The sequence below is a fragment of the Sus scrofa genome, chromosome 3 (genome assembly GCF_000003025.6).
Source record: "Sus scrofa isolate TJ Tabasco breed Duroc chromosome 3, Sscrofa11.1, whole genome shotgun sequence".
In the NCBI taxonomy this organism is placed as follows: domain Eukaryota; kingdom Metazoa; phylum Chordata; class Mammalia; order Artiodactyla; family Suidae; genus Sus; species Sus scrofa.
In genome coordinates, this window is record NC_010445.4 from 46,780,791 (window position 1) to 46,924,356 (window position 143,566).

Genomic DNA, 143,566 nt, shown 5'->3' on the forward strand with positions numbered 1-143,566 from the left:
CAACGGTTCAGTGTTTGCAGTGACTTTGAGAGTAGACTGTATTTATTGGTACAAAACACTGTTTGTAAGCATCTCCCTCAAAGGCTATCAAGCATTGCAGGAGCAGGAGCTTGGGGAAGACTGTCCTGACCCAGGGGACAAGTGCCTCTCATTTCATATCCTCTGAGCCCCTAGGTGACGGCAGCTCCCCGTGTGGAGGGTGTGGTGCCCCTGAGCAGTGTGCAGGACGAGAGCTCACTGAGCCAGCCATTTCGGAGAAAGGGAAACTCCTGCCCCTGCCTCCATGAGGGATAAAGGCAGGAAGTAAAAACTCCTATTAAAGTTCCACTTTTCTTTGCTGTCCTCGCTGTCCTCACTCTCCTAGCACTGCCTCCAGTCCACCTTGCTGTACCCACCCCTCTCAGTGCTCCCTCTGAGACAGGCAGGATCCCATACCCATCAGGGCAGTCAGGTCGGCTGCAGGCAAACAGTCATCAAGAGCCTACTCTGTGCCCGGCACTAAGTAAGCACTTTATAAAGATGAGGTCAGTTCTCTCAACACATGAGTCCTATTATTGCTCAGGTACGGGAAGGGGCTGTAACTTGCTTGTTCTACTGACTAGTTTCCTGGGCTCAGGCCCACTCCTGATATTCATGGGGCCCAGGCCCATGCTTCCTAGGTCTTGGGGTGGAAATTTTCTGTCTAGCCAACCAGTTATTGACCTAAGTTCTTCTCCAAACTTGATTAATATGCCTTCCACCAGCCTGGCCAGGCCCAATCCAGGATTCTTGGACTCCTTGGGTTTCCCTACTGGAACCCTCAGCCATGGCCCAGCCTTTGCTCCATCCTGCACCACGAGGGGTCCACAGGCATATAAGTGAACACCCAGCAGCCACCCTGCAAACAGTGGTCCTTGGCACAGGGACATGTCCCCTGGCTGCACAATCCACCTTGGAGGGTGGATGCTGAGCAGAGGTCTGCAAGGAAGGGGTGTTTGTTGTCCCTGCAGAGAGACTGACAGAGGTGGACCTCTGAGGCTCAGGTCCATGGTCTGGTGATGGACAGGCCATGACTGTTTAATGTCAAACTACCCTTGAATTCCTGGGCTGACTACAATTTGATATGTGTCTTGGTCTGCTCAGGCTGCCATAGCAAATACCACAGAGTGGGTGGCTTAAGTGCCAGAAATTTATTGTCTTACAGTTCTGGAGGCCGCAAGTGTGAGATCAGAGAGCCATGGTCCGTCTCTTGTGTAGACTGGGTTCCTGGCTTGCAGAACCTCACTGTGAGATAGAGACAGACAAATAGGCAGACAGTCTTCCTCTTCTTATAAGGCCACAGTCCTGTTGGATTAGGACCCCACCCTCACTTAACTGTAGTCACCCCCAGGGGACCCCATCTCCAGATATAGTCACAGTGAGGGCTTCAACACATTAACCTGAGGGAGATACATTTCATCCCATGGCCCTAATCTGGGAACTTGTGAGGGTGAACTGCTTCAGAATTGGGACTTTTTTTGATTTTAGAAAGGGAAAATAGGGACTACCGCACATATTCTGTAATACCCAAATCTAGGGAAGTGCTCTATGGTCAAATATCATAAAATTTCTGCTGCAAACTTTTGAATTTAATAAGCTAAGTGGGGTAAATAAGGACTGTAAATGGCCTCTCTTCACTTCAGGCTCTGCCTCCAAATGATTTATGAGAAAGACTGTGGATTCAGAACTTTTTTCTTTTTTGTCTTTTTGGGGCCACACCTGCAGTATATGGAAGTTACCAGGCTAGGGGTTGAATGGGAACTGCAGCTGTGACCTTTGCATCTTATTGTTCATAATTTACCCCAACTGCACATGCTGTGTAGTTATTTTTAGCTCCTTATACTTTCTTTCCTTCCTTCTCTCCCTCCTTCCCTCCTTCCCTCCCTCCTTCCTTCCTTTCTTTGGCTTTTTTGAGCCACACCTAAGGCATATGGAAGTTCCCAGGCTAGGGGTCGAATCAGAGCTATAGCTACTGGCCTACACCACAACCACAGCAACTCAGGATCCAAGCCTACACCGCAGCTCATGGCAATGACAGATCCTTAACCCACTGAGTGAGGCTAGGAATTGAACCTGCATCCTCATGGATACTAGTTAGGTTCATAACCCATTGAGCCACAGTGGGAACTCTCCTTATAATTCCTTTGCACCCTGTGAGGAGATGTTTGCCCAGGTAAAAACCCTCCAGCAAAGGGTCCCAGGTTCTGGGTCCCAGCCTGTCTCACCCAGAGGAACACTGACTTGCTCAAGGTCTCGAGGTTCAGCGGGGCTCCTTGAAACAGACATTCCAGACACTCCCTTAGTCCAACAGTGCACCTAATGGATTTGGTCCTGCAGCCACATGCAGTACTAATACATTCAGCATTGCCTGAGCATTTACCGTGAGCCACACGCTGAATCAGCTGTGTCCTCACATCCTGTGTACATACTGTTATTATCATTTCCCTGTTACAGTCAAGGGCACCGAAGTCAGTGAGGAAAGTGTCCAATGTCACACATTAGTCAGCCTGAGGCTCAGTGTTCTCAAATAAAAACAAAGATTGTAGCAGTTCCTAAAGCTTGGGGATGTTGTAAGGGCTCATGCGTTAATACCCGTAAAAATTCTAAGAACAGGCGTTGAATTGAGACAGGCTCAGACCCGGGAGCCGGGAGCCAGGAGCCGGGAGCCAGGACCCTTTACTCGAGGGCTTGCACTTGGACACACGTCTCCTTAAGCAGCAGAATATAACATAGCTATGAGGGACAAGAATGACTGCCCACACATGCAGTTGGGGCAAATTATGAACAATAGGAACATGCAAAAAAGGACCACAAACCAACTGCCACTTCTGCGGTGTGGGAGCAAAAGCGAAGTGCTCTGCAGGATCTCTGCACCCAGTGTCGCCAAACTCAGGTTTGTCTGCTTGCCGCTCAAAGGCAAGTGTTGGTAGAAAGGAAAGTGGCTTTAATCAGAAAGCTGGCAATCTGGGGAGAAGGTGGACTCATGTCCCCAAAACAAACCCCCCAAGGTACTGCTCAGCCATGACAGTTTCTAAAAGGTGAAAAGGGGCAAGAATCTCAGTGAGCTATCATGGCAGGAGTTCAGCTCTGGGTCATTTTCCATTGCACTCAGGCTGGCTGACGCCTCATGATCTTTCTTCAGGTGTTTTCTTGCCTTCGTGGTCTGCCTGCGGGGTTGCTAGGGGTCTGCCGGGGGTTGATAGCTCATGGTTCTTTAACTAATTAATTCTTCATTCCTACTTCTTTTAATCTAGGAAAAGAATCAACAGATTTGGCAAGGCATTGTGTGCATTCAGTAGAGCATAAGTCACATAAATGTTACCTAATGATCTCATTTTTATAATTAAGGTTTAAGGGGAACAGAAATAGGTAAACAGGAAAGGGGAAAAATAGCTGCTTACAAATCCCCACTTATTCTTCCATTTCTATAGGATTAGAGGCAAAGGTCTGTCTTCTGTGACTTCATGCTGACACAGGGCACTGTATTCTTGGAGTGGAAGATGTCAACATGAGTCTGTATTTTCTCTTCGCTGACAGTTGTAGCTGCCTGCTTACATGTACGGGCAGGGCAAGCTATAATTTCTGTGATGTCCACAAAGATAGAGATTATTATGCATAATAATGTTAATTCCATTCTCTTGCGGCCAGTTCTTGGAATTGTGTTGGCCATAGACTCAGAACTGTTCAAGACGGAGCAGCTCATGTCATGGCTGCAGTCTGGTCATCATGCAGTTAGCTTTTTCACTCTGGTAGCAGTGGCATAGCTATAAAGCAATTCAGGAATGTGCATCAGATGCCAAAAAGATCCTGTGACTCTGTTGTCCTAATCATTAACTACTTGAGCTCATACTTTTGTGACTCAGGGAGTCCTGAGTCACAGTGTTTCTACAAACAAGAGGTGGCGGACATGGAGGGGCATTTGTACGTGGGGGTGGGGCTACCCTCAGGGTTCTGCTTGGTTTCAAGAGCACCACCAAGAGGGTGGGTAGAGCACCTAAGCCACCCCTCAAGCCCAATCCATGGATTTGCCTCTACCCTCATCCCGTTTAAGGAGCCAATTTGCCTCCTACCCTCAGGAAGTGAGCAGGGCATCTGTTACTTGTTTTCACTCCCTTCTGCTACAGCATGAATCACAGTACAGCCCGGCCTGAATTCCTGGTCTGGCCTCTTATCAATTTCTGCTGATTAAAGAATCCAAGGACTCGGGTCCGTAACAGAATCAAGCCAAACCAGTGTTAGCTATTGTTAGCTATTATGCAGATGCATTCCTGGATTTCAAACACTGACATCACTGAGCCCTTGAAATTGAACTTCAAGGAAGCAGTGACTGGAGAATAAAGCAGAAAAAGGCTTTGGAAGCATATTTTCCAGCATAGGAGGGTTCCATGACCAACAGAACCATTTCCTTGCACCTGAAATCATTTCCTTGCAAGTCTAGTTGGCTTGATAAAACCAACCAGTGGTGACTTATATGATTTCAAGAGTAACAAGGACTAGATTGGATTACTCTCCTGGCTAAAACAACTGGGAAAAAAAAAGGGACAAAATATATAAAACAATGGTTTTCAAGATATTGGACAGCAAATAATGAAAGACAGAAATCCCGGAGTTCCCGCTGTGGCGAAGTCGGTTAATGATCTGATGGTGTCTCTATGGTGGAGCTGGTTTGATCCTTGAACCTGGCTCAGTGGGTTAAAGGATCTGATGTTGCCACAGCTGAGGTTCGAATTTGATCCCTGGCCTAGAAACTTTGATATGCCTCAGGTGCTGCTGAAAAAGAAAGAAACAAAGAAGAAGAAGAAAAAAAAAGACAGTAACCCCTAAGAAATGGAAAACAAAAGATGTGGACCACCAGGCACTCGAGCCAGGCCATCAAGGGCATCCCCTGGGCAGCAGTAGCAAAAGCCAGGGTGCCAGGCAAGAGCACAAGCTCCTTTTCAGGAGATACCACCCACCTGGAGTGAGGCAGCAGGAGGACGATATGATTCCCACCTGCTTCTGTCTTCGGAGAGGATTTCCGTGAGCCAAGGTGTGTGTTAAATTAGATGCCTGCCCCTCAGGCCGAAGCTTCAAGATCAGCAACTAAGCCTCTTTCACTCTGGGCACTCTTCAGTTGGTCACTTCTGTTCTGCTCCTCGGGGCTTTTGAGTCCACACATGAGCCCTTTAACAACTGTTTCTCCATTTGCCGTAAACGTGAGAGGCTCATGAAGTAAGCTCCATTGACTTTTATAGCTAGATGTTGGGGGAGCTCATCTCTCAGGGGTGGGTCTTAAAAGTTGGGGTGCCATCTGTAGGGGTCAACCCCTTGGCTCCTCAGGGAGAGGCTCTGGGTTTTGAGTTCCCTCCGGCATGTGGGTCACTGGAGAGGGGGGTTTATCACAAGATTGGGTGATAAACAGCTTCTCCCACCTGTTTCCATGTGGAGTTTTTTTTCTCATTCACCTGATGTGTAGGAGTTGGGTTTCAGGGGAAAATGCTGCATATGTAGCTGTAGATTCAGTGTGTCTGTGGGAGAAGGTGAGTTCAGGATCTTCCTGCTCAGCCATCGTGGGCCAGAACCAGTATGGCATTTTCTTAGAATGTTAGATGTGGAGTTCCCGCTGTGGCACAGAAGGTTACGAATCCGACTGCAGTGACTTGGGTTGCTGTGGAGTGGTAGGTTCGATCCCTGGCCTGCCACAGTGGGTTAAGGATTCATCATTGCCAGAGCTGTGATGTAGGTCACAACTGAAGCTTGAATTTAATCCATGGCCTGGGGAACTTCCATATGGCACAAGTGTGGCCTTTAAAAAAAAAAGGTATGCACAACCATAAGGTCCATCCATTCCACTCCTAGCTACTTAATCAAGAGAAGGAAACCAGGCATTCCCGTCGTGACTCAGTGGTTGACGAACCCGACTAATATCCATGGGGATGCGGGTTCAATACCTGGCCCTTCTCAGTGGGTTAGGGATCTGGCGTTGCCATGGGCTGTGGTGTAAGTCATGGAGGTGGCTCAGATCCAGCATTGCTCTGGTGTAGGCTGGCAGCTACAGCTCCGATTTGACCCCTAGCCTGGGAACATCCATATGCCACAGGTACAGCCCTAAAAAGACAAGAAAAGAAAGAGAGAGAGAGAGAGAAGGAAAGCAGTTGCCCACACAAAGACTTGCACACAAATGCTCATAGCAGGTTCATTTGTGCAAATTGGACATAACTCAAATGTCCATTTACAGGTAAACAAGTAGACAAATTAAGGTGTATCCACACGTGGGAGTAATACTGGGCAGAGAAAGAGAATGAACTATTTAAAAAGCAGCAAGAAGTTCCCACTGAGGTACAATGGGATCATCTGGAGCTCTGTGAGGCAGGTTCGATCCCCAGCCCGGCAGTTTTACTGGCAGTTTAGGTCGAAACTGCAGCTCAGATCTGATCCCTGGCCTGGAACTCCATATGTTGCAGGGCGGTCAAAAAATGAAAAATAAATAAATTTAAAAAAATAAAGAGCTGCTGGGTGCCACAGCTTTAAAAGGGGGGGGGGCAGCAAAAGGGATGCATTTCAAAATAATTATTTCAAGTGAAGAAGACAGACAAAATTTTCTGAAAAATGGAAACAAACTTGTGAGGGTTGGGGAGGGACAGGAGGGAACCTGGGGGAGTAATTGCTGTGTTCTTTACAGGCTGTATGTCAAAAGCTGTCACACTGCACAGTATAAATATATGCAGTCAGCTGTCTGACAGTTATGCCTCAAAGCTCTTTCTGAAAGTGGAGTGATGAGTACTCCTCACCTGAGGGGAAGTGCAGCCCCAGAGAGGGGGAGCCTGCCTAGGGCCACTCCCAGGCATGGGCAGAGGTGGAGAACCCGCTGTCATGCACCTCAGCACAGAATGTCATTCCAAATACTGCACTGCCACCCTCTGGCCAGGGCACAGGTCAGCACTGCTGGCAGGCAGGGCAGCCTGACAGGGAAGCCTTGGGGCTCAGAAACCCCTGCCCAAGGAGACACCTCCTCAAAGACCTTGGGTGCTTCTGTTCCAGCGGGGGCCCCAGTTGCAGCAGCAAACTCAGATGCCACAAGGGCCAGGTGGGCATTGCTACTGAGTTGGGAAGGGAATGATGTCAGGTAGGTAGCCTGGGGTGATGGGGACCGTGAGGACACTGAGGTCAGCTACTGCTCAGATCCACACACCTGTTGCCAGAATCGGGGCCCAATGTTGCCATTTTAAAAAAAAAGAAGTGCTTGAAGTCCAGATTAAATGAAAAACCTTCCAAATTTTTTTGAGTTTTTTTAATTACTCAATGAATTTTCTTACATTTATAGTTGTACAACAATCATCACAACCAAATTTTATAGCATTTCCATCCCAAACCCTCAGTGCATCCCTCCACCCCCAACCTGTCTCATTTGGAAACCATATGAAACTCAAAGTCTGTGAGTCAGTATCTGTTCTGAAAGGAAGATCATTGTGTCCTTTTTTTAGATTCCACATATAAGTGATAGCATATGATGTTGGCGTCTCATTGTCTGACTGACTTCACTTATCATGACAATTTCTAGATACATCCATGTTGCTGTAAATGTCATTATTTCTTTCCTTTTAATGGCTGAGTAATATTCCATTGTGTATATGTACCACCTCTTCTTCATCCACTCCTCTGTCAGTGGACATTTAGGTTGTTTCCATGACTTGGCTATTGTGTATAGTGCTGCAGTGAACATTGGAGTACATGTATCTTTTCAAGTCATGGTTTTCTCTGGATAGATGCCCAGGAGTGGCATTGTTGGATCAAATGGTAATTCTATTTTCAGTTTTCTGAGGAATCTCCATACTGTTTTCCACAGTGATTGCACCAGTTTACATTCCCACCAACAGTGTAATAGGGTTCCCCTTTCTCCACACCCTCTCCAGCATTTATTGTTTGTAGACTTTTTGATGATGGCCATTCTGGCTAGTGTAAGGTGGTACCTCATAGTGGTTTTGATTTGCATTTTTCTAATAATTAGTGATGCTGAACATCTTTTCATATGTTTTTTGGCCATCTGTATGTCTTCTTTGGAGAATTGTCTGTTTTGATCTTCTGCCCCTTTTTTGATGGGGTTTTTTGTTTTTTCTGATATTGAGTTGCAGAAGGTGTTTATAAATTTTGGAGATTAATCCCATGTCAGTCACTTCATTTGCAGATATTTTCTCCCATTCTGTGCGTTGCCTTTTCATTTTGTTTAGGGTTTCCTTTGCTGTGCAGAAACTTTTAAGTTTAATTAGGTTCCACTTGTTTATTTTTGTTTTTATTGTCATTACTCTAGGAGGTGGGTCTGAGAAGATGTTGCTGTGGTTTATGTTGGAGAGTGTTTGGCCTATGTTTTCCGCTAAGTGTTTTATAGTATCCAGTTTTATATCTAGGTCTTTAACCCATTTTGAGTTTATTTTTGTGTATGGTGTTTTAGGAAGTGCTCTAATTTCATTCTTTTACATGTGGCTGTTCAGTTTTCCCTGCACCACTTATTGAAGGGGCTGTCTTTTCTCCACTGTATATTCTTGCCTCCTTTGTCATAGATTAGTTGACTGTAGGTGGTTGGGTTTAATTCTGGGCTTTCTATCATGTTCCACTGATCTATATTTCTGTCTTTGTGCCAGTACCATACAGTTTTGATGACTATAGCTTTATAGTATAGTCTGAGGTCAGGGAGCCTGATTCCTCCAGCTCCATTCTTCTTTCTCTGGATGTCTTTGGCTATTCTGGGTCTTTTGTGCTTCCAAACAACTTTAAAATATTTTGTTCTAGCTTTGTGAAAAATGCACTTGGTAATTTGTCAGGGATTGCATTGAATCTGTAGATTGCCTTGGGTAGTATAGTCATTTTGGTAATATTGACTCTTCCAACCCAAGAGCGTAGTATGTCTCTCCATCTGTTTGTGTCATCTTTGATTTCTTTCATCAGCATCTCGTAGTTTTCAGAGTACAGGTCTTTTATCTCTTTAGGTAGGTTGATTCCTAAGTATTTTATTCTTTTGGATGCAGTGGTAAATGGGATCATTTCCCTAATTTCTCTTTCTGATCTTTTGTTGTTAGTATATAGAAATGCTGTCGATTTCTGTGTATTAATTTTGTATCCTGCACCTTGCCAAATTCACTGATGAGCTCTAACTGTTTTCTAGTAGTGTCTTTAGGGTTCTCTAGGTATAGTATCATGTCATCTGCAAATAGTGATAGTTTTACTTCTTCCTTTCCAATTTAGATTCCTCTTATTTCTATTACTTCCCTGATTGTCCTGGCTAGGACTTCCAAAACTATGTTGAATAGTAGTGGCAAGAGCAGACATCCTTGTCTTGTTCCTAATCTCAGTGGGAATTCTTTCAGCTTTTCACCATTGAGAATGATGTTAGCTCTGGGTTTGTCATATATGGCCTTTATCATGATGAGGTAGGTTCCTGCTATGCCCACTTTCTGAAGGGTTTTTATCTGAAATGGGTGTTGGATTTTGTCAAAGGCTTTTTCTGCATCTATTGAGAGGATCATATGGTTTTTTATTCTTCAGTTTGTTAATGTGGTGTATCACACTGGTTGATTTGCAGATATTGAAGAATCTTTGCATCCCTGGGATAAATCCCACTTGATCATGATGTACAATCCTTTTAATGTATTGTTAGATGTGATTTGCTAGTATTTTGTTGAGGATTCTTGCATCTATGTTCATCAGTGAAATTGGCCTGTAATTTTCTTTTTTGTTGTTATCTTTGTCCAGTTTTGGTATCAAGGTGATGGTGGCCTCATAGAATGAGTTTGGGAGTGTTCCTTCCTCTGCAATTTTTTGGAATAGTTTCAGAAGGATAGGTGTTAGCTCTTCTCTAAATATTTGATAGAATTCGCCTGTGAAGCCATCTGGTCCTAGACTTTTGTTTGTTGGAAGTTTTTAAATCACAGTTTCAATTTCAGTTCTTGTGTTTGGTCCATTCATCTTTTCTATTTCATCTTGGTTTAGTCTTGGAAGAGATCATACTTTTCTAAGAATTTATCCATTTCCTCTGGGTTTTCCATTTTATTGGCATATAGTTGCATGTAGTAGTCTCATGATCCTTTGTATTTCTGTGATGTCTGTTGTAACTTCTTTTTCATTTCTGATTTTATAGATTTGAGTCCTCTCTCTTTTTTGCTTGATAAGTTTGGCTAAGGGTTTATTAATTTTGTTGATCTTTTCAAAGAACCAGCCTTTAGTTTCATTGATCTTTTCTTTGCTTTTCTTCATTTCTTCATTTCATTGATTTCTGCCCTGATCTTTATGATTTCTTTCCTTCTGCTAACTTTAGGTCTTGTCTGTTCTTCTCTCTCGAGCTGCTTTCAATGTAAAGTTAGCTTGTTTGAGCTTTTTCTTGTTTCCTGAGGTGGGTTTGTATTGCTATAAACTTCCCTCTTAGAACTGCTTTTGCTGCATCCCATAGGTTTTGGAGTGTCGTATCTTTGTTGTCATTTGCCTCTAGGTATTTATTAATTTCCTCTTTGATTTCTTCAGTGATCCATTGATTGTTTAGTAGCACGTGGTTTAGTCTCCACATGTTTGTATTTTTTGCAGTTTTCTTGTTGTTGATTTCCAGTCGTATAGCGTTGTGGTTGGAAAAGATGCTTGATATGATTTAAATTTTCTCAAAGTTACCAAGGCTTGATTTGTGGCCTAGAATGTGATCAATCTTAGAGAATGTTCTGTGTGCACTCTGCTGCTTTTGGATGGAATCTCCTATAAATATCTATTAAGTCCATCTGGTATAATGCTTTATTCAGAGCCTGTGTTCTCTTACTGATTTTCTGTCTGGATGATCTGTCCATTGCTGTAAGTGGGGTGTTAAGGTCCCCCACTATTACTGTGTTATTGTCAATTTCTCCTTTTAAGATTGTTAGCAGTTTCCTTATATATTGAGGTGATCCTATGTTGGGTGCATATATATTTAAAATTGTTATATCTTCTTCTTGGATTAATCCTTTGATCATTATGTAATGTCCTTCTTTGTCTCTTAAAATACACTTTATTTTAGGGTCTATTATTTCTGATATGAGTATTGCTACTCCAGCTTACTTTTGATTCCCATTTGCATGGAATATTTTCTTCCATCGTCTCACTTTCAATTTGTATGTGTCCCTAGAAGTGAAATGGGTCTCTTGAAGGCAGCATGTATATGGGTCTTGTTTTTGTATCCATTCAGCCAGTCTGTGTCTTTTGGTTGGGGCATTTAGTCCATTAACATTTAAGGTAATTATTGATGTATATATGTTCTTATTGCCATTTTATTAACGGTTTTGGATTCGTTTTTGGTGCTCTTTTTTCTTCCCTTCTCTTGTTCTCTCCTCTTCTGGTTTGATGACTATCTTTAGTGTTGTATTTGAGTTGATTTTTCTTATTTGTGTGTGTATCAATTGTAGATTTTTGGTTTGCAGTTACCCTGAAGTTTTGATATAGGACTCTCTCTCTCTCTCTCTCTCTCTCTCTCTATATATATATATATATATATATACATATATATATATATATATATATATATACACACACACAAGATCATTTTAAGTTGTTGGTCTTCTAACTGCAAGTGCATTTGCAAGTGTCCTGCATTTGTACCCTCCTCTTCTCATGATTTCTGATTCTGGTAGCATAATTGTGTGTGGATGATTTCATATCTTTACTGTATATATGCCTTTACTGGTGACCCTTGTCATTTGTGGTATTTTTGTTTCTGGTTGTGGCCTTTTCTTATCTGCCTAGAGAAGTTCCTTTAGTATGTGTTGTATTTTAGTGTTGCTGAATTCTCTTAGCTTTTGCTTATCTGTAAAGCTTTTTATTTCTCATTCAAACCTGAATGAATATTACAAAGCCACAGTAATCAAGACAGTGTGGTACTGGTACCAAAACAGACAGACCAATGGAACAGAATAGAGAACCCAGAAATAAACCCAGACACCTTTGGTCAATTAATCTTTAACAAAGGAGGCAAGAACATAAAATGAGAAAAAGATACTTTATTCAGCAAGAATTGCTGGGAAAACCTGGACAGCTGCATGCAAATCAATGAAACTAGAACACACCCTCACACCATGCACCAAAATAAACTCAAAATGACTTAAAGACTTAAATATAAGACCAGACACCATCAAACTCCTGGAAGAGAACATAGGCAAAACATTCTCTGACGTCACCCTTAGAAATGTTTTCTCAGGTCAGTCTCCCAAAGCAACAGAAATAAAAGCAAAAATAAACCAGTAGGACCTAATCAAACTGACAAGCTTTTGCACACCAAAGGAAAACAAAAAGAAAACAAAAAGACAACTTGCAGAATGGGAGAAAATAGTTTCAAATGGTACAACTGACAAGGGCTTAATCTCTGAAATATACAAACAAATTTACAACTCAACAGCAAAAAAGCCAACAACCCAATGGGAAAATGGGCAAAGGACCTGAACAGACATTTCTCCAAGGAAGATATACAGATGGCCAACAAGCACTTGAAACAGTGCTCAACATCACTGCAAATCAAAACTACCACCTCACACCTGTCAGAACGGCCATCATTAATAAGTCCACAAATAACAAGTGCTGGAAGGGGTGTGGAGAAAAGGGAACCCTCCTGCACTGTTGGTGGGAATGTAAGCTGGTACAACCACTATGGAGAACAGTATGGAGGTACCTTAGAAAATTATACATAGAACTACTGTATGACCCAGCAATCCCACTCTTGGGCATATATCCAGACAAAACTCTACTTTAAAAAGACACAGGCACCTGCATGTTCATTGTAGTAATATTCACAATAGCCAAGACATGGAAACAACCTAAATGTCCATCAACAGATTAATGGATTAAGAATATGTGGTATATATACACAATGAACTACTACCTGGCCATAAAAAAGAACAAAATAATGCCATCTGCAGCAACATGGATGGAACTAGAGACTCTCATCCTGAGTGAAGTAAGTCAGAAAGAGAAAGACAAATACCATATGATATCACTTATATCTGGAATCTAATATATGGCACAAATGAACCTCTCCACAGAAAAGAAAATTATGGACTTGGAAAATAGAATTGAGGTTGCCAAGGGGGAAGGGGAGGGAGGGGAAGGGACTGGAAGCTTGGGGTAAATAGATACAGAATGTTGCCTTCAGGATGGATTAGCAGTGGGATCCTGCTGTGAAGCACTGGGAACTTTGTCTAATCAATTATGATGGAGCATGATAATGTGAGAAAAAAGAATGTACACATGTATGTGTAACTGGGTCACCATGCAGTACAATAGAAAAATATATATATATAAATAAATGATAAAAAAAAAAACATGAACGAGAGCCTTGCTGGGTAAAGTAATCTTGGGGTTTTTTCCTTTCATCATGTTAAGTATATCAGGCCACTCCCTTCAGGCCCACAGAGTTTCTGCTGAAAAATCTGCCAATAACCCTCTTGAGGTTCCCTTGTATATTATTTGTTTATTTTCCCTAGCTGCTTTCAAGATTTTCTCTTTGTCTTTAATTTTGGTCAGTTTGATTAATATGTGTCTCAGGGTGTTCCTCCTTGGGTTTATTTTGTATGGTACTTGTTGTGCTGCCTGGATTTGAGTGAGTGGTTCCTTTCCCATGTTAGGGAAGTTTTCATCTATTATCTCTTCGAATATTTTTGCTGTCCCTTTCTCTCTCTCTTCTCCTTCTGGCACCCCTATAATACAGATGTTGGTGCATTTAACCTTGTCCCAGAGTTCTCTGAGACTCTCTTCATTTGTTTTCAATCTTTTTTCTCTTTTCTGTCCTGCATCAGTGATTTCCACTAGTCTGTCTTCCACCTCACTTATTCATTCTTCTGCCTTCTGTATTCTGCTGTTGATTGCTTCTAATGAATTTTTTATTTCAGTTATTGTATCTCTGCTTGCTTAAGTTTTAAATCTTGTATTTCTTTGCTCAATGTTTGCTGTAAATTATCAATCTTTGCCTCTAGTTTATTTCCAACATCTTGCATCATCTTCAGCATCATCAGAGTAAAGGCTTTTTCCTGGAGGCTGAGTAGCTGTTTTTCTGGGGTTTTTTCTTTCTCCCTTATCTGAGTTATAGTTCTCTCCCTTTTCATTTTTTACAGGTTTTTGCAGACAATAGAGTTGTAGCCTCTCTTACTTCTGGTGTCTGCCCTCCTTGTGGCTGAAGTTGGGCTTGCTGTAGGCTTCCTGATGGAAGGGACTGATGCCTGACCACTGGTAGGTGGGGCTGATTCCTATCCCTCTGGTGGGTGGGGCTTTGTCTCTGGTGAGATTAGAGGTGACTGTGTGCCTGGAGGGTCTTTAGGAATCCTGTTTACTGAAGAGTGGTGCTGTGATCACACCTGGATTATTGTTTGGCCTGGGGCTTCTCAGTGCTGATAGGTGGGGTGAGATTTTCCCAAAATGGCCACCTCCAGAGAATTACACGCTGATGAATATTCCCAAGACCTTTGCCTCCAATGTCCTTCCCCCACAACAAGCCACAGTCACCCCCTGTTTTCCCAGGAGATCCTCCAAGAACTGCATTCAGGTCTGACCCACATTCCTTTGGAGCCTCTACTTTGCCCTGGGACCCAGTGCACATGAAAGCCTGTGTGCACCTTCCAAGAAGGGGGTCTTCATTTCCCCAAGTCCCATGGAGCTTCTGTGCACAAGCCCCACTGGCCTTCAATGCCAGATGCTCTGGGAGCCATTTCTCCTGGTGCCAGATCCCCAGGAGTGTGGATTGTCATGGGGCGTAGAACTTGCACTCCGGTAGGTGAGTCTCTGTGATACAGTTACTTTCCAGTCTGTGGGCTTCCCACCTGGCAGGTATGGGGTTGATATATCGCATAATCGCCCCTCTTACCTCTTGATGTGGCCTCCTCTTTGTCTTCTGGAGTAGATATTTTGAAAGTTTCCAGTCCATTTGGTTGAAGGTTGTTCAGCATTTGGTTGTGATTTTGTTGTTTTTATGAGAGAAGTTGAGCTCCAGTCTTTCTAGTCTCTCCAGTTTTTTATAGACAAACTTTTTCATTGCTCGGGCTAGTGCAGACCTATTAAAACCTGTCCAGGAGTTCCCACTGGGGGGCAGTGGAAACAAATCCAACTAGTATCCATGAGGATGTGGGTTCAATCCCTGGCCCTGCTCAGTGGGTCGGGGATACAGCATGCCATGAGCTGTGGTGTAGGTCACAGATGTGGCTTGGATCCCAGATGGCTATGGCTGTGGCCAGCAGATGTAGCTCCAGTTTGAACCCTAGCCTGGTAACTTCCATATGCCACAGGTGTGGCATCAAAAAGACAAAAAACAAAGAAACAAAAAAATACCATGTCCATGGATCAGAATCAGCCTGAGGGTTGCCAGTTTGCAACCTGTATGCAAATGCCTCAAATAATTTCCTCCTAGGAGCCAGCTGTGGGGCAGGAAGTCATGCACATGTCTCCTTGTACAGACCAGAGGAAAAGCCCAGGGCCAAGAGAGCAAGACATCCTTGTATCTATCAAAATACAGGTTCTTGGACTCTTATTTTTTTTGGTCTTTTTGTCTTTTAGGGCTGCACCTGCGGCATATGGAGGTTACCAGGCTAGGGGTCCAATTGGAACTGTAGCCACCGGCCTATGCCACAGCTACAGCAATGCAGGATCCAAGCCATGTCTGCAACCTACACCACAGTTCACAGCAATGCTGGATCCTTAACCCACTTAGTGAGGCCAAGGATCAAACCCACATCCTCATGGATCCTAGTCAGGATTGCTAACCACTGAGCCACGATGGGAACTCTGGTTCTTGGACTCTTAATCAATAGAAATTGACAAGAGGCCAGAGGAGGGATTCAGGCAAGGCTTTGTTGGGAATCCCACTGCTGCAGGAAGGAGTGAAAACAAGTAACAGGTGCCCTTGCTCATGTCTTCAGAGTGAGAAGGAGGTGAGGTGGTTCTTTAAATGGGGTGAAGGTGGGGGTAGATCTGTGGGTGGGGCCAGAGGGGTGCCTTGGGTGGTCTTCCCACCCCCTTGGTGGTGCTGTGTGCAGGGATCATGTACAATACTTTCTTCTACTTCAGATACCTCAAAAGTGGCAGTTGGGTTTTGGTCTTTTTGTATCTTGTTGTTCCTAATGTGCCTCAACTGCACCTGTACACAGTTATTTTTAGTCTCCTTTAGTTTCTTTGTGTTCTGTTGCTGGCAGAGATGTTTGTCCAGGTGGAAGCACTGGAACAAAGGGTCCCAGGCCCCAGCCTGCCTCATTCCTCTCTGAGGGATTCTGCACCTCTTATTCTTAAGAGTTAAGGGGCCAAAGGTCTCTCTCTCTCTTATTATTATTATTATTTTTTTGAAACTTCTTCCTGTAGGGCAGGGACCACAGACCCTAGCCAGACCTGGAGGTTTTGTCCCTGGTTTACTTGTGACGAAGTTGCTATTCATCCCCCAGGTATGTCCACCAGTGAATTGACCTGAGTAACAAAGGAGAAATTGGATGGGCCTGTGGGTTATTCCAGAACATATATCGCAGGCAGGGGTTACTCTTTTTACTGTCTTTTTGAGCCCCTTCTTGAAAAACCTTTTGTTCAAATCCCATAGTGTGTCCCTCCCATAGTAGAGAGCATCACAAAAACTCTTTATCAGGTTTCCATTGTTGGTCTGGGATTAGCACCTTGTTATCCTTTTTATTTTTATGGCCATACCTGCAGCATATGGAAATTTCTGGGCCAGGGGTTGAAATGGAGCTGCAGCTGAGGCCATAGCCATGGCAACACCGGATCCGAGCCACATTTGTGATCTATACCACTGCCTTGCAGCAACACCAGATCCTTCACCCCTCAAGTGAGGCCAGGGATTGAACCCACATCCTCACAGAGACAACATCAGGTCCTTAACCCACTGAGCCACAACAGGAACTGTTGTTATCCTTTTTATACCAGCCTGTGCTTCCTTTCTCACAGCCCCATGTCTGAGTATTTTCTTGCTCCTATGGGGAGTCCTGGGGGAGGCTGGGGGATTCAGGGGGGCCAATCCCTGGGGCCATGACTTGCTCAGGCTCCTGCAGTCCAGCTGCCTGTTTTGCAGTTCCGTGGGCTTTGTTCTTCACTTGGCTTATGGAAGATCCGGCCCTCTGATGGCCCCTACAGTGATGAATTCCGCCTGGGTTGGGAGCTGCAGCAGTTTTAAAAGTCAGAATTAATCTGTTTTAGAGGAGAACTTTTTGTGCTGAATATTACTCTTTCTTTTCAAATAGCACCATAAGCCTGTAGCATGTAGAACCCATATTTAGAGTCAATGAAAATATTTGATGTTTTATCCTGCCCTAATTGTAAAGCTCTTATTCATGCCATTAGCTCGGCCTTCTGGGCAGACGTCTGGGGTGGCAGGGCCGCAGCTTCTGTGACTTCATCTAGACTAACAATGGCCTACCCCACCTTTCAGGTTCCCGTTTCTATAAAACTGCTCCCATCAGTACATCCTTTGACCTCAGGGCTGTAAGAGGTTCATATAGAAGATCAGACCTGCTGGAGTAAGTTTGTATTATGTTCTCTGTACACTGAGCAGTAAGTTTCCATTCTCAACCATGGGAAGCAGCGTTTCACTGGCTTCAGGGTTCAGCACACCTTTAGGGGAACATCAGGGTGGTCCATTAAGAGGGCCTAATATCTTGTTAACCTTCCCCCAGTCAACCAATGATGTCATTTGACTCCAGCATAGGTGGTGCCTGATGAGGGGTTAATGTTTCTTGGTGTTGTACCAGGGGAGGTTGGAAGCCTCATTGACCATCAGGGCTGTGGCCGTTACTGCCTGCAAACAGCTGGGCCACCCCAGGGCCACTGAGTCCAGATGTTTTGAAAAGTAAGCCGCTGGTCTCTGATCCAGTCCCAGTCTTGGGTCAGGACTCCTGGCGCCATCCCCAACCACTGTAAAGGGCTTGTCCAAGTTTCGAAGCCCAGGGCTGGCGCTCTGCTCAACTCAGTCTTTAGAGTCTCAAAGGCTCGCTGGTGGCCCCTATTCCACTGAAGGGGTTCCCTTTCTTCTCCCCTTAGAGTCTCATGTAGGGGTTTGGCTCTAAGGCCGTTATTTGGAATCCAGATACCATAGGACCCAGTCACCTCAATAAAGGCTCAGAACTGCCTCTCTCTGATTGGAGGCGGTAATGCACTAACTGCTGTTTCTCAGCCTATGGCCATGGCTTGTGCCCTGGAGTCAAGACAAATCCTAATGACGGAGATCTGAGCCTTGGTTGAGGAGATTCTCTATCCCTTTCTGTCAGAAAATTTAGGACCTTATTAGTATTCTGATATGAATCTTGCTTTGCCTCACTACTGATCTATAAGTCACCAACATATCATACAGATATGTTCCCTCTTTGGGGCTCAGATCCCTCGGCTCCCTTGGTAACTTGTTTCCAAAAAAACAGGGGCTGTCTCCAAAACCCTGCAGAGCCACTGTCCCAGGATACTGGGTAGCCTCCAATGTACTAGGGTCCCTCTACTTAAAGGTAAAATGGTATTGAGAGTCTGGATGTAGGGAATACAGAGAAGTGGATTTGAGGTCCAGCACAGGATACTGAGCACCCCTGGCACCGGGGGTGAGGAGGCTGGGGCTTTGGCAGCACTGGCTGAAGAGGGATAGACAGCCTCACTCACTGCTTGTAGATCTTGCACAAACCAGCATTCCTGTTAGGCTTCTGAACAGGGAGAATCGGGTGTTGCAAGGGGGTCTGTGCTTTAGGAATTTAGTTGGACCCCTGCCCCCATCAGGGCTTCAGGTGTTAAAGGATATTGTCTCTCTCAAGGCATATTTCTCCAGGCTTTAATCTTATTTTTATCTGGGGAACATATCTTGCCCTTCCCCAAGGAATCCCAAGCTACGGGTCCATGTCTCTAGTTTCTCAGGGGGTGTGTTGGGGAATATTTTGATGACCAGCAGGCAGGTCATGTGGGGCTATCAGTAGATGCATTGTGTCTGAATTTTCTACCTTTTCGGACTTCACCCTGTCCTAAGACTATACTAGCTCCTAACTCAGTCTCTGCTGAGAAGCGGGGGCAGGGCATTCCAGCATATACACAAAAGAGTGAGTAATTATAACGGACCCAATTCTGCAGATCAAGGGAGGCAAAAATCGCCTTCCCTTTGGCAGTCCATCAACTGCCATCACAGTATAGCCATGGCTGGAGGGAGCTATCTGGCCAGGTCAAAACAGAGCATGTGGCTCCAGTGTCTATGAGAAGTTCGGTTCTCCTACTTGCCATGTCAAGGGCAACCGGAGGCTCCACAGGAGTGATGAGGACAGATGGGTTAGGATCTGGAGCAAGGCAGGGGCTCAGGCCCCATCAGGTGTGGAGGAATCTCATCTGAGAGATTCTCAAGGTACTGGGGCTGGTTGGGCTTGTCCCCTGGTGTCCACAGGAGGGCGCTGGGGACATTCTCTCTTCCAGTGCCCCTCCTCCCGACAAAGGCACACTGGTTTTCCCCAGATGGCTTCTCAGCTTCTATGGAGAAGCTTCTCAGACCTCCAGGGTCCCCTTGAGGTGGCTGGTGAATCAGAGAATCCCAATGCTGTGTTTTCTTTATTAGCCTCTTGTCCTTATTGGCCTCTGTTAAGTCTCAGTTACTCTAGACCTAGAAGGTTCCTCTACCAAGGTTAACAATGGGGTTTGAGGCCCAACCTCAAGCTTTTGTAATTTTCTCCTGATACCAAGAGAGGACTGGGTGATAAAATGTATGCCCAGTAGACCTCCCTTCTGCATATTCAGGGTCTGTATTGGTATCCTTCTTGAATGCATCGGCCACCTGGCTCAGGGAGGTTGTTGGGTTTTTATCGTTTTCCTGTGTAACTTCTTGGACCTTATCGTGACAGGTTTTACCATATTCCTTTTCACTCCTGTTGATAGACAAGTAATAGAATGTCTCATCCTTGCCTGGCCTGCATGCTGCTCATAGCCCCCTTGTGGGTCACAATTTGGGATTGTTAGCACCTGCTTGATAAATTGGGTGGTGGCCATTGGTGGCCAGCAGGCCTTTTTTCGGTATATGCTCCTTTTCATCCAAGGTGCAGCAGTGGGCCAGAATTACTCTGATATCCTGCCTTCAGAATAACTCTGAAGTCAGGGACAAGGTGAACCCCAGCCTGATAAATTCATCCCTAAATTCATCAGGGTCCTCTAAGAACCCGCCAAACCCCTCCTTAGAGATTCCTAGGTCCCCCATTGAGAAGGGGACATGGGCTCTAGTTATCCTTATGTTCCCATTGGCTACTTCTCTGAGGGGTAAAGACCTTGTGGAGCAAAAGGGGGAGCTAATCGTGGACCTGATCAGAGCCCCATTGGGAAAAGTGCTCCAATGGGGTGATTTCTGATTTGACAGGGTAGAATGGGGGGCTTTGGGGCTGAAGAAGATGGTGAAGGGGAAGAAGTGGGGGCCTGAGAAGCGGGCTTGGTGTGGTGATGGCTAGTCAGTGGTTGAAAGAGGGGGGTCTCTGAGATGGTCTGGCTCTGAATCTTTGTGGGGCAACACAGGGATAGAGGCCCCCCCCACACACACAGCAGGAATCTCTCAGACCAGAGTCTTGATAAAGTTTCATAAAGACCTGCACATACAGGCCCTCTTCCCATTCTGAGGACTGCTAAATAGGTCCAATTGTCAAATGGTATTAAAGTTAAGGAATCCATTCTGTGGCTACTTTCCTGGTTACTGGGCATACTGGGGCCAGACTATTTTGCAGAAGAAAATCAGCTTATTTCCTTTTTTTTTTTTTTTTGGTCTTTTTAGGGCTGCACCTGTGCTATATGGAAGCTCCCAGGCTGTAGCTGCCAGCCTACACCACAGCCACAGCAATGTAGTATCTGAGCCTCATCTGTGACCTACACCACAGCTCACGGCAATGCTGGATCATTAACCCACTGAGTGAGTCCAGGGATCGAACCTGAATCCTCATGGATACTAGCCAGATTCATTACCGCTGGGCCATGACAAGAACTTCAGTTTATTCCTTTTTGAATTGTATAATTTAAATTGTCCTCAGTTGTTAAGAATGCAACCCAAGGAGAGTCTTTGTGGATTCCCTGGGTGTTGTCCATATTTACATATAAGTCCATGAGAGGATGACTAGATCGGATGGAGTTGGGGCCTCGCTTAACAAAGGGGGCTGCATAACTCCATTCCCAGAGTTAGTGACACAGACAAGAAGTCTCCAGGATGAAAGGGACCAGAGTGTAGATAGGAGGACCAAGGGAGGGGTAAGGGAGAAGGGGCAGAAAAGACAGAAAAAGAGAAAGAGACAGAAGGAGAGTGAGAGGAGTTCCTAGTGTCACAGCAGGTTAAGGATCTGGCATTGTCATTGTAGTGACTCAGCTCACTGCTATGGCATGGGTTTGTTCCCTAGCCCAGGAACTCCCACATGTCAGGGTGCTACGAAAATTTAAAAAAGAAAAAGAAAGAGTGAGAGATTGCCCTTTCAACTCACCCCTGTGGGTGTTAATTTGGGCATCAGCCCACAGGCTTCCCAAAGGTGCCAGTGAAGGGGAAATCACCCTGTCTACCACCAGCTAGAGTGAAACCACACAGGTGCCTGTCATCTGTGGGACTCGCACCCACATGTATGTTGGTCTGTGGGACTTGAACTCACAAGTTTATACAGAAACCTGCAACTTCAACCTGTTTGTTTGTTGTTGTTTTTTTAAAAAAACTGAGTGTCTCTTTAAAAAAGTTGATTTACAGTGTTTTGTCAATTTCTGGTGTACAGCAAAGTGACCCAGTTATACATTTATATACATTCTTTTTTTCACATTATCCTCCATCATGCTCCATCACAAGTGATTAGATATAGTTCCCTGTGCTGTACATCAGGATCTTACTGTTTATCCACTCCAAATGCAATAGTTTTAATCTGCTAACCCCAAGCTCCCAGTCTGTCCCCCTCCTTCCCCCCTGTGGCAACCACAAGTCTGTTTTCCATGTCCATGATTTTCTTTTCTGTGGAAAGGTTCATTTGTGCCATATATTAAGTTCCAGATATAAGTGATATCATATGGTAATTGTCTTTCTCTTTCTGACTTAGTTCACTTAGTATGAGAGTCTCTAGTTCCATCCAGTGTTGCTGCAGATGGCATTATTTTGTTCTTTTTATGGCTGAGTAGTATTCCATTGTGTACCACATTCTTAATCCATTAATCTGTTGATGGACATTTAGGTTCTTTCCATTTCTTGGCTATTGTGAATAGTACTGCAATGAACATAGGGGTGCATATACCTTTTTCAGTGAAAGCTTTGTGCAGATATATGCCCAGGAGTAGGATTGCTGGATCTGTGGTAGTTCTGTATTTGGTTTTCTGAGGAATCTCCATACTGTTTTTCATAGTGGTTGTACCAATTTACATTCCCACCAGCAGTGTAGGAGGGTTCCCTTTTTTCCACACCCTCTCCAGCATTTGTTATTTGTAGACTTACTAGTGAGATGGTAACTCAATGTAGTTGATTTGCATTTCTCTGATAATTAGTGATGTTGAGCATTTTTTCATGTGCCTGGTGGCCATTCATATGTCTTCTTTGGAGAAATGTCTATTCAGGTCTTCTGCCCAGTTTTCGGTTTGGTTGTTGGGTTTTTTGGTTTCTTTGAATTATTATTTTTTTTTTTTTTTGGCTGATGAGTTGTATTCAGCCTGCTTTTTGATGAGACTTCTCTTGATGGCAGGAAGGTAAAGATGAGAATACTGTGATGCTCGGACGTCCAGCCACTGCACAATATGAGGAATGAAACTCTGTCACTCTCATAAATCTCCCATCAGGGAGAGCCCACTGGACCAGGATCTGCAGAGTCCAAGGCAAGCCTCTTCCACCTCTGCTTGTCACTGGTCAGGGTGAGCCAGCGCTGGCCAGAGGGAGCGGGTCTCACAAGCAGAGAAAAAGGAAGCTGTAGCTGCTTGCCTCCACTCTCTCAGGACAGACAGAGAAGTAGGAAAGAACAGAGAGAGGAGAAGTAGAGAGATACCAGGAGAGGGAAAGGGACAAAGATGAGGCAGAGGTGTTGTTTGAATGAGGGCACTGAGGTCCCCAGGGACCTGGAAGGCAGACTTAGCAATGTAGTGACACTGAAATAAGAGGTTCAGGTGGCTGCTTGTCACCCACGGGGAGGCTATGTTTGCTGGTCCTGCAGGTGCCCAGGGAGGAGACCAAATGCCCCAAGGCATGATGGTGGAGTTGCCACAAAGTATGGTACCAACTCAAGTCCTTAGACTCTTTAATCAATAGAAATTGATAAGAGGCCAGATGAGAAATTCAGGCCAGGCTTTAGCAGGACTGCATCAGGAGGGAGCACAAACCAGTAACAGGTGCACTTGCTCACTGTGGAGCAAGCTGGTTCCTTCAATAGAGCGAGGATGGGGGAGTAGTCAATGGGTCCAGCCAGAGGGGTGGTTTAGGTGGTCTGCCTGCCCCCTTGGTGGTGCTCTGTGCAGGGATCATGCACAGTACCTGCTTTTGCTCCTCAAAAGTGGTGTTGGGTTTTGGTCTTTTTTTGTATCTTGTTGTTCATAATTTGCCTCAGCTGTGCATGTGGCAATTCTTTTTAGTCCCTTGTAGTTGGTTTGTATTCTATTGCTCAAGGAGCTGTTAGTCCCAAGCATTGTAGCAAAGGGTCCCAGGTCCCAGCCAGTCTCAAAAAGACAGAAAATGCTAGAGGGAGAGGCCTGGGTTGATTCCCCAAAGCTGTGCTGCTTACTAATGCTTAACTTTTGGCCACTTATGCTAATAAAAGTTTTATCATATCCACTTTACTAAATAACAGCATTGCAAATCCTCCTGGGGACTGAATTTGATCCTTAGTGGCTACCTGATCTTAGCCTCACAATTCAAGTTGAAGGAATTCTGGAGAAAAAAATTCTTCGCTGTACTTGAATATATAGCCCCTGGCTTAGGAATTCCCACTGTGGCTCAATGGGATCAGCAGTATCTTGGGAGGGCTGGGAAGTGGATTCCATCCCAGCCTGGCACAAAGGGTTAAAGGTCTGGCATTGCCACAGCTGCAGCTTAGGTCACGACTGAGGCTTGGATCTGATTCCTGGCCTGGGAGCTCCATATGCTGCGGGGTGACCAAAAATGGGGGGAGGGGAAACCCCGGCTTAGAAATTAAACACATTTCCTCCCCTGGTGTCACTGGGGAGGGTTGAGGGAATGGTTAATGAAGGGAAAGTTCTAGATCCCTAGCAGATGCCAAGGCCATAGAGAGAATAGACTTCTGACTTTTCCCTTTGCCTTCCAGTAGGCAGGGAACTTGGAGTGTCCTTGTCCACCTGGCTTGGGCTTGGGCAGGAACAGAGCTCCTTGAAAGCCAGGACGCTCCCTGGAGGAGATTCCAGTGAGGGGCCCTCAGTCACCAAGATGGAGACAACTGGATACGCAGCCCCCCTCCCAGGGTGGGTCAGGGAGCCCAGGGCTTCTGCAGAGCATGTGCCAACCTGCAGAAGGTGGCATGGAGGGCACCCCCTGTGTCCCCTCCCCTGACCCCATTGTCATGGTCAGAGTCCACCTCCACTGTGGGCTGCCGAGCCTCTAACTTCCAAAAGCAGATGAGGCAGCCATCTGCCCTTTGACTTGGGCCTGTCATGGCCATGAGGCCACAAGGAGGTACCCAAAGCGATCCTCTGATGCCTGGAGGCTGAGGAGGCAGAGGTCTTCTGTGGGGTCAGTAGGTCAATGTCCACAGCCGTGCAGGGTAAGGAAGACCACAAGCACAACTTAGCCCTAGCACCCTCCATTTCTAGGCGTGAGGGTAGAAGGGCAGGAGCTATGAGGTCTGGAGCCCCTCACCTGCCCCAGAGAGCCCCCTCTTGTTACCATGGGCAGACAGGATGAGCAGCACAAGTGGACACGTGGCCCCTTAGAAGGGCCCTCTCTCCTCACTGCTGCTGCCCCTCGGGAAGGAAAAGGCATGCCTACTGTCTTACCCCATCGCCCAGAAAGCCTTGCCCCCCACCCCCTGCAGTGCAGAACACAGAAGCCCCCAGAGTCAGTGCTCTGGGGACACAAGCAGTGACCCACCAGGCAGCCAGCTCTAACCCTTCCCAAGGGCCTCAAGAGTCAGAAGATGGGCATCTATGGGGCCAGGCTGGCATCTCTGAGACCCTGGGCCCTAGCACGCCCAGTCCTGCCAGGCTCTCAGGGAGGGGCTGCCTGTGGGGATGGCAGCTGAGGGAGCAGAGCCTGAGGAAGTGCAGCTGGGACACGGAGACACATGTAAAGCCCAAGCCCTGGGTGTATCTTAAGAAGGGACCCGCCTAAGGATCAGACAGCAGGTGGGACACCTGAGAGGATCAGGAGCTTCTTCCTTAGGATGGAGCCCCAGGGTGGAGAAGAAAGAGCCGAAGGGGGTCCCTCCCAAGAGGAAAGACAGGGCTGTGATAGAAACTCATGCATGACACCTGTTACAGGGCCGTAAGGCAGACTTTACTCAAGGGAGGACCAGAGTGATAGGTATCAGGACCTCTGCCACGGGGCCTTGCCATGCAGGAGAGAGTGCAGCATGGGCCGAGTGGGGATTTATAGCCAAGGAGCCGGGTGGGGGTCAATGCATGGACAATTGCTAAGAGGAGACACTAAGGTTCGGGGCATTCTGGCAAACCCACCCAAGACGACATCACCTCGCATGTGGAGGATGAGGAACCTGGTCAGAGACAGAGGCTGGGGATTCTGCCAAACTGACTTAGCAGAGTTCTTCTAAAATTTGATCAATGCAGAGACAAACACAGAAGCCCAGAAGTCCAGGTCTAGTTTCAAAGAGTTCAGAGGAACGTGATAAGAGTTTGGTCAGGGGGAGAATCTTTGTCAGTTGTCCCCACCTCTTATTCCAGGAAATAGCCATTCTTTGCTCTGAACAACCTCAGTCTGTTTCCTCTTCTGGTCTCCTTTCGTTCATGAAGGCTTGGCTGCCCCATGTCTTTGGACTAAGCAGTCCAGGATATTTGCTGGATGGTGTGAACATCCAGGCATCTGATAAGAACGATTTCTATGAAAATAAAAGAAAAACTGAGGCTGATGGTTGGAAACCCAGTTTCTGAGCCCAGACGGTAGCCAGTGGAGATTTCCAGATGTTGGGATAGAGTATGGGAATGGCAGTCCAGCGAATTTCTTTGTCCTCGGTTTGAATGACTCTGGTGATGGCAGAGGGTGATCTGGTGAGGTTTCTGAGCACCTGCACAGTGGCAGACATGAAGGAGCTTTCTCTGACATTTGTATTGAGGCATCCCGCTGGGCACGCAGGGCTTTCGGGAAGGAAGAGTTTGAGTTCTCAGTGATGCCAAATCAGGAGAATGGAAGAAGAGTTGGAAACATTCATTTGGAGAGTTGTAGCCAGATTTGGGGGGGGGGGGGTGGCTAGAAAAGTCAAGAATTTAGTAAGAAATGGCAAAATGGGCAAGGTGGAAATCACGAGGGTGTGTTATAGTTTCCCCTGGAAACAAATTTTTCCTCTGCCATCACCTCCTTTTGATCCTTGTTTACGGAATCAGCCTGGTCTCCTTAGGTTTGGCCTGATGGTTGACATAAGTGGAGGAAGAATGATAATTGGCCACATAGGCAGTTTCGAGTTTGCTAGAGCTTCTTTTCATGAGGAATTCAGATTAAACTTTTAAAACCCTCTCATGTTTAGGAAGCCAGTCCAGGAACTCTCCCACAGATTTCCACTGCAGTACCTGTGGGCTTGGATGTATTCCTCTTTTCTTGAGTCCCCATCGTATCCGGAGGTTCCTGGGCCCACAAGGAATTGACCTTCCTTGCTCACCTGTAAAACAGGCATCAAGCCAGTTTTCCCAAGAGGGCTTTGTAAGCCTTGGCTCTACAACGTCAATCTTGGTTCCTTCTGGTCATATTTGATTCTATGCATCATTATGAAATAGGACACTCCACTCAAAGCCTGGGTTATTTAACCATTGTTTCCAATGATGTCCCCTTAAAAGGAGAACAGATTTTATTGAACTTAAATAATTATATTGCCGTGGAAACGAGAATGTTCATTAACAGTTTCTGAATTCTGGAGAGCTCAGATAAGGAGAAAAGTGTTTATTTTGTTAACAATTATAAGCTGCTAAACTGTTACAAAGTGTTTTATTTGTTAACAAGTATAAACTGCTAAACTGTTACGAATTATAGATAGCTGAATGAAAAGGATTCCTTGTGTCTGGAAAAGAGAACCTCAGAGAACTAGCAAACAATAACCATAATCATCCTTTACCAGTTTGTTCAGTCCCATGTAATCTAACTCCTGTTCTACTAGATCCTGCCTTAGCAGTTTCATGAACCCATCAGCTTTTAAGTGTCTGATAAGAGTATATTTGAGGAGTTCCCTTGTGGTGCAGCAGGTTAAGGATCCACTGTTGTCGCTGCTGTGGCTGGGTTCAATCCCTGACCCAGGAACTTTTGCATGTCTTGGGCACAGCCAAAAAACAAAAACAAAAACAAAAAAAAAAAGAGTTGGCAATAAATTTTGGTTGTTTCTGTGACACACACAGCAAAAATAATCAGAAGTATGACTGATAGGAGTTTCATTATGGCTCTGCTGGTTAAGAACCTGGCTAGTATGCATGAGGATGCAGGTTTAACCCCTGGCCTCCTCACTCAGTGGTTTAAAGGATCCATCATTGTCACAAGCTGTGGCAGGTTGAGGCTGCGGCTTGGATCCAGCATTGCTGTGGCTGTGGTGTAGGCTAGCAGCTGCAGCTCCGATTCAACCTCTAGACTGGGAACCTCCATATGCCATAGGTGCAGCCTTAAAAAGACAAAAAAAAAAAGTGTGACTGACAGCATTATACCAGGACATATGGTAGATAGCAGGGTATTAATAAATTTCTGTGTACTTTATAGAATTTTGAAATATTTTTATATTAATAACTGCACACATACAAATATATAACCTAGGAAAGCTTAAAGCATCTCTTATTTGATAATGCCTTTTCATGCAATTTAACATATCAAACAAACATGATTAGTTTAATCTCTCTTTTTACAAGGTAAAAGAACAAAGCCTGTAAAATTTTCCAGAAACCCTCTGGGAAATCCCAGAGTTAGTTCGAGGTCAAAAAAACTTAATTTAGAATTTTACTTGGGAAGACAGAATTGTCAAAAGTGTTTAAAAAAAAAATCTTAGCTCTTTTAAAAGTGAGAAGTCTTGGTTCTCTTAAAATAATCAAGGACATGATAAAGGGCCTTAAGCATGGGAAATTATTCTAATAAGACACAAGATCTTCAAGTGCTAGGCAGATTATTCGAAAGGTTAGGAAAAGATCTTTTGTGCTTGCTTTGGCAGCATATACTAAAATTGGAACAAAACAGAGAAGATTAGCATGGCCCCTGCACAAGGATAACACAAATTTGTGAAGCGTTCCATATTTTAAAAAAAAGAAAAGAAAAAAGATCCCTTATAATCTCTTATTAAAGCAGCCCAATAATTCGGGAGTTCCCATTGTGGCTCAGTGGTAACGAGTATCCATGAGAACGTGGGTTCAATCCCTGGCCTCTCTCAGTGGGTTAAGGATCCTGTGTTACTGTGGCTGTGGTGTAGGCTGGCAGCTGCAGTTCTGATTCATCCCTTAGCCTGGGAACATCCACATGCTACACATGTACCCCCCGGCCCCAAAAAAGGCAGAACAGTAATTCAAGACAACGTCATTCTAACAGAAGACCAAATCTAGTCTTGCAGCAGTGTACTTCTTTTCTTTTTTCTTTTTCTTTTTTTGGCTTTTTAGGGCTGCACCTGCAGCACATGGAGGTTCCCAGGCTAGGGGGTTGAATCAGAGCTACAGCTGCAGGCCTATGCCACAGCCACAGCAACATCAGATCTGAGATGTGTCTGCGACCTACACCACAGCTCACGGTAATGCCGGATCCTTAACCCACTGAGCAAGGCCAGGGATGGCACCCGAAACCTCATGGTTCCTAGTTGGATTCATTTCCACTGCGCCACAACAAGAACTCCTCCAGTGTACTTCTGATACTCATTTTTTAACCTTATAAATTCATTCAAATCTTATTCATCTTGATTACATGAGATAAGATCTCTTTCCTGCAAACCCCTTACACCTTTCTTATATTCATTCAGAGGGTGGTTTTCCTCTTTTCATTGTGGAAAAACCAGTCATGCTGCTTTAGAATAAAATTACTCTTATCAAAACCACATCCTACTTTCCTTGCATACTTTTCATACATAATTGTTTCCCTTCATTCTTATTATTCCTAGTAGTTTTAATTGCATGTACTGGTTATAATTTTTAACCATTTGCAGTCTTTCTTTTATAGGGAAAACTAGGAAACAGACAATAGTGATCTGTCTCTCACATGCTAGCATTCTATATGAACGGACAAGCAAATTTTATGACTCTAGATCATCTCATAATCTTCAGAAACAAGTGTTTCTTTGTTTTTCATGTTTATTCATAGACCCAAATATATTTAGCTTCTCTATACTATATGAAAACAAGATGCCAAAAATATATGGGTCTGTTCAGCTAATGATCTATTCAGCTAACGTAGTTGAACAGGTCTGATATATGCCACCCCAAAATGTGCCACTTTGGCATAAGGATTCTTTTGAGTGAATGAGAAGAAGGCAAGTGAGAAAGCAGACACAGGAATAGCTCTCTTTGGAGTTCCCGTTGTGGCACAATGGAAATGAATCCCACTAGTAACCATGAGGTTGCGGGTTTAATCCCTGGCCTCGCTCAGTGGATTAAGGATCCAGCGTTGCCATGAGCTGTGGTCGCAGATGAAGCTCAGATCCTGCGTTGCTGTGGCTGTGGTGTAGGCCAGCAGCTGTAGCTCCGATTAGACCCCTAGCCTGGGAAGGGAACCTCTATATGCTGCGAGAGTGGCCCTAAGAAGCAAAAAAAAAAAAAAAAAAAAAAAAAAAAAAAAAAAAAAAAAAATGAAGAGCTCTCTACCCTAATGCTTTCTGCCAAAAAGCATGACATAAATTTCAATTTGTAAAGGTATTCTTTCTCCCATAATAGGAAAACTGCAGACCGCATAACAACCCTCACTAAACAATCCTTATTTACCATACAATTCCTAGTCACTTTCCCACAATTTGTAGCCCATAGGAATCCCAACCCCCTTTTCTTTGTCTAGTCATGTCTCCACAATTGATCACTCTTTATTAAAATGGTGTATAAGCACCAGTGTCTAATAGCTTTTGGGGTTTTTCACTTCTTTTCTGTGAAGCCCCATACATATAAAATAAAAATTGTATGCCTTTTCTCCTGCTAATCTATCTGTTGTTAGTTTAATTTGCAGGACCTGGGTACAGAACCTAAGAGGGTAAGAAAAAAAGTTTTTCTTCCCCTGCTCAGTAAAGTACTAATTCTAAGGGACCATTTTAATCAAAATTAGGGGAGAGAAGTTCCCATAGTAGCACAGCAGAAAAGAATCTGATTAGGAACCATGAGGTTGCGGTTTCGATCCCTGGCCTTGCTCAGTGGGTTAAGGATCTGGCGTTGCCGTGAGCTGTGGTGTAGGTCACAGATGCAGCTCGGATCCTGCATTGCTGTAGCTGAGGTGTTTAGGTCAGCAGCTGTAGCTTCGATTTGACCCCTAGCCTGGGAACCTCCATATGCCGTGGGTGTGGCCCTAAAAAGCAAAAAACAAACAAACAAACAAACAAAACAGTGGCAAGAGCTCTGCCTTTACCATTCTACTTACTGAGAGACAAACTCAAGTTGCCCACCGTAGGGCCTGCTTAATGCAACAGTGTCTCCTCAAGTAATGAATGGAGGGAAAGCAGACACTGAGAGTACTTGAGGCCTCTGTCAAAACTCAAGTCCTGTTGGCCCAGTCTTTACCAAGAGGCCCATGTTTATGTTTCAGTTTAGTGCTTTATGCATGTTGAATTTGGCTGTTTCCAGGGCCATATCTCTTTTCACCAGCCAGCCTAAAGCTGAGCTGACATTTCTATAGCCATCAATAACAGAGCTGTCTACACTCACTGGGGACCAGCTACAAGTAGACATGCTATTCCTGAACCAGACTTGAGTCCCCTTCCCTGTGCACAGTACAGCCAATTTACCAACCCCAGGTTGTGGTAAAGCAAAGTGCAGAGATTATTGTAGGACGTCATACAAGGGATCCAGGGATTGCTAATGCTCAAAACACCCAGTCTCCTCAGTGGGTCTCAGGAAAGCATTTTTACAGACCAGATGAGGGAGGGAGGTCATAGGATATGTGATCAGCTTGTGCTCAGTTCTTTGAATGTTTGATGGTGACATAACAGGGTGATGTCACTGAGGTTAACATTATCAATCCTCAGGTTCCTTAGATCTGGGGGCTAAATGCTCATGGTCATCAAATAGCTAACTTCTTCCATTTTGTGGGGTTATAGCATCTGGAAAACAACTCAGAAAATGTGCATCAGATATTATTATCTAGGTGCTTCAGAGAGGAGCTCCAGCAAGAGGACATGGGGAAGGGTCTGTCCCTGGAAGGCCCCATGGGGTCCTGCTCAGTTATGTTGGGGACATGGCTCGGATCATCAGTATCAGAAAATGAGGCACATGAACATGGGGAGATCTCGACAAGGATCTTTACTTCTGCAGAAGGGCACGGGTACTCAAAAAGCGCACGCAAAGAAGAAAAGACCCTCTCTATTTATCCCTAATGAAGATGATGTACTTGTTCCCTTCCCATTGGTCAGGTCAGGGCGCACATTCCTCTCAGTTGGCTAATTTGAAACAAATTGTTAGTGGGAGAAGAGGGAAGTGGGGGGGGGGGGTCCACAGGAAGGCGTTTCATGAAACCAGAGCAAAATGGAGTAACCGAGATTTCCTTTGATAGAAAAGACGTTATGTTACTTTCCACAATTCCCCCTTTCATTTTTTATCAAATATTCTTTTCTTCAAACTCTTTGAGCATGGTTTGGCTCTCATGTTCTATTGTGCCCATCAGGACTATATTGGCTTGAAGGGCAGGGCATCCCAGTTGCTTTGTTAGGGAAGTTTCTATTAATCTTTGAGTAAGTCTCCTGGCACAAGGAATTATACAACATGCAACTGAGACACGGACACTAACTACAGCAATTAGAGGGGCAAAGATTGATGCTATTAGTCCCTTCCAGTTTTTTTTTAAGCCAGTGTTCTAAAAGGTCTGTGAAGGGGTCATTAATATCAGAATTCTTTGAAAGCTCATCTGCTAAAGTCATTAATCCACGTAGGGCCTTGGTGATGGTGCTGTCCAAGGCGGTGTTGTTGGGAATGAATGTACAGCACTGGATACCAGTCATTACACAGACTCCACCCTTTTCTGCCAGCATCATATCTAAAGAAAGTCTATTTTCCCATGCCATTTGACTATTTGGCCCTAGCTGTTCAGCTGTTTCTTTAATGGCATCTCTAGTGTAATTAATGCATCTTTGTTGATTGTAATAGATGTAGTTTATCCAATCAACATTTTTGTTTATGGTTGACCACCAAAATAGAGTAGATTCAAACCCAGCAGCTACCTAATTTCTTGCCTTAAACTTTTTGAAACACCTATTGAGTCAATATAGACCTGGGGGTCGAAGGACCCCCCCCCACCCTCACCAGGTGTGTGTGTGGGAAGGGTGATGTGTCATTTCCTCAGGATTTGCTGAGTTTGAGATTGGGGCCTAAATGCCAGGGTAAAAGCTATGGCCAATTGCACCAAAGTACAGGTGTCACTTTGATTTTCCAGAAGGAGGCCCATTAGTGGACTCCCACAAGACCACCAGACATCTGCCTGGGGCACTTGGAACTGGGATTTATTGTGGGGGTGGTGTAGGACTGGCTTCCACTGCCCCTGGTCAGGTTGCCTAAGAAAGTCGCCTTTGCCTCTTGTCATTTTAGACACAAGGAGAAGTTGACGTTTTCATTTGGCTGCTGAACAGTTCTCGGGGGCTGACCTGCAGAACTTTTGACCTCAGGGAAGAGCAGTGACAAAGTCCGACTGGACTCATTATTTCAAGCCGTTTTGTCCTGGAAGAGGGCCACCACACATTCAAGACCCTGTGGGTCTGATGACCATCTCAGAGGAAGGGGAACCACTTGGGCCTCCCATCTCCCTGTGGCACAAGCATAACAGCTGCCTTTGTGTAGTGTGTCCGCAGAATATCTTATGCCTTTCAACAGGGCATTTGTGTCCCCATATCCTGTTTTTATACTCACAGTCAGCCTTCCTCCAGAGGTGAGTTTTCTGTTTCCTTCAGTTAATAGGGCAGTGGCAGCTACTGACTGTATGTACTCAGCCATCCTCTGATGACAGGGTCCAGGAGGCAGGAAAGGAAGGCCACCAGCTGGTGGCTTCCCCCATGTTCTTCTGTGTGAAGACACCTAGAGCCATTACCCGGCCCATGCTTACAAATAAATGAAAAGGTTTCTCAAAAGAATGGTAGAGCCAGAAGAGGGGCACCTGTCAGCTCCTCTCTTAAATCCCTAAATTGTTGTACCTCCTCCTGGCTCCATAGTAAGGGATCAGGGTCTTCCTCTACAAGCTTGGAAATAGTCCTTTTATATTATGTCCTTTTCAGTATGCATAGTCCCCTTTTTGCAGATTTTGGGGCATCTGATCTTTATCCAAAAATAGATTACTGAAATAAACCTTAGAAACAAGGAGTTCCCATCGTGGCGCAGTGGTTAACGAATCCGACTAGGAACCATGAGGTTGCGGGTTCGGTCCCTGCCCTTGCTCAGTGGGTTAACAATCTGGCGTTGCCCTGAGCTGTGGTGTAGGTCGCAGACGCGGCGCAGATCCTGTGTTGCTGTGGCTCTGGCATAGGCCTGTGGCTACAGCTCCGATTCGACCCCTAGCCTGGTAACCTCCATATGCAGCGGGGAGCGGCACAAGAAATAGCAAAAAAAAAAAAAAAAGAAAGAAAGAAAAAAAGGCACCTCAGGGCTAGGAAAGTCATGCCAAGGGTTTGTCTTAAAGATTTTTATCTTAAAGATCTTGGTGAATTCCTTCTCTTTTAAAAACCCAGATACCTTGAAGTTTTTACAGGCTACATACAAGGTGGCCTTCCTAATTATCTGATAAAGCTTCCGGGAACCTGAGAGTTTCTATTCTCAGAAGAAATGAGGTAGAGAAGAGAGAAATGTTTCAGTTCTGATTACAAAGGTATAATTTACCAAATTGCTTGTTGGGGAGAATTTCTTTATACCTGGAAAACACAGATTAAAATCCAGTGTTATTTTAAATAGAAACCGTAAAATTATAACCATATTCACCAGTTCACACAGTCCAATGTGACCAATCCTTTTTGTTTAACTGTTTAGGAAATCATCAATTTCCCTTTTAAGATTTTTTTTTTTCTTACTCAGCTCATCATTAAGGTCTGCAAGTCAGAAACTTGTATTTCTTAAAAAAAAGTTCTTTCTATAGATCTTCTAGAAGAGGAAACATTTTTGCAAAGGTATTGGAGTAAAGCCATTAACTAACAGTGAGAAGAGACTTAAGGCACATTTTAAATCTGAGTGCAATGCAAATTGACAATGAAACTTAATAACTGCTGTGATATATAACAATTTGAAATAACTAGAAAAAAAGAATTATAGCATAGTACTAGTATATATCCAAATTTCAGATACTATATAAGTTCTAGAATATCTATATTAAAAACATCTATTATCAGTCATTTGATAATGCTCCCTATTTTAACATTCCAAAAAATTTTAATAAATTTAACTTTTTTTTAATGCCTCAGGGATCCTGTGTAGCATTTTAAAGTTAGCTGAGTTAAAAGCACTTTAATGAGAATTTGATAGTGTTTGTAAATAAATCATTTTTCTGTTTAATTTGGTCAGATACAATCATAGATTGCTGTGGAGAATACTTTTTTTCTTAACCAAAGTTACAAGGGATCTCAAAAGCAAATACAGTAGATCAATTAAAAGAACATTATATAATCTGTTATTAAAGTAGCATTCCAAGGAAACTGTTTTTTTTTTTTTTTTTTTTTTTTTATTAAATTTTATTTTCCCACTGTACAGCAAGGGGGTCAGGTTATCCTTACATGTATACATTACAATTACAGTTTTTCCCCCACCATTTCTTCTGTTGCAACATGAGTATCTAGACATAGTTCTCAATGCTATTCAGCGGGATCTCCTTGTAAATCTATTCTACGTTGTGACTGATAAGCCCAAGCTCCCGATCCCTCCCACTCCCTCCCCCTCCCATCAGGCAACCACAAGTCTCTTCTCCAAGTCCATGATTGATTTTCTTTTCTGAGGAGATGTTCATTTGTGCTGGATATTAGATTCCAGTTATAAGTGATGTCATATGGTATTTGTCTTTGTCTTTCTGGCTCATTTCACTCAGTATGAGATTCTCTAGTTCCATCCATGTTGCTGCAAATGGCATGATGTCATCCTTTTTTATGGCTGAGTAGTATTCCATCGTGTATATATACCACATCTTCCGAATCCAATCCTCTGTCGATGGACATTTGGATTGTTTCCATGTCCTGGCTATTGTGAATAGTGCTGCAATGAACATGCGGGTGCATGTGTCTCTTTTAAGTAGAGCTTTGTCCGGATAGATGCCCAAGAGTGGGATTGCAGGGTCATATGGAAGTTCTATGTATAGATTTCTAAGGTATCTCCAAACTGTTCTCCATAGTGGCTGTACCAGTTTACATTCCCACCAACAGTGCAGGAGGGTTCCCTTTTCTCCACAGCCCCTCCAGCACTTGTTATTTGTGGATTTATTAATGATGGCCATTCTGACTGGTGTGAGGTGGTATCTCATGGTAGTTTTGATTTGCATTTCTCTTATAATCAGCGATGTTGAGCATTTTTTCATGTGTTTGTTGGCCATCTGTATATCTTCTTTGGAGAAATGTCTATTCAGGTCTTTTGCCCATTTTTCCATTGATTGATTGGTTTTTTTGCTGTTGAGTTGTATAAGTTGCTTGTATATTCTAGAGATTAAGCCCTTGTCAGTTGCATCATTTGAAACTATTTTCTCCCATTCTGTAAGTTGTCTTTTTGTTTTCTTTTGGGTTTCCTTTGCTGTGCAAAAGCTTTTCAGTTTGATGAGGTCCCATGGGTTTATTTTTGCTCTAGTTTCTATTGCTTTGGGAGACTGACCTGAGAAAATATTCATGATGTTGATGTCAGAGAGTGTTTTGCCTATGTTTTCTTCTAGGAGTTTGATGGTGTCCTGTCGTATATTTAAGTCTTTCAGCCATTTGGAGTTTATTTTTGTGCATGGTGTGAGGGTGTGTTCTAGTTTCATTGCTTTGCATACAGCTGTCCAGGTTTCCCAGCAATGCTTGCTGAATAGACTTTCCTTTTCCCATTTGATGTTCTTGCCTCCCTTGTCAAAGATTAATTGACCATAGGTGTCAGGGTTAATTTCCAGATTCTCTATTCTGTTCCATTGGTCTGTCTGTCTGTTTTGATACCAGTACCACACTGTTTTGATGACTGTGGCTTTGTAGTATTTCTTGAAGTCTGGGAGAGTTATGCCTCCTGCTTGGTTTTTGTTTCTCAGGATTGCTTTGGCGATTCTGGGTCTTTTGTTGTTCCATATAAATGTTTGGATTGTTTGTTCTAGTTCTGTGAAAAATGTCATGGGTAATTTGATAGGGATTGCATTGAATCTGTAGATTGCTTTGGGTAGGATGGCCATTTTCACAATATTGATTTTTCCAATCCAGGAACATGGAATATCTTTCCATTTTTTTACATCTTCTTTGATTTCTTTGATTAAGGTTTTATAGTTCTCGGCATATAGGTCCTTTACCTCTTTGGTTAGGTGTATTCCGAGGTATTTGATTTTGTGAGGTACAATTTTAAAAGGTATCGTATTTTTGTATTCCTTTTCTAATGCTTCATTGCTGGTATACAGAAATGCAACTGACTTCTGAATGTTAATCTTATATCCTGCCACTTTGCTGAATTTATTAATCAGTTCAAGGAGTTTTGGGGTTGAGTCCTTAGGGTTTTCTAGGTATAGAATCATGTCATCTGCATACAGTGACAGTTTGATCTCTTCTCTTCCTATATGGATGCCTTTGATTTCTTTTGTTTGTCTAATTGCTGTGGCTAAGACTTCCAAAACTATGTTGAAGAGCAGTGGTGAGAGTGGGCATCCCTGTCTTGTTCCAGATTTGAGTGAGAAGGCTTTCAGTTTTTCCCCATTGAGGATTATATTTGCTGTGGGTTTATCATAAATGGCTTTGATTATATTCAGGAATGTTCCCTCTATACCCACTTTGGCGAGGGTCTTGATCATGAATGGATATTGAACTTTGTCAAATGCTTTTTCTGCATCTATTGAGATGATCATATGATTTTTGACTTTTTTTTTGTTAATGTGGTGTATGATGTTGATTGATTTGCGTATGTTGAACCATCCTTGTGAACCTGGGATGAACCCAACCTGGTCATGGTGTATAATTTTTTTGATATGTTGTTGGATTCGGTTGGCTAAGATTTTGTTGAGAAGTTTTGCATCTATATTCATCAATGATATTGGGCGATAGTTTTCTTTTTTGGTGGTATCTCTGCCTGGTTTTGGAATGAGGGTGATGGTGGCCTCATAGAATGTCTTTGGGAGTATTCCTTCTTCTTCAACCTTTTGAAAGAGTTTAAGGAGGATGGGCACCAATTCCTCTTTATATGTTTGATAGAATTCACCTGTGAAGCCATCTGGTCCTGGGCTTTTATTTGTAGGGAGTGATTTTATGACCTCTTCAATTTCATTTCTAGTGATTGGTCTGTTCAGTTGGTCTGTTTCTGCTTGATTCAGTTTTGGCAGGCTGTAAGATTCTAGAAAATTGTCCATTTCTTCCAGATTGTCAAACTTATTGCCATATAGTTGTTCATAGTATTCTCTTATGGTTTTTTGTATTTCTGCTGTATCCGTTGTGATTTCTCCTTTTTCATTTATAATTTTGGTGATTTGGGTTCTTTCTCTCCTCTTTTTAGTGAGTCTGGCCAGGGGTTTATCAATTTTGTTCACCTTTTCAAAGAACCAGCTCTTGGTTTTATTAATTTTCTCTATTGTTTTTTGAGTCTCTATTTTATTGATTTCTTCTTTGATCTTTACAATTTCCTTCCTTCTGCTGACTTTAGGACTTCTTTGTTCTTCATTTTCTAATTCATTTAGGTGGAGGGTTAAGTTGTCAATTTGGGATCTTTCTTCTTTTTTGAGAAAGGCCTGGATTGCTATAAATTTCCCTCTGAGCACTGCTTTCGCAGCATCCCATAGATTTTGAGAGGTTGTGTCTTCATTATCATTTGTTTCAAGATAGTTTTTAATTTCCTTCTTGATTTCCTCATTGACCCATTGGTTTTTTAGTAGCATGTTGTTTAGTCTCCATGGAGTAGGTTTTTTCTCTTTCCTTTTCCCATGGTTGATTTCTAATTTCATGGCATTGTGGTCAGAGAAGATACTTGAGATAATTTCTATGCTCCTAAATTTATTGAGATTCGCTTTATGTCCCAATATGTGGTCGATTCTTGAGAATGTTCCATGAGCATTTGAGAAGAATGTGTATTCTGATTTTTTTGGATGTAGTGTCCTGAAGATATCAATTAAGTCTAACTTTTCTATTGTTTCCTTTAGGATCTCTGTTGCTTTATTGGTTTTCTGTCTAGAGGATCTGTCCATTGATGTGAGGGGGGTATTTAGGTCTCCTACTATGATTGTATTCTCATCAATATCTCCCTTTATGTCTGTTAATATTTGTTGTATGTATCTGGGTGCTCCTATGTTTGGGGCATATATGTTGATGATAGTAACATCCTCTCCTTGGATGGATCCCTTAATCATTAAATAGTGTCCTTCTTTGTCTTTCTTTATGTCTTTTGTTTTAAAGTCTATTTTGTCTGATATGAGCGTTGCAACTCCTGCTTTTCTGTCATGTCTATTGGCATGAAATACTTTTCCCCAGCCTTTCACTTTCAATCTATATGTATCTTTTGTCCTAAGGTGAGTTTCTTGTAGGCAGCATATTGAAGGTTTTTGCCGTTTTATCCACTCAGCCATTCTGTGTCTTTTGATTGGGGCATTCAGTCCATTGACATTTAAGGTGATAATTGATAGATGATTATTTATTGCCATTTGATCCTCGTGTTCCAGTTGATTCTATGGTTCTCCATTCTTCTTTTTTTTTTTTTTTTTTTTTTTTTTGGTTGGATGGTCTCCTGTTATTATCTGCTTGAGTGTATTTTTTTTTTTTCATTTTTTGCAAATGCAATATTTGGTTTTGGCTTGTGGTTGCCCTGTTTTTTAAGTATGCTAACCCCTTCCCATAATTGTGTGTTTTAGCCTGATGGTCCTGTAAGTTCAAACACTTCATTATTATATTAAAATTAAGAAGAGAGACATACATACAAACAAAAAGGATTATTTACCTCCTAACATCCCTTGCCCACATTTTATGGTTTTGATGACTCTTTTATTTTTTTCTTTTTAATTTTATTTTGTTTGAAGCATGTTCATGATTAAATCTGTATGCTGGCTTATTTGAGTGACTGCTCTCTGATTGTATCTTCCTCAGTCCTAGTTCTTCCTCTTCTTCTTCTTCTTCTTTTTTTTTTTTCTTTTCTTTTTTCTTCCCTTTCCTTCCTTTCTTTTTGGTTTAGAGAAGCCCTTTCAATATTTCCTTTAACCTGGGTTTTGTGTTGCTGTATTCTTTAAGTTTTTGTTTGTTGGGAAAAATTTTTATTTCCCCTTCTATTTTAAATGATATTCTTGCTGGATAAAGTATTCTAGGTTGCATATTTTTTCCTTTGAGCACTTTAAATATCTCTTGCCATTCCCTCCTGGCCTGTAGTGTTTCTGTAGAGAAATCAGCTGATATTCTTATGGGGGTTCCCTTGTAGGTAACATTCTGTTTTTCTCTTGCTGCCTTTAGGATCCTCTCTTTATCACTAACTTTTGCCATTTTTATTATGATGTGTCTTGGTGTGGGTCTGTTTGGCTTCAGTTTGTTTGGGGCCCTCTGTGCTTCTTGTATCTTGAATCCAGTATCCTTTAGATTTGGGAAGTTTCCAGCGATAATTTCTTCAAATATATTTTCCATTCCTTTATCTTTTTCTACTCCTTCTGGAATTCCTATTATGCGTAGATTGGCCCGTTTTATATTATCCCATAGGTCTCTTATATTGCTTTCCAGTTTTTTGATTCGGTTTTCTGTCTGTTGACCAGATTGAGTGATTTCCATTATTCTATCTTCCATATCACTGATTCGTTCTTCTGCATTATTCGTTCTGGTTTTTACTGCCCCTAGTTCAGTTTGCATCTCTGCAAATGAATGTTCTAGTTTTTCTTGGCTCCTCCTTATATTTTCTAGCTCCTTTCTGAGGGTATCTGCATTGCTGTTCATATCTTCTCTTAATTCCTTCAGTATTTTCACTATTTCTCTTTTGAACTCCAGGTCTGTCAGACTGCAGAGATCAGTTTCATTGTTGACTGTTTTAGGTGAGTTCTCCTGTTGGTTTGACTGGGGGTGGTTTCTCAGCTTCTTCATCTTGCTTGTTGTCTTCTTTCTCCTGAGGGAGTTGTACTCTCCGTTATCGGGTAGTGTTTGCCTTGTCACTGCCCTGGAATATTTCCTGAGGGCTGTTGTTGTTGGTCAATCTTTTTTTGAGGCAGTGTGGCTTTTCTGGAGTGTTGATGGGACTAACAGTGTTTCTTTGAAGCAAAGGAGGACTTCCTGAGGGCAGACAGGACTGGGAGGTCCACCCCACAATGGTAGCAGATTTCACTTGGTTCTCAGCACCCCCTGGGGTCTTGGGCGGGTAGCAGGGCCCTTGGAGACTCAAGAGGTTCCTCCCCAGGGCAGCCCGACTCAGAAAGACCGTCTGAGATCTTTTCCCGATTCCGCCAGGCTTGTTGCAGCTTTTCTGGGCTGCAGGGGGTCCTGCCTGGAGCTGGCAGTCCTATGCAGCTGGTCCACTAGGTCTCAGCACCCCTTGGGGTCTTGGGCGGGTAGCAGGGCCTTTGGAGACTCAAGAGGCTCCTCCCCAGAACAGCCCGACTCAGAAAGACCGTCTGAGATCTTTTCCCAAGTCGGCCAGGCTTGTTGCAGCTTTTCTGGGCTGCAGGGGGTCCTGCCTGGAGCTGGCAGTCCTATGCAGCTGGTCCACTAGGTCTCAGCACCCCCTGGGGTCTTGGGCGGGTAGCAGGGCCCTTGGAGGCTCAAGAGGCTCCTCCCCAGGACAGCCTGACTCAGAAAGACCGTCTGAGATCTTTTCCCAAGTCGGCCAGGCTTGTTGCAGCTTTTCTGGGCTGCAGGGGGTCCTGCCTGGAGCTGGCAGTCCTATGCAGCTGGTCCACTAGGTCTCAGCACCCCTTGGGGTCTTGGGCGGGTAGCAGGGCCCTTGGAGGCTCAAGAGGCTCCTCCCCAGGGCAGCCCGATTCAGAAAGACCGTTTGAGAACTTTTCCCAAGTCGGCCAGGCTTGTTGCAGCTTTTCTGGGCTGCAGGGGGTCCTGCCTGGAGCTGGCAGTCCTATGCAGCTGGTCCACTAGGTCTCAGCACCCCTTGGGGTCTTGGGCGGGTAGCAGGGCCCTTGGAGACTCAAGAGGCTCCTCCCCAGGACAGCCCGACTCCGAAAGACCGTCTGAGATCTTTTCCCAATTCGGCCAGGCTTGTTGCAGCTTTTCTGGGCTGCAGGGGGTCCTGCCTGGAGCTGGCAGTCCTATGCAGCTGGTCCACTAGGTCTTAGCACCCCCTGGGGTCTTGGGCGTGTAGCAAGGCCCTTGGAGACTCAAGAGGCTCCTCCCCGGGGGAGCCCGTCTCAGAAAAACCGTCGGAGAATTAGGTCGATCTATTCACGGCCTGGCTAGGCTTGTTCTAGCTTTTCTGGGCTGCAGGCCTTTTCTAGGGGGCTGGTGGTGTTTGGTGCTGCTCTGTGGAAGTGTAGCCCCTCCAAAGGGCAAGCAGGCCTGTGCAGGGAGAGCCCCTGCGGTGGTAGGCTTCAGGCAATTGTTGAGGCCAGCCCTCCTGGATGGCAGGCAGCCCCAGGTTCGGTGAGAGCGTAGGGGGTGGCGGGGGTGGGGGGAGGGAATGCACTGGGAAGCACAGCTTTCTGCTAGCTAGCGGGCCTGTAAGCTTGTTGTGGCGTGGGGGGTATTCTATGGGGACCCACCCCTTCTTCTCTCCCCTCCCCAGCACGGGCGCAGACCAGGCTCTTCTCCCAGGTTCCCTCTGAGGCGGCTTTCCACTTCCCCGCCCCTAGAGTATTGCTCCCTTCCTCTGCGACAGCTTTGTTTTCTAGTCTCCCAGGCAGTCTCTGCCCCGTCAAATGGTTTAGAGACCTCCCAAGCAGTTTCCGCTCTTCCCCGCCCCCCTAGCCCGGGGACTAATCTCTGGAGCCGAGGTCTCGGTGCCCAGCCCCCCCCCCCAGGCGTCCCCCGGCCCTTTCTTGGGGACTAACCTTCGGAGGCGAGGTCTCGGTGCCCAGCCCCAACCCAGGCGTCCCCCGGCCCCCTCTCGGGGACCAACCTTCAGAGCTGAGGTCTCGGTGCCCAGCCCCCACCCAGGCGTCCCCCGGCCCTTTCCCGGGGACTAACCTCTGGAGCCGAGGATTCGGTGCCCAGCCCCCACCCAGGCGTCTCAATTTTTGGTGACTGTGCCCGTAGTTCAGATGGTCCGTTGGGTTCTTGATCGTTTTTCCGTACTCCGACTTACTGCTACACTCTTCTCTGCATCTGGAGATTCCTCCGGTTCGTTTGATCTTTCCCCCGGTAGGAGACTTTCCAGGGTGCGGGATCCCTTTCTCCTCCGCAGTTCCCTTTCGGGAGCGCCCGTCCCGCTCGGATTCACCTTCTCTCACTCTCCTCTTTTCTCCCGTTCTGCCCAATAATGTCACGAATTTCTTGCCGTTATTGGAGTTTAGGTTCCTCTGCCAGCGATTGGTTGTTGTTCTGTGCGAGTCATTTCTTCTGTAGATGTGCTTTTTTTGTTGTGTTTGTGGGAGAGGGCGAGCGTGTCCCCCTACTCCTCCGCCATCTTGTCCTCCGAAACTTTGTTTTCTTAACAAAGAGAAGTCAAGTTCAAGTTTTGTACCAGCTTATTTTAAAATTAATTTTCTCAATTAAACTTATATTAAACTTAGTTCTGACACTGTATAACCTTTCTCTCAATGTCTGCTTCCCACAAACCTTCCAGCACTTTCTATATCCATTAGTTTGTCCCCTATTTTCCATTTAAAACAATCTAGAAGACAGACTTACTCTTCTTTTCCCTTGATAAAATAGAATTCCATTTCTCATTCCTTCTCACATATAACTTTTATGTCTCTCTTAGTAAGTTCTCTAATGGTTTATCTTTCCATTCCTCTTTTTTTTTTTTTTTTAACTTATTTTGTCTTTTGAGGACTGCACCTGCAGTATATAGAGGTTCCTAGGCTAGGGGTCTAATCAGAGCTGTAGCTGCCGGCCTACACCACAGCCACAGCAATGCGGGATTCTTAACCCACTGAGCAAGGCCAGGGATTGAACCCGCAACCTCATGGTTCCTAGTCGGATTTGCTTCCACTGTGCCACAATGGGGAACTCCTGACATTGTTTTAATTCCCGCCTAAGTCTGGAATAAGGCCCTGACATATCCTTTGGTTTTGTTGAGGCAGTGGCCTTTGATTCCCATGGGCCGGGATAGCACGCTTGTTCTGTTCTGACTTTGCGAGCAGCAGCAGTGCACTTGTGCCTGCACCGGGCTCTGCCCCCTCCCCCTCCTGCGTTAACTCCAGGAGCAGAGGCAGTGCCCTTGCACCCGGGTGATGGGCTCTGCGCCCCTCCTGCTCCCGTGCTCCCCAGGCAGCTACAGCGGTGCAGGCTGTGGCTGGAGGGGGGCCAGTACCATTTTGGGGATTGTAAGGTGGTGGCAGTGAGCCAAGGGGGTCCTGTGGAGGGGAGGAGGTCCCAGAATGTTCTTGGGTTTCCTCCTCATTTCCCTTTTGGTCCCGTGCTCTGAGGGGAAATAAGACCACAGGTCCCCACCACCAACAGACAGCATAATAAGTTTCCTCCTGAGACCCCAGTGACTTGTCCTGGACAAACTGAATGAGCAGCTGACAGACCCAATCCTCGTCCTATCCAAACTTTGGCCAGAAGACAGATGGGGTAAGAATAGGTGTCTGTGTCGAGATAAAACAACAATATTGAATCATTCTTCCCTTCTTTTTGTTCTCTGTCTGTGGATCGTCACCACAATACTTTAATATCAGTCCTAGAGGACTTTCTGGAGGAATTTGGTCCCCTTTCCCCACTTGATCCTCCAGGTGGAGGTACAGGTCCAGAAGACTTACTTCCCATTTCCCAGGATCATGTTCTGATCCTCCGAATGCCTTACCTGAGACATTTTAAAGGTCATGCTCTGATTTTACAATTTCACCCGAAATCGCCAGTCTCACCTGAAACCACTGATCTCACCTGAGACCCTTTGAGGCTTATCAACCCCCCCTCCCCAACCACCAAGGATCTTTCCTATCTTGGTCCATTAATGGAAGTTGCCTGGTGGTCATGTGATTTCCTGCATTGTCGAGAACCCTCCATGGGTTTGAAGTTCACAGGTGTGGACTTCTCAATTTAGGGCCATCGCAACAGGCCATGGGATACATCTCCCCTCCTGGAGAATCCATGCTCCAGTGGACCCCAAATCCTGGAGGAGCCCCCATATCTGTTGGGGAGATGGCTGGGATCCTCAATGTCAGAAAATGAGACACATGAACACGGGGAGATCTCAACAAGGCTCTCTACTACTGCAGAAGGGCACAGGTACTCAAAAAGTGCGTTCAAAGAAGAAAAGAGCAGGTGATGTATCTGTCCCTTTCCCATTGGTCAGGTCAGGGTGCACATTCTTCTCGGTTGGCTAATTTGAAACAAATTGTTACTGGGAGAAGGTGGGAGGGGGGGTCGCAGGAAGGCTTTTCAGCTGAAACTGGAGCAAAATGGAGTAACCAAGATTTTCTTTGATAGAAAAGATATTACGTTGCTTTCCACAGTTACAAGGCTGTGGTCAGGTACATATTCACCCTTACACAGCCTGGCTGGAGTGGGATCTGCCCGGTTCCTGTCCCACACACATGCTCAGACACATGGAGCTGGCCCTTGATGTACATGCATCCAGCTACAAATGTAGACACGCACCAGGTGTGAGCAGATGGGGTGGGTGACCAGATGTACACACTCACAGGTAGGTTAGGCTACTGAGGGCTGTGTGCCTGAGTGCCAGGCCTGGTCCCCACAGGCCATCTTGACCCTCCCTATGGTCCTAAGATTGTGCCTGGGTCCTGGGCTCTGTCATACTGGGTAGGCCCAGCTGAGTTGGGCACCCTTCTGGTCACCCTCTGGTCACCTTCCTAGTCTGGCCATTCACACCAGGGGGCAAGAGAAGCTGGGAAGTACTGGGAGCTCCCAGGAAGGAGGTTGTGGTCCCAAGGCATAAGCCCACCCAGTCATCTCTCTTTCCATCTGTCTGTCCATCCATCTTTTTCTCCACCTGGACCACAAACAGCTCAGCATCTGACAGGCAGCAAGCAGAGTGTGCTGGATGCAAAATACACAGATTGACTCCAGGATGTAGCCTGGTCCCTGTAGCTCACCAGATGTATGTCACTGCAACACAGGAGGGGCCTCACTTCAGGCTCCCAGCCCTGAGAGGACTGGGTGAGGTGGGCTACTCTGGGAAACAGAGACAGTGGTCACCCTCCCACCATCGCTCATTCATCCAGCTCTAATTGACACCTGGGTTGTACCTGGCACTGGGATCACAGAGCTGGAAAGGGCCCTGCCCTCCATGGGAAGGTGCCTCACTCAGCCCTGGGGGAGTCAGGGAAGGCCCCCAGAGGTGGTATCCTCCCAGCTGCACCTGGAGGGTGAGCAGAATTTCAGCAGAGGGAACAGTGTACTGCCCTCAAGAAGCAAAGGGAGCCCAGAGTGGCCACCCAGAGTGGTCAGGGTGGGCTGGGACACATCCACGGGGCCTGAGATCAGAGCAGGCACCTAGACCTTAGCTGGAGAGCAGTGGGAGCCATTGAGGTATGAGGCAGGGCTCCTGTCCAAGGTGTGATGGGTGGGCCTGTGTCAGGAGAGGAATGTCTGCCACATGTTGTGCCTCCAGCTAAAGCATGTGGGCAAAGGCAAGTATGTAGTTGCCTCCCAGAAAAGTGGCTCCTGGAGCTCTTCCCAATCTGAAGGCCATGTGCTTTTTGTGAGGATTAAATCTCATTCCCTTTGAATGGTGTGCAGCAGTAATTCAAATTTGTTAAGAAAAAAAAAGCTACTTAAAAATATTTCTTCTGGCTTAAGTTCCCATTTCATTATGTGGCAGAAATTTTCCTGGTCAATTCAAGACAAGCACAGGCAAACTTAAGTTGGCTCAGTCAGGCTCCCATAAGGGCAGTTAACATTACAAATAAGAGGCTTATTTCTCCCTGATGAAGGTAAGGAAAAAGACTTCTCCCACTCTCTTTCCTTTCAGGATTTCCTCCCCTGTCCTTTTTGAAGTTTGTAAATCTTTATAATGACTAAGCCATTATTACTCTGGCCAGTCTCTCAAAACTCAGGAACCTCAAGGACCTGGGAACCATGTTTTTGAAATGCAAATATTGAGAGAGAAAGGGGCGGGAGAGAGAGAGAGAGCATTTTCTGAGAGAGCACATCGCTTCCTGGGGTAGGGCAGGAAATATTGTACCTCTGCCCGTCTTAGATTTCTAGTTGGGACTTTTTAACAGAAAGATAGATTAACAGAAGTAAAACTTATACAGGGATAGCCTATACAGGGAAAGGAATCTACCTGATGAGTAACTCAAAGTGGTGACTTAGAACTCTGGCTTACAGAGCATCTTCAATAAGGAACAATTTGTGGAGAAATGATGGGACAAAGGATAGCCTTCTAAGGGCAGCAAACTGTGGGAAGGTAAACATGTGGGAGGAAATAACAGAGTGAGGTTTGGTTGCAGATTCCTCTGGTGCCATCTCTGGGCTGATTAAAAAGAGTCTATCTCCAGTAAAAGAATGTATAACCTTCTTTTAGACAAAAGATGGTAATGATAGAAACAGCTTTTCTGCCTTTGCTGCTTCCTCATTGCCTTCAGCTCCAAATCATTTTAATGTCAAAAGACATAGTTTGGGGTCACGTTCTGATTTCCTTCACTGTTCAGTAATAAAACTGGGAGTTCCCATTGTGGCTCAGCAGGTTAAGAACACAGCACTGTCTCTGTATGTATTTGGGTTCCATCCCTGGCCTTGCTTAGTGGGTTAAGGATCCAGTGTCTCCACAAGCTGTGGCATAGGTCAGAAATGTGGCTCGGATCTGGTGTTTTATGGCTGTGGTGTAGGCCTGCAGCTGCAGCTCTGATTTAGCTCCTAGCCTGGGAGCTTGCATATGCTGCAGATGTGGCCATAAAAAAAATAATAATAATAGTAACTGTTTTTCTACTACCTTTGTAGAAGTTACTGGTTTGGGAGAAGATTTTTTAAATTTTATTTCCCCAATACCCTTGTTCTCTAAGGCTTCCCTCAGGTTCTTGAGAGGAATCTGCCCCTTGACCCTCTGCCATCACCCGCTGGCTCACACAGACCCTGAGCACAGGCTCCGGGCTCCAGAGTTTCACAGTCTTGCATGCTCACTGCCACTTCTGTGGGACTTCAAGTCCCCTTCAGTGAGATAGAACTCAAAGCCTCTGGCCAAGACAAGAATGACCAGACCCTTATCATCTCCCCACCCATCTCATTGTAATGCACCCTCCCCACCTTGAGCAACCTGGCCTCCTCCTTCTTGCCCCTAGGAGGAAAGGTATGTGGCCCACTCTTCACTCCACCCCTATAGGCGGTTTATATGCCCCCAACCAACCAGCAAGTGTATTGTAAAGCCCATCTTTACAATACACTTGTATCAGCAGGTGTATCATGAGACCTCTCCTCTCTCCCTGGGCTATAAAATCAGACATGACCATGTGCCTGAGGGTCTGCTCTCCCTGATTATCAGGAAATCAGCCCACTGTGTTAACAGCATCTCTTGCTTCAACAAACCTGTCTTTTCTTCACCTTGCTCTGAATCTGGAAAATTCTTTTTCTGACCTGCATGCACAGACCATGACAACTTCCACTTTGGAAGTTCCCTGGAGTCAACTCCAGGCTTCTTTGTCCAGATATCTGGTGTTACCCCCTCTTCTGCATTCTAATCCTCCACCTCTCGGGGTCTCCTTCACTCTATAGGAGACCAGAAACTGCCACCCAAACTATGTCTCTTTGGCATAAGGATCATCTTGGGCTGACTATTCTGAGAAGTGATAGACTGGAGAAGCTTTGAACCGTTACTCACTTTTCCCCAGGTATCTCCTAACACATACATGAGGTATGCATGTTAATTCAGTTGGCTTTTCCCTTGTTTCTCTCTCTTGTTACGAATGGGAGAGGGAGGTTTAGAGAAGTGGACAGAGGACAGGGCAGATGTCTGGGGTTTGGGGATGAGCAGGGAATTCCACTGTTGAGACCCTAGGCCCATTGACCGTCCACCTGGCATTTGCCAAGGCAGCCCAGTCTTAGCATTCATTTCCTGTGGTCCTGTGAGGATTCATGTAGTTTCTATAACATATTGTTAGAATTTTAGAGTTTGAGAAAATGTCATCAACTGTAAATATATTCAAGGAAAAAACTCAAGATGGAAAAAAAAAAATTCCTTTTGCAATGATAGTGTTTGTAAAGAGAAATTAGAATCAAGCTAGTGCCTAAGTCTAGGGCATCAGCCTCACAAATGCTACATGTTAACATTCTAGAGCCAGGCAGGCAGCAGCCCACAGTCCAGGGCCGAGTGGCTGAGTGGAAACCATGGCCAGCCAGGCTCAGACAGGTGGGGTCAACCTTGAGAGCAAAGGACACTGCAGAGCAGGAGGAAGCTGGACTCCGAGAGACCATGTTCAGGCCAGTGGCAGCCCAGCCAGGAGCCCCATGGACTCTCAGTGCCCAGTGGGAGGGGCCAGCCTGGGTCAGCTGAGCAGAGAGGCACTGGGGCAAGACCCTCAAGGGCAGGGCCTGCCTGGGGGCACCAGGCACAAAGTTGACTGCATTGTGCACAGGAAAGCAGAGGCAGGACCCTCATGCCAGCCTCATGTGTCCTCTCAGATAACCATTTAGTTGGAACTTGAGACTGGAGGACACGGGTCCTTTGAGCCAGCGTGTGGGCATTGACATCACCGGTGTGACATCAGTGTCCCTGGGCCACTCTGGGCCCCGCAGTTCCTGAGGCTGAATGAGTGTGACTCACGAAAGGCATGCTTTTGCCTGGCTGGTACACTGGGGCCATTGTTTCCAATAGCTGAAAACCAGGCCAGCTGGAAGAGGTCCATTCAGCCCCAGTGTTTACACAGGAGGAACCGAGGCCCAGAGTGACAGGAAGTGACTTGCCCACATCACAGAACAGGCTGGTGGCAGAGCCAGGCCTTGCCTGTGGATGTCGGCCCCCAGCCCCAGGCAGTTCCCTCCACTCTGCGTGGAGATAACTTTCAGCAGGGCCATTCCAAATGGCCATTTGGGCTGCTTCCACCTTTGGGCCATAGCGAATAATGCTGCAGTGACATGGATGTACCAGGATCTTTTCAGGACCTTGCTTTCAGTTCTTTGAGGAACATACCCAGAATTGCTTAATTTTTTGAGGAACCTCCATACTGATTTCCACAGCAGCTGCACCATTTTCCATTCCCACCAACAGCACACAGTGTTCCAGTTTCTTCAAGTCCTCACCAATACTTGTTATTTTCTGGGGTTTTTGATCACAGCCATCCTCATAGGCATGAGGTGCTTCCCTTTTTGCAAGGACACTGGTCCCGTTGGATTAGGCCCTGCCTAATGACTTCACCTTAATTTGATCATCTGCAAAGACCTTCTTTCCAAAGAAGGTCTCAGTAGCCGGTACTTGGGTTTGGGCTTCCACATCCCTTTTAGGGACACAGTTCAACCCATAATATATACATGCATCTATAGAAAAATATATTGAATGTATTTTTTCTTTTACATAAACAATATACTTTTTTTTACAGGTTTTTTTTTCACATAACAGTATGCTCTTTCTATCTCAGGATATTCTTTTCAGCTGTTACATGTTAGGGCAGGATATGGGTGTTTATTTAACAGTCTCACCAATGGTAAACAGTTATTTGGATATTTCAAACGATGCTGTGAAGAACATTCTTTACAAGCCTCTCGGTGCATCTGGGTATGTCTCTAAAATGAAGATCTAGGAGTTCCCGTCATGGCGCAGTGGTTAACGAATCCGACTAGGAACCATGAGGTTGCAGATTTGATCCCTGGCCTTGCTCAGCGGGTTAAGGATCTGGCATTGCTGTGAACTGTGGTGTAGGTCGCAGATGTGGCTTGGATCCCGTGTTGCTGTGGCTCTGGCACAGGTCGGCGGCTATAGCTCCGATTAGACCCCTAGCCTGGGAACCTCCATATGCCATAGACCGGCCCTAGAAAAGGCAAAAAGACAAAAAATAAAATTAAAAAAATTTTTTAAATAAAATAAAATGACAATCTAGGGAGTTCTCTGGTAGCCTAGTAGTTAAAGGATCTGTGTTGTCACTGTTATGGCGTGCGTGGGTTCGATCCATGGCCCAGGAACTTCTGCATACTGTGGGTGTGGCCAAAGCAAACAAACAAATAAATAAAGATTTAGAAATGTAATTGGTGGGTTGGAGGATATGTTTGTTATATTATGAAATATCTATTGCCTAGTTATCTTCCAGTGAGGCTGTACCAACTTGCACTTGGACTAGCAATGGCAGGAGAGAACCAGTTTCTCCACAATCCTGCAAACTCTTGATATTATCTCTCATCCCCCACAATTTGATCCGTTTGCTGCTCTGACTTGCTCTTCCCTGATGCCTGTCTCTTCTCACTTGCTCTCAGAACATCCTCTGGGATGAACTGCCTCTTTGCATCTGTGTTATTGAGGATGAGGGTTAGCTGCATTTAACAGAAAAAATAATGTCACAGTCATGTTTTGTTTTGTTTTCACATCGAAGGACTGCTATCACAGGCAGTGAGGGTTGGCCTGGCAGCTCTGGGGTCTGTCGCTAAGGACTTGGATTCCTTCCGTCTTTCTGTATCTTCAGCATCCTTAGTATGTGGCTTCCACGTGCCTCATGGTTGCCTCACACCCACAGTCTAGACCCTGGTTAGAAGGAAACAGAGAAGCACAGACTCTTTTAAAGAACGTTTCCTTTGGTCCCACTGAGTCACATGTCCCCATCTAGGTGCAAGGAGTCTGGGAAATGTAGTTTTCCAGCTGGGTACACTGCAGGGTCCTGTTGCTGAGGAAGAGGGGACTGGGTAAACAGGTAAGTACAATGGTGTCCTGTCCTGTTTCTCAAAGATGAGAAAACTGGAAAGGGCTGTGGGTTTGTTGAATCAGGGACAGTGTAACAAGGAAGGTGACAGGGAACGTGACTTGGCAGGTGACAAGGAAGGGTCTCTTGCCGTCCACTCCCAACAGCATCTCCTCCAACAGCAGCAATGCTAGTGGGGGCCCCGGCACCCTAGCAATGTGAAGGCCTGGGGAGGGGATGTAGAAGGGGACCCAAGCAGCCCCCTGAGAGGACTCGGCATCCTGAGTCTAGGGGTGTACCTGCTGAGAATGGCTGAGGGGGTCCAGAGCCCCCGCCGGCAGTGGAGGATGGGGTTGAACTAGGGCAGACGCTTCCAGGAAGGAAGCAGGAGGGAATGTGCAAGGGGACCAGCGGGACCAGGGGGTCTGCGGCTCTTCCGAGTGGGGTGTGCAGCAGCAGTCCTTCAGAGGGACCCTGGTGGTGCCAGTGGGGACAGTAGAGGTGTCAGAGGTTCCCGAGTGTGCTTCACCAGCACAGCCTCTGAGTTGGGAGGGGTGGCCCAAGGTGGCATACAACCCACAATTGTTCCTGCTTGGGCCTCGAGAAACGCCTCTTTGAAGCAGGGAGTGAAGAGGAGCTGGGGGGTGGTGGGGGTGGGAAGGAGGTTGGACAGGAAACCCAGACGAATGGAGCCCAGCAGATGGAGCTTTTTGCTGGAGCAAGTGTAGAGATGTGCTAGGGTTGAAAAAAATGAGGGAAGAGTTCCCACTGTGGCTCAGGGGTTAAGGACTCAATGTTGTCTCTGTGAGGGTGCGGGTTCCATTCCCGGCCTCACTCAGTGGGTTAAGGATCTGACATTGCTGTGAGCTGCAGTAAAGGCTGTAAATGCTGCTTGGACCTGGTGTGGCTGTGGCTGTGGTGTAGGCCAGCAGCTGTAGCTCCTATTTGTAGCCTTGGAACCTCCATATGCTGCAGGTGCGGCCCTAAAAAGAAAAACAGAGAAAGTTGAGGAAAGAGGGTGGGGCGGGGGAAGAGGGAAGGAGACTTGCCTGAGGATGGTGATGCCAAAGGGCTGCAGTGCCCCAGCCATGCCCGAAGCCCTTGCTTGCCTCCTGTGCTCCTGCTCTCAGCTTAGAACACTCTTGGCCAGTGTCTGCCCTTCACAGTCGGATGGGCCACTATCTCTTTCTCTTGTCCTCCTGGCCAAGAGTAGGTACACAAATATAAATACTATTTCAAACAAAAGTAGGAAGTTATGGAATAAATTTTACATTTTAGGGCAGGGCAAGAAAATTTAAGTGTTTTTTAAGTGAAAAAATTTAAGTGAGGGCCCTGCTGGTGTTGGGCCCTCCCTGCATGCAGTACACACTTGCACCATTCGTGAACCAGACCTCCTCAAACAAGGGAATGTTGACTGCAAATAGCAGTGTTTTATTTTCCTCCTTCTGACACCAGCAATGTAACACACAAGATTGGTTTTTCCTCCCCTAATCCTATAAGGGGGTCATGGTGACCTACCTTGCCTTGTACAGGCAGATCTGGACTATATGTCTTTAGTGACCTTTAGGTAAACTGTCAGTGTGTCATCTGATGTACGATCTTTTGTCTTGAAAATGTATATGACTGTGCTTTCAACTTCTAACGGGCGGAACAGTCCTCAGAGTTTTTTGAAAGACTGTCTCCCGGGTTATAATCCTCAGCTTGGCTCTAGTAACATTCTCTAGTTCTCTTTTAGATTGACTATGATTAATTTTTGTTGACAGAGGGAAGGAAGGAAAGATTTTTAAAATGCTTACAGGTGAGACTCACTGTGTGTCAGCTACTAGGTAACGGTCTCCCAGCTCCAAACCCACTGCCTGTCCTCTGCTGGGTGATGCTCCACCTGGCACTCCTCATGCCATGTTTCTGCCTTGCCAGCTGCTCCCTGTCCGTGTATGCCAAGGGGAGGCATGTGAGCGAGACTGCAGGGCTGGAGGAAAAGGGACCTGCCCCTCTCATCCGCTTCCCCATCCTGTGAATGCCCCTAGCCATACTTCTTCCCTGCCCCCTGACCCACCGCACTGGAAGTTCTTTCCTTTGACCCTATTTTTTTGGTCACAGCCACAACATGCACAAGTTCCCAGGCCTAGCTAGGATTGAACCTGAGCTGCAGTGATGACCCCCAGGCCACAGCAGTGACACCACCAAGTCCTTAACCGCTAGGCCACCAGGGAACTCTAGAAGTTCTTTCCTGAGGCTGCCCTTTGCATATTTTCCAACCCTTAGACTGAGCTTCACTGGGTCCCAGAAAACATTAGCACCAGCTGAGCAGCACCCTCCTCGGGTCAGAGTTTCCGCTCTGTGGAGCCCTTCTTCCAAGGCTCTAAGTTTTCTTTGTTCCCTTGGCTTTCCCATCTCTTTGGGTTACTACTTACCTGATATCTTCAAGTTTAAGTTCCCTTTTTATCCTTTCAGAATCAACAACTCTATATATCCAGTAAGTAATTCTTATTCTAAGCAAGTGACGAGGCCTGCTCGTCAACCCAGGTCCCGAAGTCAGCGGTGCCACAGAAATGAGAAGAAAGAGACAAAGAAATAGAGTGGGGATTAGGGGGCTACCATCTTCAAGAGTGAATAGCAACCCTCTGAGCCAACTCAAGGTTTTTATTTACTATTTTCCACTTCCTTGTACATGCAGGGGTACATCGGTATTTTACTTCAAACAGATTGGAAGCAAGATATGCTAGGACAGGCATTCCTAAGCACATAAAGTAATCATAAATGTTTTAGCCCTCCCACGCCATAATTTGTTGTTTGCTTCAAGCTGTCTATGGCCTCCCCCAAAAATCCCCCAAGGCTCCAGTCCTGAGAATGTCAGAGCTGATGGTTTTCCATCACCAACCTCAATACTTCAGCAATCTTGTTTTCAAGATGCCATTCTTTAATGTTGTTCTCATTCATTTTGCCTCAAGGGTCATGAGAGTCACAAGACTTTTGTAAAGTATAGACTGACCTCCACATCCACTCTATGGCACCAGTCTTTTTCTTTCCATTCTTTGTCATGTCGCATATTCATGCCTCCAACAAGCGAGCCCTCTGTTCCCATTACAGGTTTCTGTCTCTTGACAGGACCCTTGTTGATAAAACTCCTTCTCTGACATGGGAGGTGACTGAAACCCAGAGTGAAGGCCTTAAGGCAATATCATGAATTCAGTGCTCTTATCCACCCCTAAGAACAGACATGGTTTCCCAACCTGGCTTCCATTTTGACAGAGTGCACAGTTGTGTTTAGCCGAGGATGTCCACAGTGTAGCTGAGTGTTGGCCTCAATGTCTTCCTTTCTTCTTTACACACAGGCCACCTCTCCTCCTGGCACTTGAGGACTTTTCACCCTCATGCCTACTCTCCCCATGACCTGTGTTCCTGTCCCAATCAATCGCTCCTTCAGCAAGAGGGAGGGAAGTTCCCATCCTCCTCCTTTCCCTCCAGGGTGTGGTCTCCCCTCTCTCTGGTTCTGCAATTGTTTTTCCTTTTGTCTTTTTAGGGCCACACCTACGGCCTATGGAGGTTCCCAGGCTAGGGGTCGAATCAGAGCTACAGCTGCTGGCCTACACCATAGCCACAGTAAGGCCAGATCCCAGCTGTGTCTGTGACCTACACCATAGCTCACAGTGATGCCAGATCCTTAACCCACTGAGCAGGGCCAGAGAGCACACCCACATACTCATGGATACTAGCCGGGTTCTTTACTGCTGAGCTACTATGGGTGTTACGGCAGCTTCCCAGCAGCCCTGCACCGCAGTGTATCAGCTCTGGCGACAGCCCTGTGGCTGGAGTGTACCAGCTCCAGCAGCTCTGTGGCTGCAGTGTATCAGCTCTTTTACCCGGTGAGAAACCAAGCGAGCACTCAGAGAGTTGGAGAACTCAGGTTTATTACACTGGTGGGCTCAGAGGAGATCGCTCTCCGGAGTCTGAGCCCTGAAGTAGGGTTTCACAAGGCTTTTATGGGCTACCTCTTCCGGATCCACACTTGGCTAGTCGGACCGGGGTGATATCAGGCAAGGTAGTAGATGTGGAAACAAGTTTACAGAAGCAGATGTGTGAGGGAGGGGTGGTTGGGGCAGTTGGCTGGTTTTTGCTTAGTCATCATGGCCGGGGTCTCTCCTTTCTACCTTTTTACTGGGACAGTTTCTCCTACATGGGAACTCCTCTGCAATTTTTTTTAGACTTTCTTTTAGTCGATTTACATTGTTCCGTCAATTTCTCCTGTACAGCAAAGTGACCCAGCCATATATATATATATATATATATATATATATATATATATATATATATATGAGTGTATATGTGTGTGTGTATATATATATATATATATATATATATATATGTTTGTGTGTGTATGTATACACACACACACACACTTTTTCTCTTATCTTTCATGTTCTATCACAAATGATTGGATAGAGTTCCCTGTGCTATATACAGCAGGGACCTCATTGCTTGGTTCTGCAATATTTTTAATCCCTGAGGACCTGTCACCAGATCCCACTTTGGGAAGCCCAGTTGTATATGAATTCCATTCATTCTCTTCCAGGGAAAACAATCTCTAGGAAAATGTGCTCTGGGCTTGGACTAAGCGGCTTGCCCTAGAGCCTCATGGTGAGCAGGGAAATTTGGGAGACTGTTCTGTTTCCTTCCTGGGGAAATAAAATAAGCTTATTTAGCAGAGCTCCAGAAGGAGACTTTCCAGCCAGCCATCCCCAAAGAACAAAGGAAGTTTATCGTCATTGGAAATGCAACCACAGCTGCCCACTGCAGCACCACACAAAGTCTGAATTGTCGCTGCTGAGATGGGGCAGAGACATCAGAAACAAGAAGGGACATTTAATCAAGAATGAACAGGGTTGTGATGACAATCCCCTGGAGGGTGAGGGTTCCACGACAGAAATACAAATGCAACATTGTCCTAATTAATCTGACAAAGGGTTTTTTTTCTCCCCAATTTGAGGATTTAATCATGTGAAAATCTTAGGAATGCAAATGAGACCCCAAACTTTTATTTCATAAATCATTTTTATTGAAAAGAATAAAATGTGATGAAGTCAGAGCTGTCACAAGAATCCAGGGTAAACGGTTTGGTGATGGTGGAGCCCAAAGGAAAGCACTTTGCTCCCCTAGGCAGATATTAACTTTGTGCAAATTCAAGTAGGAGGCAGTGAGCTTCCTGTTTGCCTCAGCAGGGGAGTAATAAAGAATATTATATCTGTACAAGTATTGGACAAGCTCCTCTAGGGGAGGTATCAATTTATGCTTGTACAGCTATACCTTTCCCCAAACCACCTAAGTATCAGGCCTGTGAAGTAAGCAAAGAAATGATGGTTCTGCCTATCTGACAAATGAGGAAACTAAGGCATGAGGAGCCTAGAGGTCTGGTCCAGGTCCCACTGCTCGGTCCTTTTAGAGCTCTGACCCCTGACACACACACACACACACACACACACACCCATCTTGCGTTCTATGTTTGTTCACTAATTGTCATATTTTGCTTTTTCAGTTTTACAAAGGGATCACTTATTCATTCAACACATTTATGGAGTAATATATCTTTTTTCTTTTTTTTTTTTTTAGTTGAAGAATAGTTGATTTACAGTGTTGTGTTAGTTCCAGATATAGAGCAAAGTAATTCAGATTTAAAGTTTTATATGTATTCTTTTCAGAGATTTATTTATTTATTTATTTTGCTTTTTAGGGCCACACCCATGGCATATGGAGGTTCCCAGGCTAGGGGTCCAATCAGAGCTATAGCTGCCAGCCTACACCATAGCCCCAGCAATGCCAGATCCGAGCCACATCTTCAACCTACACCACAGCTCACAGCAGCGCTGGATCCTTAACCCACTGGGTGAGGCCAGGGATTGAAACCAACAACTATATGGTTCCTAGTTGGATTTGTTTCTGCTGCACCACAATGGGAACTCCTTCAGATTCTTTTATTATGAGTTATTATAAGATATTGAATATAGATCCCTGTGCTGTACAGTAGGTCCTTGTTGTGTATCTGTTTTATATATAATAGTGTGTATCTGTTAATTGCAAACTCCTAACCCTTCTTTCCCCTTTGGTAACCATAAGTTTGTTTTGTATGTCTATGAGTCAGTTTCTGTTTTGTGAATAAGTTCATTTGTATAATTATTTTAGATTCCACATAGAAGTGATGTCATATGATATCACTTTGATTTCTCTTAGTATGATAATCTCTAAATCCATCAATGTTTCTGCAGATTTCATTATTTCTGGCATTATTTCATTCTTTTTCTTTTTTCTTTTCTTTTTTTTTTTTTTTTGCCACAGCTGTAGCATATGGAAGTTCCTGGGCCAGGGATCAAACCCTTGCCACAGTAGTGACACCACCAGATCCTTAAACTGCTAGGCCACTGGGGAACTCCAATTGCATTCTTTTTTATGGTTGAGTAGTATTCCATTCTATATATGTACCACATCTTCTTAAGCCATTCCTCTGTCAGTGGACATTTAGGTTGCTTCCATATCTTAGCTATTGTCACTAGTGCTGCAATGAACATTGGGGTGCATGTATCTTTTTGAATTAGAGTTTTCATCTTTTCTGTATATATGCCCATAAATGGGATTGCTGGATCATATGGTATCTCTCTTTTGAGTTTTTTAAGGAATCTCAATACTGTTCTCAGTAGTGGCTGCACCAATTTACATTCCTGCGAACAATATAAGATGATTCCCTTTTCTCCACACCCTCTCTAGCATTTACTTGTAGACTTTTGATGATGGCTTTCTGACCAGTGAGAGCTAGTACCTCATTGTAGTTTTGATTTGCATTTCTCTCATAATTAACAATGTTGGGAATCTTTTCATGTGCCTGTTGGCCATCTGCATGTCTTCTTTGGAAAAATGTCTATTTAGGTCTTCTCATTTTTTGATGAGACTGTTCATGGTTTTTTTTAATATATATTGAGCTGTATGGGCTGTTTGTATATTTTAGATATTAGGCCCTTGTTGGTCACATACATTTGCAAATATTTTCTCATATTCTGTAGGTTGTCTTTCTGACTTATTTATGGTTTCATTTGCTGTGAAAAAGCTTTTAAGTTTAATTAGGTCCCATTTGCTTATTTTTGCTTTTGATTCCATTACTCTCAGGGACAGAGCCAAAAAAATATTGCTGTAATTTATGTCAAAGAGTGTTATACTTATCTTTTCTTCTAGGAGTTTTATAGTATCCGGTCTTATATTTAGGTCCTTAATCTATTTTGAGTTTCTTTTTGTATATGGTGTTATAGAATATTCTGATTTCATTTTTTTTACATGTAGTTGTCCAGTTTTTCCAGTACAACTTGTTAAAGACACTGTCTTTTCTCCGTTTTATATTCTTGCCTCCTTTGTCATAGATTAATTGACCATAAGTGTTTGGGTTTATTTCTGGGCTTTTGATTTATGTGTCTGTTTTTGTGCCAGTACCACACTGTTTTAATGATTGCAGCTTTGTAGTATAGTCTGAAGTCAGGAAGAATGATTCCTCAAGTTCCGTTCTTCTCTCTTAACTCAAGATTATTTTGGCTATTCAGGGTGTTTTGTGTTTCCATACAAATTAAATTTTTGTCTAGTTCTATGAAAAAATGCCATTAATAATTTGATAGGGATTGCATTGAATCTGTAGAGTGTCTTGGGTAGTGTAGTCATTTTAACAATACTGGTTCTTCCAATTCAAGAGGATGGTATATCTTTCCATCTGTTTGTGTCATCTTCAGTTTCTTTCATCAGCATCTTATAGTTTTTGGAGTACAGGGTTTTGCTTCCTTAAGTAGGTTTACTCCAAGGTATTTTATTTTTTTTAATGTGATGGTAAGTGGAATTGTTTCCTTAGTTTCTCTTTATGGTTGTTTGTTGTTAGTGTGTAGAAATGCAACAGAAAATCCATACATTAATTTTTGTATCCTGCAACTTTACCAAATTCATTTGATGAGCTGTAATAGTTTTCTGGTGGTATCTTTAGGATTCTCTATGTATAGTATCATGTCATCTGCAAACAGTGACAGTTTAACTTTCTTTATAATTTGGATTCCTTTTATTTATTTTTCTTTTCTGATTGCTATGGCTAGGACTTCCAAAACTATGTTGAGAGTGGCAAGAGTAAGCATCATAGTCTTTTTCCTGATCTTAGAGGGAATGCTTTCAGCTTTTCAGCATTGAGTATGATGTTAGCTGTGGGTTTGTCATATATGGCCTTTATTATGTTGAGGTAGGTTCCCCTCTGCCCACTTTCTGGAGAGTTTTTATCATAAATGGATGCTAAATTTTATCAAAAGTTTTTTCTACCTCTATTGTGATGATTGAATGATTTTTATTCTTCAGTTTATTAATGTGGTGTATCACACTGATTGATTTGCAGATACTGGAAAATCCTTATGTCCCTGGTATAAATTCCACTTGATCATGGTGTATGATTCTTTCAATGTATTGTTGGAGTCAATTTGCTAGTATTTTGTTGAGGATTTTTGTATCTACGTTCATTAGTAATATTGGCCTGTAGTTTTCTTGTTTCGTGATATCTTTGTCTGATTTTGGTTATCAGGATGATGGTAACCTCCTAGAATGAGTTCATAAATGTTCCTTCTTCTCCAACTTTTTGGAATAGTTTCAGAATAATTGGTATTAACTCTCCTCTGAATGTTTGGTAGAATTCTGTAAAGCCATATGGTCCTGGACTTTGGTTTGCTTGGAGTTTTATAATTATTGATTTAACTTAGGTATTGGAAATTGGTCTGTTTGTATTTTCTATTTATTCCTTTTTCAGTCTTGGGAGGTGTACCTTTCTAAGAATTTGTCCTTTTCTTCTAGGTCATCCATATTATTGCTGTATAGTTGCTCATAGCAGTTTCTTATGATTCTATGTTGTTGGTTTAACTTCTTTCTCATTTATAATTTTATTGATTTGTGTCCTATCCCTTTTTTTTTGGATGAATCTAGCTAAAGGTTTATCAATTTTGTTTATCTTTTCAAAGAACCAGCTTTTAGTTTAATTGATCTTTTATAATTTTTTTAGTCTCTATTTCATTTATTTCTTTTCTTTATTGTTTCTTTCTGCTAACTTTTTTTTTTGTTTTGTTTGTTTTTTCTCTAGTTGTTCTAGGTGTAAGGCTAGGCTTTTATTTGAAATTTTTCTTGTTTCCTGAGATAGCTTGCATCACTATCAGTTTCCCTCTTAGAACCGCTTTTACTACATCCCATAGGTCTTGGATCATCATGTTTTTGTTTTTGTTTGTCTCTGGGTATCTTTTTGTTTCCTCTTTGATTTCTTCAGTGATCCATTAGTTGTTTAGTAGTATATTGTTTAGCCTCCATGTGTTTGTGTTTTTTGCAGTTTTATTCTTGTAATTGATTTCTAATCTCATAGTGTTGTGGTCAGAAAAGCTGCTTGATATGATTTCAGTTTTATGAAATTTACAGAGGCTCATTTTGTGGCCTAGCAAGTGATCTGTCCTGGAGAATGTTCTAAGTATGCTGGAAAAAAAAGGTGTATTCTGCTACTTTCAGATGGAATGCTCTATAAATATCAATTAAGTCCATTTGGTCTAATGTGTTATTTAAGGCCTCTGTGTCCTTATTGATTCTTCTGTCTGAAAGATCTGTCCATTGATGTAAGTGGTGTGTTAAAGTCCCCTACTATTATTGCATTACTGTTTATTTTTCCTTTTATATCTGTTAATATTTGCCTTATATATTGAGGTGCTTCTATATCAGGTGCATATATAATTGTTATAGCTTCTTTTTGGATTGATCCTTTGATTATGATATATTGTCCTTCTTTGTCTCTTATAACAGTCTTTATTTTAAAGTCTGTTTTGTGTGATATAAGTATTGCTAGTTCAGCTTTCTTTTGATTTCCATTTGTGTGGAATACCTTTTTCCACTCCCTTACTTTCAGTCTGTATATGTCTCTGGATCTGAAATACATCTCTTGTAGGCAGTATACATATGGGTCTGTTTTTGTATCCATTCAGCCAATCTAAGTCTTTAAGTTGGAACATTTAGTCCATTTACATTTAAAGCAATTATTGATATTATGTTTCCTTGCCACCTCATTGTTTTGGATTTGTTTTTGTAGGCCTTTTTTTCCCCTTTCATCTTTTGTTCTTTGTGATTGATGACTATCTTTATTGTTGTGTTTGAAATCCATTTTCATTTTTGTGTGTACATCTATTACAGATTTGCAGTTACCATGAGGTTTTGCTATGGCAATCTGTGTATAATCATTATACACACATACATGCTTAAGTTGCTGATCTCTTAAGTTCAAATGCATTTTGATGTCCTGCATTTGCACACTCCTCCCTTTACAATTACTGGCTTTGATAACATATTTTACATCTAATTGTTTTGTGTATCCCTTAACTGCTTATTGTGGATACAGGTGACTTTACAACTTTTGTCTTCTAACTTCCCTACTAGTTTTGTGTGGGAGTGATTTCCTAACTTTACTGTATGTATGCCTTTATTGGTGAGATTTTTCATTTAATAATTTTCTTGTTTCTAGTTTTGCCTTTTCTTTTGCACCTAGACAAGTTCCTTTGACATTTGTTGTAAGTTTGTTTGGTGGTGCCAAACTGTTTTAGCTCTTGCTTGTCTGAAAAGCTTTTGATCTCTCCATCAAATTGGAATGAGAACCTTGCTGTGTAGAGTATTCTTGGTTATAGATTTTTCCCTTTCATCGCTTTAAATATATTGTGTCATTCACTTCTGGCCTGAAGTTTCTGCCAGAAAATCAACTGATAGCCTTATGGGAGTTCCCTTGTATGTAATTTGTTGCTTTTCCCTTGCTGCTTTTACTAGTCTCTTCATATTTAATTTTTGTTATTTTGGTTTCAGTGTGTCTTGGTATGTTCCTCTTGGGTTAATCCTTGTGGGTTTCTCTGTGCTTTCTGAACTTGGGTGACTATTTCCTTTCCCAGGTTAGGTAAGTTTTCAGCTATTAAATTTTCAAATATGTTTTCAGCCCTATCCTCTCCTCCCTTTCTTCTTCTGGGGACCCTATTATGCAAATATTAGTGCATTCAGTGTTGTCCTAGAAGGCTGTTAAACCGTCCCCCTTTCTTCTCATTCTTTTTTATTTTTTCTGTCTGACAGCTGTGACTTCCACTACTCTGTCTTCCAGCTCACTTATCTATTCCTCTGTATCATTTAATCTACTATTAATTCCTTCTAGTATATTTTCACTTCAGTTATTATATCCTTTATCTGTTTGGTTGTTCTTTATATTTTCTAGCTCTGTTAAAAACTTCTCACTTCTTGCTCTGTGCATCCATTCTTCTCCCAAGTTCTTTGATCATTTTTATTGTTGAAGCTGGATGTGGAATCACAGCTGCAGTGATACATATCTTCATCAGCATTTGGTTGATTTTAAATAAAGTGCACACTGTTTTCTTATCTCATTACTCTGAACTCTTGTGTAGATTACCTTTCTCCATTTCAATTAATTCTTCTTCTGGGGTTTTATCTTGTCCTTGCATGTGGAATATGTTCCTCAACCACCTCATTTTGTCTGAGTTGCTATTTGTACTTTTATGTATGTGGTAGGTTAGTTACATTTCTCAACCTTGGAGAAGTGGCCTTCTGTAGGAGACTTCCTACAGAAGAAGCCTGTGTCCCAGCAATGCACTCCCTCCTGCCACCCAAGCTCTATACTCTAGGGGTTCCCCCTGAGAGGGCTGTGTGGGTCCTTCTGTTGTGGCAGGCTGACTATGTGGGTAGTCTGGTATGCTTGGTTGGCCCTATTTTGGTTAGTTGCAAGGCCCTGCCAGTGTAGATGCTACTGTCTGCTTTTTAGTGGGGCCTGATCACGAGCTGGCTGGTTACAGGAACCTAGGGGGCCCCAGAGCTACTGCTGGCTCACTGGTGGGTGGGTTCTGGGGCTGTGCCCACCTATTGGCAGGTGAAGCCAGATCCTAGGGTTAGTGCTAGACTGCTAGCAGGCAAAGCTAGTTCCTGGAGTCTGGCTGCAGGGCCCAGGGATCCCAGAGCTCATTTCAGGTCATTAATGGGAGAAGCTGTTTCCTGACACAGTTGGGTGTGGGTTCTAGGGTGTCCTAAAGGTTGGCCTGCTTGTGGGCAGGGCCAGAGCTCAGCTGGTCCCAGGGTGGGATCATCTGGCCTGTGTTTCAGGTTGTAGTTTTCTAGCTTATGGTATCTGCCCTCCTGTGGACGAGGCTGATCTAAAGGCTAGTGTAGGCTTTTTGACAGCAGGGCCCTGTGCCTGCCCACTGGTGAGTGGAGCTGTATCTTGGCCCTCAGGTGGGCAGGGCCATGCCTAGGGGAATGTCTGGAGGTGGCTTTGAGCTCAAGAAGTCTTTAGGCCACCTGTCTACCAAGGATGACACTGTGTCCTCCTTCAGTTAGTTGCTTAGCCTGAGGTGTCCCAGCATTGGTTCCTGTGAGGTATTGGGTAGGGCCAGTTCTTGGGGCCAGTAAGCCAAGATGGTAGCCACCAACAGCAGTGTTCAGAGCAGTGGTAGAATGTTCCCCAAATGGTTTCCACCAGTGTCCATGTCCCCTGGATGAGCCGCAACCACTCCCTGCCTCCTGGCCTTTGGGGAGACTCTCCAAGATCAGAAAGTGGGTCTGGTCCAGGCTCCTGTCAGATTACTGCTTCTGCCCTGGGCCCTGGTATGTGTATGGAGTTTTGCGTGTGCTCCCTTAGGAGTGAAGTCTCTATTTCCCCCAGTCCTGTGGGACTCCTGAAATTAAGCCCTGCTGGCCTTCAAAGCCAAATGCCCTGAGGGCTTGTCTTCTCAGTGCCAGGCCCCCAGGCTGGGGAGCCTTACATGGGGCTCAGAACACTCACTCCTGTGAGAGGAGCCTCTGCAGTATAATTATTCTCCAGTGTGTGGGTCACCTACCAGGGAGTCTTGGATATGATTATATTTCAAGTCCCCCATGCCTACCGGTTTTGGTGTGGTTCCTCCTTTATATCTTTAGTTGTGAGAGATATTTTCTGGTAGGTTTCAGTCTTTCATTGTTCTGCAGATAGTTGTGCCTCCTCATGAGAGGAGGTGAGCTCAGGGTCTTTCTACTCTGCCATCTTGGCTCTCATTCCCCAGTGTTATACTTTTTTAGGAGCTGGAGATCCAGTGGGCACAGGGTGCATGGTCCTTCCCCTCAGGGAGCTGATATTCTGGGGGCAGAATACAGTTAATGACTGAGATAATTCCAGATGGCAATAAGGTCATGTAAACCATAAAAAAAATAAAAAATAAATAAATAAAAATAAATAAAAAATGCGGTGATGGGGAGATCTGCTGGTGACTTTGGGAGGTCAGGAAAAGCCACTCCGAGAAGGGGACATTAAAGCTGTCTTTAAGATGCTACTTTCTTGCACTGGCCTTTACTGACCTCCCAAAGTAGCCAAATGGAGATCTGGGCACAAAGCATTACATACAGAAAGAACAGCAAGTGGAAATAGGCTTGATCTGCTCCAGGAACAGATAAAACAAGGTTGGTGTGTGGGAGTATGGTGAATAATAGGGAGCTAGAAGGGAAAGAAGGGAGGAGGGAAGGTAGGGGAGGTGATGGAGGTCAGCAGGTTTCTGGATTCAGTATTACCTCACTGGGAAACAGAAAACATACAAAGTCACAAAAACAGAATAGAAACCTTGCTGGGACAGACCTGGTAGTGGCCAAGTGATGAGGTGAGCATGTCACCCCCCAAGATGACAATGTTAAAACACTGGATTGAAAAGGTTTTTTTTTTGTTTGTTTGTTTGTTTTTTGTCTTTTTGTTGTTGTTGTTGTTGTTGCTATTTCTTGGGCCGCTCCCGCGGCATATGGAGACTCCCAGGCTAGGGGTTGAATCGGAGCTGTAGCCACCGGCCTACGCCAGAGCCACAGCAACGTGGGATGCGAGCCTCGTCTGCAACCTACACCACAGCTCACGGCAACGTCAGATCGTTAACCCACTGAGCAAGGGCAGGGACCGAACCCGCAACCTCATGGCTCCTAGTCGGGTTTGTTAACCACTGCGCCACGACGGGAACTCCTGAAAAGTATTTTTAAAGACACTGGAAAGAAGCAGACATAACCAGAAGATTTTTTTTTTTTTTTTTTTTTTTTTTTTTTTGTCTTTGTAGGGCCACACACCCATGGCATGTGGAAGTTCCCAGGCTAGGGGTCGAATTGGAGCTGCAGCTGCCAGCCTACACCACAGCCACAGCAACACCAGATCCTTAACCCTGAGTGAGGCCAGGGACCTATGCTGCATCTTCATGAATACTAGTCAGGTTCCTTACCGCTGAAACACAATGGGAACTCCCAGAAAAGTTCCCAAAACAAATAAAATCAGCTGCAACTGGAAAGGGTAAGTGTTGCCAGTTTGCGGTTTACTGGCCCATGGGAACTGCCTGATCACATAGATATGACTGTAGACGATGGTGCGTTATTGGCTGAAGGTGCCAGAGCTCAGAGTTCCAGGCTGGGAAATCAGTTGGGAACTTGAAAGGGAGAAATCCTGGCAGTGTGAAACCCTCAGAAGAAAAAAGATAAAAACTCTGAGCATCAGCTGCCTTCCTTAGCTTACAGTTCAACTAAGTGCCTGATGGGGAACCTGGTGAAGAGAAGTATCCTCTTGGGAGAGAGCTCTGTGGAGCAAGAGCTGCGAGTTTTCAGCTCCTTTTCCCTGGTGTATTCTCCAACTACTTGCATCTCAGATGGCAGAAGTCTGAAGCTGGATGGGCTGGAAGGACAGAGGCAGAGGAGCTCAAAGATGGGGGAATCTCTGTCCTAGCAAAAAAGTCACCGAGAGGATGAGCCTTATCTGTGTCCAAATCTGTGGTCAATCTCCAAATTTTGCAGGCAGAGGAAGTCACCTTAAAAGCAACAGTGGGGAGCTATAAGAACAGATGCCAGGGAGTTCCCATTGTGGTTCAGCAGGTTAAGGATCCAGTGTTGTTTCTACAGTGGTGAGGATTTGATCCCTGGCCCACCGCAGTGGGTTAAAGATCCAGCATTGCCACAGCTGTGGTGAAGGTCGACCCTGCAGCTTGGATTCAATCCCTGGCCCAGGAACTTCCATATGCTGTAGATGTGGATGAAAAACAAAACAAAACAAAAATAGATACCAATAATTGTATACCATAGGGGATACAAAGTTTGTCGTTTGAACCCAAGCAAATTAACCATCTATTTGAGTAAATATCTAAGCATCTTAGAAGAACATGATAGAATCTAAAGTTACAACAACATTTTATCTATAGTATCCAATTTTTTTGTTGTTGTTGGCCTCATCCAATGGCATATGGAATTTCCTGGGCCAGGGACTGAATCTGAGCTGCAGCTACGACCTGTGCCACAGCTGCAGAAATGCAGGATCTTTTAACTCACTGTGCTGGGTCGGTGAGCAAACCCACACCTCCCCAGTGACCCAAGCTGCTGCAGTCAGATTCTTAACTCACTGCACTACAGCAGGAACTCCATATAAAATCCAGTTTTCAACCAAAAAGTACTAAACTTACAAAGAAACAGAATTATATAACCTATATTAAGAAAAAAGAACATTCAATAGATATTAATGCAAAATGGGCCTGGATGTTGGATTTAGCAAAGACTTCAAAGTAGTTTTTATAAATATATTGAAAGAATTAAAAAGAAAATATGTTCAAATAATTGAAAGTAAATATATAATCAATGAAGAAATAAGGAATCTCAAAAGAAAAAGGAAAAGCTACCTTAAAATGGAAATCCTATAGCTAAAAAGTATGATAATGAAATAAAAGTTGTGCTATATAGGCTCAAGAACAGATTGGACATGGTAGAAGAATCAGTGAACTTCAAGAGAAACTGATAGAAATGACCTAATTTGAAAAACAGAGAGAAAAAAGATTGGTAAATGAATATTCACTAGCCTTCAGGGAGATTAGAAATCAAAGCCATAGGAGTTCCCATAGTGGCACAATTGGCTAAGAACCTCTATGAGGATGTGGGTTCGATCCCTGGCCTTGCTCAGTGGGTTAAGGATCCGGCATTGCCATGAGCTATGGTGGGTCACAGACGTGGTTCAGATCCTGTATGGCTGTGGCTGGCAGCTACAGCTCGGATTCAACCCTTAGCCTAGGAACTTCCATATGCCACAGGTGCGGCCCTAAAGAGACAAAAGAAAAAGAAAGAAAGAATTCAAAGCCGTAGTGAGACACCATTTCATACCCACTAGGATGGCTATAAAAATAATGACATAATAACCACTACGTGCAAAGATGTGGAGAAGCTGTACCACTTACCTGGACACTGCTGGCTGGAACATAAAACTGGTGTAGCCATTTTGGAAAATAGTCCGGCAGTTCCTCAAAGGGTAAAACTGAGTTACCAAATGACCCTGCAGTTCCTCTACTAGGTATATATCCAAAAGAATTAAAAATATGTCCATATAAAAACTTGTACATGAATGTTTATAGCAGCACTCTTCACAATAGCCAAAAAAGTAGAAACAACCCAAATGTCCAGCAACTGATGAATGAATAAAGGAAACATGGTCTGTTATTTGGCCATAGAAAGGAATCAAGTGCCATGGTGTGGATGAACCATGAAAACATCATGCTAAGTGAAAGAAGCCAGTCACAAAAGACCACATATAGCATTACAATTTTTTTTTTTTTTGGCTGCACTCATATTTTTTTAAATGAATTTTTTTGGAAAAATCATAATACATGGTATCTCCAGAAAACACAAATCTGTAGACAGACAGTAGATTAGTGGTTGCCTTCTTCCCTAATCCTTCATCCTGCTGCTAGAATATGGGTGTGATGGCTAGATTCCAGCAGCCACACTGAAACATGAGGATGTGAGTTATACATTAGGCATGGCAGAGAGGAGAGCTAGAATGATCCTGGGTCTCTTTATTAATTAGTTCATGGAACTGCCACACTAGCTCTGGACTACCCACCTCCTAATGTATTTTACATGAAATAAAACTACCTTGCATACCCGCTTATTTGGGTTTTCTATTATATGCAACCAAACGAATTCTGATATAGCAACCGTGTCAATGAGGGGGAGAAGCAGGGTGTGGGGGAGGGGTCCACTGAAGAAGCTGGTACCGCCTTTGCCAGTTTTATTGGCAGCTCAGCCCCTGCCCAGACCCCACTACAGAAAAGTGTGCTAGACTGAAAGAGGGTGCGGGCTTGGCTAGTTCTACTCCATGAATAAGATCAGAACAAGACCAGCACTCCCCTGGCCTGCAGGAAGCACCAGAGACTTCAGCCCTAGCAAGACAGGGATGGAGTCTCCCTCAGCATCACTGCTTTCCCTACTAAAGCATGTCTGCAAATCTGACCCTCTCACTACAACAGAGTCAGTAATATATTGGACACAATTTGGAGAACTCATTCTTAGGGGGAAGAGATTGGGTTTTGTTTTGTGTGGTTTGGGGCTTAGGAGCAAATTCTTTATTATCAGGAGTACTTATCAGTTATATGCTTCACTGCTTCTGACCCAACATCCAAGCTGTCTGTTTACCTGATGAATAGTGACAAGACATTCTGGCAGAGACCCAGGACCTGCCAAGGATAGAATTAGTTGGATCTGCATCTACAAGTAATGTATATTTGTGATTTGAGCAGCATGGAGCATAATAACTAATAATAAAAATCTAGAAGCAGATTTCCTGGTTTAAGGCCAAGCTCTTGACATCAGCCCTCTGTAAAATGGGAGCAATAACTCTATGTTCCTCACAGCGGTGCTGAGAAGGCTGAAAAAAGTCATCCACAAAAGTGCTTTCTTAGTCACTTAATAAATGTTAGCGGTCTTTACTATCATCACTCTCCAGAAGAATTCAAAGGCTCAGAGCACCCAACCTTTTAAAAATATTTTAAAAATTTTATTGAAGTATAGTTGATTTATAGTGTTGTTAATTTCTGCCACACAGCAAAGTGATTATATTTCAATTCTTTTTCATATTCTTTTCCATCGTATTTTATCAGGTGATACTGAACATAGTTCCCTGTGCTAAACAGTAGGACCTTATTGTTTATCCATCTATTATGATAGTTTGCATCTGCTAATCCTAAACCCCCACTCCATCCCTCCTCCTTTGGCAATCACAAGTCTGTTCTCTGTATCTGTGAGTCTGTTTCATAGATGTTCATTAGAGTCGTATATTAGATTCCACATGCAAGTGATATATGGTATTTGTCTTTCTGACTTAGAATGATAATCTCTATCTAGGTCCATGTTGCTGCAAATGACATTATCTCATTCTTTTTATGGCTGAGTAATATGCCATATATATATATGCCAATATATATACATACACACATTTTCTTTATCCATTCATCTGTTGATGGATATTTAGGTTGTTTTGTCTTGGCTATTATAAGTAGGACTGCTGTATATGTGGGGTGCATGCATCTTTTCAAATTAAGGTTTTCTCTGGATATATGCCCATGAATAGGATTGCTGGATCATATGGTAAACTCTATTTTAGGGGGTTTTTGTCTTTTTAGGGCCACCCATGGCATATGGAAACTCCCAAGCTAGGGGTCTAACTGGAGCTCTAGCCACTGGCCTACACCACGGCCACAGCAATGCCAGATCTGAGCCATGTCTGCAAACTACCCCACAGCTCACAGCAATGCCAGATCCTTAACCCACTGATCGAGGCCAGGGTTCGAACTTTATCCTCATGGATCCTAGTTGGGTTCGTTTCTGCTGAGCCACAACAGGAACTCCCTATTTTTAGGTTTTTTTTGAGGAAACATGTCTTCCATAGTGGATGCACCAATTTACATTCCCACCAACAGTGTAAGAGGGTTCCCTTTTCTCCACACCCTCTCCAGCATTTGCAGATTTTTGATGGTCATTCTGACTGGTATGAAGTGGTACCTCATTGTAGTTTTGATTTGCATTTCTCTAATAATTTGCATTTCTCTAATTAGTGATGTTGAATATCTTTTCTTGTGCCTCTTGGCCATCTGCATGTCTTCTTTGGAGAAATCTCTGCTTAGGTTTAGGTCTTCTGCTCATTTTTTTTAATTTTTATTTTCCCACTGTACAGCAAGGGGTCATTTTTTAATATTGGCTTGCATGAGCTGTTTGAATATTTTGGAAATTAATCCCTTGTCGGTTGCATCATTTGCAAATATATTTTCTCCCAGTCCATAGGCTGTCTTTTCATTTTGTTTATGGTTTTCTATGCTGTGCAGAGGCTTTCAGTTTGATTAGGTCCCATTTGTTTATTTTTGCTTTTACTTCTATTGCCTTGGGAGACTGACCTAAGAAAACATTAATGCAATTTATGTTACAATGTTTTGCCTATGTTCTTTCTAGGTCTTTTATGGTATCATGTCTTATATTTAAGTCTTTAAGCCATTTTGAGTTTATTTTTGTGCACTGGGTGAGGGTGTGTTCTGGGTGAGGGTGTGTTCTAACTTCATTGATTTGCTTGCAGCTGTCCAGCTTCCCCAACACCACTTGAAGGCTGTCTTTTCCCTATTGTATATTCTTGCCTTTGTTGGAGATTAACTGACCTCATGTGTGGGTTTATTTCTGAGCTCTCTATTCTGTTCCATTGACCCACGTCTGTTTTTGTGCCTATACCATGCTGTTTTAGTTTTATTAGTTGATAAAATAGCATGCTGTAGCTTTATAGTATTATCTGAAGTCTGAGAGGGTTATGTCTCCTGCTTTGTTGTTTTTCTTCAAGACTGCTTTGGCAATCCTGGTCTTTTATGGTTCCATATAAGTTTTAGGATTATTTGCTCTAGTTCAGTGAAAAATGTCATGGATAATTTGGTATAGATTATATTCAGTCTGTAGGTTGCTTTGGGTAGTATGACCTTTTTAACTATTAATTTTTCCAATCCAAGAGCATGAGATACCATTCCATTTCTCTGAATCATCTTCAATTTTCTTTATTAATGTTTAATAGTTCTCAGCATTTAATAGTTCTTGCACCTCCTTGGTGAGGTTAATTCCTAAGCATTTTTTATGTGATTTTTAAAGTGCTATTTCAACATTGTTCAGTATAAAGAAATGCAACCAATTTCTATGTTAATCTTGTATCCTGCTACCTTGCTGAATTCATTTACCAGTTCTAGTAGTTTGTTTTAATTTTTTTTAAGTATAATTGATTTACAATGTTGTGCATTCTAGTGTTTTTCATGTGGAGTCCTTCGGGTTTTACATAGATAGTCATCCAATGAACCCAATCTTGAAATCTCCACTCTGCTTTAAGACAGTTCATTTCCTGCCTCACACTGACACGCAGGTCTTTTTCTGGCTTAATAAGTCTGCACCCCCCCATAAGCATAAGGACCTGGTCTAACACTTATGTTGTGGGCACTCAAATAGTTTGCCAACATATTATTCTGAATGATTTTATTTTTAAGCATTATATGTACATTTAAGCACACATGATGTGTTTTATATACATGGTTTCCATAGGACTCTGTTAGAGGACAAGTGCCCTACTGGGAAATTATCTTCTAAGACAGTAAAGTATGGAGAACAACAGAGCCATTGAGGAGACAAAACTACACATAGATACAAAGAAGAGACACAGTTTCCCTCCTCACCCTCTTCTCCCTCCTAGGTGGTAGCCACAGAACAGAAAACTTTTTGCATAGAGCTTCAGGGAGCGGGTTCCCAGATGATGAAGAAGTGAAGGGAAGAGTGACAGACAAACAGGCCCTCTGGCAGTTGGCTGCAGCCTTGCCACAAGCCCACAGCATCGCAGCACCAAGTGCAGACATCCTGGTCACTGAAGAGGCGAGGACTTTTCCTCATGAACTCAGTCCCCTTGCTGCACCAGAACATCAGAAAGATCCTCGGTTCCTTCCAGCTTTAGATTCTGAAGGAAGATCAGATACATGTGAACTCTGGTATACAGAGGATACAAGAATCATAAAACGAATGCTATCTGAGGTAACAAGGTCATGACTACAAAGAAGGAGGTTTAATCCCACGATTACAAGTAAAACTGTTACAGCAAATATAGCCTGTGTAATAGAGCTGGTTCCAAATCCTTGCCAAGTGCGGGGGGCGGGGAGCCACCTCTAGTTCTTGTAACAATCTCTCATTAAGGCCTAGGAGCTGAGGGGAGTGACAGAGAGGCCACCAGGAGCCAGGAGGCACGTCCATTAACCCCATCCACCAGAGGCTGACTCCAGGCCATCCCCTCACTGCCCTGGAAACTCACCCCTGATGGCCACGACAGCCACACTTTCCCCCATACCCGCACAGGCCTTTCCCCTGCCTCTCAGTTCCTCCCCAACCCTCCCACTCCACGGAACCTCCACCAACTCCAGGCAGCTGTTCCCTTAGGACTAAAGAGAGGTCAGAAGCCCCTCCTCCCACAGAAGCACATCTTCACAAGCATCCTCCCTCGCCTGGCACAGGAGGCAGGCATGGTGTGCTGGCACTCAACATCCACCCCACCCCTCTGGCGCACCTTCCTCTCCTGCTAAAGGTGGAAAGCACCTCCCCTCCCAGGTCATAGCTGAGGGGGCACTCATTACCAGCGTGGTTGAGCGTCCAGATGGGAGTGAAAAACCAGGAGAAGGCAGGCCAAAGAGGGATCATGCTCTGGCGAAAGGTGTGGTGAAATTTCCCTTGGTGGCTCTAAGCTCTGCGTTATCACAGGTCCCTGTGGATTAGCTGGTGACTGCAGGCCAATGTTACTAGTCAAATCTTCTCCGATAGCCCAAAGTGCAGCCCAGCAGGTCACGATCTGAGGCCACCTCCCAGTTCTTCAGATGCTGAGCTCACTGGAGCCCCTTAGATTTGATCACAGCAAAACAAGCAAAGCCAGCACTTCCGCTGGGAGAGGCAGAGTCAAGCCTGGGGTCACTAATGCTTTCCAGCAGTTGTCTACTTGGGAACCAGTTGAGACACATGGCCCAGGGCTCTCAAGCTGGTGCAACTGAGTGAAACCACTGAAACTTCTAGAATTTGGACTCAGGATAAATTTCTGAGCTTTGGAGGCACCCTATGTTTTGGAGCCGTGGGCAGGCTAAGAGAACACACCCAGCCAGAGAGGCTGCCAGCACCCACGTCCATCCACAAGGGTGGTGTGAGATTCCAGGCCTTGCCCACAAAGGCTTAGCCAGTAATACTTGTGAACACGTCTAGCCCCCGCCTTGGTGATGCTCACAGCAGATGGTACAGTCTAGCCCACAGACATCAGGGGCTGGGGGTGGGGGTAAGGACAGACACTAATGCACATCAAGTCTCAAGCAGCACCACGCACTTGCTGCGTGCCTCACTGGGGTGCCTCTCGGGAAACATCCACAGGCTCCTAAGAGGACGGGTCTCTTCCTGCCTCTATCTCATGGCTGTTCAGCTCTATCAGCCAGCATGGCCCGAGGAGCCTGGCACACTGTTAGTCAGCCCTCCTGCTGTCTCCCTCCCTGTGACAGACATCCTTTCTGCACAGCCTGTGGTGCCACCACATAGCTACCCTCTCTCCCTGCATCTGTCTCCTTCCAGCCTCATCTCTCCCCCTTTCTCTGCCACATATCCCATGTGACCTGACCTTGGCACTGGTAGGATCTGGCACCCAATGATCTAAAAGCTCCTTTCAAGTTGGGAACTCACAGATCACAGGATAAGTTTCTGAGCTTTGGAGGCACCCTACGTTTTCTAAAATTTTTCCGTTTGGGTTCTCCTCATAATTTTCTTATCTAATCACACCCAATAGCATTTTTCTTCTTTTTTTTTTTTCGGTCACTTCTGAGGCATGCAGAAATTCCGGGAACAAGGATCAAACCCACGCCACAGCAGTAACAAGGCCAGATCCTTAACCCACCAGGGAACTCCATGATGGCCTTTTTCTAAGTTATTTTTAGGTGACTGGTTAATACTTGGGGTTGAAGGTATACTCCATAATACACTATATTTAATGTGCCAAGAAGCTGCCAGTGACTAATAAAAAGCTCCAGTAGGTTACCACAGAGAGACCATGCCCACACTTACCAGGTTTACCCACCTTTTCATTGGCTAAATGTAGAAGACATGCAAAGGCCAGAGGTATGGAGAGGTTCTGAGCCATAAGGGGAGGCAGGCTTTGAAACAAAGAAGTGAGTAAGTATTTAGCTGTCATTGCAATTCCAGGAACAAAGGCTCTTTCATGAAGTATGAATACACATGCTCAGTGAATAAACTAATAAGAAACAAAGAAATATTTCAGATGCCTTTAAGATCTGGTTTTTCCTTTCAGAGGCAGGTTTTTCCAGTTTCCTATTTGGAAATAGAATATTTCCTGTTCCATTCCAGCCACTGGTACAATAAAATGCCTTTTTAAAGTTGGCCTATATTTACTCATTTAATTATTAAGGCAGAGAAGAAATGAAAAAACTGCAAGAAATGTTGAAACGGCAGGTGGTGTGCAGAGGGGCCTCTCCCCCAACTGCTGGGGCTGGAGCTCCTGCAGCTGGGGCACGCACCTTTGCTGTAGGTCCTTCGTGAGCCCACTGAGCAGCTTCTGGTCTGCCACTGCCACTGGGTGCCCAGCTTCTCCATTCCCACTATGGTTTGCCTAATGGAAGAAAGACACATACAGATCAGATTGAGGCCAGTTCACTTTTGAGAGAGCAACATACACTTAAAAAGCTGTATATCTAAAAAGAAAAGCCTATAAAATCAGAACGAAATCAAAACAATTTCGTTGGTGCATTCTGAAGAAACAGGATCCATAAGGGGACCCAGTGCCTCAGCCGTGGACCATAACACTGCCATTGACCAAGTTACAGTCAAGTGTGGATGTTGGTGGCCAGTATACTCCTGGTAAAGGAAAAACTGGAGAGAGGCTTTTAAGTCCTTCTGACAAAAAGAAAAAAATGGCAAAACAGTTACAAAAAGCTGTGATCATTTATAGCTTCAACTGGACCACAGCCACAGGAAACAGAATCTACATCTAAGAGTAGACTTAAGCTTTCCACTTATACACACACACACACACACAAATAGGGCTGCCTCCTTGGTAGCAGGCAAGCAGTTACAAAAGGATATTATGTCTGGTATTTGTGTTAAAATAACTGAGAATCTGTATATGGGTAGAGGGAGGAATAAGACTGGATGATAATATAGATAAAACATTGAAAGTTATTAGAAGTGGGTGTTAACCATACGATTTTCTCTCTAGAATATGTTTGAATATTTTCATGGTAAAGAGTTGTTTGTTTAAATAAATCTTTGAGGAGTTCCCTGGGGGCCAAGTTAAGGATTTGGTGTTGTCACTGCTGTGGTTTGGTTTGATCCCTGGCCCAAGCACTTCTGCATGTTGTGAGCACAGCCCCAAAAATAAAAATAAATAAATAAATAAATAAATAAATAAACCTTTAAGTAACCAGAATCCCTGAAGGACAGGATATATGAATCATTTAAATTCAAAGGTTAAGCAGAACCCTTTTTCTACTTTTTAAAAGGCACAGTGCCCTTGTATGTGCTATTCATCCCACTACCTTATGAATACGACTGTAGCTTTATCTGACATCCAAGACTACACAGCTCAGGGTCCTCCACCAAATCATGAATTTTCACTTCTCAGCTGGCAGGAGAAGGCATAATAGAATGGGTTGAGTTTGGAAAGCTTAGAACATTCCCTGAACAGCAGAAGTCTGGAAGAGGAGGTGGAAGGACTCCAGTTAACCAGCGTTCCCATTCAGTAGGAATGAATTAATTAAGGTTTCACTTTGCTCTGAAGGAGAAACAATTTGACAGCACTTTATATATGTGTGTGTGTGTGTACACACACACACACTACTTTCCTACTTGCCCAAATCAGAATTATTAGGTAATTTTATGGTGCCTGAGATGTTAGAATTTACTTTCCCAAAGGGTCATTTGTCAACTTATTCTGCACCATCAGTGAATAAGTACTCCAATTTTTCCCCAATTCCATACTAAAAAGCATTTAATTGCTAAAGCTGTTATTTCAAAGCTGTATAAAGATGCCTTTATTTGTATTTTTTGATACCAGCTAGCCTGAACAATGTGTGTCACCTTCTGTGTGACCTGTCTGTTTGTATACTTGGTTCACTTTCTTCTCAGAGGAATGATGTATTTCTGAATGAAGGCTTTCCATGTTAGCGCTACCAATCCTGCAGTTCAGCCAAGAGTCACGCCTTCCCCCATGCCAGGCACCCACAGAGGGAATGGAACACCTTACCTCTGCGTCCGCTTGCTTGGGGAACTCCGTCAGCAAATCCCACATGCTCTGCTTCAGCTTCTTCATGTCCATCTTCTTGGCAGTCTTAGCATACTGAATTTCAATTTTATTTACCTGAAATAGGCATATGACAAGTAAAACTAAGCAGAAGAAAGAAGCATTACCATCAGCTCTTTGTAAAAAGAAAAGTCTGGAGTTCAAATAATGAAAAAAATCTATTTACACCACAAAGTTACAGAGCTTCCTTTGGACATTCTAAAACACAGTCCCTCATTTCATCTAATTTCTTCTCAGTCGAGCACAAAAAAGGTACCCTGGAATTTCAGTGTAAAGAAGTGAATCAAATATATATATTAAATGGAATGATCATTTAATACGAATTGAATCTGGCCAAGACTTTCTAGAGCCAAATAGCTAGCCTTAGCCAATAGCAGAGAAACCAATTCTCTCGGCCTGCAGGCTTCATTCACATACTTTGCTTGTGTGGCTGGTTCGCCGCTAGTCATCCAGTTTATAACAATCTTTGGAGAGATGGCTAGTTCCACAAACATAACTAGCATCGGTCCATTCCCTACAGCCTTATTTAAGAATCAGGCACTTAAGAGAGCAGTGGGTTAAAACTGAGAAGGAAAAACGTCAAGCTCATGCTAATATGACTCTCATAAAAGAGGCAAATTCAACAGATCTCAGGCAAATAATATTGACTATGAGGAGTTCCCTAGTGGCCTAGTGGTTAAAGATCTGGCATTGTCACTGCTGTGGTTCCAGTCACTGTTGTGGAACGAGTTTGATCCCTGGCCTAGGAACTTCTGCATGCTGTGGGTGCAGCCAAAAACAAAAACAAAAAAATTCTTGGCTTCATCTTTACCTTCTGAGGCTCAGCCACCAGATTTGACTCTCCATAAGTTGTGATATCTGACCCTTGGACTTCAGGCATGTCATTGTTGTCTTGTGTTGTCATAGGTGGATGGCCAGAATGGTCAAAGGTCCCAACTGGTCCCACAGATAAGTCCTCTGACTCTTCATCATCACTGTCAGCAGCCTGGGCGAAGAAGTGAGCTTTTCAAATTTGGCAGAGCTGTTTAAAAATATCCTTGAACAGATTCCATACATAGCAGGAGCAGAGCACCTGAGAGTTCGTGATGTCACATCAAACCTAGAATGGACGTCTAGGTGCCTCCAGGGAGCCCAGCACCAGACCTGATCTGTGGGATGGGGCCGGGAGTTGGTTTTTTAAAAGGCTCTCTGGAGGACTCTAATGCACACTGAGTCTGAGGAGCACTGATCAAGAAGGCAGTTTGGATTTTCATTAAAATATTAACAACTTTCTTCTAAGAAAGAAAATAAGGTGAATAAACTATTCTTCCACTTCTTTTCCCTCTGCCCACCTTCAGGGACACAGATGGGGCCTTCCCCCACTTCCATCCACTATCTCACTTGTAGACTCACAGAGGGATTTTGAGGTTTACTCTGAGATCTAAAGATGGGAAGTAGCTTATACAATTCACAATCGGAGAACCAAAATCAGAGCTACAAGCCTGGTCTCGTGAAAGCCACTCCATAGGCTATTTTCCCTGTCAGAACACACTGTCTTCATATCTGTGTGTTTTGTCTCCCCAGCCAAAACATCAGCTCCTAAGAGTGGGAGAAGTGTTTCTTTTCCTTAGAAATCCCAAATGACCACGGCGAGCACTTTGTACAGGCTAAAGACTCCATCCACATGGTTGCCGGTGTACTACAGTATGTCCGTGTTTTTCTGCACACAGAGCTCAGGGTAAGGCAGGCGCAGGTTCTGGCTACCGCCTCAGCTCTGCTCAGTTTGATGCCGGGGCAGGCGGGCATCCACAAACCCTCACCTAACTCAGAATCGCCCCCAGCCTTCTGCCTCACAGGACAGGTTGAAACTCTCCTGCTCAGAAGAGAGGATGGAGTTCTGGCCCCTGTTTACCTGTAATCCAGGGCAAAAGTTGGAGGTATCGTTAGGGTTGTTGTAATCATAGGCTTCAACTTCTTCATAATGCTCGGTCCCTGCCCTTTGGCCTTGGGCCATCTTAAGTAACTAGAATGAAGGAAAGAACAACTGCAGAAAGCAATTTCTAGAAAAGCAGCTAGTAAACTAGGCTAGGGAGATAACCTTAGTTCCTATAATCATTTCCCAGCACGTTAGGGTTCTGAGAGCCCTGAGAAGTCATCTGATCCAGCCAACTTTCAACTAACTGCACAGCTCTACCCTAGAGCAAGCCCAGGGCTGCAGGGCTCCAAGCTACGTCCAACCCAAGTAAACCAGAGCAGCCAGCCTGCACTTAGGTCTACATACAACTTTATTTGAAAAAGTGTTCTTTCACTAAAAACAAAACCACCTAGGAGTTCCCATCTTGGCTCAGTGGTAATGAACCCAATTAGTATCCATAAGAATGTGGGTTTGATCTCTAGCCTCACTCAGTCGGTTAAGGATCTGGCGTTGGCATGAGCTGCAGTGTAGGTCACAGATGTGGCTCGATCCTGTGTTGCTGTGGCTGTGGTGTAGGCTGGCAACTGTGGCTCCAATTCAACCCCTAGCTTGGTGTGGCCCTAAAACAAAACAAAACACACACACACACACACACACACACAAAACCATCTAGAGCTATCTGAAAAGAAGTCAGCTTGTTGCTGCTAGAACAGATCTGAGCCACATCCATGGGCCCTTGTTCCCTTCAAGGGTTTCAGAGCAAGTCTGCGTCCTCTTTGGGGAGTGCCTGTGGACCACAGTCCTTCAGATATTCTCAGGCCATTAGGCCAGTGATCTTCAGTGGGGGGGTGTGTCTTTGGAGTGAAGGAAATGGGATTAAGACTATGTACAGTTTACAAAAGTACAGTGAATATTTTAATATAACATATACTACAAGACTTGAGAGTTGGTGTTAGTAGATGCAAACTATTGCATTTGGAGTGGATAAGCAATGAGATCCTGCTGTATAGCACAGTCACTTGTGATGGAGCATGATGAAAGATAATGTGAGAAAAAGAATATAAATATATATATACATATATGTGTGTGTGTGTGTGTGTGTATATGTATGACTGGGTCACTTTGATTTATAGCAGAAATTGACAGAACATTATAAACCAACCATAATGGAAAAAATGAAAATCTTAAAAAATACTACAAAAGCAGACCAAAAGACCTCAATGCTTTTGTAATATAAATCCAAAAATAAATTAATAGATATTTATTAAGAAATGCCCACTTGCTCTACTTTTCTTCATATGTTACAATTTCTAAATCCTTCTCCATTTGGAATACTCTCCTCTGGTCACACTCTAAATTGTCCAGGAGTTCTCACTGTGGCTCATCAGGTTAAGGACCTAACATCATCTCTGTAAGGATGCGGGTTCAATCCCTGGCCTCACGCAGTGGATTATGGATCCATCATTCAACTGATCGGGTTAAGGCCTCTGATTTGACCCCTGGTCTGGGAACTTCCATATGCTTCAGTAAATAAATATATAAATAGTCCATAGTCTACAAGAAATTTTTTAGGAAGTATATGTGACCCCCTCACATACTGGCTGGCTGCTATGAGAATCACCCTTTAAAATATCAAACTGGATGTGTGAATAATCTGTATCGTCTCCAGTACTAGGCACTCTTCAGTGTGGCTCTGCTGGCAGGAAGAGGGGAGGTATCCCAGGCTCTCACTGCCTGGCTGCCCTACTACACACCCAGGGAAATCTGCTCCTGTGGATAATCAGAAGCAGGAATTCTTTCCTCTAATGGAAACAATTATGGAAAAAAACCACAAAATACAACTCCTGGAGTGCAATGATCCAATGACTTTGTTTTACCATCTTCACATCTGAATAAGCAATTACCCCCTAGGCCAGGTTCTTCACTGTTCATAATAAGGGCTTGAGGGAGGAACAGGTAGCTTGTGGCCAGGAGAAGCAGCTGGGGCTTGGGCCAGGTGTGGTGAAGTGTCCTCCCATCTCCCTTCAGCTCCCCAGCAGACTGGTTCTGCTCCTCCACCTCATGAGTCGAGGGTCCAGTATGGTTACCCTGGCAACAGAACTCGCACTTGCTGCTTAGCATCACCAGAGGAGGGAGCATCCCAGGCAAAGGAAATGAATAGCCACTGGGCTGCAGTGGAAGCTGCTCTTAGAGCACCGATCTGATCAGCCATGGAAGGAGCTTGGGCAGCATGTGCAGCACCAGGGAACCCAAGGACCATATGGTCAGATGCTTGGCATCTACATCACCTGCATATAACAGCAGGCTTGCATCTACACCTGGATCACAGGGAGGCAACATGAGCTGGGGAAAGCATCTGGCTAGTGAATCCACAACTATCATGAGAAACTGACAGAATCAAAGACTAAAGAAATAACTAACATCTTGTAAAAACCTTGACAAAAACTTGTTTAGCACTCTGCATTTTGGCATATAGGCCTGAGTGTCCAGCAATCCAACCAGGGGAGATATCTGCAAGTCTTGAGCATGTGTCTGTCCTACAAGATTTTCCCTCTAGCTCTGCCTTCCGATGTATCTCCCGGAGATGCCCCTGGACTAACACAAACTCCTTGCACTCTTGCCATCACCTCAAAGGCATAGACAGTCACACTATCAGCCACTTGATACCTCTGATGCTATGAACAGGTTTAACAATGTGACTTTAAGGAATCAATGAACAGCCTTACCCTGGTGCCTGGTTTGAGATGCAGCTGGACAAGACTTTCAGTCTCATAGTGGAAATCTGTAGGAAGAGTGGTGGCTCTCCAATTCTGGTTCTCCAAAGTGGACTTGCTCAGAATAGTAGCAGCCTATTAATAAAAAACAAAAAAAAAAAAAGCTTTTAGCCATCTTTAATAAAAATGGTCTCTATTTTCATTTTTTGTTTTTGAAAGGCCTTTGGGAAGGGTTTGGGTAGCACTCATCTACCATCAGAGTTCTTATTTATATGTAAAGGAGTGATTCTGTCAGATATTATTTATATTCTAAACTTGATTCTCTCTGCCACTGAGTTTGGGACTATTTCTTAATTCCTCCAGAAACTGAGGGAGAATGAAGCCATCCATTTAACTCTGAGTTAAATTCATAATGAATTTTTTAAAAATCACATCTGAGGAGTTCCCATTATGGCGAAGCAGGAACGAATTCGACTAGGAACCATGAGGTTGCAGGTTCGATCCCTGGCCTCGCTCAGTGGGTTAAGGATCCAGTGTTGCCGTGAGCTGTGGCATAGGTTGCAGACGTGGCTTGGATCTGGCATTGCTGTGGTTCTGGCATAGGCCAGTGGCTACAGCTCTGATTAAACCCCTAGCCTGGGAACCTCCATATGCCGTGGATGTGGCCCTAAAAAGGACAAAAAGACAAAAAATTAAATAAATAAATAAATAAAAATCCCATTTGGGAGTTCTCTTGTGGCTCAGCAGGATCCAGCATTGTCACTGCAATGGCTTAGGTCACTGCTGTGGTGGGGGTTCAATCCTTGGCCTGGTAACTTCCACATGCTATGGTAAAAGGTAAAGAGGAGTGCAAAGAGTAATTTAAGAAATGATAATAAACCCAGCACAGGGAGTTGCCGTTGTGGCACAGCTGAAACGAATCCAACTAGCAATGATGAGGTTGTAGGTTCTATCCCTGGCCTCACTCAGTGGGTTAAGGATCTGGTGTTGCCTTGAGCTGTGGTGTAGGTTGCAGATGTGGCTCAGATCCTACGTGGCAGAGGCTGTGGTGTAGGCTGGCAGCTGTAGCTCCGATTCGCCCCCTAGCCTGGGAACCTCCGCATGCCACAGGTGCGGCCCTAAAAGCAAAACAATCAAACAAACAAAAAAACCCAGCACAAACCTTTGTTTTTCGAAAATAGACATGAAAGTCAATATCATCATCAAAGTCGATTTCAAAATCCTTCTTTGCACTCTTCTTTCTGTTCTCTGATTGTGAGGTAGTATCTTCTGCAGAAATGAACACAGATGTCAACACTGCTCACCTCTGTGGCCTGTTTCTTCATCTTATAAAATCACTTGACAGGCTTATTACCCACAAGACAGAATTTGTGTCTGAGCATCACAACAGCACTAGGAAAGGCAAATCATATATCTAATTTTCATCTTTAACTAATAATTTGTGTTTTTGCTTAAAAAAAAAAAAAGGCACAGTAAAAAATCTTTTTTTTTTCTTCAGAGAGAGAATGCAAAACACCTAACACTGGCCTAGCGCTTCAGAGGGCTGCGGAGTGCTGCCTGTATACAGCCCGGTGGGCCCTCCGGAGCCTGGGTGTCAGTCCCACCTCAGGCCATTGTTTGAAGTCATGTGGGTAATGGGGCAGTAAAGTCACCAGCCAGCCCTCCTGACTGTTCCCACTCAGAGGCTTCAGCCTTAACTGATCTCCATCCCAGGCCAGGCCAACTAACTGCATTTCCCTTCCTGGGCTGAAATGCCAACTGTCTCGTCATCTGCACCATCTCTTCCTAAAGTTCCATCTACAAGTATGTACTGGAGTTCCTTGGTGGCTTAGTGGGTTAAGATCTCGCATCATCTGTGCTGTGGCGTACATCACTGCAGGTTCGATCCCTCGCCTGGGAACTTCTGCTTGCTGTGACCAAGGCCAAAAATACAAAAGGAAGTACGTACGTTTGTGTCGTGGTCTAAAGCGCCAGTGATCTGGGCCAGCCCACATCGACATGGTTCGAGGGCTGAAGTAGGAATACTCTCCAGGTTTCATGGATAGAAGAGGACACATGGTCCAAATGTCTCCATCCCCGAGAGGAATCGTTTCTTCTCTGCAACATACATGAAATCATGTTTTATTGTATTGACATGGAAAGCAGCAAAGGATGCAGCTGAAGACTCTACCTATTTTTCCACAAGTGAGCAACATTTCTAAGAATAAATCCAAAATAATACTTCCTCATTGGCGTTTCTGCTGTGGCACAACAGGATCAGCAGCATCTCTACAGTACTGGGACACAGGTTCCATCCCTGGCCTGGCACAGCGGGTTACGGATCTGGCAATGCTGCAGTTGTGGCATAGATCGCAATTGTGGCATGGATCTGATCCCTGGCCTAGGAACCCATATGCCTCAGGGTGGCCAAAAAACCAAAACCAAAAACAAAAACTTCATTATTAGCTTTTACTTAATCAGTGCTTTTGCTTCTCTTCATTTTACAATACGGTCCCAGTACTTTGGATATTTCAAAGTGCTTTATAAAATGCAAGTTTACCCATTTGAGAGACAAGAAAACTGAAACAGAAAAAAATTAAGTTTTTATATAAGACTAAAAGCTAGGAACTGAACGCAATTCCCTGAATCCCAGCCCCAGGATCTTTCCACACACAAGGCCTTCTGCCCCACAGTACAATAAATGCATTCCTCCTTCACCATCCTTCCACAAATGAGGCCTCCACTAGCACTGTTGCAGTCCCGACTGAAAGTGAAAAAGATGTTATTCTAATTTATGTCCCCCATGCGACTGGGGCTTCCCCCTTGCAATCTATTAAGGCATCAAGCTTTATTCTTTGCTGTGTCTGAAGGGTGTAACTGGCCAGTTTGGCAAGGCAGTCTTGGCTGGATTTTTGCCCTTTCGATAGGGTATTAGAACTTGTGAGGTAGCTTTCACCTGAAGGCCTCTGCCAGGTCAGAAAGCATGTAAGTGCTGCTGTACTGCCCTCTAAAGGTAAAGGCAACTTCACACAGTGAGGGCCTCTTCACCTGTACTGAGTCATACATATAAATCCCCCTTATATCAAGCCTTATGGAATTCAAAGGAGGACTTTGCCTTTATCTACACAATCTTTCTTTAAAAACCAGTAAACTGAAGTTCCCATTGTGATGCAGCAGAAACGAATCCAACTAGGAACCATGAGGTTGCAGGTCGATCCCTGGCCTCACTCAGTGGATTAAGGATCCAGTGTTACCATGAGCTGTGGTGTAGGTAGCAGACATGGCTCAGATCTGGCATTACTGTGGCTGAGGTGTAGGCCAGCAGCTGTAGCTCCAATTTGACCCCTAGCCTGGGGAGCTCCATATGCCCCAGGTGCGGCCCTAAAACACAAACAAAAAACCCCAGTAAATTGTATTTGTATATTTACTGTGTAATTAAAACAATTTTTGAAATTAAAATATACTAAAACATTTCCATTTCTAGTCTATAAATGACTAGCCAATGTTATTAAGCAGTAACTGTACTGGAGTTCCCCTGTGGCTCAGTGGGTTAAGGACCCAGTGTTGTCACTGCCGTGGCATGGGCTCAATCCCTGGCCTGGGAACATCCACATGCCACAGCGAGGCCAAAAAAAAAAAGAAAAACAGTAATAACTGTACTACACTGTATTGCATTTCTCCCAGAAGGAGAAAAATGGCTTTAGGAGCATCCCCACTCAGTTCTCACATATTTTTCTGATAAAGCATTGACAGTCAGCCTGGGAATTTATTGCATACTTAAAGGGAAAGCTATAAAGAGCTTGGCTCTCATCTTCTGAGTCTGTGGGCCAGAACTGGAGTGAGTGAGGCCTTGGAGGCTTGAACTCCAGTCTTTCAATATTTCTTTCAGTACACAATGCCAGGGGGCAGGCACCTACCTGGTCCTGACTCTCTCACTCAACAACTAACATAATCCAGTCCACCCCTCCATCAAGCTTCTCTATTCCCCTCTGGAGGAAGTCTTTATTTCTTCTACCTGCTCCTCCCCCAACCACAGGGCCCCTCCTTCAGTTCAGCACCAGTTGAGTCATTCTGCACTGACAACTGCAGGTTAAAGATCTCCCAGCTGCCTCCTAGCACATTACCCAATGTGCAGTAGAATGCCTCATGTTTGCAAGCACGGAGCAGGCTGTGGTCTGAGCTCAGACCACAGACTAGATCTTTAACCACAGCAAGAACCTTACAAAAGCACGCCTGCACCGCAGAGATCAGCTAGAGACACATGGCCTGTGCTGCTGCTGCTGAAGGGGGGTTGACCGGGGGGCAACTGAGCTGCCCTTCAACATAAAGCATTTCTCAGATGTGTTCTTATCAATGTATACGCACGGTGGTCAAAGTGACGTCACCCAGGGACCAATCAAATGGGCATCCCACAAGCACTGGTACTTAGAATTCAGCATTGCCCTGCCCCATCTTGAGCAAGAGAAGCCCTTAAAGACCATCCACAGAGTAGTGTTTTCAACCCTGGGCACACAGTACAAACACCAGGGAGATTTGGGGAAATCATGATGCAATGCCTGACCTCAGAGACTCTTCATTAAGTGCTCTGGGGTGGAGCCTGCCATCCACAGCTCATTATGCACAGCCAGGATTGGTCAAGGATGCTAGGCGACTCACAGCTCCAGCCCATTACTTAAACTCTCTGAGCCTGTTACCTCATAGGTAAAATAGGAATAACAGGACCTAATGACAGGGCTGCTGTAAGGCTTAAGTGATTACATTTTTATATATTATATGAATTATTTGAAATAATGCAGGTAGCGCAGCTGACAGTATGTCTGGCACAAAGTCAGAATAATAAAGAGCTCAATAAGCAGCAGATACCACTACTACCATCTAGTCCCAACCCTTCATTTTACGGGTGAGAAAACAAAGTCCCCAAAGGTCATGTCACATGCCCCACATCTCACAGCTATCCCTGGCAGGGTCAGGTCCAGTTCAGTTCACTTGCTGAGCTCCCGGGAAAGGCCAGAACTATACCAAGGGTAGGGATTTCAAGATGGACAAAACCTACCCTTTCTCACTTCTTAGAAAACAGGATGGGAAACGGATAAAATCACAGGTCTGGAAATGGTACAGATCAGGTGAGAATGGTCCTAAAGGGCTGAGGTGGGAGATTTGGTCTGGAGGTCCAAACGTTCAGCCCCTCCACCTGACTCAGATTTGAAGAGGCACTGCCAATCAAATCATTACCACATGGGCAGACAAAGCTCTAGAAAGCAATCTCTCACCCAGGAGATGCTCAAGAAGTGCTCTTGAAGGCATTTTTGCCTCAGTGGGACATTATACTGGACAACTTCTCAAGTTTCACCCATGTTAAGCCAGCTGGGCTGTCCCCAGTCAAGGCTGGCCAAGCTGCTGCTAGAGGCACAGGAGTTATCGGAGGGTCTGTTTGTTCTAGTCTCATGGAATCAGCTACACCCAGACCCACTCAGGCCCTTTAGAGGCCCTTGGCACTGCACAGTTGTGGAATCCTGCTTCCAGATCATATTCAGAATTAAAACAATACTAGTCTATGAAATACCTACAATAAATGCCAACAAAGTTCTCGTTTTCTTAGGATGCTTACTAGAATAATCAAAAGCTAAATTACTGGTGACCAATTCTACCACCTCCCCCACCCCATATGCTCAATTTTACCTGCTTTCCTCATCCCCAGTCTGTCTAATGACCCAACACAGCCCAACCCCCTCTTTTGCCCCTTCAGGCTAGGGCCACCTTTTTCTTTTTTTTTATAATCAACACATAAGCCTATTTCTCTTCTTTTTTTTGGGGGGGGGGTGCCCACAGCATGTGGAAGTTCCTGGGCCAGGGATCAAACCCGAATCACAGCAGTGACGATGCCAAATCCTTAACTGCTAGGCCACCAGGGAATAAGCCTATTTCTGTCTATAACTGATTTAGAGGGGTCTGCACAAAGCCAGACAGGTGCAGGGTGTTGAAAGGGAACATGACCCATGCTACCAAAATGGAGCTGTGAGGACAGCCACCACTGAAGTAGCTACTATGTCCCCATTTCTATGCTTAGGAACTCTCGCAATGTCAGTTTTACAACCAATAAGTGGCTAAGCCAACATCCAAAGGAAAGTTGATTCCACCGTGAGTCAGAATGGCTCGGCCTGTGTGAAAACATGGACACCAGCCCAGCCAATAACAGAGACCAAATTAGACTGTCCCAGCAGGAAATCTGGGAGAACTCCTCTGGGAACATTTCCTGTGGTCCTGAGCGCCTTACCGGCAGCTTTGAACGTTGCAGGGCTCCTTCCAGCTCCTGAACTCAGTGTGATCCCCTGCTGCAGTGTGGTCCAGTTCATCGTTCGCATCAAAGTCATCCTCCAAGGGCCCATCAGGGAAGTCCCCGCAGTCACTCTCCTCCACCTCGGCGTTGACATCAAACACCTGATCGTTCTTCTTAAACTTGTCCACCAGGGCCGACACTGACTGGAAGGGACAAAAAGCTCCCCAGTTCTCCGCATTCCCATCCCCCCACCCCACTGCTGGAGGAACCGCCCCTCTGGAGGTGCCTTCTCCCCCCGCCGCCCCGGAGCCAGCGTTCTCAGGACAGCAAAGCTCGGAGGAAGTTCATATTGTGCAGCACAGGATGAAGCTGCATTGTCGTTAAGGTACATTTTGTAAAACATGAAATGGGAATCTGCATCCTTTAACTACATGTTTAGAGAAAACAGTTTTCCATGGAGACCATTTATTTTGGAAGTTGTAGTTAAGCAGGCTAAAGGGGGCCAGGCTAAAAATACACAGAGGAAAGCTTTACACATGACAATTTCTCAGGAAACTCTGTGCCAAGGGACTCAACCCTGAAGAGCAGGAAATTCCTCGAACTGACAGCAGCCTAAGAGACCAGAGGCCACTGCGACAAGCATGTTGGAGAGAGAATCTGCTAACAATCACACACCCAGGAAGAGAAGGGCTGCCTCACCCTAGGGAAGCAGACAAGAGGCACAAAGTTGATCCCAGGGCTCATCAGGCTGTATAACGGGCCTGCTGGAGCACACAGCCCCACCCCCACTTCCCCAGAATCAAGTCCCCATGGATGTGCCAAATGAAATATCTTCTGTACTGCTGGCTAAACAAAAATGATGCCATAGTTTTGGTTCCCATTGGGCAGAATTAACCTGAGGCCATCTCACCAAAACCACGAGCTGTTGGAGAAATGCCCAGGGCCCCTAGAAGTCCAAAAATTGACCACACCTCATTATGTGTTTCGCTGTCCCATTTAGTGAACTGGAACCCGGCCAGGGAAGGGCAGATCTGGCGATCCTCCACACATTGCTGCAGGGGCGCTGGAGGCAGGAAGATCAGAAAGGGTCAGAGCAGGCCAGACGCACGCCTCACCCCAAGATGACCAGCGGGAGGTGGAGGCACAGCCACTCCTGTTCTCTGGCAGAGGCTGGCTGACGGCCGATCTGTGTCGCAGACTGCTCTCCTGGGAGAGGGCGTGCACTCAGGCACACACCGGCGCTAGAGGCAAGCTCCTCACTGGCATTCCAGGAATTAGGAAATCACTACAGCAGAAACCTGAAGCACAGACATTTGACTCTGACATGGACTCCATGCCCTATGCGGGAGCTGGGAAATCAAAAAGCCTTCCTCAAAGCATCCCAGTGCACAGGCCATTATGCGGGGCAGTTTGCTTTAGTCCCAAACTCAGCTAGGAACAGATAACCTACCTACCTCACAAGATTACAGCACCAGGTGAATGCATACGCTTGGACAACTGTTACACTTCGCACATTTTAGACAAGAATGGACAGGAGGAGAAAAGAACATCTGCATAGCCCTCCAGGAAGAGGATCAATTTCGTGCAACACACATGAATCATTCAAGCCAGTATAAGGGCCTGACAATAGGACAGGTCCCTTCTCAGACCAGCACAGAGGATTCTGAAAACAACTCACAAAGCCCTCTTCTCCCCAGGACCCCCTGGATGAGTAACAAGTAAACACAAGGCCTCTGGCTCAGCAAAGCTCTTAAAGTCCCTTTCCCAAATCCAAACTCTGAGCCTCCAGGATTAGCCCCAGGCTCCAATTGGTGATCCTGAGATTTGGCGGCTAATGGGGCACCTGAAGGACAGGGTACATACAGGCCACGAGGATTGGCTACCACTGTCTTAGACTCCAAAATGCCCACTTTGGTGTAATGGGCTTGCTACCCCCACAATTACATAGAGGCTTCTCTGATGACTAGACTGCTCTGGTGAAAGGCAACAAGGACTTACCTTTTAAATCGGTCATCTCCACCCAACCTAAATCGGGCAACTCCGGGGGTTCTCCGGTGGAGAGAGTCTGGACATCGGAGGGGAAGAGCAGCTCACTGCTATAGTCGTGGCAGTGCAGGGTGGAGAGAAACACCCCTGCTGTGCTGCACTCATCAAACGAGGCTGCCGTCTTCTGGAACATGGGATCCACCTGAGCACAAAAACAGGGACCTTAAGAACTATGGGAGCAGCCAAAGGAGACAGAAAATCTCATTCATTAGACCAGCTCATCCACAGCTGCATACACTGGATTGAAATGCCTCTGCATGTGATCAAAACAGGGGGAGGGGCTTTTTAACTGACCAGTTAAAAATCCCATCCCGGTTCAACAGGAAGGCTGTAGGACTTCCAATTATGGCTCAGAGGTAACAAACCCGACTGGAATCCAGAGGACACAGGTTCAATCACTGGCCTTGCTCAGTGAGTTAAGGATCCGACATTGCCTTAAGCTGTAGTGTAGGTCACAGATGCAGCTTGGATCTGGCGATGCTGTGGCGTAGGCTGGCAGGTGCAGCTCGGATTTGACCCTTAGCTTGGGAACTTCCATATGCCTCGGGTGCCGCCCTAAAAAAAAATAAAATAAAAAAGGAATGTGGTCAGAATGTATGTGGTCAGATAGATAATGGTACATGACTCTACAACACAGAAAATAGTAATGGGCTTACACAGCGTCAGTCTACCCATATACAATATACCTGGACAGTATCCTTTCTGCTGGTCCCTTTCCACAGTCACTGTTTATAAACCTCCAGCAGAATGCTACCACAACAAATTCAGCTGACTTAAAAAGCCTATGTTATAGATCTGTTCACAAGATCCACCATTCTTTTATAATTTTTAAAAAATTTGTTATTTTTTCTTTTTATAGATGCACCTGTAGCACATGGAAGTTTCTGGGCCAGGGTCAAATCAGAGCTGCAGTTGTGGCCTACACCACAGCCAAAGCAACACTGGATCTGAGCCACATCTTCAATATACACCTCGGCCTGCAGCAACGCCAGATCCTTAGCCCAGAGTGAGGCCAAGGATCCAACCTGAATCCTCAGAGAGACAACGTCAGGTCCTCAACCCACTGAGCCACAATGGGAACTCCTCAATCATTCTTTTAAGCAGAAATATTTTCAGGAAGTTCCTGTGTGGTACATTGGGTTAAGGATCTAGCACTGCCACAGCTGTGGCACAGGTTCAACCATGCCTGTGGGGTTCGATTCCTGGACTGAGAACTTGCACATGCCACAAGTGAGGCCAAAAAAAAAATGTTCAAAGATTTGGAAGAACACAACTAAGAGATCCTGGCAAAGGATAGGCAGAGTCAGCAGGGCTAGATGGCTGGGTTAGACATAGAACAGGTTATGAGAAGACACCCAAGGCTGGGTCAAGATGCAGAAGTGGCTTAACCATGTGTCACCAAGCCCCCAAACAGAACACGGACAGGGCAAGGCACAAGTATGTGTGGCACGAGGGCAGAGGCCACCTGGGACTCTGCAAGAGGCCCTGTGACAGGAAGAGGGTTGGGTACTGGGTTCACAGGTCTTCCTGAAGTCTCAGGATGTGGCTACTATGAAGAGAAGGGGACCTTAATTATGAGGCCAGATGTGGCTCTCTGGCTCTTCCCGGCCCCCTTAACCCTGAGCCCGACCTCAGCAGAGCTGGGATCCTTCTGCAGCTTCCGGATCTGCCAGTCCCAGAGCAGCACATAGGGCACCTCCACGTTCTACCTCCTTACCACTAACTCCATCATTCACACGACTGGGTTTTCCCCCCAGTGTGTTTCGGACACCTACCTCCTCCTCCCCACCCCAACTGCCACCAAGATAACCCTCATCTGAGCTCTCATCTCTCCCATTTCCTAACAGTGCCAGTAGTGTTATTCCCATTCCCTTCCCCAAATGCTCAGCAGAGCAACAGTTTCCCACCCAGAGCCCCACATCCCTAAAGGTCTTATGTAGGTGGTCAGTGAAACTCAGCATTTCAAAGAGCCAACACAGAAACTGTACACTGACCCATATTAGAGCTGAAAACACTAAGAAAACTTTCCTCACATCTGTCTAGAATTATACTGTATCAGTGTGAGAACAATGGCTCTTTCGTGTATATTAGATTTGACTTACATCTTCTGAGTGATTTGATGGGAAAATGAATTACTGCCAACTGCACAGTCTGAATAAACCAACTTTTTGAAACAAGGGTCCACAGCAAGTAAGAGAAATAGTAAAAGAAGGCCTTGATAGAAAGCAGACTACATGATAAATTCTAGGGCCGTTCCAGCCTTATTAGCAAATCCTCGGTTCTAGCCCAACTTGTACACTGTCCAGCTTCCTAAGGAACCAGAACTTTTCCTGCTTCGTGACCTTGGCTTACGCCTCTGCCTAGAATCACCTTCCTGTCACCACCTGACAAATACCTACCCTTCCTTCACAGCCCAGTGCAAATCTCACCTCTTCCGCAAACTCTGACCTCCACCTACTCTGGTCTCCCGAGTGTGTGCCTCCACCTTCCTTGCATTGTCTCTAGCTGTGCGATCCTGCTATGAAGCACTGAAGCAAGATCAGGCTAGAATCCCCGTGACAGCAAGAATCTCTACACAGTAGGGAGCCATGTCCAAAAAAGGATCAGCTTACACATGAACGAGGGTTCTCAACTGGTCTAGACGCACCCACTGAACATATGCTTTTCTGATCTCCAAGCCATCACCAAAAGAATGTGAGTTCAACAAACATATGAAACTTCAAATTTTAAGTCTGTGACCATCCCCTCCCCGGACCTTTTTCATCTTCCATCCTTTGGGCTATTATAGCAGATCACAGAGCAAAAAAAGCTTTCCAGGACTGGAGTTCTTGGTGTTTCTTCGAGACTCTGTTGGCTTGACTTGCTTAAATACACCACAGTCAGACACCTGCAGGCTTGGAGGGAGCAGCGCTGCTTGCTCTGTTGTCCTCTCTTTATAATGACAGGAGAGGGTGAAGAAGGCCTCCTCAGGCTGCCCAGAATTGGGTCAACCTGGTAAGAAAAAAAGGAATTTCCACCCATACTGCTCAATTGAATATTTCACTGTAGAACCAAAAGCACAAGCACAAATGACAGGGAAGGAAATATTCAGATTATCTGTGAAGGTGAAAAACAATGGGAGTTGAGGAAAGGAAGTGAGGTGGGAGAGAATTTGATGGCTCCCCTGCAGATGTGTGCAGCATGCTACCATGGAGAAAGCACAAACCCATTAGAACAAAACTCAGGGACACCTGTTTTTAGTTTAACGAAATGAGACTTGGAGCCTCTTCCCAGGCTGCAGAGCTCAGAGAGTGAAGACAGGATCTGAACACTACATCATCTGCCTCCAAATGCGGCATGAGACCCAGAAAGAGGAAAAGCGAATAACTTCCTCCTGCAAAAGTGCCCAGTACCCTCACCTCCACCTGCCTCATTGGCCTTGGCCTCCCCACTCATCCACACATGGTCCTCACACCAACACAGGCTAGAGAACCGCCCTGCGAAGCCCAGTAAACAGCTGCCCACCCTGACCTAGCGTGGCAAGGCCCCCTCCCTCCTCATCGCTGCCATCTTTCCGAGATGATGTCACTCTTAAGGGAGTGATAACTAGTTCTTGGGGGGAAGGTGAAAAAAATCTTATGAAAACTTCTGCCTCTCTAAACCTCAAGCTTACCTGACAAAATCACGCCTTAGTAATCCAAGGAAGAGTAAGAACAAAATATCTAAAAAGGTGGGGGGGGGGCGCCCCACTGGTCATTACGTTATGACAAGAGCCTGGGAAGCACTGCTCTAATGCAACTGCCCGTCAAGGATGCTGCCTCCCCGGCAGGCCTCCCCAGCCAGGCTGCTTCCTCTTCCGTGGCCTCACACCACTGGCCTAGAAGGTGAATTTCTTGCTCACTGAAGCAGCTTCAGGACGATTCTCCTCCCCAGTTCCTACAACCCTCAGCTTTGAACATAATGTTAGACTCTACCACCCTCTGCCATCTGTATTGCAGTGTCTTCCAATCCCCAGACCAAGCCCTTCTTAGAAGATCTGAATATTAACCCCTGGCTCATTACGAGTCTACAACTTTACCGCAGTCGTAGTTTTTGGTGGTTTCAATATTCGTGGTGACCCATCCAATACTCTCTCTAGCCTCTCAATCCTCTCCTCCAGCAGTCCTGTGCCTCAGCTGAAAAGCCCAAAAACTCGAGGGATCCTAGCATGAGCCCACACCTCCTCTGCCTCTCACTCCCTGGCCTGTTCTCCCAATTGAATCATTAACCATGACCACAACCTCTCCAGAAGCTCAATTCCAAGTGCCTCGCCAACAACCACCTTTTGTCTTTCCAGCCTGTACCATCTTGTCTCCAGCACCAGAAGCCTTTGACCCCACCAGGCTCTACAATCTGCTGGTCACCTAGCTTTATGCTGTCCCCCAGATACCTCCTTTCCCAGCAAAAACTGCATAAGCGATGCTGACAACCACCTCCTTGCATGTGCTCTTAACTCCAGCGCCCCTTTCAGCTGTGTCACACTCAGCTAAACACACCCTCTGTTAAATCCAGCTTGCTTCAGACTCCATGCTTGCACCCCCCCCCCCAGCTAATTATGGCTGGAGAAAGACACAAAGCCGTCCTGACTGACCTCACCTTAAATCCACCCGCCACTGTCCTCAAGGAGACCCCGAGTGCTGTCTGGCCATCAAACTACAACTCCCTGGTCCATCCACTCACCCATCCTCCTGGACAACTCTCTATACTTTATTCTCTCTAATCTCCAACACTTCCTCCATTTTACTCACGGTCATTTGATGATCTGGCTTATTTCATTGTTGGGAGCATGGGGCATGGGAAGGGAGACACAACCAGAAGAGAATGCTCCCACGTGTGCACACTCAAACCCCACCTCTCGTCAGCCATGGCCTCCTCAGCTGAGCCCCAGCCATACAGTCTACTCCGTGCCCTTCTCACCTGCTCCGACGCCAGTCCAGCATTTCTCCTCACTTTTCCTCATCATCAATAATTCCTTCTCCACTAGACTGCCACAACAAGTAAACATACTATCCATTCCCCCAATAAAAAAAAACAAGAGCAACAAAAGGCATTTTTCACAGAACTAGAATAACTCTAAAATTTGCATAGAAACACAAAAGACCCTGAACAGACAAAACAATCTTGAGAAAAAAGAAAAAGAGCTGGAGGAATAATCCTCCCAAACTTCCAACTGTACTTCAAAGCTATAGTAATCAAAACAATATAGTACTGACACTAAAATCAACAGAACAGAATAGATAGTCTGGAAATGAACCCACACACTCATGGTCAATTAATCTATAATAAAAGTGACAAGACTATGCAATGGAGAAGAGGCGGTCTCTTTAATAAGTGATGCTGGCAAAACCAGACAGCTAAATACAAAAATAAACTCAAAATGCATTAAAGAACCAAATGAAAGACCAAAAACCAAAAACTCCTAGAAGAAAACATAGAACACTCTGACATAAATCACGGGAGTGTTCTTTTGAATCTGCCTCCTAAGGCAAAGGAAACAAAAGCAAAAATAAACAAATGAGACCTAATTAAACTTAAAAGCTTTTGCACAGCAAAAGAAACTATTGACAAATTGAAAAGACAACCTAATGAATAGGAGAAAATACTTGGAAATGATGACCAATAACGGGTTAATATTCAAAAATATGTAAAAAGCTCACACAACTCAGTATCAAAAAAAAACAAACAACTCAATTAAAAAATGGGCAGAAGACCTGAACAGACATTTTTCCAGAGAAGAATTATAGATGGCCAACAGACACATGAAAAGATGCTCACCACTGACAGTCATCGGAGAAATGCAAATCAAAATCACAAAGAGCTATCAATCACCTCACAGTTGTCAAAATGGTTATTATCAAAAAGACCACAAACAGGAGTTCTTGTTGCAGCTCAGCAGGAATGAACCCATCTAGTATACACAAGGATTTGGGTTTGATCCCTGGCCTCACTCAGTGGGTTAAGGATATGGTGTTGCCACAAGCTGTGGCATAGGTTGCAGACACAGCTGGGATCTGGTGGTGCTGTGGCTGCGGCACAGGCCAGCAACTGCAGCTCCGATTCAACCCCTAGTTTGGAAACTTCCATATGCCACCATTGCAGTCCTAAAAGGCAAAAAAATAAAAAGAATATACTGTGCAAATAATGCAACCTCAGTTCTCTTGTGCCATAGCAGGTTAAGGATCCCGGCTTGGGTCGCTGCAGTGGCACAGGCTTGATCCCTGGCCCAGGAACTTCTACATGCAATGAATGTGGCCAATAATAATAACAATAATAACTGAAACAGCTTTTTTTTCTTCTTTTTCTGTTTTAGCTGCCCCTCGACATATGGAGTTCCCAGGCCAGGGATTAGATTTGAGCCACAGTTGCGACCTATGGCACTGCTGGATCCTTTAACCCACTGAGGCAGGTCAGGGATCAAACCTGCATCCTGGCACTGCAGAAACGCTGCCATTTCCATCGTACCACAGCAGACACTTCTGTTCTTTAAAGAACAAAAGCAATCAAAAAACTCTGGACTCTACTTTCCCTATCACTTGCCATCTCATTACTTTATAGCATAACTCTTTGAAAAAACTTTTTTTTTTTTTTTTTTTGTCTTTTCTTGGGCCGCTCCCGAGGCATATGGAGGTTCCCAGGCTAGGGGTCCAATCGGAGCTGTATCCACTGGCCTACGCCACAGCCACAGGAACGCGGGATCCCACCTACACCACAGTTCACAGCAACGCTGGATCATGAACCCACTGAGCAAGGCCAGGAATTGAACCCGCAACCTCATCGTTCCTAGTCAGATTCATTAGCCACTGCGCCACGATGGGAACTCCTGAAAAAACTCCTTATCAGTGTTTTCCTCCCTCTCTTTCCATTTGTTTCCCCCTGTGTAATTCATTAAGGAAAATTTCAAACCTGCAGGAATGCTGAATTAGTAATGTGAACCTTTGTGTAACTTTAACCTGGATTCCCCAGTGGGTAACCCTTTTCATATTTGCTTCCACCCCACTGCTCCAACAGAACCTTCTTGAAAGTAGATATTACAAGACTTTGCCTCTCTGCCAGTTAAGCTATTGCCACTTAGCTCCAAATCTACCTTCTATCGTATGCTCTGTGATGCTGGGTCTGAGACCATATTTCAGCTGTGCCAGCAGCTCCCTCTTGGGCTCCACCAAAAGGCAACACTAGAGGGAAACCACAGGGCTACAGGAAGGGGAAGGGGCCCAGTCCTTTCTGTAGGATTCCTGTTCCTGAGAGTGTCACCGAGTAGTGTATCTTCACCCCAACAGCAGCAGGTCCTACCTGAAGCAGTAGCTGAATATACTTTTACCCCACCCTCAGAGAACCAAGCTCATCGTGTGCCGATAAGAGATGCCAGCACCAGCCAGTATGCCCTCCTCCAAGGTCTAGGTCCTGGGCCCAGGAGCTCCTTCTCCAAACTAAGGGACCAACATCAGCTAAGCAGTACCCTTTCCTCAGAGGTCTGAATTGCAGCTGCACAAGGCCCTTCTCCAAGGTGACCATGGCCTCAGGCTGCCAAAATTGATACAGTCAACCATTCCCTCCTCCCTGAAACTCTCACTTGAACACCACACTCTCCTGGTTTTCCTTCATCTACTGGATGTTTCCTACTCAGCTTCCTGAATTTTTAAGATAGGGGTATCCCAGGCCCAGGGCTTTTTCCATATGGACTCATTCCCTTGGTGATCTACTCCAGTCCTGTGACTCTCCATTTATGAATGTTATGAATGGACTAGAGAAAGAAATAATCTAGTCCACCACTGTTGGGAGAATAAACTGTTACACTCCTTTTTTGAGGACAACAGATAGTGCATGTCTCAGAATTTTCTTAAAGATACACTCCAGAAGAATGCAAATATGTACAAGAATGTTCACTGAAACTATTTTCAGTAGCAATTTTTTTTTTTTTAATCCTGTAGCAAGATCTCTTTGCCTTAACTTAACTGTGCTAATTACAAGGAGGCCTCTGGTATCATTCCTTTAAGCAGATTCCTTAGGATTTGCTAAATCGTTTAAGGTTGCTTACAGCAAGGGCTCTGGATCACAGTTTCAAATCTCAGTTTACTAACTGTGTCATCTTGGACAAGTTACCCAACAGCCCTGCACCTCAATTAACTCTTCATAAAATGTAACAAGGATTCTGTGAGGACTGAATGGGGCAACAGAGGTCACAGGCCTAGGGCAGCACCGTGTACCCACTAGGCACATGATAAATGTCCGCTGTCATGGTCACTGCAGCAAGAACAGTGGAAGAAAACAGATGTTTTAATCAATGGATTTCTCAGTAATTTGCCATCTCATTCTACCCAGTCATGCTGAAATATGGAGGGAAAAACAGGGAGCTACCTTCTTCAGTCTCCACTGTAAAGGTAAAGGATGACAATGCAGAGACACTAGTTGAATATTTTATTCCCTCAAGGCCTGAACAAGCACCTACCAGCAAGACAGGTTTAGCCCGGCCAAGTTTCTGCCACTGAGGTTCTGAATTCGTCAGAGACCACACCAGGCACAAACTGTTACACTCCTTTTTTGTTTTGTGAGTTCCTCACCTCACACTTTCGATCTGCTGCAGATACGTTGAGGTTGTTTATATTCTGCTCTACGGTTTTACATGAGTGCTTCTTCCTTGGTTTCGGAGCCTTCTTGGTTGTTCCTGTTTCAACTGCACTTCCATCTAAAAGGAGCAATGGAGTTTCACTGTGACACAGCAGTTTAAGGATCCAGTGTTGTCACTGCAGCAACCTGAGTCACTGCTGTGGCACAGGTTTAATCCCTGGCCCAGGAACTCCACATGCCAACGTCATGGCCAAAAGTAAATAAATACACAAATATATTTTTAAAAAATAAAAAAAGAGGGAGCAAGACAATACACTGCAGGGGGTTGCTCTGAAGCATGTAATTGAACTTATCAATTTAAGTTCTTTAAAACTCTAAAAAGTGATGGTAATTGAAATGCATGCCATTCTCTCAAAGTAGCAGGCACATCTAACCCAGCTTACAGAGGAACCAAACTACTACAGTAAATATTTGGCTTCTGTTACAAGCCACTTTGCTTGTAAACACCCTGCCCCTTCAAATCAGAAGCTCCCTAGTTGGTGACATTTACTCAGTCTTTTATTTAGACAATCTTGTCTAAATAAAACGTAAATGCTTTTTATAAGGTCCTTCTCTTTTCCGAAGAAAAACAAATCTAATGCATAAGTATCTTCTCAAATACAATTCTGAAAACATCCATGAATTACTGTGACTTCATTCCAAGTATATGACTCAAATAACTATCTGCCACAACCTTTAAAAAGCCTCTCACAGCTAGATCCCAACCCACGTACCTGCACCATGGTCCTCTGCTTCTTCCGGACATGGTGCATCCTTGCCCAGGCCCCCGAGGACTCTGTACACATCGGCATGGACAGCATCTACACGCACAGCATAGATCTTGGTGCTGGCATCCAGAGTGCCAGCAGCCACCTAGTCAAACAAGCAGAGCTGTATTCATGGGGATCATAAGAAGTAACAGCTGAAAAGGACACAGCAATCTTCACAAAATATTTACTTGCCCTTAAGGAAAAAAATGACAGATTCTCCCAAGGTTGATAGAGAATAAACAGAACATAATGGAAACGTAGCGTCTCTACATATCATCAGTTTACAGAGGAAAGTAAAGTAGCAGCTAATAAAATGTCTTAAACAAGGAAGGCTCTCATGTATTTGTAGAATCAACTACTGTGCTATGCTAAGTATTAGAGATCATCGGCATTAATTCAAATATATCCTTCTTACTTTAAAGTTGGTTGGTTCGGCATCTTTCTGTTTAAGAATCTCTGACATAAAATCAATCAAGTGCAAGCCAAAAGCATTCTTGGTAGTGATTTTCTGAAAACAGAAAATTGCAGAAAGATTAGTTATTTATAGCCTAGGTTGTGTAAATAATGCTACCCTGCCAGGGGAAGCTAAGTTTTTAAACAGGCATATCCCACATCTCAACACAGGAATCAGTTCCCACAAACACTTAGAGACATGGCTAAACCCACACGTGTACTTCCTCATTCTCCAGGTCTAGAGTGACAGCACCCAACTCCTGAGTGTGCCTGTGTGCAGGCCCCGTTCTGAGCTGACACAAAGGGGCGCAATGACCCTCAGAACGACTCAGAGGTAGGGTCTAGTCTCACTCTCATTTTATAGTAAAGGACCCTACAGCACATTGGTTGGGCGACTTGACAAGGCCACACATCTTGTAATTGGCAGAGACAGGACTCCAACTCAGGCTAGATCTAGAACTTACAATTAGCCCACAACCCTACTATCTATCTACTGTTTAGCTCCAGAGCTCACACTATTAACCCCTACGCCATGCTGCCTCTCTAGACACACTGCAGGGGGCAGGCAACCTGTCAGAGGGGCACCAAAGGTCTATAATAAATAGTAAAACTACACTGAAAACACCAGCATTGAGTTGCAAAATAGAAGTGCACAATTACTGACAGTAGAGTCTCTACAGAATGGAGAAAGCCAGGTCTCCCAGATCAAGCTGCAACATCTTCACTGATAAACCAGCAGATACTCACATTTTCAGTGGACAGTTTGATACAGGTGGAGTAATGCTCAGTAATTTGTGTGTTTGTAAATTTAGGAATTGTTGCTGAAACATCAATATTCCTAAAGGAAAAACAAAAACAAAAAACTCTGGCAAGGATCATTGACAACACCATAACTTTTCAAAATCCAGACCGAGAATCCACCCAGTATAGGGGCAGTGCAAACTCATGCCACCCCCACATCAAGGTGGCTGCCACAACAAGGCAGCCAGCACCCACTCACCTGCTGGACGGGGACGCCAGCAAACGAGGCGAGTCTGTGCTGAACTGCAGGTCAAAGACCCTAGAGCGCCTCCGCTGCAGTCGCTCCTTTTCGTCATCATTCTGAGGAAAGTCTTCAAGGACTGGGGTGCCAGCAGTACTGAGAGGGGCCTTCCTGGGATGGGGCATGGAGAATACCCGCTCCGAAGGTGAGGAGGCGCTATGGGGGCGTCCTCGGGTCTCTGAAGGAGACTTATTCATTGTGGCTGACAGTGATGGAACAAAACACCTGCTCAGGATACCTTCAACAGCACATTTCCTACATCTAATGGGGGGCTTGGGAGCCCGTCCCAGGTGGAAGTTCACTGCACATTTCCTTCCAAGATCTCTTCCACCTCTAACATCCTATGGCTAGAACCTCTATGGCTCAGGTTTCTTGGGGGGCAGGGGGGTGATGAGTTTCTGATGCTTCCTTGCCAACCTGGACAAATAACCATTAAGTAGCTATTGTGAACCCAAAGCATTACAAAGGATATAAAGGTAGGGAAGAACTAAAAGTTGCTGCCTCTGATAAACTCATTAACAGAATGATAGTCATGTACAACCATAATGCCAGGCAAGGGAGAGAAGAAAACATGCTGAGATAAAGCTGAGGGATGGGCTATCAAGTCAGGCTAGGGTCTAATCCCAGCAGGGAGACAGAATATAAACAACACAGATAATGTAAAATAAACAGAATGTTCCAAACACCACCCACAGATTACTTGCTAACTGCAAAGGAGAAAACGTCCTTTACAACAAAAGATCTAGCAGTCAGCACCTTAACCAAGCAATCAGATATAGACTCTCTACAATTGAGACAACTCAGAGAGTTCGCTGGTGGCCTAGCATTAAGGACTCAGCACTGTCACTGCTGTGGTTCAGGTCCAATCACCTACCCAGGAACTTTGGTATGCTGTGAGCACGGTGAAAAAGAAATAAAAAAAATAAATAAAAAATGAAACAACTTGAAATTTACTCATCTCTTGATGGGACAAAATATAAAATTCAGGGCATCACTCACACAATATTTTTGCCAAAGGTATTTAACCTAAATTTAATTAAGAATTTAAACGTAACTTCCAGTTTATAAGAAATTTAAGGGCCAGCTGAACAAGTTAAGTAATATCAGAGGAAATATTTGGACAAATCCAGAATATGGGACAGTAACTGGCTTAGTCTCTTTAAAAAGTCAATGTTCAAGACATTTCTCCAAAGAAGACATATGCATGGCCAGTAGATACATGAAAAGATGCTCAACATTGCCAATTATTAGAGAAATGCAGATCAAAACTACGATGAGGTACCACCTCACACTGGTCAGAATGGCCATCATCAAAAAGTCTACAAACAATAAATGCTGGAGAGTGTGGAGAGAAAGGAACCCTCCTACACTATTGGTAGGAATGTAAACTGGTACAACCACAATGGAAAACAATATGGAGGGTCCTCAGAAAACTAAACATAGAACTACCATATGACCCAGCAATCCCACTCCTGGGCATATATCTGGACAAAACTATTATTCAAAAAGATACACAATATACACAGCAGCACTAGTCACAACAGCCAAGACATGGAAACAACCTAAATGTCCATCAACAATGGAATGGATAAAGCTGTGGTACATACATACAATAGAATACTACTCAGCCATAAAAAGAATGAAATAATGAAATAATACCATTTGCAGCAACATGGATACATTTAGAGATTATCACACTAAGTGAAGTAAATCAGAAAGAGAAAGCTAAATACCATATGATATTACTTCTATGTGGAATCTAAAATACGGCACAAATGAACCTATCTACAGAGCAGAAACAGACTCATTCAGACATAGAGAACAGATTGTGGTTGCCAAGGGGGAGGCAGAGGGATGCACTGGGAGTTTGGGTTTAGTAGATGCAAACTATTATATTTAGAATGGATAGACATTTAAAAAAAAAAAAAAAGGACAACTTACAAAATGAGAGAAAATAGTTTCAAATGATGCAACTGACAAGGGATTAATCTCTAAAATATACAAACAACTTATACAACTCAACAGCAAAAAAGCCAACAACCCAATTGAAAAATGGGCAAAAGACCTGAATAGACATTTCTCCAAAGAAGATATAAAGATAGCCAACAAGTACATGAAACAATGCACATCACTGATTATTGGAGAAATGCAAATCAAAACTACTATGAGGTACCACCTCATACCAGTCAGAATGGTCATCATTAATAAACCTACAAATAACAAATGCTGGAGAGGGTGTGGAGAAAAGGGAACCCTCCTGCACTGTTGGTGGGAATATAAACTGGTACAACCAAAATGGAAAACAGTATGGAGGGACCTTAGAAAACTATATATAGAACTACCATATAACCCAGCAATCTCATTCTTGGGCATATATCCGGACAAAACTTTCCTTGAAAAAGACACATGCACCTGCGTGTTCACTGCAGTACTATTCACAATAGCCAAGACGTGGAAACAACCCAAATGTCCATTGACAGATGAAAGGATTAAGAAGATGTGGTATATATACACAGTGGAATACTACTCAGCCATAAAAAAGAATAAAACAATGCCATTTGCAGCAACATGGTTGGAACTAGAGACTGTCATACTAAGTAAGTCAGAAAGCGAAAGACAATTACCATATAATATCACTTACATCTGGAATCTAATATACAGTACAAATAAACCTTTCCACAGAAAAGAAAATCATGGACATGGAGAATAGACTTCTGGTTGCTGATGGGGAGGGGGAGGGAGTGGGATGGTAATTTGGGGTTATTAGATGCAAACTATTGCCTTTGGAATGGATAAGCAATGAGATCCTGCTGTATAGCACTGGGAACTATATCTAGTCACTTACGATGGAGCATGATAATGTGAGAAAAAGAATATATACATGTGTGTGTGTGTGACTGGGTCACCTCACTGTACAGTAGAAAATTGACAGACCACTGTAAAACCAGCTATAATGGAAAAAAATAAAAATCATTAAAAAAAATCAACAACAACAAAAAAAGAATGGATAGACAATAAGGTCCTACTGTATATAGCACAGGGAATTATATCCAGTCTCCTGGGATAGACCATGATGAAAAATAATACAAAAAAAAGAATGTGTGTGTGTGTGTATGACTGAGTCACTTTGCTGTACAGCAGAAATTGGTACAACATTATAAACCAATAATACTTTTTAAAAAAGTCAATGTCCAAAAAAAAGTAGAGGGACTCTTCTCAAAGAAACCAAAGAGTAGTTCCCACTGTGGCTCAGTGGTAACAAACCTGACTATATCCATGAGAACACTGGTTCAATCCCTGGCCTTGCTCAGTAGGTTAAAGATCTGGTGTTCTATGAGCTGTGGTGTAGGTCACAGACACAGCTCGGATCCCACATCACTATGGCTGTGACATAGGTCAGTGGCTGCAGCTCCAATTTGACCCCTAGCCTGGAAACTTCCAATGCTGTGCAGGCGCAGTCCTAAAAAAGTAAATACCTAAGAATAAACCTACCTAAAGAGACAAAAGACCTGTACTGTGAAAACTCTAAGACATTGATGAAAGAAATCAAAGATGACACAAACAGATGGAAAGATACCATGCTCTTGGATTGTAAGAATTGACATTGTCAAATGATTGTACTACCCACGGCAATCTACAGATTCAGTGCAATCCCTATCAAATTACCAATGGCACTTTTCACAGAACTAGAACAAAAAAATTTTTAATTTATATAAAAACACAAAAGACCCCAAGTAGCCAAAGTAATCCTGAGGAAGAAAAATGGAGCTGGAGGAATCAGGCTCCCTGGATTCAGACCATACTACAAAGCTACAGTCATCAAAATAGTATGGTACTTGCATAAAAACAGACACATAGATCAATGGAATAGGATAGAAAGCCCAGAAAGAAACCCACACACCTATGGTCAACTAAAATACAACAAAGGAGGCAGGAATCTACAATGGAAAAAAGAAAGTCTCTTAAATAAGTGGAACTGGGAAAACTAGACAGCTACATGTAAAAGAATGAAATTACATCATTTTCTAACACTATACACAAAAATAAACTCAAAATGAATTAAAGACCTAAATATAAGACTGGATACTATAAAACTCTTAGAGGAAAACATAGGTAGAACACTCTCTGACATAAACCACAGCAATTTGATATCCATCTCCTAAAGTAATGAAAATAAAAACAAAAACAAACAAATGGGACCGAATTAAACTTAAAAGTCTTTGCACAGCAAAGGAAACCATAAACAAAACAAAAAGACAACCCACAGAATGGGAGAAAATATTTACAAATGAAACAACTGATAAGGATTAATCCCCAAAATATACAAATAATTCATACAGTCAGTATCAAAAAACCCCAATCAAAAAATGAGCAGAAAATCTCATTTCTCCAAAGAAGACAAACTTATGGCCAAAAAACATGTGAAAAGATGTTCAATGCTAATTATTAGAGAAATGCAAATCAAAACTATGAGGTACCATCTTACACTGGCCAGAACGGCCATCATCAATACTGTTGGGAATGTAAACTGGTACAACTACTATGGAAAACAGTATGGAGGTTCCTCAGAAAACTAAAAACAGAGCTACTGTATGATCCAGCAATCCCACTCCTGGGCATTTATCCAGAGAAAACCATAATTCAAAAAGATACATGGACCCCAATGTTCACTGCAGCACTATTTACAACAGCCAAGATATGGAAGCAACCTAAATGTCCATCGAACGAAGAGGGGATAAAGAATATGTGATACACATATATAATGGAATACTACTTGGCCTTAAAAAAGAATGAAATAATGCCATTTGATGCAACTAGAGGTTAACATACTATGTGAAGTCAGTGAGAGACAAATATCACATGTATCATTTACATGTGGGATCTAAAAAAGAATATAAATGAACTTATTTGCAGAACAGAAACAGACTCACAGACACTGAAAACAAATGTATGATTACCAAAGGGGACAGGTGAAGGGGTGAGGAGGGATGGACTTGGGGTTTGGGACTGGCATATGCACACTGAGGTATACTGAATGACTGGCCAACAGGGACCTACAGAATAGCACAGGGAACTGTATCCAATACTCTGGGGAGAGAATCTGAAAGAGAATGGATGTGTGCATATGTATAACTGAAACACTTTGTCGTACAGCAGAAATTATCACAACATTGTAAATCAACTGTAGTTCAATAAAACTTTAAAAAATTAAAAAAGAGGAGTTCCCGTCGTGGCTTAGTGGTTAACAAATCTGACTAGGAACCATGAGGTTGCAGGTTCAATCCCTGGCCTCTCTCAGTGGGTTAAGGATCCAGCGTTGCCATGAGCTGTGGTGTAGGTCACAGACGCAGCTCGGATCCCAGGTTGCTGTAGCTCTGGCGTAGGCCTGCGGCTACAGCTCCGATTTGACCACCTGGCCTGGGAACCTCCATATGCCATGAGTGTGGCCCTAGAAAAAGACCAAAAAGAAAAAAAAAAATTAAAAAAGAAAATTCTTACTTTCAGGAGATGAAACAATTTAGGGGTGATGCGACATGATATGTGCAACATTCAGCTGAATGAATCAAAACTATTGAGGGGAAGGACAAAGGAAATATGGCAAAATTTGGATTTAGGTTGTGAGTATGAAGCTGTTTACTGTCTCAGTCCTTCAATGTCCATGTATGTTTGAACATTTTCATAATTAGGAGGTAGAAAATGTATAGTGGGTTAGACAGAAATAAAAGCTATGGAGAAAAGTAAAGCATGGAAGGGAATAAAGAGGATCATAGGATGGAGGTGGGAAGTCATTTTTTAATACAATGGTCAAGGGAAGATTTTACCAGGAAGATTACATCAGAATCCAGATTGTGCAGCTATCTGCAAACCCCAACATGGAATCAGGGGGCACAGCAAGTACAGAGGCAGCATCCTGCCTGGCACGTCTGAGAAGCCAGTGTGGTGGAAATGGAATGAGAGGGAAGCACAGAAGTGAGAGCAGTCAAAGGGTGTCAGGCCTGTGGGGCCTGGTTGCACAGAAGCACCAATCAGTGAGAACAGGGGAGGGACAACCTTCAGGGGTGTATGAGCCTTACTTACAAACCACTGCAAAGACTGGGCTTTCATGTGGAGTGAGAAAGGAAGTGTTTGGACAAGATGAGAAGAGGAATACAGTGATCTAACCTATGCTTTAAGAAGACCCCAATGGGTCTTATGCTGAAAACAGACTGAAAAGGGAACAAGAATTGACAAGCAGGAAGACCAAATAGGAAGCAACTACCAATAACTAAGACAAGAGATGCTGATGGCTCAGACCAAAGAGGGGATGCAGTAAGTCAGACACTGGATAGTCTCAAAGTAGAGCCAACATGATTTCCTGATGGATTAAACGTGGGGCATGAGAGAAGACAGAAGAATGAAGGATAACTGCAACACCTGGAACAACTGATGAAATGGAGTTGCCGGGACTGGAGAAGAAGCATATCTGTGGGGAAAGGAGGCAAGATCAGGGCTCAGTTTTGGACCTGCTGGGCTTCAGATGCTTACTGGGTAGAGAGAGCAGATACTTAAGTCCAGAGTTTAGAAAAGGCTCTAGGGTGGCTATGTAAATGTGGATGTCATAAGCATGGAGGAGGTATTCAAAGCCGTAAGACTAGATGAGAAGACCAAAAAAAATGAGGCTAGATAGAGAAAAGCAGAAGGCTGAGTCCTAGAATACTTCAAAAATTTAAAGAGAAGGAAGAGTTCCTGTCATGGCTCAGTGGTTAACGAATCCAACTGGGAACCATGAGGTTGCAGGTTTGATCCCTGGCCTTGCTCAGTGGGTTAAGGATCCAGGGTTGCCGTGAGCTGTGGTGTAAGTCTCAGACAGGGCTTGGATCTGGTGCTGCTGTGGCTGTGGTGCAGGCTGGCAGCTGCAGCTCTGATTCCCTAGCCTGGGAACTTCCATATGCTGTGAGTGCAGCCCTAAAAAGACCAAAAAAATAAAAATAAAAATAAAGAGAAGGAAACAATGAGGAATCAGTGAAGAGATAGGGAATGTGTCACCAGTGAAGGGGAATGTGGCATTCTAAATGTCAGGTGAAGAATATATTTCAGGGGAAGAAGGAATAATGAACTATGTCAAATGCAGCTGACTGGTCAAATTAGGTGAGGACAGAGAGCTGTTCTTTAGATTTAGCAACCGAGAGGTTACTGACAAAGTAGTTTTCCTAGAGTGCAGGGGGAGAAAGGGAAAATCAAATGGGCATAAATGCAAGGGAAGATGAGAAGGAAAAAAAGAAAAAAAAAAAAAAGGCAGAAGAGAAATGGGAGGGAGCCAGTTGAAAGGGAAGTGAAGTCAAGAAAGTAATTTTAAGATGGGGGGGGGGAAACCCAGCTTGGTAGAAGGAATGAAACAAAGAGACTATATTAGTCTCCTATAGCTGCTATAACAACTCACCACAAATTTAGTGATTTAAAACAACACAAATGTGGATTAAGAAGATGGAGGAAATATACACAATGGAATACTACTCAGCCATAAAAAAAAGATTGAAATAATGCCATTTGCAGCAACATGGATGCAACTAGAGATTATCATACTAAGTGAAGGAAGTCAGAAAGACAAAAACCATATCATAGCACTTACATGTGGAATCTAAAATATGGCAAAGGAGTTCCCATCTTGGCTCAGTGAAAACGAACCTGACTAGCATCCATGAGGACACAGGTTCAATCCCTGGCCTCACTCAGTGGGTTAAGGATCCGGTGTTGCCATGAGCTATGGTGTAAGCTGTAGATGTGGCGCAGATCCCACGTTGCTGTGGCTGTGGTGTAGGCCAGCAAGTACAGCTCCAATCCAACCCCTAGCCTGGGAACCTTGACATGCCATGGGTGCGGCCCTAAAAAGACAAAAAAATTAAAATACAAAAATAAAATATGGCACAAATCAACCTATCTACAGAACAGAAACAAACTCAGGAACATAGAGAATAGACTTGTGGCTGCCAAAAAGGAGCAGTAAGGAGTAGGATGGCCTGGGAGTTTGTGGTTAGTAGATGGCAAACTACTGCATTTGGAGTGGATAAGCAATGAGATCCTACTTTTATAGCACAGGGAACTATATCCAATCACTTGTGATGGAACATGATGGAAGAAAGTATGAAGAAAAAAATGTGTATACTGGCTCACTTTGCTGTACAGCAGAAATTGACAGAGACACTGTAAACCAACTATAATGAAAAATTTAAAACAAAAAACAAGACAAAAATATATTCTCTGCAGTTCACAAGTCAGAAGTCTAAAATCAAGATGTTAGCTGGGTTGGGAGTTCCCATTGAGGCTCAGTGGTTAACAAATCCAACTAGGAACCATGAGGTTGCAGGTTCAATCCCTGGCCTTGCTCAGTGGGTTAGGGATCCGGTGTTGCCATGAGCTGTGGTGTAGGTCACAGACGTGGCTTGGATCCTGTGTTGCTATGGCTCTGGTGTAGGCCGGCGGCTACAGTTCTGATTAGACCCCTAGCCTGGGAACCTCCATGTGCCACAGGTGCAGCCCTAGAAAAGGCAAAAAAAAAAAAAAAAAAAAAAGATGTTAGCTGGGTCACATTCTCTCTGGAGTGAAGAATTTCCAGAATCTGCTTAGGGAAGAACCTGTTCCTTTGCCTTTTTCAGCTTCTAGAGGCTGCCGACAATCCTTGTCTTGTGGTCCTTTCCTCTCATCAGTCCAATCCGTTGCTTCTGTCATCATCTTTCCTTCTCTGACTTTGGCCCTCCTGCTTCCCTCTTATAAGGACCACTGTGATTACATTAGCCCATCCAGATAATCCAGGATAATCCTTAATCATATTCTCAAACTCTCTTTTACTATGTAAGATTAACATATTCACAGGTTCCAGACATCTTTTGGAGGGCCATCATTCAGAGATCATGCAGAAGGGTAAAGCTGCTGAACAATGTACTCAAGCAGGTAAAAGGGTTCCTCAGAACACAGAGAGCTCATCCACAGCAAAAGGAAGGAAGGCCAAGAACACAGGAACAGATGCAGATAAGGGAGAAGGTGTAAGAGTGAACCTATGGATAGTCTCGTCTGATGGTTTTTATTCTTTTAGTAAAATAAGAAGCGGATAAAAACAAAAGACTCAGCAGGTAAGAATAAGGGCACGGGAGGAGGTACTGGAGATTTCAGGAGAGAAAGGAAAATATAAAATCATCATCTAGGAAAAGAATGGATGAACCAAGGAATACGGCATGACTGCTGGGCGGCTTTAGTCTCCTTGAGACCAACTGGGTGCACAGCCACTGGGGCAGAGTAGGCAGAGTTGGGATTAACCAGAGCTGTGATTTTGTCAAACAAGTGTAAGGAAGCAAAAAGAGGGCAAGGGGTTATGGGTGAATGAAAGGAGTGATTACACTGACTTACCACTGAATGTAAGCTAAGAAAGGAGGGGAACAAGGGCCTGAGAGAAGTGAGGAACAGTGAAAAGCAGAAAAATATGCCTGCTGTATCAGAGTGTTGTTGGAGTCGGGGAACAAGAGTGAGTGCGCTGGAAAGACAGGAGTGCATTGTCTTAAGAGGTAGGGTGCATTGAGATGCCAGAGTTGTGCAGCTGTTGATAATGACAAGGTCCAGGGTGTGACTATGATAGGCCAAGAAACACCATCATCGGAAGAGATGAAGGAACTAAGAGACCTGGGGGGGAAAGTTTCCAGATTTAAGAATCAGAAGGCTTGGCTTCAAACTCCAGCTCCATCACTTACTAGCTGGAGAATTTTAAGCAAATAAATGCTCCTAGGGGAGTTCTCGCTGTGGTGCAGCAGAAACAAATCCAACTAGGAAACATGAAGTTGCAGGTTCAGGGTTCGATCACTGGCCTCACTCACTGGGTTAAGGCTCCGGCATTGCTGTAAGCTGTGGTGTAGGCCAGAAGCTGTAGCTCTAATTTGACCCCCTAGCCTGGGAACCTCCAAATGCTGCAGGTGTGGCCCTAAAAAGAAAAAAAAAAAAAAAATGCTCCTACGGTTTGCTTCTTGACTCTCCAAGTAAGAGTAAGAGTATATCTCAACTAGTTTAGAATTAGTGATATGGAAAAAAATATTCACAATATAACACACGTATAGAAACACAATAAACACTAAATGGTTGCCCATGTGAAGAGAAGGGAAAAGGAATGGTCAATGGGGATAAAAGAATTAAAAATACAAATTCAAACATTTCCCTGATAGCTTTCCAAGCTGAAGAGTATGATTAACATAATTCTCAGCTGAGGTCAAAACAAACAAAAGAAAGTAAAAATAGGAAGGAGGCAAAAAACATTTTTAGAAACTGAATCAAGAGGACTTGTGCCTACGTGGAAGTGGACACTGCAAGGTAAGGAAGGGAGGTGGACTTTGGAGAAGAGACTAACAGAAATAGAAAGCACTGAAGGAAGAACTTGTCTAAGGAAACTAAAATGGGAATTAGAGGCACACCTTTTTCTGGGAATCATCTTTCTCTGTTTCCCTCCTTCCCTTTGACATTATGGATCCATTATTTCAAGAAAAGGATAACTGAGCTCTAAAACGCTTTCTGCATCCACCTCCTCATCTTTCAAGCCCTTTGGTGTGGCTCCCACACTCACCACTTCATGAAAACTGTTTTGTTGCCATCACTCACAACTTCCATGTTCCCAAACCCAACAGTCACTTTTCAGGCTTCATCTCTCTTGAGAGTCAGCAGCACTCAAAACAGGTGACAACACCCTGCTTCTTGATACACTTTTGGCTTACTTGCCTGAGTTTTTCCAGCTCTTCCTTAACCAGTTTCTAAATGTTGGTGCTGAGTGTTTTCTCTATAAGGCCTTCCTAGCGGTCTCACCTGTTCCATGGTTTTACCACCTACATAACAAAAAGCATATAGCAAAAAAAAAATGCTCCTACGGTTTGCTTCCTGACCCTCCAAATTTACCTCTCAGTCCAGGGGCTACTTCCCTGGGCACCCTATATCACTGCCCTGAGTGTCCAACTCTTATCCAAATGATTACTGACCCTTTCACCTGACCGACCCCGGTGAGTCACTTACCATGTCCAAAATGTACCTCTAAATTTCGAAACCTCTCACCAAGACACGAAGGCCCTGCCTACCTGTCCCACCTCATTCACTCTTTTAATTACCATGTCCTGGTATTCATCCATGTCAGGCTCCTTCACGCTTGCCCTTCTTTCGTACTTGCTCCTTCTGCTTAGAACATGTTCCCCAGAATCTGCTCAAAGGTCTTCCCTGACTTCCTAACCGAAAATAACCCTTCCCCTACTCTGCTCTTCTCAATCTGAGTGCTCAACCTCATCTGTAATTATTTCGTTTACTGTGTCTCCCGAACTAAAGTACACGCTCTAAGAGGGTGGGACTTTGTCGTTTTATACTATAACTCTGCGTCTAAGAGGGGGACCAAAGGGGTCGCTCAATATTTGTCGAGTGAATACGAAAATAAATAAATGCATGCGTGTTAAACACACAGCGGTAACCACAACGCTTCCACGGCCCTGAATTAAAGTGCATTCTAGGAAAACCTCCTTTTCAAGGAAGACACACCACCCAAGGTGAAGGAGCCTAGGGAAAAAGGCTTCCCACAACCTGGTCAATCACAGAGGAGCAGCGCGGACCGAAGTCGCGTTCTGATTGGCCGAGCGAAACCCGCCCGCCACTCCCTCCCCCCCCTCCCGTTACCCCCCTCCCCTCCCCCTCTCCGCGCCCTGGAGCGTCTCACTCCGCTGGCAAAGAAGAAGCCAAAGACAGGGCCGAGAATACTCGCACTGCCCGCTCAGGCCCGCCCGCCAGCACCGGTGCCTGGAGCACCATTCACGCCGGGCCCTGCCCGCAGCGCCTCCTGCCCACCCAGCCTCACCCGGACAAGGAGGTCCCATCTCGTCTTCGGAGTCGCCAGAGCCGGTTTTAAATCGCGCGCGGAGACGCCGGAGCGCTGTAACGGCCGCCGTGGCGTCACCGGGGGCGGGGCCAGGACGCGCCTGCGCGGACAGCCTCGGCCCTGCGCGCGTAAAAAAGTGGTCCTGAGAGGAAATATGCCTCCTTTCAAGCGCTAGACGCGGAACTGTGCGCTAGGGTCCAAGCGTAGAGCAGAACGGGCAAGGGCTCTGCTTTCACGGAGTTTACTTACTTATGGGGGAGGCAGATGACCAAGGTAACAAAGGTGATTTTCCCATCCTGACCTGTGCAGCAAAACACCAAGGAAGCAGAAAGTGATGGACGGGGTGTGAGACTGAGGTGAGAGGGGCGAACACACCTGAATGAGCAGCGTTACAGGCGGGGGAAGAAGGGGTGCAAAATGCTGTGTGTACATTTTTGTTGTTGTTGTTCTTTTTGCCTTTTCTAGGGCCGCACCCGCAGCATATGGAGGTTCCCAGGCTAGGGGTCCAATCGGAGCTGTAGCCGCGGCCTACACCAGAGCCGCAGCAAGGAGAGATCCGAGCCGCGTCTGCAACCTACACCACAGCTCACGGCAACGCTGGATCCTTAACCCACTGAGCAAGGCCAGGGATTGAACCCACAACCTCATGGTTCCTGGTCGGATTTGTTAACCACTGAGCCACGACGGGAACTCCTGTGTGTACATTTTTTAAAATGAAATCTAATGAAAAAAACTCCTGGATATATTCCCCTCTTTCAAAAAAATAAGATTAAGTTCTGCTTCATCTGGTTCCAAAAATTGTATTATGGAAAAAAGGCCAAGGCTGTTCCCCCAAATATCCGGAGAACAGCTTGTAATCTCTTATAACACATATATGGCATTTTATACAGCACTTCCCAAGGCATTCAGGGTGAAACAGTCCTTGGCCTGTGGGACTTTTGCCCTCTTTGTAGGACTGCTCAGTGTGATTTGCTCACAGAATGCCACTGGTGCCCCCTAGTCATTTGGCAGCCAAAAAAGTATTTACCTGTTGAAAACTTTTCTTTTTTTTTTAGGGCCACAGCCACGGCACATGGGTCGAATTAGAGCTGTAGCCACCCACCTATGCCACAGCCACAGCAAGGCCAGATCCCAGCTGCCTCTGCGACCTACACCTGCAACGCTGGATCCTTAACCCACTGAGCAAGGCCAGGGATTGAACCTGCATCCTCCTGGATACTAGTCAGATTTGTTTCCACTGAGCCACAATGGGAACTCTGAAAACAACCTTTTAAGCTTCTTTTTTTTTTTTTTTTTTTTTTTTTTTTTTTTTTTTTTTTGCAAAAACTTGTTCTCTCAGTGATCACCTTCAAACCTTTAGTGTAAGGCAGTGTGGGATAGAAGAAAGAAAACAAGTTTACCCAGAAACCTAAATCAGAACCCAGAAGCCATCCTGGACACTTCCCCCTGCCTCATACAAGCCATTCCTGGACTCTTTTTACTTCCTAAAAATCTCTTCAATCCTACATCTCTTTTCATCCACATTTCCTTCTTGCTGGTCTGCAGCAGCCCCAATCCTGCTCTGACCTCCTTCTCCTTGGGCCCAGGGTGGTGGTTGTTAAGTACAAAACTGAACTGTCACTTCCTGCCAAAGTCCAAAACCATTCAAAGGTTCCATTGCTCTAGAAAATTCTAAAATGATCTGCAAGGCCCTGCTGAATCTGGTCCCCACAGTCTCTCCAGCCTCACCTTGCCCTCCAATCATGTAGGCCTTCTTTGAGACTGGCGCTTACCATGCCAGCTCCCACCTTAAAGCCTCTGCATATACCACATCCTCGATGTGGAATCCTTCAACTCCATCTTCACCCAATTACCTTCTGTCAGGTTTCAGCTCAGGACACTTCCTCAGGGAGGCCCTCCCTGATACGCTCAAGTGTCCTTACTGGAGGCTTTAGTAGAACTTGTCACCTTTGTAATTTTACATCTGCTAGGGTGACTATTTCACATCTGTCTCCTCCATAGACTGTCAACTTAATTAGGACAAAGCTGACTTTGCTCATCATTTCAGCGGGGCTCAATTGCAGCCCTGGACACAAAGTGCTTAAATATGTGTTGAATAAGCAAAGTCGGAAGACAAGTGCAAATCCTGGATTGAGCATCTTAACCTCTCTGGGCGTCATTTTCTTCCCCATTTATAAAATGTGATGATAATACCCTTTCTCTGGGCTTTATGAGGAATTAGGTAATAGATCCTGTGTTACACTAGGGTCCCAGTCAAATCACTTATCCTCTATGGGCATTTGAGGGAGGAGGGTGCAAACAGATTGTCATCCTCTGGATTCCATGTGTGCACCATCCAAGAGCATTTGGGAGGGGGACAGGTGGTACTTAATGGAGCCTCTGAAGAACTGGCTTGGAACTCTTGGTAGAGGAAGACTCTTAGGTGATCCATCAGCTGAGGCATGAAGCTATTCCAGTGGTTATAATGGAGCCTCCTGAGCTGACTGCTTGAGGCTCCATGTGCAGGGAGGCAGTCCCAGCCCCACCCCCTGCATCTCCATTGGCCTGGCCCACCTGGTGCAGGCAGGTCTTTCACCTATTCTGAAAGCCGTCTTTGTCTGGAGAGATTAGGAAGACAGCAGGTGCCAAGAGGTCAATTTATCAGTGGTGTCATGGCATGCAAAACTCAACTATTCTGCCTGTACAAAAGTAAAGAAGTGGGGCCCCTCCCCACCTCTCATCTGCCAGGAAAGTGCTGGAGGCATTCCCCTTCCTTATTTTTCATTCCCCACCCAGATTCTACTTCCCCAAAATGAAGCCAAACAGGCTTAGTTTAGGTGAGGAATAAAAGTGTTGGCTACCTGAACATGCAGTCTTTAGGCTCAAATTTACCCCAAACTTCCAGCTGGCAGCTGGCTTTTATTATAATGTAGTTCACGATAGAAACCACCAAGTCACTGGGGTTCAACAGGGCATGTAGTGAAATGGCTTTACATTTGTTTTGGCCTCTGAGCAAACGCCTTTCATTTTTGTATATGATATGAAATTACTGACCTCCTAAAGACTAGACTAAGAAGCAACAATATATTTTCTTGAACTTCCACACAATAATGTACCACCCTTTATCTTTTTTTTTTTTTTTTTTTTTCTTTTTAGGGCTACACTCGTGGCATATGGAAGTTCCCAGGCTAGGGGTCTAATCAGAGCTGTAGCTGCTGGTCTACACCACAGCCCCAGCAGCTTGAGCAACACCAGATCCTTAACCTACTCAGCAAGGCCAGGGATCAAGCCTGTGTCCTTACGGATGCTAGTCAGTTCCCACTGAGCCATGACGGGAACTCCCAACCACCCTTTATCTTAAAATTAATATAGTGCTTTTTGCTTTTCAAAACATTGTAACTCCTTCACCTTGTTTTATTCCCAAAACTGTGCTGGAAGGTTGCTAGGGTCAGGGACTTTTTTCCAGGCTCTGCCACTTAAGAGCTACGTAACTGGGGGAAGCTGAGCCTCAGTTTCCTTGTAGGCCAAATGGAGGGGTTAAAGCACCCACTTCATGGGGTTACAGTGTGAGGATTGAATGCGTTACCACATGTGCAGAACAGTGCCTGGACCACTGACAATGTTCAGTGAATACTAAGTATTCCCAGGGCTATAACTGCTATTATATCCTGGGTGCCAGCCAGGTAATTGTTTTAGAATAAATCTTAGCTTCCTAAATATCTGCAGAAGTTTCCCCTTTCATTGTAAGAGTGTTTCCAGAGCACACTGGCTCTGTTCTTCCCATCACCATTTGTTTTTTTCTATACTCTTTCTTACACTCTCTGCCCCACCCAAGTTCTGCTGACGGTTCCCTTTGTATTCTTCTGCCTGCTCATAACTACATTTTCTTTCATCTCATGTTATAGAAACCATCAGAGTCCTAGATCATACTACCTTCTTTCTCCCTGACAGATTTCTGCCTTCTAGAGTTTATATATGTTGTCTGCAGCCACGAAAAGCTTTTGATTTGGCTGATATTTTGGTTTGGGCACCACGAAAATGAATAACTTAGGTGTTCCTTAACATTCTGAATTATTCTTTCCTGGCCACTGGCCATGCCACTGGGAAACCACAGGGCAGACTGGTTCAAGGGATGTTGAGAACGTACTGGATGAAGCTATCAGGGTAACGTGAACATCTTGGGGACGGGTATGTGAGAATGCTGATAATGTTACTGTGTGTGTTACTGCACAGACTCCAGCTGATACAGAAAATAGTCTCTTTTATTGATTGGGAAGTAGAACACCAGCAAATTATTTTCTAAACAAAAGCAATAAAACACCAAAATCCCACCAGCGTAGAACCAACCATCACTGCATCTGAACTTAAAAGCAGTACCTGGCAGATACCAGCAGACAACACAGAAACACAGCAGCTATTGTGTAGCAGAGGGAGCCCCAAATATTGACTGGCATCAGCTCTGGGACACCTGTAATTTATTTTTGCTGGAGGTGGGGAGATAATGTATTTTCTAACCAAAGCTTGTAGTAAGACCAGTATCTAACCTCCCTTGAGGTCAAGTTAAATGTGGGGCCAAGTTCTCCCCTGAAGATCTTCCTAGCGGTGCTGAGTAGGAACAGCACTGGTATTTCCAAAGCAACCACACCCACAACTAGAATCACATTTCTGTTGCCTTTTTTTTTTTTTGGCTGTGCCCAAGGAATACAAGAGACCCTGGGTCTGGGATCGAACCCGTGCCACAGCAGCAACCTGAGCCATAGCAGTGACAATGCCAGATCCTTAACCTGCTGAGCCACCAGGGAACTCCTATAGTCGTATTTCTTAACACTCCTCCCCAGGATGCCCAGGGTTTTGAAAGAAGGGAAAATATACCAGTCATATCTCTAGAATCACAACTTTGTTAGCTAAACTGCTGCACAGTCCCTTCCTGTCCAGCCCTAGCAATGGGCCTGGATGACCCCACTTTGCAAAACCACAAACATAGTTCAAATAATCCCTTTGTCATCTTCGTAAAGAGATTACAGAGGCCTCACCAGACTGAGAAAAAGCATTACATATGGTAGCCTAGCTTTCTTTCCACCCAACACATAAGTGGCTCCCTCAGAAATAGTAATTGTTCATCTCAGAGCCCTGTACCCTCCTGCAAGGGACTGTCCTCCTAAAAGGTTTTATAATTGCTTCCAGGCACTGAGGAGGTCATCAGATGCTGGCGATATTAATTACATTATATCAGTTATGGAACAAGCCACTGTTGATTTAATGTTTGTGAATCAATGCTAATAAATTATTTGGGGTAGTATTGGAGTTTTTTTCAAATGCATAAAATGGCTATATTATATTTCACATATCATATGAAAACAAGGGTACTTAAGAAAATGGAAAGTAAGCATCTTGGTTATAAACTCAAAGAGTGAAGGTCTGAAAAATTAGATCCTAAAATACAAGAAGCTGCCATCACAGTATTTGGAATACAATAGAATGCTACCAGCTTGGACATGAATTAGGCTAAGAGTTCAATAAGGAAGCCAGTTTACAAGAGGTGTGCTGGGAGTCATTCACAAAAAAGGAATTAAGCTGGAATGGAGGTACTCCTGGTTCTTTCACGTCCAGTGTTTCTACAAAGCACACCTGTACAGGCCCCCACTGGATCTCAACTCTTTAGCAGCAAGATCCTCCCATAACATCCATTTCCCTGGGTCCTCTTTGGGTCATGATGAAAGGTAAGAGAAGAAAACCTCAGAAGACCTACCCTAGACTAGGCCCTGCAGGCTGGACCCCTCCTCCTGACCACTTCCTGTACTCCTCCAAGTGTCTTAATGGATCATAGCCCCCACTGGCAAGGTGAAAGTCCCATACACCGCTGATACGTCTGAAGAATAAACTCTTTTGCAGCCTGAGGAATCAGAAATACCTTCTCCCCCTTTTTAATGGCCTGTACATTAATGTGCCTCTGCCAAGGAGGCACAGGGCAAAGTTTTCACCTGGGTCAGAAGGTTGTGGAACTCTTCTACTGCCTGGGAATGTGCCATGGGATTCAGCACCAGGTGCTGGAAGAGATTGATGGGCTCAGCATTCCGAAATGTCTTAGGAATGGGGATGGTCAGGGGCAGGAAGGTGTTACCGATGAGGAAATGATGGAGAGACCTCTGCTGGAGGCCTCGGCCCAAGAACCAGAGGATGTCCTGGAGCCGCTGGGAGAGCATACTGTGCTGCCAGTCTGTGAGGGGCAGCCGAAGCAACAGGTGCATGAGGGCAGTTTTGAAGTGGTAAGAAGTGAGGATGGGGCGGGATGCTCCCTTGGGTAAACTCTGAAGGTCCCGGAGACTCAAAATGATCTGGAGGCACTTAAGGTGACAGGTATTCTCTGGAGCAAAACGCCCGACCAGCTTCAAGAACAGGTGCTCACAGGCTGCAAAGGACTCAGGCCAGTCCACGCTGGTGAGCTGTTCCTGGTCAGGGGCCTGACTCACCAGGTAGACCAAGGTATCTTCCCGTTGCACCCCCAGGACCAGGCGGATTGAAAGGATGCGGCCAGAGCGGTAGTCCAGCCTGAGCTTGCAGGAGGTGGTGGACGGCGGCAGGCTGAGCTTGAAGTCATACTTGTGGGCTACAAGGGCCCAGGCATTGCCCACCATGTTCCGGAACCACTGCACGGTCTTGCACACATCCAGGTGGGAGCCCGTGCAGAGCGCCGCCTTGATGGAGCTGTTGCACTTGCCCACAAGGGCCGAGTGGTCCCTGTGATGGTGCACCAGGCACAGCACATCCCCCAGAAGCTTCTCGCGCTTGCACACACATTCTGACTCCACCAGCACGCAGCCACAGCGGCGACCTAGGGCTGGATCCCTCATCTCCAGCACAAACATAGTGCCCTGGGGGGGGACAATGGGCACCAGGATGTCAAATTTCTGGGTCTCATGGAGGGTTCCCCATTTTTCAAAGGCAGCCCCGATGCCCAGGCAGTCCTCTAGCTGTGGGTGAGCCTCTCGGCGGCTGAGCACCCGGCAGGCCTCAATGAGGTCGTCCACAAAGCTCTCCACAAACTCGCAGGTGCAGGGCAGGTCTCGGGTGACATTCTGGACATGATATCTGTAAAAGGCTTCCAGGGCCTCTCTCGAGGGGAAGTCAGTAAGCCAGTTATAGGAGGTGACAGGCATGACACGGACCTCCTCCTCCTCGTCGCTACTGGAATCAAAGGCCGGCTCATGCTGCATGTTCTGTCGCAGGAGCTCAAAGATGAGGAAAAAGCAAAAGAGGCCAGCGTTCCACAGGTTTCCCAGCATCCAGCCCAGCGGCCCCTCCTGGCCCTCGGTCTGGAATGGCCACCCCCTGTCTTTCTTCCCCAGCACTAACTGGTCACTGGATGTGTCTCCTCTCCAGAAATTCTCTGCCTTCTGCTTCTCCTCTGCTGCCCGCTTCCTCTCTTCAAACTCTATCTCTAACTGGCGCATCTCCTCGCCCAATCGCTTCTCCAGCTGCCGACTTCTGGCTAGTGTGTCCAGGTCCATCCGGTCACTGACCATCAAGGGGTGGTGAACAACATACATCACTGCCAAGAACAGAAGGCTTATCACAGCCATGGAGGCCTCTGCATCTGGAGAAGTAGGAGGGTGGGAGTCAGTAGTGATCTTTGGGACTCATATTCCCAGAGCCCTGGAACCCCAAATCCTGGAAGTCAGCTACCCAGAAGGAACAGAAAGCTCACAGAGCTGGGACTGGACAGAGCAAGGGTGGTCGGTCTGCCCAGGAGAAGCTTTGGGGAAAAGGGGGCAGCAGGATGTGCTACCCAGTCTCTCTACTGCTTTCCTTCCACATGGTGTGGGTGGTATTTAGGCTTCCAGAATGTGGACATGGAACTGTTTTCATTCCTGTGTAGGATGGGGAGGGGAACCCTTGTGCTAGGGTGGCCTCACCCGACTCATCAGTCCACCATGGGCACCAGGTGTGCCTTGACAATCCCAGAGGCTCCCTTCCACGGGCAGAAAGCACTAGTCTGCCTGGGTAACACCTTTCCTCTTGCCAGGCTGTCGGCCCCGGGCCTGCTGCAGCATCCTTCTTCCTCTGTGACTTCACAAGCCTCATTCTGCTCACACTGTGTCATCAGAGCACTCAACTTCTTCCCCTCCTTGTGCCCAGTGGGCCAACCCCCCAGTGGGAGCCAAGGAGGCATTGGGCGGCCTGTCACCTCTCCACTGCTGCTGCTGTGCTCTCTCAGGTCCTCAGGGGGCTGCCAGATGCCCCATCCGTGGGCCAGGCCCAAAGGCAGGCACAGCTCCACCTCCTCTCAGCCTAGGAAACTTCGTGAAGAACCAGATGCCAAAGGCCTCCTGAGAGCCCACAGCACTCGGTTCCTCTGCCTCCCCACCCACCACAGAGGCCTGAAGCTTCCTGCCTTCAGCCCACCTGTTCACGAGCTTACCGGGATATGAAGGACTACGCCGAGGGGGCGCTGAAGCCAGGTGGGGGACTCTCCTCCCTTTGGAACTTGTGCTTGCTTAGTCTCACCGCCCTCTCCAGGAGCCCTGTTAAAATTTACAAGGTACCTGGGGGCTTTGGCTCAAAGCCATGTGACGCCCCCCCCCCTTCATAACTTCCTCAAATTCCACGCCCACAGACCTGAACTCTCATCCGCCTATTTAGACCAAGCCAATTCAGGGTTTCTCCCGGGACCTGGGGCCAGGTTACTCACCGTCTGTGTTAGCAGGAACATGGTCTTAAAGAGCCCGCGCGGCCTGACAGCCCCCGCCTTCTTTCCGGCGCGGTGGGGGCTCCGGATTCCTCGACGGGTCCGCCCGAAGGAGTGGCCCCGCTCCCCTCTCCCGGGTTGCACACCATGTTTATCCCAGCGTCCTATCGTCTGTGTGCTGCGGGCCCCCGAGACCCCACCCGTGCAGCGCGCGACTCAGAGGGCCCCAGCGGGACAAGCGGCTCCCGCCGTCCAGGATCCGCCCAGCCCCGCCTAGCTCCGCCCACCCAAATGCCCGCGGCCCAGCAAGCGCTCAGCGAGAGCCCCGCCCTGGGGCCGGGTGACCCTCTTCGTCTGCGCGCGCCCCCTGTCCGCTGCCTCGGCTTCCAAGACCCTGCCGAGTGGCTGCGGCCAAAGACCCGCTGCCCACGGGCGCTCAAGAGCAGACGCTCAGCCTCCCTAGGGTGGCGCAAGGGGGCACTTCAGGGGGCTGAGCTTCACTTAGCTAGGTTCAATGTACTTAATGGGAATTTAGAGTGAGGACGGTGGTGACATAACCAAGAAGTATCCTGGTGACGTCTTTCCTACTTAGTGCTGGCGCTGCACAAAACGGTACAGCAGATGAAGTGTGTTTTCAGCAACCTCAATGTGCCTCACCTCCAGCCGACGCCCAGACTCAGGTGTCTTTCCTCAGCCTCTTTCTCCTATCCTGAAAGGACCAGACAGCTCCCAAAAGACCTACTCTGGGGCCTTACTCGCTACTCGTTAGCCACATGGGAATAAGAATCCTAAATATACAGAGTAGCCTAGTTGATGAAACGGGTGTGTAAAAGAGAATTTGTAAAGGGTGGACAAGGGCAAGCTTATAATTTGCTAAGAAATGCCAATCGAGTGGGGGGGGGTGTTTGTTTGTTTTGTCTTTTTAAAGCCACACCTGCGGCATATGGATATTCCCCAGGCTAGGGGTGAATATGAGCTGCTGCTGCCGGCCACAGCCACAGCCACAGCAACGCCAGATCCGAGCCGCCCCTGCGACCTACACCACAGCTCAAGGCAGCACCGGATCCTTAAGCCACTCAGCAAGCCCAGGGATAGAACCTGCGTGTGGGTTGTTTTTAGTTTTTGTTTTTGTTTTTTTGAAAATAAGCATTAGAATCTCAGAAAGAGCCTCAGTCTTCCTATCCTGTGTCACCTATCCAAGGAGAAAAGGAAGTAATCATTTAACAGTTAAAGCCCTGCTGAAAGACAATCAATATGCCTCCTTATCCAGTGGCAGCACAGGGGGGTGGGCCATCAAACAACTTGGACAGCACTTCCAAAAATATGGTCTTATTTTATTGTGAAAGGGGAAAGACTGTCTTCTGGCTAACACAACTGAAGTTCCAAAGTTACTTTTTATAAACTTGTAGGATGAAAAATAGACCACAGGCTAATACTACTATGACTAAGCATTAGTGCAATCGAGCAGTGAAAATGAAATTATTATGTTAAAATTTAAGATATGACAATGTCGGGGTGAGAAAAATACATTTTTCCTGTTGTGGCTCAGTGGTAATGAACCTGACTAGTATCCATGAGTTGCAGGTTCAATCCCTGGCCCTGCTCACTGGTTAAGGATCTGGCTGGAGTTGCCGTTATCTGCGGTGTAGGTCGCAGATGTGGCTCAGATCTGGCATTGCTGTGGCTGGCGCTGTGATGTAAGCAGGGGGCTGCAGTTCAGATTTGACCCCTAGCCTGGGAAACTTCCATATGCCACAAGTGTGGTACTAACATGACGAAAAGAAAGAAGAAAAATACATTTCAGAGTGGGCAAAACAATGTGTTAAAACCATGAGTGTAAAGGTGTGTATTCATAATCAACAAAGGGTTTGGTTTTTGGGTTTTTTGTTTTTTGTTTTTTCTCTTTTTTGGCTGCCCCGCGGCACATGGAGTTCCTAGGCCAGGGATCAGATCCAAAACACAGTTGCAACCTAAGCCACAGGGGTGGCAATGCCAGATACTTTGTTTTTGTTTTTGTTTTCATTTGTTAAAAAAATTTACTGAAGTATAGTTGATTTACAAGGTTGTGATAATTTCTGCTATACAACAAAGAGATTCAGTTATACATGTACACACATCCATTCTCTTTCTCGTTCTTTTCCCACATAGATTATCACAGAATATTTTTTTACAGAATAAAATACATATATTTAAACACAATTACATTCAGACAGATGATTATATCATGGAGCTTAAGAAACAGATTAAGTGTCTCCCTCTGGAGAAGTGGAATGGAAAATATGCTGAGACAAATAGGAAATTTATTCTATGTTTTATCCCATTTTGTTTGGCTTTCATCTTTACTATTTAGTATTATCTATTACATTTCAATTTTTCTTTAAAAATTAGCATTATATTAAAATTGTGGGAGTTCCCATCATGGCGCAGTGGTTAACGAATCCATCTAGGAACCATGAGGTTGCGGGTTCGATCCCTGGCCTTGCTCAGTGGGTTAATGATCCAGCGTTGCCATGAGCTGTGGTGTAGGTTGCAGACGCAGCTCAGATCCCACATTGCTGTGGCTCTGGCGTAGGCTGGCAGCTGCAGCTCCAATTAGACCCCTAGCCTGAGAACCTCCATATGCTGCAGGAGCAGCCCAAGAAATGGCAAAAAGACAAAAAAATAAAATAAAATTGTGTATATTATGCAACTAAAATTTATAAAGAAGAAAGCCTTATATACCATTAAATATTTTATATAGCATAATAAAAAGAATAACAACTGGTAAGAATAACAAAAATAATACACCCTCTGAAAATAAGTAAAATATAAAATGCATAAATTGGTTAAAAGACAGTGTAACTATATAAATATGTCCTCACAATTTGTTACATCTTATTGATTCTTCAATATAGGCATTACACCATTCTAGGCGATGTGATAAAGAAGACATTATAGACCTTACATTGTACCATGGAGAGAAATGGTTATTAATAATACAATTGTAGAACTATATTATTTAATTGTACAGTTGCATTATTTAATTATAATTACCATAAATTCTTTGACGGAGAGGAAATCAGAATCAGATCTAAGAAGACTTCAGCATTCCAAGAATGATTTCAAATGACCCCCTTCATGGTGGATTATGCACTTATTTACTGTGAGATATATTTCTTCTCCAGAGATTCCTTGTTTGTCAATTGTGGATTTTTGGTTTGATATAAGAGTCTGTATGTATATGAGATTGTTTTAGGTTGTTGTTCTCTTAATTGCAAGTTCATCTCCAGTGTTCTGCATTTGTACCCACTTCTTCTCATGATTTTGGATTTTGGTGGTATAATTGTGCATGGATGATTTCATATCTTTACTGTATATACCTTTACTATATATGGTGAGCCTTGTCATTTGTGGTATTTTTGTTTCCTGTTGCTTCCTTTTCTTTTCTGCCTAGAGAAGTTCCTTTAGTATTTGCTGCAAGGCTGCTTTAGTATTGCTGAATTCTCTCAACTTTTGCTTATCTGTGAAGGTTTTGATATCTCCTTCAAATCTAAATGAGAGCCTTGCTGGGTAGAGTAATCTTGGTTGGAGGTTTTTTCCTTTCATCACATTAAGTATATCATGCCACTCCCTTCTGGCCTGCAGAGTTTCAGCTGAAAAATCTGCCGATAACCTTATCAGGGTTCCCTTGTATGTTACTTGTTTCTTTTCCCTAGCTGCTTTCAAGATTTTCTCTTTGTCTTTAATTTGGTTAGTTTGATTAATATGTGTCTCGGTGTATTCCTCCTTGGGTTTATTTTATATGGTACTTGTGCTTCCTGGATTTCAGTGAGTGGTTCCTTTCCCATGTTAGGGAAGTTTTCGGCTATTATCTCTTGGAATATTTTTTCTGTCCCCTTCTCTCTCTCTTCTCCTGGCACCCCTAGGATACAGATGTTGGTGCATTTAACGTTGTCCCAGAGTTCTCTGAGACTCTCTTCATTTGTTTTCAATCTTTTTTCTCTTTTCTGTTGTGCATCTGTAATTTCCACTAATCTGTCCTCCACTCGCTTATTTGTTCTTCTGCCTCCTGTATTTTGCTGTTGGCTGCTTCTAGTGAATTTTTTATTTCAGTGATTGTATCTTGCATCTCTTCTTGTTTAAGTTTTACATCTTGTATCTCTTTGCTCAGTGTTTCCTGTAAGTTACCCATCTTTGCCTGCAGTTTATTTCCAATGTCTTGCATCATCTTCAGCAGCAACAATCTAAAGTCTTTTTCCTGGAGGCTAAGAATCTCATCACTTAGCTGATTTTCTGGGGTTTTTCCTTTCTCCCTCATCTGAGTTATAGTTCTCTGTCTTTTCATTTTTATAGGTTTTTGGTGTGGTGATCTTTTGGCAGATAATAGAGTTGTAGCCTCTCTTACTTCTGGTGTCTGCCCCCCTTGTGGCTGAAGTCTGTATGGGGGCTTGCTGTAGGCTTCCTGATGGAAGGGAGGGGAGGGGCTGATGGGAGGGGCTGATGCCTGCCCACTGGTAGGTGGAGCCGATTCTAATCCCTCTGGTGGGTGGGGCTTAGTCTCTGGATGGGATAGAGGCAGCTGTGTGCCTGAGGGGTCTTTAGGTAGCCTGTTTACTGAGGGGCGGGGCTGTGATCCCACCTGGATTGTTGTTTGCCTTGGGGCTTCTCATTGCTGACTGATGGGTAGGGCCGGTTTTCCCAAAATGGCCACCTCCAGAGAAAGGCATGCTGCTGAATATTCCAGAGAGCGTTGCCTTCAATGTCCTTCCCTCACAACAAGCCACATTCACTCCTGTTTTCCCAGGATGTCCTCCAAGAACTGCAATCAGGTTTGACCCAGATTCCTATGGAGACCTCGCTCTGCTCTGGAATCCAGTGCACTTGAAAGTCTGTGTGCGCCTTTTAAGAATGGGGTCTCTGTTTCCCCCAGTCCTGTGGAGCTCCTGCGCACAAGCCCCACTGGCCTTCACTGCCAGATGCTCCAGGGGATCTTCCCCCCAGTGCCAGGTCCCTGCTCGTGAGGGTTTGATGTGGGGCTCAGAACTCTCACTCCTGTAGGTGAGTCTCTGTGAACCAGTTAGTTTTCAGTCTGTGGAGCTTCCCACCCAGGGAGGTATGGGGTTGTTTACATCACGAAATCGCCCCTCCTACCTCTTGATGTGGCCTCCTCTTTTTCTTCTGGAGTAGGGTATCTTTTTTAAGGTTTCCGGTCCATTTGGGTGGAGATTGCTCAGCTTTTAGTTGTGAATTTTGTTGTTTTTAGGAGAGAAGATGAGCTCCAGTCCTCTATTCCGCCATCTTAATCCTCTCTCCTATGCAGTGATTCAATGCCAGATACTTTGATACCCACTGCCAGGTATCAAACCTGAGTTCCAAGCCTCCCAAGACACTGCCAATCCCGTTGTGCCACAGTGAGAACTCCAACAAAGGGTTTGTTTTAAAAGTGATTGTCAGGTTAGAAGACATTTGCTAATTCATGGTTCGCACAGAAATGAAGTTGGTTGCTATATCAAATTAGAGACTCCAAGCTGCAGAACTACTAATCCATATAATGGTCACATTTAAATCAACAAAAAGCCCTTTAGCAGTAGATGTTTCTTGGCCTGTTTTCTAGTGATTTTTCTTCAACATGTGAAAGACTGTTGGCTTAATCAGCAGGATTAGTTGGAAACCAAGTCATTTGGACACCTTATCATTCATACTAATTGCTGTCTATACACAAATGACATGAGTAAACTGTAGCAATGGTCACTCATTCTAACAAATATGGTAGTTTTACCCTAAAATAAATAAATTTTCATCATTAAAAAATACACAGAAAGTAATTACCTACATAATTACTCGATTCTGCCTCCTGACCTGCAAAACCTAAAATTTGTTGAAGACTATTAGCCTTTTGGTGAGAACAGTTGCTCAAAGACTTGAGAACATTGGGAGAAATATCAATAATCAATTTAAAAACAGGAGTTCCCGTCGTGGCTCAGTGGTTAACGAATCTGACTAGGAACCATGAGGTTTCGGGTTCGATCCCTGGCCTCGCTCAGTGGGTTAAGGATCTGGTCTTGCCGTGACCTGTGGTGTAGGTCACAGACTCGGCTTGGATCCCACGTTGCAGTGGCTCTGGCACAGGCCTACAGCTGCAGCTCTGATTAAACCCCTAGCCTGGGAACCTCCATATGCCGCAAGTGTGGCCCTAGGAAAATACCAAAAAAAGACCAAAAATAAAAATAAAAAATAAAAACAAAGCAAATGATTTTGAGGGTTTTCCTTGGCTTGATGAATCTATAAATGTGACTAATACTGCTCAGTTGTTGCTGTTTATCTAAGAAGGAAAAGAAGAGTTTGCAGTTCCTGAAGAATTATATCCAATCTCTTGGGCTAGAACATGATGGAAAATAATATGAGAAAAGGAAAGTGTGTGTGTGTGTGTGTGTGTGTGTGTGTGCACACGTGTGCGTATGTATGACTAGGTCACTTTGCTGTACAGCAGAAATTGGCAGAATATTGTAAATCAACTATAATAAAAAATTTTTAAATAAATTTTAAAAATGAAGAATTAGACTCTGAAGACTCTTCATAGAACAACTATAGGCAAGAATATTTTATAGTTGAGAAAATACTAATTCAGTATAACCTGAAGTGGAATCTGCTCATATGTGTCACATTTAGTGGTGTAAAAATATACGTGGAGAGTTCCCTTATGATGTAGCGGGTTAAGGCTCTGGCATTGTCACTGGAGCAGCTCAGTTCATTCCCTGGCCCAGGAGTTTCCATATTCCATGGGAGTAGGCCCCTCAAAAAATATACGTACATGGAGCAGAAAAAGTCTTGGACAGATTTACAAACTTTGTGAAAATATAAAGTGTTTAAAGCTTATATCTCACTGTGGCACAATGGGATCAGCAACATCTCTGCAGCGCCAGGATACAGGTTCTATCCCTAGCCCAGCACAGTGGGCTAAAGGATCCGGTGTTGCCCAGCTGCAGTGCAGGTCAAAACTGCAGCTGGTATTTGATAGCCTGGGGAACTCCATATGACCTGGGGTGGCCAAAAAATAAAAAATAACTTTTGGAGTTCGTGTTGGGGCTCAAGGGGTTAAGAACCAGACAAAGTGTTCTTTGAGGATGAGAGTTCCATCCCTGGCCTCGCTCTATGGTTTATGGATCCTGCGTTGCCTCAAGTTGGGCTGTAGGTCACAGATGTGGCTCAGATCCCACATTGCTGTGGCTGTGACATAGGCTGGCAGCTGCAGCTCCAATTCAAACCCTAGACTGGGAATTTCCTTATGCCACAAGTGTGGCTGTAAAAAAGGGAAAAAAGAAAAGCTTATAACCATCATATTCCCTATTATTCATCATATTATTCATCAGCAGATACTTTATGGAAAATATTTGACTCCATCTTGTATTACTGAACCAACAGTGTCAATGGTGAACTTTGTTCACTCTCATGCACTTAAAAATCATCAGTTCTGCAAAATTTCACTAGAAATAGAAGCTGAATATCCTAATACACCCTACCACACATCAGTGTGCAATCTTTTTGATCTTGGGGCTAAGATTAAAATTTTTCTATTTGAAGGAGTTCCCTGGCAGCTCAGTTGGTTAAGGATCTGGCACTGACACTGCTGTGGCTCAAGTTACTGTTGTGGCACAGGTTCCATTTCTGGCCTGGGAACTTTTGCATGACTCAGGCACTGCCAAAGAATTTTTTTTTCTATGTGAAAAACTGTCCTCAACTACTATGCTCAAACACCAAGTGACTTGAGAAATTAGTTTTTGTTGCAGACTTGATCCTAAAATTACAAGGCAAAAATGGTATTTTGATGTGAAATTTATTCTGTGATGAAATCATTTAAACAAACTTTTCATCACAAGTAATACCAAGCTTCTCAATACACTTCCTATACTACCAAAGATAAAACAAGAAGCAAGACATCCATTCCCACATAAATTTGCAGCACATCTACTTTCTAAGTTCTACAGTTCCAGCAGAATTTGTCAGACCTCAGTGCAAGTAGGAAGAGCAGTCCCATATTTCCAAATCCATTTGACTTTGCAACTGAGGCTCTTCTACATAATCTCTAATTAGAAGTGATTAATCTGCCATGTAATGACATACTAAAAGGCAAATATCAAGAGAAGAATGTTATTATATAAGAATGGATATGCTCAATTAAAATTGTGTGCTTGTGGATTAATATATCAATATTTGGCAGTAACCATCTGTATCGAAAAATATTTTCAAAGAAGCACTATGTTATTGTACAACACAGGGAATATAGCTAATATTTTACAATAACTATAAATGGAATATAACCTTTAAAACTGTGAATCACTCTGTTGTACATCTGAAACTTATATAATATTGTACACCAATTATACCTCAAACAAAAAAAGAAGAAATATGTAATATCTTACTACACATCAGCACTAACAGATAAAGTCTTCAGTCAGTTTGGATGATAGGAAACACTAACTTTGAGCCCCAAAAAAGTGACAAATTATTTTTTTAATTCCATTCTTCCATTAGTAGGCCCATATTACAAAAAATGCACTCAATTATTACCATTATATTTTGAATTTTGTCAAACATTTCATGGAAATTTATTTTCTCTCTTTTCCTCTTTTATTTTTCTTAACTTTTTTTTTTTAATGACCACACATATAGCATATGGAAGTTCCCAGGCCATGGGTCAAACCATCGCCTCCATAGAGACAAGCCGTACCATTAATCCTCTACACCACAGTGGCAACTCCTATCTTCTCTCTTTTTATGTAAGCACTTACATAATATCCTCCATTTTGCCTCTGGTCAGCAACATTAGAACATTTACTATCTGGCCATTTACAGAAAAAGTTAACTGACCTTTGCTTTTAAGCATCAAAATGTGCACACAAAAATAAATTTTTTAATTTTACTAATTAATTAATTTTTAGGGCCGCATCCAGGGCATATGGAGCTTCCCAGGCTAGGGATCGAATCCGAGCTACAGCTGCCAGCCTACGCCATGGCCACAGCAATGCAGATCTGAGCCACATCTGTAACCTACACCATAGCAAACAGCGTCGGATCCCTAGCCCACTGACCAAGGCAGGGATCAAACCTGAATCTTGGAGGACCTGTTGTGCCGCAAGGGAAACAAATCTGACTAGGAACCATGAGGTTGCGGGTTTGATCCCTGGCCTCATTCATTGGGTTAAGAATCTGGTATTGCCATGAATTGTGGTATAGGTCGCAGACGAGACTCAGATTTGGCGTTGCTGTGGTTGTGGTGGAGGCTGGCACCTGCAGCTCCAACTCCTAGCCTGGGAACCTCCATATGGAGAGTATGGCCCAGAAAAGGAAAAAAAAAAAAAAAAAAAAAACCTGAATCCTGATGGATACTAGTCAGGTTCTTAATTTGCTGAGCCATAACAGGAACTCCTAAAACATCAGTTTTTTAAAAATCACCTTTAACTCTGTAGTATCAGGATTCCCCAGCAGGATTTGATGGCATACTCATGCTGGGTAATTGAGAACTTAATAAAGTGACAAAAAGATTTCAGGGTTTGAAGAAAACTACAGGGAATGGCTATTGTTCCTGGAGCCAGCCCACCTCTGGGTAAGGGTTCACAGGAGGGAATGATTTGTTACTAGAACTTGGAGAGGGAGGTAGCTACATGGAGAGAACGTCTGATAAGAAGAGGTGGTCTAGGAGTTCCCATTGTGGCACAGTGGAAAAGAATCCAACTAGGAACTATGAGGTTGCAGGTTCGATCCCTGGCCTCGCTCAGTGGGTTAAGGATCTGGCGTTGCCGTGAGCTGTGGTGTAGGTCACAGACACAGCTTGGATCCTGCGTTGCCGTGGCTATGGTGTAGGCCAGTGGCTACTGCTTTGATTAGACCGCTAGCCTGGGAACCTCCATAAACCATGGGTGCGGCCCTAAAAAGACAAAAAGAAAAAAAAGAAAAAAAAGAACACCAAGAAAATGAAATACCAAGAACACCAAGGTGGCTTTGCAGAGAACCAGAGAAACTGCAGATTTGCAAACAACTTGCTGAAGACTGAGCATCCTGCAGGTGCATTTGAGGGACTAGAATGACTGATAATTAACTTTGGCTGTCACAGGTCAAAAATCCCCCGTGTATTACATCTAACTGCTCCCGCAAAATTGCACATGCAACACATGAAGATTCAAGACAAACAATTGCATCTGCACAACACTGAAACATATATTGAAAGTTAAACTTACTCTCCACCAATCATTTCAGAGCACCCTCCTTTATAACTACCCACTTTCAGAATAAACATCCCACTCAACAGCAACAGGAGAGACAGAGCTGAGCTTTGCCTCCTGTCTCCCTGGAAAAAAAAGGCTTTTTCTTTCTGCAAAATACTGTTGCCTCAGTATTTGGTCTTTCCTTCAGCAGCAGGCAAACAAGCCCACTTGCTCTGTTACACAAACACATTTGAATCCACATTCTTAAAACGGATTTGGGCCCACAGTGCTGCTATTCTCCTCTAAAAAGAATCACAATTCCTCAGAGGGTGCCAGGTCAATTTGCTATAAGCCTAGAACATCCTGCTGACCTTTGAAAGTGAGGGAGGAGGTCCTGTTGGGACTCAGCGGCGTAAGAACCTGATAATAGCATCTGTGGGGATGTGGTTGATCCCTGGCCTCACTCAATGGGTTACTGAGCCTCCACTGCAGCAAGCTTTGGTGTAGGTCACAGATGTGTATCTGCTGTGGCTGTGGCATAGGCTGGCAACTGGAGCTTTAATTCGACCCCTAGTCTGGAAATTTCCATATGCCACAGGTGTGGTAGTAAAAAGAAAGTAAGGGAGGCATTATAAAATGTCTCAGGTGATGTTAGAAAAGGTGCAGAGTCCACACAGCTCCCACTGTTAGAGTGGCAGATTAGGTGTGGAAAAAATAGTTATGATCATTGGAATAAGCTGAATCATAGGTCAGTGAATATATTATATATATATGTATGTGTGTGTATATATATATATACATATATAGTGTGTGTGTGTCTTTTTGTCTCTTTAGGGCCCCACCTGTAGCATATGGAGGTTCCCAGGCTAGGGGCTGAATCGGAGCTGTAGTCCCCGGCCTACAGCACAACCATGGCAACGCAGGATCCAAGCCATGTCTTCAACCTACATCACAGCCCAGGACAACGCTGGATCCTTAACCCACTGAGGAGGCCAGGGATCGATCGCACCTCCTCATGGATGCTAATTGGGTTCATTAACAGATGAACTACAACAGGAACTCCAATATATAATTTTAAATGATACACAAACTATAAAGTTTTTGTAAAAGTCTTGTGGTGCACCCATGTATTTTCAATAAGTTTCCCAAAGCAATCAAATCATTATATAAATCATACACTCATGTTTTGGTCATTACACAATACACCTATAAAAACATAGAAATATACTGTATATACAAAAAATGTAATGTAAATCTACATTAACATGGAAAATAGACCATAATATATTAAGGAGGGGAGATTACAAAAGCATGCAATAGTTTAATACCATTGTGTTAGGTGCTGTGTGTACATTAATACAATCCACAAAGGGTGGATTCCAACATGTTTATGAGGTGGAGAGAGTGATTACAGGTGACTTTTACCTCTTTCTATGCCTTTTTTCAACTGTTTTTAAACAATGAGCAGGTACTATTTTCACAATATGAAAATAACATTACACAATGAGTGCCTAGATTATAAATATGTAGGGCTGTGTGACCAAAGATATGGTGTGTCTTATTCGAACAGAGTTCACAAAGCATTTTCTTTTCCTTTTCTGTCTTTTTAGGCCGCATCCAGGGCACATGGAGGTTCCCAGGCTAGGGGTCAAATCTGAGCTGTAGCTGCCGGCCTACACCACAGCACACGACAACGCCGGATCCTTAACCCACTGAGCGGGCCAGGAATCAAACCCTCGTCCTCATGGATGCTAGTCGGTTAGTTAACCACTGAGCCACGAGGGGAACTCCCCAAAATGCGTTTTCTAAAACAAACGGCGTCCCAAGACTTGGCTTCCTCTTCTCGTCAGATTTAGGGAGTCCATGAGCGCCCTGCTTTCGCTCGTCGCAGACAATTGTCCCCGCAGCCCCTCCCTCCCAAGCGCTTCCCCCGCATCTCCGTGCTCCCAGCCGGGTCGCTCCTTGGGGACACATTGGTCACCGCGGGCAAATTTGGGGTCTCACAATGCCGGCGGCACAGGGTTTCGAGAGGCTCGCGACTTTCCCTAAAGCGGAGAGCCTCTAAATGAGGCTCTGAGCCAGCACCTCCCTGCGTTGCGCGCACAAGCAGAGCACTTTTTTGACCGCTTGCGGACTTTCCCAGGAATGCCGGCCCCTGGCCGCGCCGCGCGCCCCTGAGCCTTTGGGGGGAGGGGGCGCGATCAGCCACTACGGTGTTGTAAATTACTTTCCTTACAGTTCTGGTTTTGCAGTTAGCGCGTAGTTTAAATGCTGTCCGTGACGATCGTTTCAACCAACGACAAATTTCATTTCAGGATAAAAAGGAAGGCGTGCTTTCCCACTAGGCAGCAGCCGCAAACCGGAAGAGTTCTTCCTCCGAGGGACCTACGCCCCCAAAGAAGACTCATAGGCTAGATCTGGAAATGAAGAGTTTCAGGCCTCAAACCCAGGTCAACGGAAGACCTGCGGAGGAAAGAAGTGGCGGGAAGAGTGAGAGCCCTCCTATGGATGCGATCTCTCCCACTCCCCTAAAGTCCGCTCCTTGCCAAGGGGGCGGGGGATCCGGACCTTGCCAGGAGGGGCATATCCCTCCTCTCCTCTTGGACGCAGGTTGGTGTGGCTAAAGAAGGAGCACCTGGGACCAGGTCTCACTGGGGCCGGGAAAGTTCCAAACCTCCGCAAGCCTCAGCTTTCTCATCTAATAAACACAAAAATAAAAGCTCTTTCCTTTTAAGGTTGTTGTGCAGATTGTATGACTCCATATATATATATATATGTATATTTTTTTTTTTGTCTTTTTTTTTTGCTATTTCTTTGGGCCGCTCCCGCGGCATATGGAGGTTCCCAGGCTAGGGGTCGAATCGGAGCTGCAGCCCCCCGCCTACGCCAGAGCCACAGCAACGCGGGATCCGAGCCGCGTCTGCAACCTACACCACAGCTCACAGCAACGCCGGATCGTTAACCCACTGAGCAAGGGCAGGGACCGAACCCGCAACCTCATGGTTCCTAGTCGGATTCGGTAACCACTGCGCCACAACGGGAACTCCCCCATATATTTAAAGCACCTTGCTCAAAGATTAGTCACCCACCCTTCTTGGCTGTTGATATCTGTCATCTGTGTTCACATTACAAAATATGGCACTTACCTCATAAACTTGCCCTTTCATTTGTTGGTTATCTATTGTTTCTTCCAATGAAGTTCTGAGACCCTTAAGGGCAAAGACTAAAATTAGACTTAGTTCAATTTTTATTGTGAAAGAGCTAAGTGTTTTGGGGTTTTTTGTTGTTTTGTTTTTTTTGGCTGCCCAGAGGCATATGGAATTCTCTCACCAGGGATCAAATCTGGGCAGTACCTGTAATCTAAACTACAGCTGCCACAAGGCCGGATCCTTAACCCACTCTGCAGGGCAAGGATTGAACCTGTGTCCCAGCACTCCCAAGACGCTGCTGCAGATCCCATTGCACCACAGCAGGAACTCCAAGAGCTAAGTGTTTTTGAATGAATGGAATGAATGAATGATACAGGGCTGAAGGAATGACACAAAGTGTTCTACCCATGAAGAATAAGAGTGTTTGGGTGGGGACGGAATGTACTTTTTGTACTGTTTGGAAGTTGGAGATAATTTACATAAAGCAGGTCTAGGATCCACACAGAATTCTGACCAAGGTGATGTAAAAATTGAGTCTGTGGCCAAGAATTAAATAAGCAAATAAATATTTAGATATTAAATAAAATATTTGAGTTGGGGGCTATATGTGGTAGATCAGAGTAACCAAGGCACAATAACTGTGATAAATAATCTATGTGAGAAGCCATTTTTCTCAACCAGAGATTTCAAAAAATCATTTTTTTTTCCCCAAAACTGCAAGGTTTCCAGTAAACCAACTTCTCATTATCACAAGCTGGAAAATTTATCTTGCTTTGGTGACAAACATTTCTCAAATCCTGCTGTGCAATCAAGGCCTGTGTGGATAGTTATGGCTCAGCAGTTAACGAACTCCACTAGGATCCATGAGGATGTGGGTTTGATCCCTGGCCTTGCTCAGTGGGTTAAGAATCTGGCACTGCAGTGAGCTATGGTGTAGGTCACAGACATGGCTCAGATCTGGCATTGTTGCAGCTGTGGTATAGGCTGGCAGCTGTAGCTCCGATTCAACCCCCAGCCTGGGAACCTCCATGTGCCATGAGTGTAGCCCTAAACAAACTAACAAACAAACAAAAAGAAAACCCAACAAGTCTCTCTCCTCTCGGATGCAGCACAAATAGATGCTAATGGTTAAAGAGAGATTTATGAAATATAAGGGGATTCTATCCAAAATTTGTCATAATGAATTGCTCATTCATTCAAAAAATATTTGAGCATTTTTTGTAACTATGAAGGTATGTTTGGACCAGATACAATGAGAGGTAGGAGAACAGGCTTAAAGTTCTCAGTGGGGATCTCACCTCTTCACACATATTTCCCATTTGTTTATCCATATTGCTTTTAGTTTGCTGATAATGTACTTCTCTCTATAGATGGTCTGTTCTTCATCATCACATAGTTTTCTTTCCATATTCTGATCTATTTACTTTTTCTTCTAGTGATTCATTAACACTTTTCCCAAAGTTTTTAGGAGTTCTTTAATAGATTGTCAGCCATTTATGCATTTCCGAAATTAAGCCTTTGAAAAAAAACATTAAAAAATACCTAAAAATGTTATCTAGTAAATACATAATCAGAAAAGCATTTCATCTTCCCATAGATTGATTATTAATTACAAAAGGAAAATAGTAACTTCATAGCAGAGAGACCTACCAAGAGATCAAAATTAACATCCCATTATGTGCCTACTGCTGCGATGCACTAAGAAGAAAACAGCATTGCTTAAAAGTCTTGCCAAAACTGCATAACCTGTATAACCTACACTGCGGGGAAACATAAAATCAAATAGACATTGTATAAAATGGCTGGTATTCAGAATGACAGGGTCAAAACAGATTTTTAAAAAGTGGGGGAGGAATAACTCCAGATTTAAGGAAACTGCTAACACAATTAATGCAATTCATAATCCTGCATTGGGTATTAGAAGCTGAAAAAAATGCTATGAAAGACATTACTGAGATAACCATCAAAATCGGAATATGGCAATATTACTGTATTACAGTGAGGTGAGAAAATGGACAGGTAAGAAAATGCCCTGGGTGTTCCCATCGTGGAACAGCAGAAACGAATCTGACTAGTAACCATGAGGTTGCGGGTTTGATCCCTGGCCTCACTCAGTGGGTTAAGGATCTGGAGTTGCTGTGAGCTGTGGTGTAGGTCACAGGTGCGACTCAGATCCCGAGTTGTTGTGGCTGTGAGGTAGGCCGGCAGCTGTAGCTCCAATTAAACCCCTAGCCTGGGAACCTCCATATACCTCGGGTGTGGCCCTAAAAAGATTCCCCCAAAATGTGGCAAAATGGTAATAATTGGTTAATGTGGATAAAAAGCATATTTAAGTTTGGGATTTCTTCAAAATAAAATTTTTAAAAAGAAAAATTTTATCTTTATTAACACTTTAAAGTACTAATTTCAAAATACAGAGCACATATAAAGCAAACATGTTATAACTGAGAAGAATTCTATGCTTAATTCCAAGAAGAGCGTTCAGAAACCCAAGCTGAATTAGTCACTTCCTGCCTCTCATCCGCCTGTGTTGAAATCCATCAACTAACAGATATGGTTCTCACATGACACTGGATGTCTCTCATGTTCTTTGGTTGAAATGACCAATGACATGAATATAACATAAAAATAAACCCTGGGGCATTCCTGCTGTGGCTCAGCAGGAACGAACCCAGCTAGTATCCACGAGGATTTGGGTTCAATTCCTGACCCCACTCAGTGGGTTAAGGATCCAGCATTGCAGTGAGCTGTGGTGTACGTCACAGAAATGGCTTGGATCTGGTGTTGCTGTGGCTGTGGTGTAGGCCATCAACTGCGGGTCCAATTGGAGCCCTAGCCCAGGAACTTCCATATGCCACAGGTGTGGCCCTAAAAAGAAAAAAAAAATTCTATAGTAGAAAAAATCAGAAGAGCGGTTCCCCCTGGGGACAGAGATTGATTAAGAAGGTTACAAAGGGAGTTCTCATGTAGCACAATGGGTTAAGGATTGGCCATTGTCACTACTGTGGCTCAGGTCACTGCTGTGGGGCTGGTTCCATCCCTGGCTCAGAAACTTCTGCATGGTGTGGGTGAGGCCAAAAATAAAATAAAATAAAATAAAATAAAAAATAAAAAAAAGGAAGATGAAACCACGACGCTGCTTGCGGGTTGCCCAACTGCCTATGCTTCCAGACCTTGTGGCTCCTCCTGCTCATGGCCCAGAGTGGCCTGGCAGACACTCAGGGAAGCTGAAGCCAGTCTCTGATGTAGACATTCTTCCTTATCCGACCTTCTCCTGGTGCCTCCTTCTTTTGCAACCATATTGCCCTTTTTTGCACAGCTGATTTTATGCTTGTTACTCATTTTCTCAGAGCAATATATTTTCTAGAGGTCATATATAGGTAGTAAATTTATACAGAAAAGCAAAAGAATGGCTAACATAAAAGCCAGGAAGTTGAGGAGTTCCCTGGTGGCCTAGTGGTGAAGGATTTAGTGTTGTCACTGCTGTGGTTCCAGTTATTGCTGTGGCACAGTGTCTATCCCAGCCTGGGAATTTCCCCATGCCATGTGCATAACTAAAACCCAAAAAACACACGTAAAATAAACAGGAGTTGTTGTCGTGGCTCAGTGGAAACGAACCTGACTAGTTTCCATGAAGATGTGGGTTCCATTCCTGGCTTCACTAAGTGGGTTAAGGATCAGGCATTGTTACTGCTGTGACTCTGGTTACTGCTGTGGCATGGGTTAAATCCTTGTCCCCAGAATTTCCACGTGCCACAGGCATGTCTGAAAAGAAAGTTGTTTGGATACACAGTTGTCAAGACTATGGCGCCTCAGGAAAAAATGATTAGGGCTTGGGACTGCTCACAACCAGCAGTCTGGACTGGGGAGATTAATAGGTAGGGGCTTGGAGCTGCCAAGATGAAACAAAATCAGAATCCAGAGAGCAAGATGGGCAGGAGTGCAGCAAGATGCAGTGCCAGTGGGGTTTTGTGTGTGTGTGTGTGTGTGTGTGTGTGTGTTTTCTTTTTTTGGAGTTCCCAGACCAGGGATCAGATCTGAGCATAAGCTGAAGCTGCAGGAATGCTGAATATTTAACAAATCTGCAGTGCTGGGGATCAAACCTGCGTCCTGGCACTCCCAAGATGCCACTGATCCAATTTACCACATCAGGAACTTCAAGGGTTATTGTGTGGGGTATTTTTGTTTGTTTGTTTTTTGTTTTCGTCTTTTTTTGCCTTTTCTAGTGCCACTCCCATGGCATATGGAGGTTCCTAGTCTGGGGGTCCAACTGGAGGTGTAGATGCCGGCCACAGTCAGAGCCACAGCAACACAGGATCCGAGCTGCGTCTATGACCTATGCCACAGCTCAAGGCAACACTGGATTCTTAACCCACTGAGCAAGGTCAGGGATCAAACCTGCAACCTCATGGTTCCTAGTCGGATTCGTTAACCACTGAGCCATGATGGGAACTCCGGGTTTTTGTGTTTTGTTTTGTTATTGTAGTTGTTGTTTTGGCTGCTCCCACAGCATGTGGAACTTCCCAGACCAGGGATCAAACTCAAGCCACAGCAGTGACAACACTGGATCCTTAACTGCTAGGCCACCAGGGAGCTCCTTTTTTTTTTTTTTTTAAGGCTCTACTCTGCCATAGAAATTGGAGGGAATTGGTATGGGATACTAAGAGAGGATCTGCTCAGTACAAGTAGGAGATCTAGTCGGTTACAAGTGTCTGTCTTCCATCTGTGGTAGAAGCCAGTTGTGGAAACTTCAAACTACCAGCTGCCTGGGTGGGATGGATCCATAACAGAACCAGTCTGAGCTATGCCTTGACACATAACTATCTTTGCAGGGAGTCTATAATTATACATAGTTATGACATTATTTCACTTCTATTTTTATTTTTTAAACATTTTGTTTTTTCTCTTTTTCGCCACACCTGCATGCATATAGAAGTTCCCAGGATAGGGCCTGAATCCAAGCCACAGCTGTGACCTACGTGACAGCTGTGACAATGTCGGATCCTTTAACCCACCGCACTGGTCCAGGAATTGAACCCATACTTCTGCAGTGACCTGAGCCACTGTGCTGCAACACAAACTCCCCCTAAGCTCTTATCTTTGTGAGGGCTGGAGTTTAGGGAAGAGCCAAGAGTCATTCAGAATCCAGCATGCTGTGTAAAAGGGCCATCAGGTTCGGTAGGACCACTTGGGATAAGAAAAGAAGGATATGACAAAGAATGAGGCAGTCTTCCTGTGTTTGAGTCACAAATTACTTTCAAACACAAAATGTTTCATAAATGCTTTTGAGAAATTTGGCTCCATTGGACTGTTTCCTTGTGTAGTTCTAGGTGCCCAGCAACCCTATAGAATAGGTAAAACTATCCCCCTTAGACAATGCCCCTCAGGCACGGGGTCACTAAAAAATTACTCAAGATGGCACAGCAGTAAGAGGTAAAACTGGGATTTGAACACAAGTAGTCTGACACAAGACTCCATGTTTTTTTGTTTGTTTGCTTGCTTTTTAGGGCCGAACCTGTGGCATATGGTTGAATCAGAGTTGCAGCTGCCAGCAATATACCACAGCTCACGCAATGCCTAGTCTTAACCTATTGAGTGAGGCCAGGGATTGAACCCGCATCCTCATGGATATTAAATTCGTAACCGGCTAGGCACAACAGGAACTCCCTTGGCAAGACTCCATGCTTTTAATCACTGCATCAAACAGCCTCTCCATTAAAATAAGGGCATTGCTGGGAGTTCCTTTGTGGTGCAGCGGGTTAAGGATCTGGCGTTGTCACTGCAGTGGTTTAGGTCACTGCTGTGGCAGTTTTAATCCCTGGACTGGAAAGTTCCCATGCTACAGGCATGGCCAAAAAAAAAAAAAAAAAAAAAAGAATAATGATAATGATAATAATAATTAAGGGCATTGTCTCCTAAGGTGGAAAGCATTTTAAGAAACATTGCTGGAGTTCCCGTGTGGTGCAGTGGTTAACGAATCCGACTAGGAACCATGAGGTTGTGGGTTCGATCCCTGGCCTTGCTCAGTGGGTTAATGATCCGGCATTGCCATGTGCTGTGGTGTAGGTTGCAGACGTGGCTCAGATCCCGTGTTGCTGTGGCTCTGTTGTAGGCCGGTGGCTACAGCTCCGATTGGACCCCTAGCCTGGGAACCTCCATATGCCACGGAAGCAGCCCTGGAAAAGGCAAAAAGACAGGAAAAAAAAGAAAGAAAGAAAGAAAGAAAGAAAGAAAGAAAGAAAGAAAGAAAGAAAGAAAGAAAGAAAGAAAGAAAAGAAACATTCCCTGGTGCCCTGGCGGCTTAGTGGTAAGGGATCCAGCATTATCACTGCTGTGGTGTGGATTGGATCCCTGGCCCAAGACCTTCCATCTGCCATGGACACAAGCCAAAAAAAACACCAAACAAAAAACAAAAGTAAAAACCAAAAACCAGTCACTTTGCTATATAGCAGAAATTGACAGAACATTGTAAATCGACTATACTTTAATTAAAAAATTAAAAAAAATAAAACCGAAAAACAAAAACATATACCAGATGAAAGAATTAGAAAACAATTTTGTCTCTACATATATAAATTATATATATATATATATATATATATATATATATACATACTTATATATGATCTATCTTGTTTACTGGTGCAGCCCTGGAAACTAGTATAGTGAATAGCACATAGGAGACAATCAGTTTTGCTAAATGAAGAAGAGAGTGAATAAATAAAGTAGTTCAAATTGTGCATTATTACTAGGTGAACTGATGTTCTAGCCAAGGAGAGAGCACAGTGTCATTAATTGAATTCCCTCTCCACGTAGGACCTTGTGTTTCCTGGAGTCATTTGATTTAGCTCTAACCCTATAAAGTGTGTGTTCAACCCCAGGTCAGGAGCCATTTCTCCATCCAATAGCCAAGTTAGGGAACACTGGGTGACCCAGTGTTCCTCTTTCCCAGTCCCAAGAATTAAGGCAAACTAGGGGCTTGCTGGACACACCAAAGACAATCACCAAGCGCCTTTGTGTTTCACTCTCATTTCTGGTTTTTTTTTTTTTTTTTTGCCTTTTAGGGCCACATTTGCAGCATATGGAAGTTCCCAGGCTAGGGGTCGAATCAGAGCTGCAGCTGCCAGCCTATGCCACAGCCATAGCAACGCCAGATCTGAGCCACTTCTGCGACCTACACCATAGCTCATGGCAATGCTGGATCCTTAACCCACTGAGCAAGGCCAGGGATTGAACCCACAACCTCATGGTTCCCAGTCGGATTCGTTTCCACTGTGGCATGACGGGAACTCCTTCAGTCTCATTTCTAATGTTCCAAAAGCCCTGCCACAGTCCCCCCATCGGGTACACAACCTCTTGCTCCACCTCCTATGACAGCCTCCCAGCTGGACTCCCTGTCTCTGACCCCCTGCCACTTTCTTTCTTCTATCCGCCTTACCTAGCACTGCCAGAATCATCTTCCCCAAAACCAGCTCTAGGAGGAAACCCCTGTACACGGGCCTGGCTTTGAGGCAGGTGAGCTCAGGCAAGTCAGTTATCTTCTCTGGGCCTTGATTTCTTTCTTAGTAAAATGGGACAAATCAATATATTTCATAGGGTTTTATGGGGATTAAATGAGTTAATGTATGTGAAAGTGGTATTTTGCAAATTCTTGCCACGTGATAAATAGTATGTGGGCTTTTTGTTGTTGTTGTTGTTGTTGTTGTTTAATTTAAGTGTTGCTCCCTGGAAACAAACACCTCCTATAAAGCTGTAAAAAACACCCCCCACCTCCGATTGAGAAACCTGCTATGGCTTCCTACTATCTCCTAGGATAGAAGAAAATCTCCTTACAATGGCACCATTTTTTCAAGAGTCTAGGTCATATCTATCCAAATTCTGTCACATTGTTCCTTTACTTACATTTGCCCAGCACTCAGCTGAACCGAGCTCATAGTTCCTGGGACATGCCTCTCTCTTTCCTCCTCCATACTTTTGCTTTTCCTGTGTCCCCTTGAGATCTCCCCCACATCCTGCCTCTACTGAAATCCTCATCAGCATTTTCATATCACACCTGCAAAGCCTCAGGCTGTCTTTTAATCAGAAGTGAGTTCTCTGATCTTCCAATGCCCCCTTGTGGCACTGACTGCATTCTTTGTTTTGTTTTGTTTTGGTCTTTTTAGGGCTGCACCGGTGGCATACAGAAGTTATCAGGTAGGGGGCAGATTGGAGCTGCAGCCGCAGGCCTACACCACAGCCACAGCAGTGCGGCATCTGAGCTGAGTCTGTGACCTACACCACAGCTCTAGGCAACACTGGGTCCTTAGCCCACTGAGCAAGGCCAGGGATCAAACCTGCTTCCTCATGAAATGAGTTTTAACTAAGGAACTACCCCCGCCCCCCTCTTTGGCTAAAAAGGCAGCTGCAAGCCTTTTCAGCTATGCTCACCTCATACTACCATTCTTGTAATAATGTAGCAACTATGTATCCTTTGCCCAAACCCGCAGCCCTGCCAATCCAGTTCTCAGAGTTGCTTATCAGCTCCATCTCCTTGCTTGCTCAGTTTCTTAGGGAGGAACACTGTCTGCTCCAGGGAAGGGGGGAGGTCCAGGATGTTTACATGGGAAAAACAAGATCACCTAATGAATAAAAGTTGCTAAGAACAAAGACCTAGTGCTCAGACTCTGGACTCTGGAAGTGACTCCTCTGAGCCTGCACTGGTGCTGAATAAACCTTGCTTTTCCACATCTCCCAGTGCTGTTTGTCTCCTTCCGCCACCACGGTTTTTGCAGTTTCTGCAACACTCATGGATGCTGGTCAGATTCATTTCCGTCTAGCCACTGGGGAACTCCCTGAATTCTGCTCTTTAATTGCAGTTATTTTTTAAATTTTTTTTTTTTTGTCTTTTGTCTTTTTGTCTTTTGTTGTTGTTGTTGCTATTTCTTGGGCCGCTCCCGCAGCATATGGAGGTTCCCAGGCTAGAGGTCCAATCGGAGCTGTAGCCACCGGCCTACGCCAGAGCCACAGCAACGCGGGATCCGAGCTGCGTCTGCGACCTACACCACAGCTCACGGCAACGCCGGATCGTTAACCCACTGAGCAAGGGCAGGGACCGAACCCGCACCCTCATGGTTCCTAGTCGGATTCGTTAACCACTGCGCCACGACGGGAACTCCTAATTGCAGTTATTTTTATGTTTTATGTCTCCTGAAAGACTGTAACTTCTAAAGCATTTAAAAAAATTTTTTTTTTGTCTTTTTGCCTTTTCTAGGGCTGCTCCCACGGCACATGGAGGTTCCCAGGCTAGGGGTTTAATCGGAGCTGTAGCCTCCAGCCTATGCCAGAGCCACAGCTCATGGCAACTCCGGATCCTTAACCCACTGAGCAAGGCCAGGGATCGAACCCGCAACCTCATGGTTCCTAGCTGGATTTGTTAACTACTGAGCCATGACAGGAACTCCTCTAAAGGATT

The 143,566-nt window shown here is 44.5% G+C and overlaps 2 protein-coding genes across 5 annotated transcripts; both read right to left on the minus strand.

The window, feature by feature from the left end:
- NCAPH (non-SMC condensin I complex subunit H) lies at positions 71,598–112,218 on the minus strand. Of its 2 annotated transcripts, none has more exons than XM_021087093.1 (18): positions 112,100–112,218; positions 100,216–100,459; positions 99,963–100,053; positions 99,178–99,270; positions 98,727–98,865; positions 97,947–98,071; positions 89,323–89,512; positions 88,296–88,387; positions 87,322–87,527; positions 83,017–83,165; positions 82,231–82,337; positions 81,081–81,203; positions 78,352–78,462; positions 77,272–77,445; positions 76,404–76,517; positions 74,680–74,771; positions 74,223–74,298; positions 71,598–72,086 (listed from the first exon to the last, which is right to left on the minus strand). In XM_021087093.1, the coding sequence occupies exons 1-18, from the start codon at positions 112,116–112,118 to the stop codon at positions 72,027–72,029; spliced, it is 2,205 nt and encodes a 734-aa protein (XP_020942752.1). In that variant the 5' UTR covers positions 112,119–112,218; the 3' UTR covers positions 71,598–72,026. The 2 variants fall into 2 exon arrangements, with proteins under 2 accessions (XP_020942752.1, XP_020942753.1); XM_021087094.1 differs by having other exon boundaries at positions 71,786–72,086; positions 74,210–74,298; positions 112,100–112,212.
- Positions 116,341–121,055, minus strand: ITPRIPL1 (inositol 1,4,5-trisphosphate receptor interacting protein-like 1). 3 transcript variants are annotated; one of them, XM_021087095.1, is made up of 3 exons: positions 120,789–121,055; positions 120,519–120,621; positions 116,341–119,693 (listed from the first exon to the last, which is right to left on the minus strand). In XM_021087095.1, exon 3 carries the CDS (start codon positions 119,677–119,679, stop codon positions 118,039–118,041), a length of 1,641 nt encoding a protein of 546 aa, XP_020942754.1. In that variant the 5' UTR covers positions 119,680–119,693; positions 120,519–120,621; positions 120,789–121,055; the 3' UTR covers positions 116,341–118,038. The 3 variants fall into 3 exon arrangements, with proteins under 3 accessions (XP_020942754.1, XP_020942756.1, XP_020942755.1); XM_021087097.1 differs by lacking the exon at positions 120,519–120,621; XM_021087096.1 differs by having other exon boundaries at positions 120,519–121,040.

Coding starts and splice junctions, on each gene's coding strand:
- ITPRIPL1 (XM_021087097.1), bottom strand. CDS start 119,679: ATGGCTGTGATAAGCCTTCTGTTCTTGGCAGTGATGTATGTTGTTCAC.
- NCAPH (XM_021087093.1), bottom strand. Junction 83,166..87,321: donor TGCAACGTTCAAAGCTGCCG/GTAAGGCGCTCA, acceptor TGTATGTTGCAG/AGAAGAAACGATTCCTCTCG. Junction 72,087..74,222: donor TACATTTAGCCAATGAAAAG/GTGGGTAAACCT, acceptor ATCTTCCTTCAG/AATCTAAAGCTGGAAGGAAC.